At 44.7% G+C, this 144,179-nt stretch overlaps 3 protein-coding genes across 5 annotated transcripts; 2 read left to right on the top strand and 1 right to left on the bottom strand.

Annotated features, from left to right (window-relative positions):
- The first annotated feature begins 24,921 nt into the window (after positions 1-24,921).
- Positions 24,922-47,493, top strand: MTIF2 (mitochondrial translational initiation factor 2). 2 transcript variants are annotated; one of them, XM_063441490.1, is made up of 14 exons: positions 24,922-25,092; positions 26,860-27,049; positions 28,136-28,256; positions 29,514-29,685; positions 29,949-30,109; positions 37,385-37,561; positions 38,751-38,890; positions 38,968-39,092; positions 39,218-39,422; positions 39,743-39,995; positions 41,628-41,768; positions 45,040-45,204; positions 46,035-46,175; positions 46,996-47,493. In XM_063441490.1, exons 2-14 carry the CDS (start codon positions 26,864-26,866, stop codon positions 47,163-47,165), a joined length of 2,157 nt encoding a protein of 718 aa, XP_063297560.1. In that variant the 5' UTR covers positions 24,922-25,092; positions 26,860-26,863; the 3' UTR covers positions 47,166-47,493. The 2 variants fall into 2 exon arrangements, with proteins under 2 accessions (XP_063297560.1, XP_063297559.1); XM_063441489.1 differs by having other exon boundaries at positions 24,923-25,092; positions 26,857-27,049.
- An 11,051-nt stretch (positions 47,494-58,544) lies between these two features.
- On the bottom strand, positions 58,545-63,430 carry RPS27A (ribosomal protein S27a). The gene is made up of 6 exons (XM_063441488.1): positions 63,415-63,430; positions 63,233-63,297; positions 60,608-60,662; positions 60,126-60,211; positions 59,245-59,376; positions 58,545-58,729 (listed from the first exon to the last, which is right to left on the bottom strand). Exons 2-6 carry the CDS (start codon positions 63,278-63,280, stop codon positions 58,580-58,582), a joined length of 471 nt encoding a protein of 156 aa, XP_063297558.1. The 5' UTR covers positions 63,281-63,297; positions 63,415-63,430; the 3' UTR covers positions 58,545-58,579.
- Positions 63,431-64,038: 608 nt separating this feature from the next.
- Positions 64,039-116,225, top strand: CLHC1 (clathrin heavy chain linker domain containing 1). Of its 2 annotated transcripts, none has more exons than XM_063441486.1 (12): positions 64,039-64,103; positions 85,200-85,419; positions 85,925-86,112; positions 94,445-94,581; positions 95,664-95,865; positions 97,257-97,372; positions 97,784-97,868; positions 100,855-100,961; positions 104,533-104,707; positions 105,840-106,042; positions 107,100-107,279; positions 115,958-116,225. In XM_063441486.1, exons 2-12 carry the CDS (start codon positions 85,240-85,242, stop codon positions 116,152-116,154), a joined length of 1,770 nt encoding a protein of 589 aa, XP_063297556.1. In that variant the 5' UTR covers positions 64,039-64,103; positions 85,200-85,239; the 3' UTR covers positions 116,155-116,225. The 2 variants fall into 2 exon arrangements, with proteins under 2 accessions (XP_063297556.1, XP_063297555.1); XM_063441485.1 differs by having other exon boundaries at positions 64,051-64,153.
- The last annotated feature ends 27,954 nt before the right edge of the window (positions 116,226-144,179 follow it).

Raw genomic sequence — 144,179 nt, 5'->3', positions numbered from 1 at the left:
CATCGTGGTGACTCTAGGAACAATATATATGGGGGGGGGGCACATAAGATACCACAGTCAAAACAGGAGGGGGAGGGGGAGCAGTAAAACTTCTCACTAGGGGATGGGGTAATATGCTGCCATTGGCTATCTGATGCCAGCATGCTGTGTTCTGCATGCTGGCATCTGACTACACATTTGCATATTATTCACATTAGCCACCCAGATTTCTTGTTGTGGGCTGGCTGACACCTCTTAATTTCAATCTTTGTTTAGCAGATAACTCCTATTTGCTATCCTTTGTGGGATTGCCATATTTAAGGACACCAAATAAGGTGCTATCTGCTAAATAGCACCCTCATTTAGTATCTTTAAATATGGAAATCTCACATACGGGCACTAATTCAGGGAATGATCTACCAAACAGCTAAAGGATAAACAAATGCCCTTTTCTTATTTTCAGTTGTTTAGCAGATAAATCCCTTATTTGTTATCCTTATGTGGGATTGCAATATTTAAGGACAGGAAATAAGGGAGCTATCTACTAAACACATACACAGAGATACACACAATCACACATAATCACAGATTTACACAAACACAATCACTGACCCACAATCACATACACACACACAAATATTACATACATACACACATTTAATCATTAAGAGGTCCACCCTGCCTCCCTACCTTGCTCTAGAAGGGCTGGAGTGGATCCTCAGTCCCTGGTGGTCAGTGGTTGCTGCTGGGATCTCTGTGCTCTTTCTGCACAGTTCCATCGCACGCCCTGTAATGATGCCGAGGCCGCGATGACATCATATCCTGGCTGCCGGCTCACTGCAGGGCGAAGACCGTCAGACACAGTCACTCACACACAGTTACAGGCAGACAGTCAAACACGCAGGCAATCACACAGGCAGACAGTCACACATACACACACAGATTCACAGACAGTCACACCCACAATCACAGGCAGACAGTCACACATACACACAACACAGTCACAGGCAGTCACTCACACACACACACACACAGTCACAGACAGTCACTCACACACACACCCACACACACACACAGTCACAGACAGTCACTCACACACACACGCACACACACACACAGTCACAGACAGTCACTCACACACGCACGCACGCACACACACACACAATCACAGGCAGACAGTCACACACAGTCACACAGACAATCACAGTCAGACAGTCACACACACAGTGGCACACACACACACACAGTCACACACACAATCAGAGGCAGACAATCACACAGGCAGACAGTCACACATACACACAACATAATCACAGACAGTCACACACACACAATCAAAGACGGTCACAATCACAGTTACACACTCACACACAGTCAAAGACAGTCACAATCACAATTACACACTCACACACAGTCAAAGACAGTCACAATCACAGTTACACACAGCACACACAGTCAAAGACAGTCACAATCACAGTTACACACAGCACACACAGTCAAAGACAGTCACAATCACAGTTACACACAGCACACACAGTCAAAGACAGTCACAATCACAGTTACACACTCACACACAGTCAAAGACAGTCACAATCACAGTTACACACAGCACACACAGTCAAAGACAGTCACAATCACAGTTACACACAGCACACACAGTCAAAGACAGTCACAATCACAGTTACACACTCACACACAGTCAGACAGTCACAATCACAGTTACACACAGCACACACTCTCTCACTTACAGTAAGATTGGGCTGGAGGAGGAGTGGATTCAGTCCCTCCTGTGCTGTTGTTGGGGAAGCAGGGACTCCTTCCTGCTTCCCCTCTCTCTGTGTGCAGCAGTATGAGGCTGCATTTAGCTCCGCCCCCGCATCCGGCTTGGCTCCGCCCCCACGGCCGTTTTAGCTCCGCCCCCAAATCTCCGTGCAGGTTTCCTGCTTCCAGCCCCTGCGTGTGAGCTGTGTCGGCTGCCCGGCGCCCTGCTGCTACGGCACCCGGTGCAGCCACACAGCTCACTGAACTACAAGCCTGGCCAGCCCTGGTGGCACCCCCCTGCCTGATGGCACCCGGGGCGGACCGCCCCCCCCGCCCCCCCCTTAGTACGCCACTGGACAGCAGTATACCAAAATAGATTAGCCTTGGATTACCTTTTGGCAGTAGTGTGGTGGAATCTCGGTAAAAAATAAATTTAGTAGGCCGAGATTACCACGTGGCATGTGTACGTGCATATGCTGACGTATCGATCAGTTGGTTGCACGAGGCAAGATATGATCAGTAGTGTACGGAGCATGTGCAAGAATACAGGATGTAGTATTCCCCTCCTCCATTGTGCTGGACAAGCCATGCGGTCAAGCAGGAAGTTAATTCTTATATTGTATTGATTGGTCAAGAGAATGTGCGGGTGGAGCTTAATATGGGAGGAGTTATATGCCTATATAAGGAGCCTGCACTATTGTCCGGGGCTCAGAATTTGCTGTATTTTGGTGACGCTAGTCCCTCTGAGTCCCGATCGGTGATCCAATAAAGAATCTCTTCCTTCCTGAAGAAACCTGTGTCCATCTCTCTGTGCTTGGTTTCCGTCAGTTTCTCCGGTATCATTTGGTGCATTGGCCGGGAAACTCATCGTTCAACGGTAGCTGAGAGGCAGAGGCGTGAGACGGTCTATCTTTGCCCACGTTCTCTACGGCTGCACCCCTGAACTTCTGCGTGGACCTCCCTTCGTCTCGGCGCCACTGGGCCGTTGTCCAGGAGATCATCGGCCTCTACGTGAGAAGTGCTGGGGTGTCCCCGTCGATGAGTGTGAACTCAGGTTCAGGAACGAGGAGGTAAGACAACTGCTGTTTTAGACGGCAGGACCCACTAGGGGTATACCGATTGTGCGGTAGGCCCAAAGGGGTTTTGAATCTGTGTATCTGCCCCCTCTGTCGGAGGGAAGGAGCGAAGGCGCACCGCTCGATCGAACGCTCTTTAGTCAGACCGTTTGATTTGGTTAGTCAGGCGGGGTCCTGGTGTAAATAGCCCTAGCCGGACACCGGTGTCTTGTCTAGACTAGCGTTCTAGGGTGTATATTACGTTCGCTAGGTCGGAGGGACCGGGAGACTAAGCGGCGCCTGTGTAAATTCGGTTCGCTAGTTCTCATCCTATCTGGGCTAAGTGGGAAGGCGTGTAAATTTGGAACCCACTAGACTTTTGATAGTGCGACTAAGAGGCGCCTGTGTAAATTCGGTTCTCTAGCTCGCTATATATGTGGTGATTGGGCAGTGTGGCTAACCAAAACGGGTGTATATAGTTTTAGGTAGTCCATTCAAGGTACTGGCCAATAGTTTAGTTGGGAATTGTAAATGTGTTAACGATTGTTTAGTAAAGTGTATATCTTGTTAGATAGCGCGAGCTCAGCCGTCTAGCGAGAGTGTTAATAGTGTGTTGCTGTATTATAGTGCACGGTACCATAACCCTGTATATTTACTGACACTGTATATAAGTACTAATCATTGTTGTCCATTGCATGTTTAACACCATAACCACTAATAATTGTATTGTGACCTTAACTTGTGCTTTGACCTATGCTAACCGTACTGTAACCGCTAATTGTAAAAGACGATGTTACTGGGGTGTGTTATAGACGGGTAATTCGTATATAGAGAATTATAGCGTGGGTGACTGTATAGTTACGCCAAAGGGCATAATATTGATTATATAGTGACTGGTGTAACAGCTGTGTGTGTACGGGAATTCCCTGAGTGTTTATTGTTATTGTGTACGTTTCACTTGGTAACCGTACCACGTGGTGCTGTTGCCAGAGGAAACGGGTGTGACTGTTGAATAGTACGCGTGTATAGTATTCGTTGTCGACGACGTTCCATTGTTAAGTATGGGTGCGTCGCAGTCAACGATTCCGGATCCCTTAGGTTGTATGGTGAAGAATTTTAAAAAGGGATTCAAAACTTGTGATTTTGGGGTTAAAATGTCTCCTGTACGTTTGGTCACTTTGTGTACTAGGGAGTGGCCTACTTTGGTTGCGGCATGGCCGCCACGTGGCAGTTTGGATCTAACTCTGGTACAGCGCTTACACGTGGCTGTATCAGGTAGGCCTGAACTTTACGGCCAGTTTCCTTATATTGACTGTTGGAGACAGGCCGTAAATGACTCGCCAAAATGGCTCCAGACATGCCACGAGGAGCAGTGTCGCCTCATGGTAGCTAGGACTTGTTCGTCCACTAGGACTGGTGTTAGGCCCATTTTGGACACGCCCCCTGAGTCCGAGATCCCTTTGCCGCCCCCTTACTTTCCGTTAAGAAGAAGTGACGCAAACGCAGGAAGTCCTGCAGCCCTCCCCTCATTACCCCCATCCACTTCCGCTTCCTCCTCCAGTACAGGATCCACCCCCCCTCGTACTAAATCTCCCCTTCCGGAACCAGAACCCACCCCCATTAGAAACGAATATCCTGATTTGGCGCCACTTCAGACTTCCGGTCAAGCTTCATCTAGCTCGGCTCGAAGTGTTTTATTTACGACCTTTTCCCAAAACCAACCTCCCACATCCCCATACCCTATCTCTCCCCGACCGGAACCCATGACTGACGCCTCTCTACGTAGCCCCATCCAAACCCGACAGTTGACTGGTGCCCAACAATTAAAGCACTATCAGATGCCTCTTCGTCTGAATCCCGGGTCAACTTATATCGATGCCGCAGGTCAAATGGCACACGCTGACCCAGTCTTCGTATATGTCCCATTTACCACAACCGATCTTTTAAACTGGAAGACCCATAATTCCTCGTATACTGAGAAACCACAAGCTATGACTGATCTGTTCACCTCAATAGTACAGACGCATAATCCGACATGGGCTGATTGCCAGCAGTTACTAATGACTTTATTTAACAATGAGGAAAGGACAAGAATAAATCAAGCAGCCATAAAAGCACTAGAGGATAGAGCCCGTGTTTTGAACCAAGCTAATCCAGCAGCATGGGCCGCAACACATTATCCCAACACTGATCCCGATTGGAACGTAAATGGTGCTGATATGGTTCAACTCAGAGCCTATAGAGACGCTATAATTGCTGGCATGAAAGCAGGAGGAAAGAAAGCCATTAACATGTCGAAGACAGTTGAGGTGATCCAGAAAAGCGATGAAGCGCCCAGTGTCTTTTATGACCGATTATTGGAGGCATACCGCTTGTATACCCCCTTTAATCCGGAAGACGCAGACAATTCCCGAATGGTTAACTCCGCCTTTGTCAGCCAAGCATACGGGGATATTAAGCGCAAGCTACAAAAGTTAGAAGGGTTTGCAGGTATGTCCATCACCCAACTAATGGAGGTAGCAAATAAGGTCTATATGAACAGGGATACAGAAAGTAAGAAAGAGGAAGAGCGCAAGATGCGTAAAAAGGCTGATATGCTAGCGGTAGCGATCGCAGGCGTAGATAAACGGGGCCCAGATAGAGGCAATAATAGATGGAGTAGGGAGCCTTTGAGTAGGGATCAATGCGCGTATTGCAAGGAAGAAGGGCATTGGAGGAACGAATGTTCGCAAAGAGAGCAGTACGAGAGAGACCAACCCAGGGCAGGCTACGGAAACTTTAGAGGCAGAGCGAGAGGTAGAGGAGGCCCCGGAGGGAGTAATGGTTATAGAGGGAGTAATGGGAACAGAGGAAGTGTTAGGGAAGACAGGTATATTCCAGCAGCGCAAAGGTCCCGCGATAGAGAAGGTAGGGACTTTGTAGGATTGGCTGACACGGTCATGGAGGACTATTGATACCGACCGGGCTCCATCCCCCTTGGTCGAGCGGAGCCTATGGTCGATGTATCAATAGGGGGAAAAAGGAGTGCGTTCATGATCGACACTGGTGCTGAACATTCAGTGGTGACTAATCTAGTTGCTCCTCCATCTGGAAGGACTATTACTGTGATAGGAGCAACTGGAAGAAGTGCTGAAAAACCGGTTCTTAAAAGTCGACTCTGTACATTGGGAGGCCACGTAGTAAAACACCAATTCCTTTATATGCCTGAATGTCCAGTCCAATTGCTGGGACGTGATATGCTATCAAAATTACAAGCGCAGATTACGTTCCTACCAAATGGAACAACATCCTTAAAGTTTAATGGACCTTCAGGTATTATGACTTTATCCGTACCAAAGGAAGAAGAGTGGCGACTTTATACAGTGTTGACTAGCCAAAACCCTAGGAGTGATGAGACATTGTTTAACATACCAGGAGTTTGGGCAGAGAACAACCCACCAGGACTGGCCCGCAATATTCCACCTATAAAAATTGAACTGAAACTTGGGGTTTATCCAGTAAGCCTAAGACAATACCACATCCCACAGAAGGCTAAGAAGAACATCCAATCCTATCTGGATAAGTTCATACGGTATGGTATCCTAAAATTCTGTACTTCCCCCTGGAACACCCCATTGCTGCCTGTTCAAAAGCCCGGTACAGATGAGTATCGACCTGTGCAGGACTTGAGAGCAGTCAATGATGCGGTTGTTAGTATACATCCAGTTGTACCCAATCCATATAACCTGCTTGCTTTAATTCCGGGCGGGGCTACTTACTTCACAGTCTTAGATCTCAAAGATGCCTTCTTTTGCCTCCGAATTGCCGCAGAAAGTCAATGTATTTTCGCTTTCCAATGGGAGAACGCTGTAACGGGCTCAAAACGCCAAATGACTTGGACAAGACTGCCCCAAGGGTTTAAAAATTCACCTACCCTATTTGGTTCAGCTCTAAGTCAAGATCTACTGGATTTCGAGTCTATCCCAGGAGAATGTGTATTGTTACAATATGTAGATGACTTGTTGATAGCAGCAGTTACAAAAGAAAAATGTCAGCAAGCAACGCACGATCTACTACATATTCTCTGGAAGGCAGGATACAAGGTGTCCAGGAAGAAGGCTCAGTTGTGTTTGCCAACTGTCAAGTATCTGGGATTCCATATCTCTGAAGGTCAAAGGATTATGGGGCCAGAGAGAAAAGAAGCTGTCTGCCAAATACCAATACCCAAGAATAGAAGACAAGTGCGAGAATTCTTGGGGGCAGCAGGCTTCTGTAGGATATGGATTCCCAGCTATGCGATACTGGCAAAACCTCTGTACGCAGCTATCAAAGGTACAGAGCACGACCCCTTCTTATGGACCCAAGAACAGCAAACGGCATTTGAAGATGTGAAGAAGGCTTTGATGAGTGCCCCAGCATTAGGTCTACCTGATCACACACGACCATTCTACTTATATGTACACGAGCAAAGAAGAATGGCTGTGGGAGTATTGACACAGTACTTGGGATCATGGCAAAGACCTGTTGCCTATATGTCTAAGCAATTGGATGCAGTGGCCAGCGGACTTCCACCTTGTCTAAGAGCCGTAGCTGCAGCCGCCCTGCTAGTAGCTGAAGCCGATAAACTCACTCTGGGTCAAGAACTTTATGTACGAGTCCCACATGCAGTACAGACGTTGTTGGATTACAAAGGAAATCATTGGTTTAGTAACAGCCGTATGACCAAGTATCAAGCAATGTTGTGTGAAAACCCAAGAGTGCATTTAGAGACTGTAAACACCTTAAATCCAGCTACCCTTTTGCCACAACCTACTGAAAGTCAACATGATTGTTTGGAAGTAATGGATGAAGTATTTTCAAGTAGACCAGATCTTCGTGATTTTCCCATCCAGAACCCCGATGTTCAATATTATACCGACGGCAGTAGTTATGTGAAAGAAGGGATCCGCTATGCAGGATATGCAGTAACAACAATAGACAAGGTGATAGAAGCTCGGCCACTGGCGAAAGGAACATCAGCACAAAAGGCAGAATTAATAGCACTAACACGAGCGTTACAATTGGCTGAAGGTTTAAGAGTGAATATCTATACGGACTCTAAGTATACGTTCTTAACCACTCATGCCCACGGAGCTTTGTATAAAGAAAGAGGACTACTGAATTCAGAAGGCAAAGAAATCAAATACGCAGCCGAAATCCTACAACTATTGGAAGCAGTGTGGGAGCCGAAAGAAGTCGGTATCATACATTGTCGAGCGCATCTGAGAGGAGATGGTGATGTAACCAAGGGAAATCGGATGGCAGATAGTGCAGCTAAGCGTGCTGCTGAATCAGGAAGACAGGAGTATGTGGGGCATATAGCTGCTCTTATACCAACTCCACTGTCCCAATGGACTCCAGTTTATACAGCTCAAGAAGAGGAGTGGTTAAAGACTGAACCGGGAAAGTATTTGGAGAACAAGTGGTATCAGCTAGAAGATGGAAGAATAGTCATACCAGCATCACTAGCGGTAGAAATTGTCCAAAATTATCACAACGGGACACATTCTGGGAGAGACAGTACTGAAGAATCTCTCAGGAAACATTTCTACATACCAAGATTGTCCAACTTGACTCAGGCCATTGTACGCAGATGTGTAACGTGTGCTAAGAATAATGCAAGACAAGGACCAGTAAAGCCACCAGGAGTCCAGTTTATGGGGGGACTCCCCATGTCCGATCTACAAATAGACTTTACAGTGATGCCTAAATCGGGTGGACATCGTTACCTGTTGGTAATTGTGTGCACCTATTCAGGCTGGGTAGAAGCATGTCCTACTCGTACAGAGAAAGCAGGAGAAGTTGTAAGATTCCTGCTACGAGAAATAATACCCCGATATGGACTACCCTGTTCTATAGGATCGGACAATGGTCCAGCTTTTGTTCACCAGTGCCTACAACAACTGACTCATATGCTTGGTATAAAGTGGAGGCTTCATACTGCATATAGACCCCAGAGTTCTGGTAAGGTAGAGAGAATGAATAGAACTATTAAGAACCAGTTGGCTAAAATGTGTCAGGAAACCCAACTTAAGTGGAACGTTCTCTTACCCATAGCTCTATTGCGAATCCGCAGTACCCCTACCAGAAGGATGGGCCTCTCTCCTTTTGAAATCATGTATGGGCGACCACCTCCCGTACTTGGTAACTTAAGGGGGGATTTGAGTCAGTTGGGAGAAGGAATTACCCGGCAGCAGGTTGTAGAGTTGGGTAAGACTATGGAGGAGGTACAGAAATGGGTACAAGATAGATTACCTGTGAATATTTATCCCCCTGTTCATAGTTATCATCCAGGAGACCAAGTGTGGATTAAAGAGTGGAATAATGTACCGTTAGGGCCCAAGTGGAGAGGTCCTTATGTTGTTCTTTTGTCTACCCCTACAGCGATAAAAGTAGCCGAAGTGACTCCGTGGATACATCACTCCAGGGTTAAACCAGCAGCAGTTGATTCTTGGCAAGTTACAGCAGATCCAGAGAATCCCTGCAAGATCCGGTTGAAACGCACTACTCAGTCGGAGTAACGAGGAATTATTGTGGATTACAAATTTTATTGTTACAGGTGTGAGTGAGAAGGCCATAATAAAGCCTGTCCGCTTACCAACACATAGTGTATAAGCCAGGAAAGTCTCGAAGGGACACCTGTGAAGACGAGCAGAACTCCATTCCCTGCAGCCCTCACATCCTGGAAGCTGAGGTTCCATCGCACGGACGAAGACTGAGGATGACGGCGAAAGATGTGCTTTTGATTGTGTTTATTTATATGTGTTTTTATATTCAGGAAGGTAGAGGTACCGACACTCCTAGCTGTGAGGTATGCATTAAGACTACGAGAACAGGTAACCATATTTCCCAAACCCTAATTTGGCATTCACAATACGAATGTAAAGGAGAGGTATCAAGATGTAGATACCTAAATATAGACTATAGTGTGTGCCATTTAGGAGTAGGAGAACCTAAGTGCTTCAGTCCAGAGTATCAACCTCGTACAATTTGGTTGACTCTCAGGAATGGAGATCCTCAGGGGACCCTAATTAATAAGACGGTGTTAGAATCCGTATATTCTTCGGGTGTTCTGCTATTTGATGCGTGTAAAGCGATATCAAGTGGTAGAAAGCCGTGGAATGTATGTGGGGATCTTAGATGGGAGAGGACGTATGGGTCTAATGATAAATATATTTGTCCCAGTAGTAAAAATAAATATGTAAGTCCTAGATGCCCAAATAAAGACTATAACTTTTGCCCATATTGGTCTTGTGTGGGGTGGGCGACTTGGGGACAGACAGTAGATAAAGACATGATAGTGACTAAGTTGCCGACTAGCCCTTATTGTAAGTCTATGGAATGCAACCCAGTCCATATACTTATTAATAACCCCGACAAGTTCCTAGATAAGTATGGAAATTTATTTGGGTTTCAGATATACGGGACGGGTTTAGATCCTGGGACATTATTGTTTATAGGAATAGAGACTGATACGGTATCCTCCCAGACTCATCAAGTATACCATTCCTTTTATGAAGAGATGAGTATAGATAATAAGATCCCCCATAACGCTAAAAACCTGTTCATTGACCTAGCTGAAAGTATTGCCGGTAGTCTTAATGTTACCAACTGCTATGTGTGTGGAGGTACTAACATGGGAGACCAATGGCCTTGGGAAGCAAAGGAGGTAATGTCCGGTTCTGAGGCAGTTGACCAACTAATATCTACACAAGCCGATTATCATTTGAGTGTTAGAGGTAAATCTGAGTGGAGATTAAAGACCTCCATCATAGGTTATGTTTGCATAGCAAGGAAAGGAATAATGTATAATACTTCTGTAGGAGAATTAACTTGTCTAGGGCAAAAAGCTTATGATGATGATACTAAAAATACAACTTGGTGGTCGGCTTCAAATGTCTCAGAACCATCTAACCCGTTTGCTAGATATGCCAGTTTAAAGGATGTGTGGTTTGATTTATCCATCACATCTACCTGGAGAGCCCCAGCAAATTTGTACTGGATCTGTGGTAAGAAAGCCTATTCGGAGTTGCCACAGGACTGGGAAGGGGCATGTGTGTTGGGTATGCTCAAACCATCCTTCTTCTTGTTACCGATTGAAACAGGTGAGACTTTAGGTGTTAAAGTATATGATGTGAATCATAGGAAGAAAAGGGGACCCCTAGAGATAGGCACCTGGGAAGATCATGAATGGCCTCCCCAGCGTATCATAGATTATTATGGGCCAGCCACGTGGGCAGAAGATGGTACCTTTGGTTATAGAACCCCTATTTATATGCTCAACCGCATTATAAGATTACAGGCGGTGGTTGAGATTATCACTAATGAAACATCACAAGCGCTCAATCTCCTAGTGAAACATAATACCAGGATGAGGACGGCAGTCTACCAAAATAGATTAGCCTTGGATTACTTTTTGGCAGTAGAGGGAGGTGTATGTGGGAAGTTTAACCTAAGCAATTGCTGTCTTCAAATAGATGACGAAGGGCAAGCAATAGCTGAGCTTACTAGCCATATGGTTAAACTAGCGCATGTGCCTACTCAGGTATGGAAAGGGTACAATCCAAGTAGTTGGTTTGGTAGCTGGTATGAGTGGTTTGGAGGGCTTAAGGCAGTGGTAGGTGGAGTCCTACTGATTTTACTGTTGTGTCTACTCCTACCGTGTCTTATACCCTTAGTAGTTAGGTCTGTGCAAAGCCTGATAGGAAGTATAGCAGAGAGGAAGGCTGCTGCACAGATAATGGCGATATATAAGTATAAGGCTCTAGATCAAGGAGAACCAATGCAGGAAGATGAGTGTTAAAAGATTCACATCATAAGATAAGTCTGGTCTGGTTCAAGGTAACTTGCGGTGTAAGCAAAACTAAGGTTATGTGATGCCTCAAGTAATTGTAAAATATCAAGAGGCATCAAAGGGGGGAATGTGGTGGAATCTCGGTAAAAAATAAATTTAGTAGGCCGAGATTACCACGTGGCATGTGTACGTGCATATGCTGACGTATCGATCAGTTGGTTGCACGAGGCAAGATATGATCAGTAGTGTACGGAGCATGTGCAAGAATACAGGATGTAGTATTCCCCTCCTCCATTGTGCTGGACAAGCCATGCGGTCAAGCAGGAAGTTAATTCTTATATTGTATTGATTGGTCAAGAGAATGTGCGGGTGGAGCTTAATATGGGAGGAGTTATATGCCTATATAAGGAGCCTGCACTATTGTCCGGGGCTCAGAATTTGCTGTATTTTGGTGACGCTAGTCCCTCTGAGTCCCGATCGGTGATCCAATAAAGAATCTCTTCCTTCCTGAAGAAACCTGTGTCCATCTCTCTGTGCTTGGCTTCCGTCAGTTTCTCCGGTATCATTAGAGGGAGGTGTATGTGGGAAGTTTAACCTGAGCAATTACTGTCTTCAAATAGATGACGAAGGGCAAGCAATAGCTGAGCTTACTAGCCATATGGTTAAACTAGCGCATGTGCCTACTCAGGTATGGAAAGGGTATAATCCAAGTAGTTGGTTTGGTAGCTGGTATGAGTGGTTTGGAGGGCTTAAGGCAGTGGTAGGTGGAGTCCTACTGATTTTAATGTTGTGTCTACTCCTGCCGTGTCTTATACCCTTAGTAGTTAGGTCTGTGCAAAGCCTGATAGAAAATATAGCAGAGAGGAAGGCTGCTGCACAGATAATGGCAATTTATAAATATAAGGCTCTAGATCAGGGAGAACCAATGCAGGAAGATGAGTGTTGAAGATTCACATCATAAGATAAGTCTGGTCTGGTTCAAGGTAACTTGCGGTGTATGCAAACCAAGGTTAAGTGATGCCTCAAGTAATTGTGAAATATCAAGAGGCATCAAAGGGGGGAATGTGGTGGAATCTCGGTAAAAATAAATTTAGTAGGCCGAGATTACCACGTGGCATGTGTACGTGCATATGCTGACGTATCGATCAGTTGGTTGCACGAGGCAAGATACGATCAGTAGTGTACGGAGCATGTGCAAGAATACAGGATGTAGTATTCCCCTCCTCCATTGTGCTGGACAGGCCATGCGGTCAAGCAGGAAGTTAATTCTTATTTGTATTGATTGGTCAAGAGAATGTGCGGGTGGAGCGTAATATGGGAGGAGTTATGTGCCTATATAAGGAGCCTGCACTATTGTCCGGGGCTCAGAACTTGCTGTATTTTGGTGACGTTAGTCCCTCTGAGTCCCGATTGGTGATCCAATAAAGAATCTCTTCCTTCCTGAAGAAACCTGTGTCCATCTCTCTGTGCTTGGCTTCCGTCAGTTTCTCCGGTATCACGTGCATATGCTGACGTATCGATCAGTTGGTTGCACGAGGCAAGATACGATCAGTAGTGTACAGAGCATGTGCAAGAATACAGGATATAGGATTCCCCTCCTCCATTGTGCTGGACAGGCCATGCGGTCAAGCAGGAAGTTAATTCTTATTTGTATTGATTGGTCAAGAGAATGTGCGGGTGGAGCTTAATATGGGAGGAGTTATGTGCCTATATAAGGAGCCTGCACTATTGTCCGGGGCTCAGAACTTGCTGTATTTTGGTGACACTAGTCCCTCTGAGTCCCGATCGGTGATCCAATAAAGAATCTCTTCCTTCCTGAAGAAACCTGTGTCCATCTCTCTGTGCTTGGCTTCCGTCAGTTTCTCCGGTATCACTGGTAAATGCGAAACGCCCATGTGTAACCAGTACAGGATTCACATAATTTATAAAATTTAACGCCATATCGGGACCGCTTCGATGGAATATATTGCTTAAATAGCAGTCAACCTTCAAATTTCATAAGGGACTCGTCAATTGAAATATCTTTATCGGGGACATAATTTTCAGAAAATTTGTCTGACAGGAGTTGAATAAAGGGCCGAATTTTATATAGCCTGTCAAACAGTGGGTTGTTTCTAGGGGGATACAGCGAGTTATCATTAAAATGAAGGAATCGCAGCAGTTGCAGGTAGCGATCCCTCAACATAACCTCAGGGAAAAGAGGTGTAGCCAGGATACGTTGCTTGCTCCAGTAGGACCTGATACTGGGCTTTTTTACAATACCCATCATTAGGGTTAAAGCCCAAAACCGCTTCATCTCTGCGACATCCGTGGGTCTCCACATATTCCTGCGACCATGATGGGACCCTGGATGTGCAGAGAGATACTGCATAGCAAACAAATTCGTTTGCTGAGCCATGAGCTCAAATATATCGTCTGACATAAAGAGCTCAAAAAAACGAATTGGCTCGCAGTCGTCCACTGTTACAGTGATGCCAGGTGTAACAGTGAATGGCGGTATTTCTGGGGCCATCATATTTGGAGGCACCCAGTCTCTGCCTGGCATTGGGCTTGCTGAGCGTCCTCTTGTGAGTGGTGGTGGGGCACCATCACTTGAGGTCTCACTCAGAGGCTCAATGTCAGAGGCAGTGATAGTGTCACTGTCTTGCAGAGTGTCACTATCACTGCCTGCCAGAATGGCATACGCCTCCTCGGCCGAGTAGCGACGTGCCATTCTAGGGGGACAAATTAATTAATTTATATACTAAAGTGGGTAATTAATTATCTACCTGCCTAACACCTACTACCCGCCCTCAAAAAATAATATAAATGTACTGATCACAGTATAGGCAGCTGCAATCAGTACACTGAAAGGGTTATTTTCAGATCTATAAAAATATCCCTAAAAAAAAGTCAGTCTGATCAGAGAGCCCTCTGATCACAGTGATCACTGATACAGTACTGTACAGCAGATAAACTGTACAGTTTAGTGATCACGGCAGCGGGGAAAAGGTTAAGGGAGATTTGGGTTGCTGCGACTGACACAAAGGGTAAAAAAAAATTAGAAATAATTTTTTTGACCCAAAAAAGTTTTTAAAACTGAAAGGGTTATTTTTTGATCTGTAAAAATAACCCTAAAAAAAGGTCAGTCTGATCAGAGAGCCCTCTGATCACAGTGATCACTGATACAGTACTGTACAGCAGATATACTGTACAGTATAGTGATCACGGCAGCGGGGAAAGGGTAATGGAGATTTGGGTTGCTGCGACTGACACAAAGGGTAAAAAAAAATTAGAAATAATTTTTTTGACCCAAAAAAGTTTTTTTTTTTTTTTTTTTTTTGACATTCTTTATTTGTAGTTTTTTCATCATACAAGTATATTGGAAAGTGAGCATCTTTAACGTAGCGGATAATACAGTAATACTTCACTTTAGTCTCCGAACAGGCGTACATATTTACAACAGCAGTCAGTAATAATCGCATACATGGACATTGGTTCGGTCAAAGTAAATAGTTACAGCAATGAGATACATACGTATGACAGTAATACAATAACATGACATGGATAGGCTTACGTAGGGACTTCCCGGCCCAGGGCCGGCGTCCTGGTTCTTAGGTGGTTCTACAGTATCCTGACTGTTATGATTTAGTGAAGGTAGGCCACTTATCGCAATGTAAGAGATTCATTACCCAACAGCCCGAGTAAACTTCTCTTCAAGCTATGTGCGGGTGCTAGTTAGAGCTCTAGGCGGGGACAATAGTAGGCATTTCGGTAAGCAGGCGGGTTTTGTCTAATTTGGCATGTCCCCGTACTCGCAAGTTGAGGTTGCGGGCGGAGACAGCGGGGGTATCATACCTGGTTGGGTGTCGTTGTGTCCCCCAATCTGCGTGGGCGTATTCACTATTGATCCCATCTATCGTGTGGTGTATCGAATAACTTCAATGTCTGCTTCCCCTGTCTAGTATGAGCCGTGTCATGACTGTTCACGATTGTTTCCCTGCTGTACTGTCGTAGCGGTCGCTAGCGTTAGGTGTTCATTACTAACCCTCCTTCTATCTCCCCCCATGTCTGTAATTGCTAAGGGCGATGGCAGCGTGAATGTGGTTGACTTTTTGAGTTCGTGTGGGAAGTCAGGGTCCAGGGATAGGTGGGTTGTCTTTACGGCCTACGTTCGTGGTATCCTCTACCTAATCCCATTCAGTTGTAAGTCAGGTGATTGCCCGCTCCCTCCCTGGTCCGAGAGGGTCTATCGGGATGGCAAGTGCGATGTAGGTCCGTGTATGTTTGCTATCAGGTGCCTGGGCTATGGTGGGAAGGGGCGTGTTTGGCGGTGTTTGGCAGCATCATGCGGTGGTTGTGAGTATGTGTCTGATGCTTGCCTATGTCTCATTGTTCTGTCAGTGTCCGTTTTCCTGTCATGGTGTGGGTGCTGGTAGCCCCTGTCAGTCTCCGTTAGTTGTAGTCGAACCAGGGCAGTCCCGTCGTCTGGGGTCCCTGCTTATGCCAGTGCGTGGTTGTGTTTTCCAAGGGTATCCTATGTATCTCGTCCAGCCTCACTAGTCGTTGAAGTCGCTTGTGATGTCTACATTGTGTCCGTCCCTCTTTTCACCTGTCGAGCACCTGTCCGTAGTCATGGTCCGTCTGACGTCAAACTGTCCGGGTAGGGAAGAAGGAATAAGGAAAAGCGTGGGGGAGTTCCGTCGTAGGTGAGGTCAGTCGGGTGTAATAGAGTCAATGAGTGCAAGTCAACCCGTCGGGTTCTCTCGTGTGGCGGCACTGGTGTCTCCGTCCCCTTCCGTGTCGGCCTCCGCTGCTCTCCTAGAAATATAGTCCATCCATGGGAACCACGTCCGGGCGCAGTTGTCCGAGCGGCCTTGCAGGGATGCCGTCATCATTTCCATGTCATATATGGATTCCACTCTGGTTATCCATTGCTGGTACGTGGGCACGGCCGGGCTCTTCCACATCGTTGGAATGAGCGTTTTCGCCGCCGTCAGCAGGTGTATAACAAGACCTTTCTTGTATACTTTTGTCGGTGTAGTCGTGTGATTTAGCAGCATAGGTAACGGCTGAAAGGGGACCTCCGTTCCCGTGATGTCTTTGATTGTTCTTTGCACCATTCGCCAGTATGGTATGATGTGCGTGCACTTCCACCATATGTGTGTCCCGTCCTCTGCGCCACATCTCCAACATACACTCGAGATCGAATCATGCACATGGCGAAGAACGTCCGGTGTTCTGTACCAATGCGTCAGGATTTTGTAATTACATTCTTGGTATTTGGTGCAGATAGTCCCTTTGTGCGTTAGTTGGAAAATTTTTCCCCAGTCTTCTTCCGTGAGTTCTACCTCTGCATCTCTTTCCCACTTTTCCGTGAATCCTAGGGGTGTTTTGCCACCATTGCTTTGGAGCAATGTGTATAAGGTCGAGACCCCATGTGAAAGGTGGTGCCTTGCCGCACAAAGCTTCTCCAGGTGGAACAGTGGGCGATGTAGGTGGTGTTTGCCCGCCACAGAAGTAACATAGTGTTTAACCTGGTGGTATCGGAATTCGTCCAGCCCGCTAGGTCTACGGTCATCCAACAATACCGCTATCGGTTTCAAAGTCGGTCCAATACACCACTGGTTAATGTATACCCAGTCTTGTGCACCTAGGTTCCGCAGGTCGGACGGGTTAAGCCCCCCTGCCAGTTTCGGGTTGTTGGTGATGGGCGTTAGCGGGTTGGGAGATGTTGTGAGGTGTCTGTTATAGCGCACACTGCACCAAACCCGCAGCGTCGCATCTATCATTGGGTTACCTGTGCGCAGTTCCCCAAGGGAAGCGCCTCCAAGCCATAGCTGTGCAGGGATCTTGCCTCTGGCCTGTTGTATTTCAATGTGAACCCATTGCTTTGTGCTCGGGCTGGCATGCCAGTCGACCAGTCTATGGAGGTGGGTAGCTTGATAGTATGTAACGATGGACGGCAGTCCCGCTCCCCCTTCGGTTTTTGGGCGTTCCAGTGTGGACCTTCTTATACGTGAAGGTTTGTGATTCCAGATAAACTGTCGTATGGTGGTCGACACCGATTGAAAAAAGCTCCTTGGGATTGCTGTCGGCAATGTCTGGAAGAGGTACAGAATGCGAGGTAGGACATTCATTTTTACGGCGTTTATCCTCCCAAACCACGAGACGTAAAGGGCCGTCCACCTTTTGATATCTTGTTGTATGGTTGCCAAAAGGGGCGCGAAGTTAAGTTGGTATATGTCCTTTGTGTCTTCTGGCAGCCAGATGCCGAGGTAGCGCAATTTGGTGGTGCATATTTTGAATGGGAATTGCGTTTGAAGGTGACGTCTAAGCGCCTGGTCCCTGGTGAGAGGCAGAGCCTCAGATTTGTCCAGGTTGAGCTTCAAATTGGATATTTCACCGTAAATACGAAATGCTTCCAGGAGATTCGGTGTCGAGATTCTCGGCTGTTCTAGGAAGAAGAGCATATCGTCGGCGTACGCCGCCACTCTATGCTCCTTCCCCCCTATGTGGTGTCCCGTGATCCCCCCGTGTTGCCGGACTGCTTCCAGAAAGGGTTCTAGTGTAAGGGCGAACAGTAGAGGGGACAGGGGACATCCCTGCCTCGTGCCGTTGCTGATGTCAAATGAATCTGTCAACACTCCGTTGACCCTTATGCGCGCTGAGGGTGCGGTGTATAGCGCCACAACCCAAGTTCGCAGGCGCGGCCCGAATCCCATGTGGTCCAGGGTAGCGGCCATATAATGCCAGTCCACTCTATCGAACGCCTTTTCGGCGTCGGTAGAGAGGAGCACCATGTCTCGTTTGCTTGCTGCCGCGTTGTGTATGATGTTAAGGGCCCGGATGGTATTGTCCCTTGCTTCTCTCCCTGGGATGAACCCGACTTGATCCGCGTGTACCAGGTCCGGGAGTGTCTGTGCCACCCTGGCAGCCATGGCCTTGGCGAAAAGTTTTACGTCCGCGTTAAGCAACGAAATCGGCCGGTAGCTGGAACAGTTGGTCGGGTCTTTCCCCTCCTTCGGCAGGATCGCGATCGTAGCCCTCAGGGAATCTTTAGGAAAACATCCCCCGTCTTGAATGGAATTGAGTCCCAGTAAAAGTCTGGGCAGGAGGATGTCTTTAAACGTTCGAAGGTATGTAACTGGAAGACCATCGGGTCCAGGGGCTTTGTGCGGTTTAGTCGCCTTCAGTGCTCCCGCCAGTTCCTCAACTGACATGGGTTGCTCCAGGACGGCCGTTTGTTCTGGGGTCAGTTTGCGTGTGACGTGTTCCTCTAAGTATGCTGCGATCCGCACCCGCTGGAGTTGCTCCTCATGCCCTTTTTTAGCCTGCGTTTGGGCATATAATGCCGCGTAGTATTCGCGGAAGGCTGATAGGATGCCCTCTGGAAGCTGTGTAACGGTCCCAGTTTTTGTGTGTATCTTGTGGACGTGCCGGGATCTCCGTTTTTCCTGTAGCATCTTCGCAAGTAGTCTCCCACTTTTATTCGAGTGCTCATAAAAATACCTAGACGACTTCCTTGCCGTGTGAATCAGGCCCTGCGATAGGATATCCCTGAGCTCTCTACGGGCCTCCGTGAGACGGAGGTAAGTGCAATCGTCCAGGGAGACCTTATGGGTCTGTTCCAGATCGGCAATTCTGCTCGTTAGATCGGCAATTTGCGCCATCCTCAGCCGTTTTCGTCTAGTGCTCGCAGTGATGAGGTGTCCCCGTATCACGCACTTATGGGCTTCCCATATTGTCAGGGGTTGCATATCTGGGCTGTCGTTCGTTTCGAAGTAATCGGTCAAAGTTTGGGACATCGCAGCGGTGAATTCCAGGTCACCCAGTAAAGATTCGTTCAGCTTCCACTGCCTCTCTCGTGGTTTAAAGAGAGGCGAGCGAGTGCGAATCTGTACCGGCGCATGGTCCGAGTGGTCCATGATGTCGATGTCTGCACCGAGCAGCAGGTTGAGGTACTCTTGGGCTATAAAGAAATAGTCAATGCGACTATAGTGCGACTGCACAGAAGAATAATGGGTGTAGTCTCGTCCCTCAGGGTGGAACGCCCTCCAGCAGTCCACTAATCCCAGTCTACGTAGGGAACGTTGTGCTGCTCTCAAGCAGTGCGAGGGGATCGAGCTTTGGCCCCTAGACGTATCCCGTAATGGGTCCAGTGGCATGTTTAGGTCTCCTGCCATGATCAGTAAGCCTTCCCTGAACCTCTCCAGCTTGGCCAGTGTTCGGCTAAGGAAAGAGTGTTGTTTCCTGTTTGGGCCATAGAGGCAGGCGAAGGTGTATACATGATCAGCTATTGTGCCTTTCAGGAAGAGATATCTCCCATTCGGGTCCGCCTGAGATTGTGTGCATTGGAACGGGACAGTGTGTGAGAACAGAATCGCCACCCCGGCCCTTTTTGCGTCGGGGTGGTTCGCGTAGTAGCCTAATGGGAAGCGTTGATTTTCCAATTTTGGTGCGTTCCCACCTTTGAGGTGGGTTTCTTGGAGGAAGGCTATTGATGCCTTGGCGTGCCATAGTCGGCGGCGCAGGTGAGCCCGTTTTTCCGGGGTGTTGAGTCCCTGGACATTATTGGACCAATATTTCAATTGAGCTGGGATAAACCCTCGTGCGGCGGTCATTCCACTGGGGAAGCAAGGGGCGGGGAACGACCTACCCGCCGCCGCACCAGAAAGTTACTGGGATAAGAGTTGTCGGGGAAGTGGGTTCTAGGGGTTGGGGCGGTCCGGTGTCCAGTCAATCCCGTGTGTGGGTTTCTCGTTAGTGTGACAACGACCCTGTACCGGTTTGTTGTGGATCCTATGGGTCGGCAGTCAGCCCTACCTGGTCCCCGGTAGTATTTACAAATGGGTCAGTCTCAGTGAGGTCGAGTCCGTCGTAACCAATGGAGTGATTCGGTCTATATGTCCTCCTACTTCTACCGTCTCCCACGGCTCCCAACCTGTTGTAGGCTTCTATGTGCGTAGCGTAGTGAACTGTTTGAACTGGAGTGCGGGGCAAGTTCGTGTCCCTCCGGTCTCCCGTGTAGCCACAGAGTCTTCCGTGAGCCCAGCCCTGTGTGTGCGTGGGGGATATTCCCCACTTCCCTTATGTCAAGATCTCCCCCTTCGTGTGTTAACTGTGGGGTTGTGAGCTGTTCGTTATGTCTGCACAATTTGGGGTCCCTGTGCCCATTTATTGTGTATCCTGTGGGGTGTTGTAAGGTGTGCCAGGCTCGTCCTGTGCGTTATGGCTAAGGGGCCCTTCTACTAGCATGCCCATGCGGGTTTCTCCGGCCTGTGTATTAGGTTGGGGGGGTGCGTTATCGCATCAGTTGTATTGTGCGTGTGTACGGCAGCCATGTGTGCAGTAAGGTGCGACTTGCACCATTGGTAATTGCGTGCAGATTAGCATCCGTGCTTGCATAACTACCCCTAACGTGGTTACTATGTGGCTTCGGGACAAACATGTGGGCCCAGAAACATAATGATCTACTTTAACATGCGTGGCTAAGGGGCCTTTCTATCAGCGTGCCCATGCGGATTTCTCCGGCTAGAGTATTAGATTGGGGAGGTGCATTGTCGCATCAGTTGCATAGTGCGTGTGCACGGTTGCCACGTGTGCAGTAAGGTGCGATGTCAACCGTTGGCATTTGTGTGCAGATTGGCATCCGTGCGAACATAGCTACCCCTAACGTGTATACTATGTGGCTTCGTAACAAACATGTGGGCCTATAAACATAATGTACAACTTCAACATGTCTAAACGATGGTATAATAAAAGAAAAAACATTGTGCTGCACAGCATCCCCCCAAATCAGATCCGTATCCCAACATACAGCCCAGTAACCCCCCTCCATTAAGCCCCCGACCTCCCATGCCCTCCCGGTACCCCCCACACCGCCCCCCCCTGAAACAGGCTGTGGTCCATCAGGTGTCCATCGATCGAGGTCGTTTACAGGGGACCACCCTTTGCAATGTGTCCGATTACCATTAGATGAGTCCATCCACTGCTTCCCTGCGTACCCCCAGAAAGGGCCCAACCCTCCCAACCTGGCTGGGGACCCCTATGTTAGTAAACTGCATCGGTGGTTACCTGGGTGTACTTTTGTCCCCACATTCAATTCCCTGTGCAGTCCCCCCACCCCACCTAAGTAGTTCCCCCCCTATTATCCCAAGCTAATACTAATGTGCAGAGTGTAAAGAAAGTACATACCCCTGGTAAGGCGGCGTGCGGTAGGGGCCGGTGTAAGGGGACCCCGTGGAGGGCAGCCAAGGCAAGATGTCATTCAGCTGGGACATTCGGAATGGGTGTCCAGGCCACCTGCCGGGTTCCGTATCCGATTATTCTTCTGGAGACTCCGGGCCTCCTCTACGTGGTGTCGGGGTAGGGCCCGCCCTGAGGTTGTGCGCCACTTCCAGAGGGCCCGAGGCCCTGGCTGGGGGTCCTTCCAGGATCCAATTCGGAATCTGTGTAGCTGGCAGGCCCGCCGCCTGAAGAAAGCGGGGAACGTCATTCGGCCAGCGGATGATGTGCCACACATTGCCCACTCTCGCCTGGAGGCTAAAGGGGAACCCCCACTTGTAGTTTATCCTCGGCTCCTGCAGAAGCCTGGTTAACGGTCGGAGCGCTCTACGGGCATTCAGGGTTATTGTGGATAGGTCTTGGTAGAGGGAGACCTGTGAGTCCAGGTAAGTTATCCGTTGTTGCGCCCTTGCGGCCTGCATTATCGCCTCTTTTAATTGGAAGGAGTCAAGGGAGCAAATTACATCTCGCGGGAGGCCGTCTCTTCTAGGGGCCCGCAAGGCTCTGTGCGCCCTTTCTATGCCAAAGTCATTAGGGGCAGATTCTCCCAAAAGGTAAGTGAAGAGGCCTGTTAGAACCTCGTGCGGATTTTCCCCATCAGCTTCCGGGAGGCCTCTAATCCTGATGTTCTTACGGCGACCTCTGTTGTCCAGATCCTCGACTTGGCGGCGGATGTCCAGGAGGATATTTCCCTGTCTCCCAGTCGCCAGCTCTGCAGCCTGCATCGTTTGGTTGCTTTGCAGGCGATCAACTTCCAAGTTGTCTACACGCTGCTCCAGGGCCGTAAGGTCCCTTCGGACTGCCGTGATCTCTTCCCGGATAACCGCTCTCAGCTCCGCGACCATGTCGGCCTTGTCTCTGCGGGTAAGCATGTTAGCGGTGATATTGGCAAGCTCGGCTGATATCTGTGACATCGTGGGGGCCGTCGGTGAGGTCCTGCCCGAGAGTGCCATGCTGGAGGCCGGGGAAGACGGTGCCGGCGTGGCAGTGCCGTCAAGGCCCCGCGGGCCCTGGGAGGCCAGTAAAAATCCGTCCATCGGGCCAGGGTTGTTTTTCGCCGGTGTCATCCCGGAGGTATCTGCGTCATGAGGTTTCCTTGTTCTCCCCATTTTAATCGATTAATAGCGCTATTATGCTGGGTTTAACAGGTTGGGGCCTAGGAGCTGTGCAGAGATGCGTCTCACTCCATCGGCAGTCAGGCCACGCCCCCCCAAAAAAAGTTTTTAAAACTGAAAGGGTTATTTTTTGATCTGTAAAAATAACCCTAAAAAAGGTCAGTCTGATCAGAGAGCCCTCTGATCACAGTGATCACTGATACAGTACTGTACAGCAGATATACTGTACAGTATAGTGATCACGGCAGGGTAATGGAGATTTGGGTTGCTGCGACTGACACAAAGGATCAAAAAAAATTAGAAATATTTTTTTTTTTGATCCAAAAAAAAATAATAAATAAATACCCTAATCAGGTTGATCACAGTAATATGCTGTGATCAGCACTGAAAGGGTTAAATAAAATATAAATTTGAAAACTTTAAAAAAAAATTTAAACTTTCTTTTTCCACAGGAGCTGCAAAAACCACGATCTCTCTGCCTCTCTCTCTCAGATCGAAGTAAGGTGAGGAGAGGGGCAGAGACAATGTGTCAGCCAGTGATCTGAGATCATTGGCTGACACATACTAACAGTGATCACAGTGACTGGCTGTCACTGTGATCACCTCCTACAGATCGCGGTAATTGGCCACAGGGGGAGTGCCTGGGAGGTACAGGCATGCCCCCCACCGCGATCTGTAGGGGGCTAATGGCTGCAGTTACATGTGTCAGCCAATAGGCTGACACATAGTAACACTGATCGCACTGACAGGCTATGGCAGCCTGTCAGTGTGATCTGATTGCAGCCTGACAGTGCAGATCGCGGTCACTGACCCCAGGGGGGCTGCCTGGGGGGCCAGGCATGTCCCCCGACCGCGATCTGCTGCAGAAGAATGCGGCCGGCTCCATGTGTCAGCCAGGCATGCCCCCCGACCGCGATCTGCAGCGGCCATGTGCCGCCGGCCACGTGGGGGGTAAGACCGCACAGGACGTACTATGCCGTCCTGCGGCGTTTAGAGCCACCCAAATAAGGACGGCATAGTACGTCCTGCGGTCTTAAGGGGTTAAACATGGATTCCTTTTAATCTGTGTTTGCTGTATACAACAGCTTGAAACACAATATAGAAAAAGATGCAAAACCAATGACCCACTCATGGACAGCTGTTTCGTTGTTATACAACTCGTTAGCATGAGGTTGGTTGCTGGTTTGCTTATTGAGGCTTGGTAGTGCTTGGGAAGCACTATTTATGATTTCTGTGGGAAAAGCAAGTCTTATGGCTTGACTGGTGTGCAGATTTTTGTTTAACATTGTATTAAATTCCTGGGTGACGCTTCTTTCATTACAATTGCCCCCCGGTTTCTTCACCTCCATAGCCCGGCTCTCTCTCTCTCCTTTGACTATTCAGTTTTGCCATACACCACGTTTACCAGCTTATTTCAACACGGGCATCCGTACCCCCTCTGACACCCTGTTATTTGTCTTGCGTATCTTCGCCCCTTCCTTATAGATTGTGCACTTGCTTGAGTCGGGCCTTCTTCACCTTTTGTCTCTGGGAATTGTTGTATAGCAATTACCTTTTGTCAGATATCCCTCTTCTATAATTGTAAAGCACTATACACTATATAAACGCATATACAAATATTACAAACAGAACAACAACAACAACAATAACAAAAACACATTTTAAAATCCATAATGTTATATATTAGAAATGTTATTCAACTTGTGAAAAGAACATAATTCTTCAGTCTCAGCAATGTCTGCAACCCAAGACCTTGCCATTCTACTAGCCACAGCTATCTTATTGCCCAAAACAAAGATGGCCGCCCAGGCGTGCCGGCATGGTGGAGCGCATGCGCAGTCCCGTCCGACAAAGTTCTAAGCGCTCGAGATGACAGCCTTTTCTTCTAGCACCTTGTATCCGTTCGCCGCTGTGTACGGAGCCTTGCGACGGTGTTTATTTCCAGATCATTAACCTTCAAGTATCCCCATATGCAAGCTTCGTCTGTAACTAACGTTTAAAGTCACGGATATAATACCGAGCTGTTTACTCTAGTGCATAGAACACTGGGCAATCACGTGATTCCTCCAAGAGGTCAGCATGCTCTGGCTGTAGCTGCAGGAAGGTAATCTTATGGCTGGGCTGTATATTAACTTATACCTATAGGAAATCACTTGTAAAAGTAAAGGACATTATTTAACATAAAAATTAGTAATATATTCCATTATAATATTCCTGACATTGAATAGTATAGGGTCCAACCTTCTGCAAACAAGTGCTATTCCCTTCCCCAATGACAAGTATGTGGTGCTATAACTGGCTACATGTTTATATATATACAGTAATTTTAATATTATATCTGTCATGTAGCCCATTTAATCTATCAAGTTACTACATGATTCTTTACTTTATGAAATGGGGGAGATCACTGTCATGTCCAATTTGGGAGGAGATGTGATAATTAGTTATTTAAATTGTTTAACCCCTTAAGGACCAAACTTCTGGAATAAAAGGGAATCATGACATGTCACACATGTCATGTGTCCTTAAGGGGTTAATCTGTGTAACTGCTGATACATTTCTTAGCACAATGTATTAATGTAGAATAAATAAGTAGACAGGCAAAGGAGACTTTGTCATCATGTTGTTGTTTTTTTGTTTTTTGAATGAACGTGCATTGGTACCTCTAGTTATAAATCATGTATCTGTGAAGTTTTACTTGTAGTAATGATAGAGTAACAGTTCAACAGTGACATATGACAGTCATTCTCAACTACATGAAAAATCAAAGGTACACACCAGGCACTATAACCATTTTCTCTTATTTAGAGGAAAATACTGTTTTTGTTCTGAGAAGCACTTCCTACTTTGCCCCCCTCCCCAAAATAAATAAATAAGGTATAACTCCCAACTTCCATTCCAGCACTAATGCCAAGTTCTCCTTCTGCCCAATCTTCCTCGTTAACATCACTCCCCCTGGAGGGGACGGATGTAGGGAGGACATGGGCTACTTCAAATCAGTGAAGTGGTCATGGTGCTTGCAGTAAATGATCATTTTGCCTGAATACTGTCTCTGATGTCTTTTGTTTCAATCATTTAACATACTGACAATACAGCTAGGTACAGCAGCAATCCTCACAGAGACTAGCTAGTGCTCACTGAGTCCTTCTCATAACAGCATGCTGAGAGGCAGGAAGCGTAATTCCCTGCCCTCTGATTGTTAGGGCTTTTGCGCAGAAATCACATATATTGCCCTTTTTTTCAGCATGCTAAATGATTCAAAAAAGTATAGACTGAAAGAATGGTATCCTAGCCCCATAACCATTTCTATAGGCTGAAGTGGTTGCGATGTCTAGTGTCCCTTTAAGTTTTGGAATTTTACTCAGTATATTAATAAATGCTACTTTGCAAAGTTACAATTTCTATTTGAAATATATTCTTCTAATTCTCTTTACAAGACTCTCATGTTGGCATTGCTGATAAAAATTATTTTCTATTTTGTTGTTGCACATATTAATAGATGCAAATTTATAAAGTTGTTTAAAAGTTCTTTGGCTTTTCAATACTATTTAATTCTCTTCCCCTGTGTGAACGACTTTATTTCCCAAGTATTCTATAGACAGTTGGATTTTCTAATTGCTGGAATCAGTGGCCGTAGCCTGGTATACACTGCTTACAGGATGTGCCCTGATCTGATATTAACTTTTCTTGCTAGTAATAGAGGAAAACAAAATGAAGATCAATTATTTCAATGAGTTGTGAATGTTGGTATTTATTTTCCTTCTGTTGTCCAACATTTGTAGCAAGTCTGTCTCTGAAGACACAGAGACCATTTTTTGCACCGTATATAATTGTGTTCCAACAGCTGGTTCTATTTTTTTGTTACTAGAAGGGCAATGAACAGGAAAATAGTGTTACAGCTGGAACGCTTGGTTTGTCTCCATAATACCTGCCGCCAGTTGCACGCACTATGCCTTACCAAAGCAGCCAAGACACCGCAGAAACTGGTGCAGAGCACATCACAGACCATCACCACTGCACAACTCTGCCGTAATCCCTGCCGCAGCTTGTATACCAAAGAGGTAAAATTCTAAATAAAAAAATATATATAGTGTATATTTTATGTTCATTAGGAGCATGAAATAAGAACAGTCTGAAAGTAATCTGTGGTTTAGTACTGATTAGCAAATACAAACAGAAGTAAGTCAGATACAAAACTGCTGGTAGAAAATGAGAGGATATTAACAAAAATAAATCAAAAATATATATCCCAACAACAAAATAATGTGTAACTAACATGCTATACACAAATTCATTATGTTATCAGAATGGAAAGAAACAATAAAAAAAAAGGTCCCTCCCCACCTTTCCGTACTTTAGCATAGACCTCTACGTTGACAACTGACTGACAGGAATAGTAGGAGAACCCTCCTACAGGCGCTAGATTGCATGTGCTGTGGTTACTCTTCTATTCAGGACTTCTTGTTACTCCTTTGGGACGCCATTGCACTGGCAGTGAAGTCGAAAAGATAGCAATGTTTTGGGACATAAGCACATCAAACCACACCGCCAGCGTGATCACAGGTCAGTGTTACATTATGTAACTCCCACAATGTATTAGATATATTTTAACACCAGAGTTAAGGTAAACTTTCATTTCAAGCTATAATTTAGCATTGCTATCAAAGAGGCCAGAGTATCACAACAGACGAAAATACCTAGAGCAACATTAAGTGCCAAGATTGGCCTGGTACCTGAGGACATAACTTTAGTGTTAAATCGTTTTGAAAACGGTTTGTTAATATTATTGTTATTTAAAAACCGCCAACAAATTCCACAGTGCTATACAATAGGTGGACTAACAAACAAGTATTTGTAACAAGACAAGTTGGACACAGAGGAACAGTAGGTGTCGAGGGCCGTGCTCAGCTGAACTTACATACTAATGGGAGTAGGAGTAAAATGACACGAGGTGGGAGTAAGATGTATTTCATGTACAGGAAAAGGAAGTGCCCTGTTTTGCATTCACCACTGCTCACTGCCCCGCAACAGCTGCTCAGACTGGAGGTGGGTATAGAGGCATCGGAACTCATTCCAGCCAATCAGTGACGTCTGTCAGCAATATTAACATTCTGGAATATTTAACCACTTTGTATTTCGTTTTACAGGACAAATATTCAAAGAAGCATAAACTTTTCCCAATCAAGTCAAAACAAGAAAAGCAAGTGGTGGAAATATGGCAAAACATGACAATCCGTGAGCTAGCAAAGGCCATGGATAAAGATGTAGGTGAGTTTAATAGACACAATCCATCGGTTATTCTGACTGTAAGTAAGTCATTGTTAAGGGATTAATATATATTTTTAATTATTTTAGTAATATTTTAATATTTTGTATTTTTTTTTTATTCAAAAGGGGGCTAAAGGATCACTATAGGGTCAAGAACACAAACATGTATTCCTGACCCTATAGTGTTAACACCACCATCTAGCCCCCCTAGGCCCCTCATGCCTCCATAAATATAGTAAAAATCTTACTGTATTCAAGCCTGAAGCTGTAACTCTGCATGCTGTTAGACTCAGAAAAACAAGCAGTCTGCTGACATCATCAGAAGTGGTAGTCTGATCCAATCACAATGCTTCCCCATAGGATTGGCTGAGACTGACAAAGAGGCAGATCAGGGTCAGAGCCAGCATACTTCAAACACAGCCCTGGCCAATCAGCATCTCCTCATAGAGATGAATTGAATCAATGAATCTCTATGAGGAAAGTTCAGTGTCTGCATCGCGAGGGAGGAGATACTGAATGTTTGGATGCATTTTAGGCAGCCATGACCCACGAAGGATCTCTAACAGCTATCTGAGGAGTGGCCAGTGAAGTTATCACTAGGCTGTAATGTAAACACTGCATTTTCTCTGAAAAGACAGTGTTTGCAGCAAAAAATCCTGACGGTAATGATTCTACTCACCAGAACAAATTCAATAAGCTGCAGTTGTTCTGGTGACTATAGTGTTCCTTTAAGTCATTGCTTTTAAAATGGCACCATAAACACCATGACCACTACATCTCATTTTAGTGACTAACTGATGAGATGGTACCAAAGACTCCTTGCACCATAACCACTGCAACAAGCTGTACTGGTTATGGACGCCTTTATGTGAACTCTGTCCAAAGTATTTAATGAAATGACGATATATCCTTACTCTGTATAGAGTACCATAGAAATATGGTAGATGCATGAAAAAAAAAACCAAAGCCTTCTGATTAGTTAAAATATGTAATATATTAGTTAAAATATTAATGGGTTAGTTAAAATATATAATGGGCACACGATTTCATCTCCTTTAAAAATATATATATATTTTTTTTAAACTAAATTAACAAATGCCAGTACATTTATCTAAAATTAGTGTAAAACTCTTCATCATAGAAATGACTTGAGAGCATGCTGGGATGAAGAAAGCCAAAGACTAGACCAGTATTGGCCCGAACAGCCATTTAGTAGCCATGTAAACTGTTCTATTCTTTCTTTGTATCTCTCCTCAGATCACGTGTACGAGGCTCTTCTACATACAAACCTTGATTTGGACTCTTTGGATGAAAACTCTGTCCTGAGTGAAGAATGGGTGAGAGAGGCGATTAAAAAATCTGGTATGAAGTTGAAATGGGCGAAAACGAAACAAGAAAAGGTCAGAGAGAACAAAGATGCTGTGAAAAGGTATTACTACGATAATTATCTGCTGCTCGTTCTAACAGAGTCTGGTCCTACAAGATGTTTACAGCACTGCTTGGAGAACAGAAGTCAAAATCAGAAAATGTTTCATTTAGTGCCCTCTTTCCTTCTGAGGCTGTCGTTGAGGTGCAAAGTTTTCCTAAAGGAGTTACTGTTGCCTAGATTTTGCAATTCGATTTTCATCTCACTAAAATTCAGTGTTTGTTGAATAAACCCGAAAGAATTTTAAAATGTTTTTTTCGTTGCAGGCCTCTCTCAGATCCTTCCATGTTAGTTCCCAGGCCTCCTGTGGTTACCATAATGGGACATGTTGATCACGGAAAAACAACCCTTCTTGACCAGCTAAGGAAAACCCAGGTGGCTGCAATGGAGGCAGGAGGCATCACACAACATATTGGGGCATTTAACGGTGGGACTCAATCCTTTTCAATATACATTTTAAATTACATTTTACTAAGAGAGTGTTTTACTTACTAATACAACTGATTAGATTGGTTGCGCTTATTAAATGCTGAGTCATATTTTTTCAAAATATTATTTTTTTTTTATATACATCTGTAGGCTGTTGTTTTTTTTTTTTTGTTTGTTTGTTTTTTAAGTCTGACCTTTACTTACTGCATATAAGTGGTTTTAAAATATATATATTTTCTTCTGATGTGACATACTAGCCAGTTGTCTGAGTTTTAGTATTTTCTAAATTGAGGATAAGCCCAGTAAATAGTCTACAGAATGCTCCTTCTACCTGCTGTGTATGGAGAGAGGGATCAATAAACCAATGCATGTATACAGAGGTGGATTACCAGGCTTTGGCTGTGAGGGGGTCCTCCCTGAGCTGGAAGAGAGATTCAAAATGTCTCCCTGTTCATCCTTGAACCAGCTAACCTTCTCGAGGAAGCGATTTGGTCTGCACCATTATCCGGTGCAGACCACTTTAAAAGCTCCCTCACATTCCCCCAGCACTTCTCGATAACTCAATGAGTTACAGCCAGAGATTTGAATTATTGACTAAGTGCCAGACTACACGAAAATTCTTAAAGTGGTCTGCAGCCGATATTGGGGCAGTCCACACTGGTCTGCAACTAGACCAACTGGGAAAAGTATGCAGGAGGAGCAGCATACACACATTCAGCCATACACAAGCACACTCCGCGACTACGCACACTCACACACATACACCCTCAGCCACACTCACAGAAACAGAGCCCAGGGCTCCAGGAATGGGCCCCAATCCTGTTTAGGACATTAGGCAACTGTATTCTGGCTCTGCATATTTACTCCACTGAATGTCACCTTTTATTCCAACTTGTTTATAAATAAAGCCTTTTTTATTTTTACTTGGCAAGCTATGTGGTTCAAGCATGTTATTGTATAGCATTGTAATATTTCTAAGTTAAATTATATTCTGTCATTGGTTAAATGTTTGGTTGAATAATTTTTTTTTTCTCAGTGATTACGGGATTTAATCCTAATAGTAGTTTCTAGAGAGAGGGAATCTTTTTTTTTTTTTTTTTTTTTATTAATTAATCGAAGCCCAGCAGTTGTACACTACATTAAAAAAAATATATAAAAGAGAAAATCTAATGATAAATCCCAACATTTAATGGCAATACCAACTGTAAGATAATATAATGTGTGTATACAACTATTTAACACCATCCAGGTTTCTAAAGTAAGCATATAGCAAAGCTTTTAGTTATTATAAAATCAAAAAACAAAGTCCACCTATATTTTTTGTTTTATTTGCTAGGCCGCTATAGAAAAATATTAGCACATATTTGTTACTATACAAAATATATGGAGCCATGGTGATCATAAGAGCCCGTGCTGTCACCAGTGTGTTGGTGGTGTAAGTATTCTCAATGCTTAACCCCTTAATGACAGAGCTTCAGAAGCTTTTCTTTCACTTAATGACAACGGCATATTTTGCATTTTTTGCTGTTTGCGTTCAACTGCAATTTGCATTTTACTAATTTATTGCACCGACACATATTATATACCGTTTTTTAAAGGACAGAAAGGGCTTTAATTTGACGTAACATATATATATATATATACATATATACACACATGCTTATTTATTATTAAAAAAATACAGAAAAATGCAAAAAAAGAAGAAAAATTTTGATTTATTTTTTTTACAGTTTTTGCAATAATAATGTGTGCACAATTAGTGCAGGTTAAGGAAAGTAATTAAAAATAAATTCATTTAGTTGTTCTGAATTACAGAATATATAATGTGTCTGGGATTTTAAGTTTATTTTGGTATTTACAGGTCACAAAGCACAAGGAGTAAAATAAACTTTTAATGTGGAGCGATTTTAGAATTTGGTATGTTTGTCTTGTAAGCCTAATAGCCATAAAAGAAAACAAAATTGCCACACAAAAGTATATATTTATGGGGGCGGGGCTTGGGAGCTGAGCTGAACGGACGCCATTTCCAACAGCTCCCGACCTTGCAACGATAATCTTGAAAATATCACAAGCATCTTAATCCTCTCGCAGACATCAACCCCACTCCGAGCATTGGGTAACCGAGAGGAGTCGACTAATGCCCTTCTTTCACCAAACGAAGCCGGGAAAGGTGAAACTTAAACACCGGGCCTACCTCACTCCCGCGAGATACGGCCTGGGGTCTCTCCTAGACGGCATCGGGACGGAATACAGCCCGGACTTGGAGGAGACGATCCCCACACCACACAGCAGTCCCACTGCAACCATGGGGCGCCGCACGCAAAAATAGCACCCGACATCGGCAGCAGACCAGCCGAACATCGGGGAAATGCTGCAACGACACGCACCCTCCAAAATGGCCACCACGAGATCCTCCACAGTAGGCCTCCCGCCGGCGCTACCAGAGCGGGCTCACTCACCGGAGCTAAGTCCTGAGGACAAGCGACCCAACTCACCCCTGGTTGGCACAGAGCTAAGCGAGAACACGTTTGCTACAAAACAAGACCTACAAACATGGATGCAGGAGATTCAATCCCTACTAGCCGCGGATATTGGTACCCTCAAGACGGACGTACGTAAAACCGCGGAGAGGGTGAGTGCCATGGAAGGGGACATGCAATCACTGACAAGTGGGACATCAAATCTCACTGCAGCCCTGCAATCCCTGCAGACAGCCAACCAAGCACTAGCGACCCAGGTGGCCACCCAGGAGGACCGCCTGCGTCGCAACCATATCAAGCTTAGGGGAGTCCCACAAGGAATCACCCCAGAGGAGTTGCCCCACTTTGTGAGGAGGCTTTTTACCTCCATACTACCGCCGGCCACAGCCAGAAAACTCACCCTAGAGGGCGGATTTCGTCTGCCAGCAGGGAACAACACACCAGCCGCGGAGGCTAGAGACGTTATACTAAAATGTGCTACAACACATGATAAAGCAGCAATACTGGCAGCAATTAAAGGCAAGACTCCCCTACCGTTCGAAAACTCCAACCTGCTCTTCTTCCAGGACCTCACTCGAGCGACACTACACTGGCGGAGATCGCTAAAACACTTAACGGGACGCCTGAGAACCGCAGGCATTCAGTACAAATGGGGCATGCCGCGGACCCTGCTGATTCCGCACAACGGGACCGTTCATAGAGCCATGTCGGAGGCAGACATTCTTGCAGTCCTACCACTCCTGGGACTATCGGACGCTCCCCAGTCAACAGTCCAGACAGGACCATCCCGGATGGGAGATGCAGCCACTACGAGACCATTTACCCCCCGATCCCCAAGCACCGGCTCGGAAACCTGACGCAACTTGCAAGCAGACATAGCCAACCCGGGTCAAGCGGACTCTAAAACACCTGCACACTGAACTGTTACTCTTCTTATATCTTTGATTGGTTATTTAGTTTTACCTGTTATTACCTCCGTTATTAACCCACACACTCTGTGCCACTCATTCACCCACGCACTCAGTGATAGTCACACACACAGAGACAACCATAAGAGACCTCACCAACGCAGGGAAGCTCCAGACAAGCTACCTACACCTCCTCTCTCCCCCCCCCCCCCCCCCCCCGCTGTCCCCCTAGGTTAGGGGACCTCAACACCGTGGAAAGAGCTGTGACCCCACGATGACACTACTTTATAGCCGACTGGCTCACAGAGATTGGCCACAGCCAAAGTAGCACCACGGGTAGACCACACATGCCTTCTCATGAACACCACAAACCAGTGCACTTACACATAGTAACTCATAGCCTCATCAAGAGTAAAAACATATGACCTTAACTACGAAGAGCAGCAATAGGGGCTAATATTACTACACAAAGGGTTATACACCCTGAACCATATGTAAGCACTAATACACACAACCGTTACGTAACATGTTATAAAAAAGAAAAATATGTGCTGAACAACTTGACTACATACCGTGAAATGCATATTCTAACCTCTTGTATTTGTCAGTATATTGCATGAAACCAAATAACGCACAAACAAAATAAAGAATTAAAAGTATATATTTATATAAAGTAGACACCACAGGCTATTTACCTAAGGTTGTTTTGACACTTTCTACATAGCCATTTCACCGCCAGCCTCTGCTAAATATTGGAGTAAAATTGTGGGGGTTTTGGCACACAAACTTATAACAAAGAACTTCTCATGTGTATTTTGTAAAGTTGGTGTGTGGTATCCTGTACAAAGTTTTATTTTGTGTTCAGTTACATCTGCTGAGTAAAATGACACCCCCATTGTATGTCTTTGGCACTATTTTGTGAAGCTACAGTGCCATATAGGAGACCTGTCCTTTTCAGTATTCACAGTCGAATTTTGAGAGACGGATTTAATGAGCCTATGCTTCCATTTGGGGTATTATAACAGTTTGACTGTTCAAAAAAAAACCACAAAGGCCTACCATTTGTAAAAGTAGACACTCCAGGATATCTCATAAGGTGCATATTGTGCCTTAGCATGCCCCCATTTTTTCACCAATATATGCCAAAGTATGTGTTAAAAATAATTTTGGGCATTTTTTTACATACGGATTGCATTTTTGCTGGGCATTTTGTATATTTCATATGTGCCACTAAGTTCAAAACCCCCACATTATGCTCAGCTAAGTCTTCTGAGTAAAAAGACATCCCCAATGAATGTCTTTGGCACTATTTCGTGAAGCTACAGTGCCATATAGGAGACCAAGCCATATCAGTTTTTACAGAACTTTGAATTTTGACGCTGGGCCTATGTGCAATTTCCAAGCATCTTTGCAGGTTTTAAATTCAAACTACCCCACAAAGGCCTACCATTTCTTAAAGTAGACACCCCAGGGTATTTCAAAAGGCATATTTTGACCCTTAGTGTGGGATCATTTTTCCGCTAGCTTGTACCAAGTGTAGTGGTAATAAGCGTTTTTTCTGCCTTTTTGACACAAAGTGAGTTTGCACAGTATATTTTGCAAACCTTATGTGTACTACCACTGTATAATACTTCATATGTTGCTCCGCTATGTCTGCTGAGTACAAAAATACCCCCGTATGTACCTTTGCCAGGTATATATGGACATCGGAGGGGCACATTTGGGACACAGCCATTCCATTTTTTTTTTCAAACTTTAAATTTTTACGCTGTGCCCATGTCCCATTTTAGAGTATATTACCAGGCTATATAATCCAAATACCCCATAAAGCCATACCATTTCTTAAAGAAGACATCCCAGGGTATTTCAAAAGGCATATTTTGAACCTTAGAGTGGGATCATTTTTCCGCTAGCTTGTACCAGGTGTAGTGGTAATAAGCGTTTTTTCTGCCTTTTTGACACACAAAGTGAGTTTGCACAGTATATTTTGCAAACCTTATGTGTGCTACCACTGTATAATACTTCATATGTTGCTCAGCTATGTGGTCTGAGTACATCAATACCCCCGTATGTACCTTTGCCAGGTATATGTTGATGTTGAAGGGGCACATTTGAGACGCAGCCATTCAGTTTTTTTCTAACTTTGAAGTTTTACGCTGTGTCCATGTTCCAATTTGGAGTAGTTTAGATGGTTGGTAATTGAAACTTCCCCACAAACACATACTATTTATTAAAGAATACACCCTGGGGTAATTCAAAAGGCATATTTTGAACCTTGGCGTGGGATCATTTTTTTTTTTCTAGTTTGTTCCAGGTGGTAATGAGTGTTTTTAAATTTATTTTGTAACTTTTTAAAACTATTTTTTAAACTTTTGTTTTGCTTATTAATTATTTTAGTTTCCTAAACTTTCTTAAAACTTTTTTTACAGATTTAACATTTTTCTAAGCTTTTGTTTTTTTTATCGTTAACCCCTAACTAGCAGTAAGCAGCACTAACAGTAAATTCCCCATTTTCCCATAACTCCCACCCACCCCAGCTAGCAAAATATTTAATTATACAATATTTAAATTAGTTAATTAAATAAATTTAACCCCTGAGGGTTAAAAAAAAAAAAAAAAGAATTAACCCTCAGGGGTTAAAAAAAAAATCAGATCATAGTAAAATGTAATCCCTGCCAATTGAGCACTGTAGTGTAATTTTTTATTAAACTGGGTAAAGGGGGGTGGGATTTTAATTTAACTTTATTTTATTTTTACAGGGGGCAGGATCAGCACTGATCCGTCTCCCTGCACTTCACAGTGAACCCGGAAGTGCAGAGAGGCGGAAGGTGAGTATACACAGCACATGTGCTCGCTCTGACATGCTGTCAGAGCGAGCACATGTGCTGGGACAGCGCGAGTCGGTGCTCCCGGTCTGCCTCTAATACAGAGGCAGACCGGAGCACCATTAACCCCGCAATCGCCGCGATTGTGGCGATCTGGGGTTAATTTTAACGGGTGACGGACAAAGTCCGTCACTCGTCGTTAAGGCAATCCCCTGAGTGACAGACCTCGTCCGTCACTCGTTGTTAAGGGGTTAAAGGGACACTATAGCCACCAAAACTACTTTAACTTAATAAAGCCGTTTTGGTGTATAGATTATGCCTCTGCAGTGTTCCTGCTCAATGCTCTGCCATTTAAGAGTTAAATCACTTTGTTTATGCAGCACTAGCCACACCTTCCTGCATGTGACTTGCACAGCCTTCTTTAATACTTCCTGTAAAGAGTCATCTAATGTGTAGACTTAATTTATTACAATTCTGTTTAATTTACAATTTCTTATCCCCTGCTCTGCTAATAGCTTGCTAGACCCTGCAAGAGCCTCCTGAATATAATTAAAGTTCAATTTACAGAACAGCGATAAAAACTTTGAAACTAAGTTACATATGATTGAAAATTAAACATTTTTTTTTCATGCAGGCTGTGTCAGTCACAGACAGGGGAGGTGTGGCTAGGGCTGCATAAACAAAAACAAAAGTGATTTAACTCCTAAATGGCAAATAATTGAGAAGTTAAACTTCAACGTCATGATCTATACACCAAAACTGCTTCACTAAGTTAGTTGTTTTCGTGACTAATGTGACCCTTTAAGATGCTTTCTACAAGGACTGCATCCTCTTTTAGACTGTCTAGGTTCCATTAGATTCTCAGACATTGGCTCTCATCATTGAGATACATTCTCCAGCAGTCTATTTATGATCCCCTGCAATGCTTCTGATGCTAAATAAACTCATCAGGAGAATGACAACCATACATTTGTTTATGACAAATTAGATATTACCGCAGAAATAACAGTATTCTCACTATTGATAAGTATTTTCACCAATGTTCTTTTCTGTTTCACAGTTTGTTTACCGTCGGGAGAGAAGATCACATTTCTCGACACACCGGGACATGCAGCGTTTTCTGCCATCAGAGCAAGAGGGGCGCAAGTTACAGATATTATTATATTGGTGGTGGCAGCAGAAGATGGCGTAATGAAACAGACCGTAGAATCCATTCAGCATTCTAAAAACGCTAAAGGTAGAATCCTTAGTGCTGCAATGAGCAAAGTTAAAGAATAGCTCCAGCCACCATGACCACTTCAATGATAGTTGAAGTTGTCATGGTTCAACCACCATCCTTGGTGTCCAGTGGGATGAGGTAAGAGGGCAACCTTTTGTAAAATGGCATGCCCCATTACCAAGAATGGTGCCAGGGTACTCTATACATGATAGCCATGGTTATGTTACCTTGAGTGTCCCGGCACCATCCGCAATTTATAGTTTTTTGTTGTTGTAATAGGGTTTCTTTGTAGTTTAGTTTGCTGTAATTGATTAACAAGAAACCATTTTTAAACCGTAACTTTGCAAAACTGTTTATGGTGTTAATTCTGCTCGTGAACCAACATTGACGGTTAGGTAGTATTGTTTGAAAGATGTTTTGTTTGGTTTATCAAATTTCTGGTGTTCAATTCCGTGTGTCCATTGGTTCCAACACTTCTTTGGAAGAATTGTGATCTTAAAGCCGCCTTGTCACTCTCCTGCAAAATGAGTATTTTATAAATATACAATCTTTATGAAGTACTCATTGACTGTGTTTGAATTTCACCCGAATTCCAACCTTGTAAAAAAACACACTGAGGCCAAGTAAGGACTAGGGATTTTTCCTATTCTTGACACTTCTTGACACAGGGCGAAGCTACCACTGTCAAGATGTATCAACCCCCCAGTGGGAGCTGCAAGGAAATTTACTCTATCTAAGGAGGATCTTGCGGGATTCTCCATTGACCTCAAAGATGCACTCTTAAGCATCTGTGAGAGTACAACCGTTTTTTTCGGAGGGCTGGTCGGAAGAGGATGGCGGCTCCCATGAGGGACAGATTATACAAGGTCAGACATTGACAGTTCAAGTCAGTTTGACTGGTAAACGTGTTGTGTAAAAGGAAGAGAATGGCGAGATTGCATCAACATTGATTATTGCTTGAGCCATTATACTTCCTGGCACATCGGCTTCATTGCTGTTACAGCCATGTTACGGCATCTAAGCAGAGTGATGTGTCATTGTTCTTATACACTTTAAAATCCCAGAAGGTATTACACTAATACTATTGGTTTATATTGACCTAGTCATGTGCTTTACAATAATCTATAGGTTACTTATTTTTTGTTGAATGTGTTGATAGCCGTGAAAATTCCTTTTTTGGATTTTTGCTTCTTTCTATTCATTGCAGTTCCCATAATTCTTGCCGTAAACAAGTGTGACAAACCTGAAGCCGACCCTGACCGAGTAAAGCAAGAGCTCCTGGCCCATGATATCGTTTGTGAGGAATTTGGGGGTGATATCCAGGCTATACATATATCTGCTCTAAAGGTATACAGCGAATAAATAATCAGTTATATATACTCTGTTATAAAAATTACTCTGTTATAAAATATCTTCTTTCCCAGGGCGACAACTTACAAGCCTTAGCTGAAGCCACTGTGACATTGGCCGAAGTTCTGGAATTAAAAGCTGACCCTACGGGCCCTGTGGAAGGAGCTGTTATTGAGTGTCGCACAGACAAAGGGAAAGGGTGAATAGTCCATATGTTTGCTTTCTACTACTAACAGACATTCTAGAAGTGATACATTGAAAAAGGAAATACATTGAAAAATCACATTCTATGTTATGTTGTTTTTTTTCCCCACACACTGTTAGGCCAGTCACCACTGCCATTGTGCAGAGAGGAACTCTCAAGAAGGGTGCTGTGTTGGTGTCTGGTAAATCCTGGGCAAAAGTGCGTCTGATGTTTGATGAAAATGGAATCAGTTTGAATCAGGCTTGTCCCAGCATGCCTGTGGAGATTGTAGGCTGGAAAGATCTGCCGTCCGCTGGGGATGAAATTCTGGAAGTAGAATCAGAGGTAAGAAAGTCAAAGGAACAAATGGCTAGTTCCTCTGGAACTTAAACGTTTTGGGCACTTTTACAAAACCATGAACCTCCAGAGATGTGTTTTTATCTTTAAATGGGTAAAACAAGGGATTCTAGGATTAGTGAATTTCATGAGTTAAACGGATATCTAAATAAAGCCAGGTTACTCATGGCTACTATCTATTGTTTGATTGCAATTCCTTCCGGTTGGATAACGCTTGAGTTGAAATCCAAGACATGTTGACTTCATGTAGCACATCCCTAATATTTTATTTTCTTTCTTTACATATTTACTTATTTGTTTTAATTCAGCAACGTGCTCGGGAAGTTGTTGAATGGAGAAAGTTTGTGGAAGAGCAGGAGAAAATTAACGAGGATATGGAAGTTATTGAAGCCAAACAACAAGAGCACCGAGAAGCTTACAGGAAGAACTTGGAGTCATTCAGCAATATGACTTGGAGACAAAGGAAGTCCGCAATGTATAAAGCTAATAAACATGCAATGAACAGCAGGGTGGCAGAGAGGACAGAGACTGAGGATCTGACCTTCCCCATCATTATAAAAGGTGAACCTTTTACTTTCTCAAAGCCAAATGATTTTAGGATCCACATTTATTGATATAATACTAACAATTTCTTCAGCACTAAATCTGTTCAGCAAAGTTGAAACACTTGAAGGAGCACTCCTGTCACCATAACAACTTCATTTAGTTCGATGAAGTTGTTATGGTGACCCAAGTGTTCCTTTAATTTAAGATTGAGAAACAGAATTTATAGTTGGTTTACAGTAGTGGACACAAGGCACAGAGTAGAAATCAGGAGGACTGTGTTGGGTGGATTGCACATGTCATTGCAGTAATAATGTTTGGGTTCATGTGTACACTCTAATGTAACCTGCCAGGAGATTAGGACTCAAATTTTGGGTTTCTTCATACCGTTGGGTAACGTTAAGGGCATGGAAAGAGGAAGCACAAGCTACAAAACAGACGCGATGTTTACCCCCTGTGTCTCTCTGCTGTGTTAGTAGGTCCCTAATGGTTAGATAGATATTGATTATAGAGAGAAAGAGTTTGTGTGATCAACATCTGACTAATACATGATTAGCAAATCCTTATTGAACATGGGGGTAATTATGTTAGCATTGCTACTATTGCTACTTACTCCCAGATTCATTCAGAGGAAACTAAACTTTTTATTTTGGGGATTTATAAAAAGGATGTCTTAGCATCTCATTTTATTTCCAGTTATTAATGACATTGCATTGGAGGAGGTATATTGTAGTGGAGCAAACAACTGAAACACTTAGTCCATCAGACTAAATAGCTTGTGTGATCGGGCAAGGAATTGAGAAGTCCATCAGGACTGTGAGATCAGATCATTCTTTGAAGTCCTCAGGTACTTGTTTGCGTCTCTCAACTCTCGCTTTAAGAAAATCTCATTCCTTATAGCTTACAGGGATACTATAGTCACCAGAACAACTACAGCTTAATGTAGCTGTTCTGGTGGTGAGTATAGTCAGTCCCTGCAGGATTTATGCAATTAACACTGACTTTTATAGAGAAAAGGCAGTGTTTACATTACAGTCTAAGGATACCTTCACTGGCCATTCCTCATATGGCTACGAGAGCTGCTTCCTGGGGCAGTGCTGTATAGTGTGACTGACATTCAGTGTCTCCACCCTGTCTCCATTCAATGCATCTCTATGAGGAGATGCTGATTGGCCAGGGTTGCGTTTGGCTCTGCCCCCCGGCCTGCCTCCTTAGTTGGAATCATGAGAATTGACAATCTCAGACAATCCAATGCTATCCTATGGGGCTGGGATCGTCACTTCTGATGGTGTCAACCAAGGAGGCAGATCAGGTGCAGACTGGAATAAAGGTAAGATTTTACTATATTAAAGGGGGAGGCACTAGAAAGTGTTTTTAACATTATAGGGTCTGGAATACATGTTTGTGTTCCGGACCCTATAGTGTTCCTTTAATGAATTAGGGCGCTGGTCTTCCTAGGATGATTTTCTTTTGTATTAAGTCACCATAAAAGTAAGAGATTGAAAAGGATCCTGCTCATAAAAACAAGTAAAAGCAATCTAGCAATAAAAAATAGGCAATTTACTAAATATGTGTTTTGTAAGCCATTGTTATCTGCAGAGCTACATGTCAATAGCTTAGAACCACAAGTCTCCCTGTTACTTTGTCCAGGTGATGTTGACGGATCGGTGGAGGCAGTCCTTGGTATCATAGACTCCTACGATGCAGAAGATCAGTGTGAGCTTGACTTGGTTCACTTTGGAGTTGGTGATGTTAATGAGAATGACCTTAATCTTGCAGAAACATTCAAAGGTAACATTCCTTTTCAAAAACTTCTGTATTTAATTGCTTGGCTTGGATTCTGACCCCCAAAATGAGAGAGAGTGAAAAAAACTGATGTATTATTTTAAAGTACAGAAAATGGTTTTACCAAATAGTTAAATGTGGTAATATAAGAAACAAATTGAAAAATTCGTATTAAAGTAGCCGTGCTCTCACTATACATGATATCAGCGCAAATACAAAAATGTAATCAAATAATTTTTTTTTTTTAAATTCTGTATTTTATTTGTGCATGAAGATATACATATAGCACACCGTGCCACAACAGCTAGAGTATGCATAATGAAATACAGGTGTACATCAGATAGGCAGTGGAAGAACTTTGCACATTTTTTTTAAATTTTTAAATGCGTAACAATGAATTATGTCTAGGCTGAATTTTGAAAAAAAAAAAAATTTACAAAACTGGATCAACTTCAGGCAGGTTATAAAAGTGATAGGTAACAGTGCATGTTGTTTGTTCAAGCTTACGTATCTATGTAGTGATTAGCTGTGTCTGGCTAAACATGCTGTGCAGCTTAATTCTGGTAGTTACAACCTGTCTGTGCTATACATTTCAACGTCAGTGTTAATAGATTTAGACAAAAAATAAACATGAAATAAAATAAAATTTAGCATTGATAGATCTCGTTATAAGCTTTGCAGATTTGCATAGATGTGAAACAAACTGACCAACAAAATAGGATTTAAGGCAAAACAATAAATAAAATAATGTCAGTGTGCTTTTAAATTAGCTTAAATTATTATCTAAAGAGGGAAACTGTGTTGCTTGCAAAATGCACACAATAGCCTGGTGGTTCAGTATGCAGTTGCAGAGTGGCTGGCTATGATGGCTCTGAGCCATTAGGTGGTCCTCTCCGACATCACATTATAATGTTGTACAGGCTAGAAAATCAAGGTGAATTGTATTCTAATACCCTGTCCTCTGGCAATTTGGCATTACGAACCTAAACCGACAACTGTGTCAGTTGTGGTAGCCAAACATCACAACTAACAATTCTAACATAAACCCAATCTAGACAAGGGTTAGATAATCCATGTTACTGAGGGTAAAGGTCATAACATGTTAGGCATCCTATTGAGCCTATTAAGTGCACTCTTTAAGTTAAGTAGTTGCGTTTAAAGCTTAAGCGAAACATGCGAATAAAAGCAATACAGTTATTCATTAGACCGCTCTGATCGGCTAGGGAAACATCTAGCTACGACCAACTGTCAGGGATATGGCCCCTAAGGGGTGTGAAAGAGTAGGGTTGTACCACCGGCAGGCTTGTGTCCCTTAAGTCCATCAGGTCTGTGGGATTCCTGCTAACTGTCGACCTGGTCCACTAGCCGATGCCTGCAGAGGGGCTTGTATTGCCGAGCCACTGGAGCTGGATACACCAGATCTGTGATGCTGAGGTTAGGGCAAAGTCCGTCCAGGTCGGTTTGGTGAGTTCTTGTTGCGTGTGCCTGTGTCCCGTCAATATAGCCAAGTGTCAGCGCTCAGCACGGTATCTCACGGATCTGGTGGCGGTGTGGCTCTGGAGCGCGGCACAAAGGGTGTCACTGCGGTCGGGTCCCAGGTGTTGCATCACAAAAAAAGAAAAAAAAGAAGTATGGCAGATCTGGACCCTGTCTCATGCTCGGCGGCAAATGTCCGCAGTGAGGCCGGAGCATTCAGCAGTTCCCTCCAAGTCATCAGCTCGTGCGTGGGTCCGGTCCAGCTTGGAATTATGTTGTGGGCCCCGCTCTAGCGGTTAGCGCTCTGTCCCTGGGTACAAAGACACGGGTAGCCCCGGGGTCCCATCCATGAGGGTTTGTCGGGCCCAGCGAGTCCGGTGGTAGTCCCAGTGCGAGCAAGTGGCTTGGTGCCTCCGATATGTCCCGTATGGTGATGACGGCGTCTCCGCGTGGTATCTGGAGTGATCGAGACTGGCTCCATCTGTAGCTGATGGTCTTTGTGCGCAGGGGGGAGGTAAGTGGTCGGAGCGACCGTCGCCAAGCAAGGGTTCCCCCTGACAGGTCAGCAAGGAAAGTTAGAGACATTCCCTCGAAGTTATAGGGAGTTTGCCCTCTGACTGCTGCCATCACTGTTGCCCGGTCCCTGAGGGTCTGGAACTGTATCACAGTGTCCCTGGTAGCTGCGGCTGGTGCCTTAATCGGCTTCTGTAGTCGGAAAATACCCTCCAGCGATATCGTTTTAGCTTGTTTTGGTGGAAGTATGGCTGTCAGGAGGCGCCTTGCGAGGTGTGGGAGTTCTTCTGGTGGCACCGTCTCCCCTACACCCCTAAGTTTTATGTTCTTCTGTCTCCTTTTGTCTTCAAGGGTGTCGAATCTACTCTCAAAAGTTGCGCTCTGTTTTGTGAGCTCTTCCACTTGTCGTGAGAGGACATTAATTTGTTGTGAGTGGGCTTGTGTTTTGTGCTCCATTTCTCCGATACGGCCTGTCAGGCCCCGTAGGTCCTCACGGATCATGGCCACATCCGCCGAGATTTTAGTGTGGAGCTCTGCCATGAGTTCCCTGATGGCCGTTAAAGTTACTGGGGCGGCATCGGGAGTTCTTTGTTGAGGTGCTACTTGTGTAGTCATTTGCCGAGCCGTTGCCAGCGTGTGGTCATCGTCCCCATGGCGGAACAGCCGCCATGGAGAGCCGCCATTGTAGACTCCTGGGCGCCATGTGCCTGTCTCCAGAGGTCCCCGATGCTTCTCCCCTGCTGGGGTCGGTCAGGTTTCAGTTTTTTCGTCTTCTTACCCATTAGTGAGTGTAAGACGTTTCTCAGGTGCCTTTTTTGAGGGGGTCCCCCCTATATTAAAAGTTAGTTTTCTCGTTGTTTAGCCGGAGCTCTGTAATCAAATAATTTTTAAATAATATTCCTAGGCTTTTTAAAAGCACCCGTCCCATGGACAAGATATGGGGATTTAATCATACCCATTATTAAGAGTTTTCCTACATTACTTAAAGGGGCACTACCATCTCAGAACAAGTTCAGCTCAATTAAGTTTTTATATGGACAGGAGTTCCTGGGCACTATTTGTTCAGGTGTTTAAAGTGTTTTCCTACAACGTATCTGCAAAGTTGATCCCACGGTGCCCAACATGCCTGCCCCTCTTTACTTCTGGGCCGTATCATGAAGATTTGCCCAGTAGCTGGTGATAGGTTGAAGATATCGGGTGATACTCTCCCTACCTATCTTCAGCTGCCCATTGAAACTAATAGTTCTATCTTGCACTCACACATTTTTATTTATTTTTTCTAACTCAGCTCATATATACGGCTTTAACGTGAGCACAAACAAAGCTGTTCAGCAACTTGCGGCCAAAAAAGACATCCCAGTAAAACTGCATAAAGTCATTTACCATCTATTTGAAGATATGAAAAAAGAGCTCAACAATAAATTGCCCCCAATAATAGAAGAAACGATAAAAGGTAAGTGCGTGTCATTGATTTGTTTTAAGAAATCCATTTATTTCACACACAGAAATCTATTTACCGAATGCCTGCGGAATTAAAACATGTCAGACGTTGTTATTACAGCCATATTTGCACATTTAGAGGGCTGCTATTCAGTTAGCGATGAAATCTGCTGGATCTCTGTGATAATATTGCTTTTCACTACTGGCAGAATGACAGGTGAATCCCTATCATTGGTTTGAACTGGTCAAAAGAAATCCTGTACCCGATTTGGGCTAAACAATACCTTCCCCCCTTATTTATTTATTGAACAGTTGGTGATAGTGATTTTACCCAGAGTGCTTTACAAATGAAGTAAAAAAGACAAAGAGGAATCTTTGCACACAGAAACATATATATAATTAGACAGTGTGACACAAACAAAGCGGAGATCCCTGTTCGTGGTCTTAAAACCAAGATTTGTAGCATCTCTAACAAATGTACTATGGAAGAAAACATTTTAAAAAAAAAAAAGATATAATTAAACTACTCTTAAATTAAGAGAGTATATTTTTTATTTTATTTTTTATTGTAGAGAAATCTGAATGCTGTTCAGTCACCAGTTACAATTCATCTGCCTCTCTTTTCAAACAAATTGAAATCTATTTGAAAATAGCTTTAGCTCATTCAGCTCAGTTGATTCTGAATTTTGTCAAATGTATTGGAATGAAATTGTATTGAGAAGCATTGAGCTGATTTCCCCAGTCCTTGTCTGTTGAGTGATTCCTCACCTTAATGCATTGGCCCTTTTTAGATGAAGATCGTTGTTTCACTTTAGTAAACACAAATTATTTCTTGTCTTAAAGGAGAGGCAGCTGTACTGGCAACCTTCGATGTAACCGTAGGAAAAAAGAAAGTCCAAGTAGCCGGCTGCCGAGTCCAGAAAGGAGTTCTAGATAAGAAACTCAAATTTAAATTACAACGTAATGGAAATGTTCTATGGGAAGGTAAGTAATGTTGCCTGTAATAACAAGAATCAGTTTTGAAAAGTTTTGTCCTTAACGTGTAGGCTTTAGAATTATGTCGAAGGGATACATTATATGTCACTTATACCCCTACAGCCCGTACATTGAAAATACTTGAAAAAGAAATAAAATGACAATATGCTCTGATTTACACACATTTACAACATGTTCCCAGGGTCTGCTGCATCTGCAGAGACCAGGAAGTGGCTGAGAGCCACTTATGTTTCAGGCATGTTTTCCCCTGAATGGAAACCAGTCCACATGGGTTTACCTGCACACTCACATAGCAGATATATGGGTATCCATAGAAAGCAGTAATATAACTATGTTCTCCATAAACCATGCAGCGGGGTATGGGGTAACTTTCATATGTATTTGATTCACGAAACAAGGTAAAGCTACAGAGCAACTGATTTTATACATTTGGACATTTTTTATTTGTTTATTGCTGGATTCTTCTGGCTCCTGGAGGATTATCATTATATCACTCTATATATAATTTCTATAAATCTGTGATATTGTGCATTCACTTTCAAAATTAACTGCATGTTAACAAACACTTACCGTACTTTAATCATTCAAAGTGTGTATACTTTTTTTTCGGGACATCCTGTGTGTGTGTGTGTGTGTGTGTGTATATGTATGTATATAACTTTTTTTTTTTTTAACATACAGATAAATCCTTTGATTTAAACCTTTTAATTCTCTGTAGTGCAGTGATTTCTGATCAGATATTATCGATTCCCATTTATTTACATTGAATTTTTTAAGTGATCCGTTATGTCTATTCTTTCCCATTCAGGAAATGTAACATCTCTTAAGCACCACAAAGACGATGTCCAGTCAGTGAAAACTGGTGTAGAATGTGGTCTAAGCCTGGATAAAGACACGGAGGTGAAGGTTGGAGATGAAATATTGTGTGTTGAAGACAAAGAGGTCCAGCAGGAGATATCATGGGACCCTGGATTTTAATTGGGCCTTTATTGGGAACCAGCGTGGTTACAATTGAATGCTGTCATTGTTCTGGTAAATATGTCCTGGCCGTGCTGAGCCAGACTGGATGCCAGAGTTGGAAACACCTACGGTCAATGAAAGGATCCAGAATTCAGAGATGAAATTTCTTGTAACCGCATCCATGAAGCCATTTTGTTTTTGGTCATATATCAATGTATCAGATTTCTGGTTGGGTAATATGGACTTTAAGGATGAGGATGGAAAAATACACCACTCAAACACTGTGCAATAAGTCATGCTATTAGCAATTGGATAATTTATTGATGTTGCTTTTTTTGTTTTTTTTTTATTTAAAAAAATAAATGAACATTAACAACATTGTGGCCTGTTCCTCCATGTCTTATTTTCCATGTTTTAAAATGGCTATTTCAACAGAAATATATTGGCACTATGAAAAAGCATAGCTTCCAATCAGCAATGTATTTATAGAAAGTAATTAAAATAAGAACGGAGGCAATAGTCCAAGTTCTGAACCAAAACAAATCCTGGAATTTGAGCTATATGTTTGTTCACCCATAATTTTCCTCTTTCATAGTAAGTGCCCCCACACTTATAAATATATATATATATAGCATAATGTAATATGAATGAAATGTATCCTATTGTTTTCAAAGTTCAGAATTATTATTTATTTTTTTGCAAAACCTGGAATTTGCCCTATATGTTTGTTCTACCTTAATTTAGGATTTATTTTTGAGTGCCCCATACATGGTATGGATTTGTTTTTGAAAGGACACTATCCTATATGTATACCTAACACATTAAGTGTAAATAAAATGTTACAAATTTCAAAATTGGATATAATTTTCTCCCCACATTTTTTGCTTTTAAAGGACCACTATAGTGCCAGGAAAAAATACTAGTTTTCCTGGCACTATAGGGTCACTAGGTCTCCCCACCCTCTGGGCCCCCCTCCCGCTGGGCTCTATGGGATGGAAGGGGTTAAATCTTACCTGTTTTCCCCCGCTGGGCTCCCTCGGCGCGGTGAACTCTCCTCCTCCTTTTCGCCATCATCGGCTGAATGCGCATGCGCGGCAAGAGTCGCACGCGCATTCAGCCAGTCCATAGGAAAGCATTCTCAATGCTTTCCTATGGACGCTGGCGTCTTTCAGTGAGAAGCGCCTCTAGCGGCTGTCAATGATACAGCCAATAGAGGCTGGATTAACCCTATTGTAAACATAACAGTTTCTCTGAAACTGCTATGTTTAAAGTAGAAAGGGTTAACCCTAGATGGACCTGGCACCCAGACCACTTCATTAAGCTGAAGTGGTCTGGTTGCCTATAGTGGTCCTTTAATCATTTTTACACATTCAGTGTAACTAAACATAAACAACCTAGAATAGATTCACGTATCAGTCTTGATTGTTAAATACAAAGTATAACGCTTCCACCTCCACACCCGTGTTTAAGTGGAAATAACAAATAATATTAAACTTATCTTTGGATATGCAGCTTCCCTCTCAATATAGTAACCACCAACACAAGATAGAAACAGAATGCACAATTTAGGGATCCAGCTATTATCACTACAAAACATAAATAAAACAAAACCTAGTGCAATGTGTTTTTGTCATCAAGTAGCAGACACTTTATGGTTGCACTCACAAATTTGATGTGATATATGAGCATTCCCTGCTTGTTATGGGGGGTTGTATCCCTCTCCTGCCGGCGGTGGTCCCTATTGGAGAAATTCAGGAACTCTGATGATATTATAAAAAGTTGCTTTTATTGGCATATATTTAGTAAGAGTAAGTTAAAATTCATAAAACAAACAATGATCCTACGCGTTCTGTCCTCCGTAGAGGACTTCCTCCGGGACCAATACTAAAATAAATACAGTAATACAAATTACTCCTCTTGGTCTCAGCAGCTTACTCCAGCACACTCCCTCTCTGCTCTTCCAGGTTAGCATATGACAGATCTACCTTCAGTGCTGCACAACTGTTTCTGAAATATAATAAAGATATTTTAAACAAAGAGTTTGGCTGGTGGTGAGTCTATTGGATCCCGCATTCACAAGGGGCTGATTCGCCCTGAGCCCTTCATTTGGGAGTGGTACTATAACCACTACAAGTTTGTGAGTTTAATTTATTAGAAATTTATCTTAGTTTTTGATATGTAACAGTGTTGCACTAGGACTAGGGGGGAGGGGGGGGGGGGGTTAGGTGGTTTGTCGGGCGATGGCTAGCGGCGGTTATCATGTATCTAAGGGAGTGGTCTCCTATGTATATATTGTTGGGGTGTGGGCAACCGCGCCTGTTCCGTGGCATTGTCAGGGTGGGCGTAATGGGGGTTATAGTGTAACAACCTGGTATCGTCCTCTGATAATGCCTGTGTGTACGGTGAGGATTGGTCGGTGTGTGTGTGTGGTTGCTTGTGTGTGTTAGATCGGAGAGGGTGTGGGGGGGTAAGAGGGGGGGGAGGGGTAAGAGGGGGGGGGGGGGATGTTGCCAAATCCCCCCAGGGTGTGTCCAAGCCCCCCTCCATGTCTCTCGACCCATTTCCCCTCAGTGGGTACGATTATCCCTGCCGCCGTTTAGGCCGTGTATAGTATCCAGGGTGTCCAGCATGTAATGTGTTTTTCATATCTCCCCTGTAGTTCCGCGATTTTGGCTTCTGCTGTCCTAATGTCTTCCACCTTTCGCTTCCAGTGTTCCAGTGTGGGTGGAGTCACCGACTTCCAGTGTAGAGGGATGAGAGTCTTGGCCGCGTTGAGCAAGTGTCTTAAGATTGATCTCCTGTAGGCCGGCACTGGGAGTTCCGTGTGGTGTAGGAGTGCTGCCTCCATAGTCAGCTGTGTTGGCTCGTCCAGGATCTCTTTTATTTCGTGCTCAACACTGGTCCAGAACGGTTTGATCTTAGCGCAGTCCCACCATATGTGTCGTAGGGTACCAGGGTCTTCGCCGCATCTCCAGCAGGTGTTAGGGATCGTTGGGTTATAGCGGTGTATCAGACTCGGTGTGCGATACCAGTGGGATAAAAGGGGAGAAGAGAGTCCCGCGAGGTCTGACCTCTTGGTGAGCAAGCGAATCTGTAAACAACATTAAGTAACCACAATATCTACAATTCCAATCATATCTTATAACCCTGCTGGCTAAATAGTGTCTAGCGCATTTACATTTCTAACAGTATCACATTGACCCACACAACGTATCTCCCCCCCAACCCATCCCCCCCCACCAGTCCACCCGCGGGACGGCGGTCCATCCCAGGGAGCCCTATCGACATCCCCAGCCGCCAACCCCCCCACCACCCCCCCCCCCCTCCCCCCACACCACCCACCAGCGCCAGCCCCAGCAGTAGTACATTACCAGCATATCCCCCCCCCCCCATCAACCATCGTTCAGAGTGTTACAGTCAGTAGCCTCAGTTATGCAGTGTTTGAGTTCAGACCCGCGGGGGGTTCTACGGTGTACCCTCTTATGCCATTAGGGCTTCAGCATTGTCCCCGTCCCACACCCCTCCCAATCATCGGTGGCTTCCCCGGTTATAGTTGTCGGCCAACGTTCCAGGTGGCGGTGGTAGGGCCTCTGTCCGTGAGCAGAAAGGGGGGGGCCTATAGGGCATCTCGGGAGCATAGGCCTACGTGGCAGGGTGAGTCCCAGGGCGTGAGTGATAGTCAGTGGGGAAATATCAGTACAGAAATATCAGTCTAAGTCCGAGTGCATCATGTACTTATCTTTGGGGTCATCGAGGCGGATCGTCGTCGGTATCAGTCAACGGAAGGGTCCATGGCTCTGTAGGTATAGGCTGGGCGGACTGAGTCGTGTCCTAGGGCCTAGTTATCCTCAGGCGGTGCAGGGTTTTGGTGTCTTCGGGCCTGTCGTCCGTGTGGCGAGTCTTCTCTGCGGCGCCTCTGTGCTCTCGGTGCCTGTATGTTGGGTCTGCGGCCCAAGGGGCTCAGGACCCAGTCTTCTACTTCGGTGTGGGGTAGTCCCAGCGCTTGTAAAAATGCGGGTACTTCGTCCGGCCAGTGGAGGGATTTCCATGCGTTCTCATGTCTGACATTTAGGGCGAAGGGGAAACCCCATTTGTAGGGTATATTGCGGCTTCGTAGTAGCTGTGTCACTGGCCTCAGGGCTCTGCGGGCCTCTAGAGTGAGGGGTGATAAATCTTGGAATAGGGCGACTTCTGCCCCGCGGAACCGCCAAGTTTGCCTGGTTCTAGCTTTAGTCATAATGCTTTCCTTCATCCTGTACTCATGCAGGCAGCATATAATGTCTCTAGGCGGGTTTTCCGCTGCGCGGGGTCTTAGGGCCCTATGGGCTCTGTCGAAGTCAAAGCGCTGTGGGGCTTCTGGGCCTAAAATTATGCTGAATAGTTCTGACAGTACTGCTGCTACGTCTTCCTCACCTGGGGCTTCTGGGACATTGCGGATCCGTATGTTGGACCTGCGGCCCCTATTGTCCAGGTCTTCCGTTTGCCTCCTCAATTGGAGTAACATGTTACCCTGTCTGGTCACTGCTGTGCATGTTGCGTCGAGTCGTCCCACCGTGGTGTGGTGGGTGCCTTCCAGGGTTTGTAGGCGGCCATCTTGGGCTGTGAGATCTCGTTGCAGTGTGGCAACTTCTGACCTGATCGCTTCATTCAGGTTGTCGGATAGGGCTTGTAGGTCAGATTTTGTGACCATTGCGGCAGTGAGGGCCCTGATGTCAGCTCTAATATCCGGCAATGAGGGTCGCTGTGTATCGGGCATTTGTGCATGTGGCGCCGCGGCCTGTTCGTCGGCCATCTTGGGGCCTGGTGTAGCCCGTTGTTGCCTGCCTGGCGTGCGGAGGTATCCGTCTAGCGTGCCCGACTGGGGTGAATATTGGGAGCCCCTCTTCGTCGGGTGAGAGTCCGACCTTTTGGTGCGTCCCATCGGGTAGGTTATGCTGTGTGTAGTGCGCTTATTATGGCATAGCGGGACGGAGCTCCTCAGTTAGGCGGCCATCTCCGTCGGCGTTCAAGCCACGCCCCCCTTAAACTACTCTTTTATTATTATTATATTTATATAGCGCCAACAAATTCTGTAGCTCTTTACAATGGGTGGACTTACAAACATGTAATTGTAACCAGACAAGTTTGACGCACATAAACAGAGGGGTTGAGGGCCCTCTCAATGCGCTTACATGCTAGAGGAAGTGGGGTAAAATGACACAAACGGTAAGGGAAGTAGATTGGTAGAATAGTACTCAATGAAGGCTTAGTTTGGAGTTTTTTGTAGCCGTTAACAGTTTAATTGATATGCTTTTGTGAAAAAGTGAGTTTTTTTTTTTATGATTTTTTGAAGGAGTGGAGACTGGGTTAGCGTCTAATGGAAAAGGGAATGGTGCAGCCCTAGAGAAGTCGTGAATGCAAGCATCAGAGGTGGGAGTAGGAACAGAGGATAGACGCAGGTCTTCGGTAGAGCGTAGTGGCCTTGATGGGACATACTTGTGTATTAGGGAGGATAGATAGGTGGGAGTAGCATTATGTAGAGATTTGAAAGCAACAACCATAATTTTATATTGAGCCCTATATCTTACGGGAAGCCAATGCAGGGACTGACAGAGGGGTGAGGCGTGGGAGGTGCGGAAGGACAGGAAGATGAGCCTCGCCACCGCATTCATTATGGACTGTAACAGCGCAAGTTTGGAACACATAAGACCACTGAGAAGCGGATTGCAGTAGTGAGAGAAGACCGTGGCATGGACCAGCAATATAGCCGCATCTGGTGTTAAGTAGGGGCGGATGCGTGCAATGTTTTTGAGATAGAAGAGGCAGGATTTGGAGATAGACTGGACATGAGGGGTGAAGGAGAGGTCAGAGTCAAGAGAACACCTAGGCAGCGAGCCTGTGTGGTGCAGCTGATGGTAGCACCATTAACGTGGAGGGAGACAGAAATTAGTTTGTATCCAGAAATGACACCACCACCATCTTGTTGCTGAAACTAAAAATAGTGATGATAATAATACTGTCTTCTTCTTGTCTGAATCAACTCTTACTCTGCATTGCTATTTGTGTAACTTATGTACCACTTCTCATTTTTTTCTGTATATTTGTTTATTATTTAATGGATAGCACCAACATTGCTCATCCACATTAAAACCACTATCAGATGAAGTGAATAACATTGATTATATATTCTCTCACCCCTTGAAAGGTGCCATTGCAATGATATACATAATATATATATATTATCATTACAATGGCACCTCTCAAGGGGTGGGATATATTGGTTTAAGCAGCAAGTGATTTCAGTTCACGAATTTCAGATTTGAGTGACTTCGACAAGGGTCAAATAGTGATGGCTAGACAACTGGATCAGAAAATCTCCAAAACAACAAGCCTTGTGGGGGTGTGTGTTCCGGTATGCAGTGATTAGGACATATCAAAATAGGTTAAAGGAAGACGACTAGTGAACCAGCATCAGGGTCATGGGCGCCCAAGGATTATTGATGCACGTGGGTAGTGAAGGCTAGCGCCTCTGGTCCGATCACACACCAGTAGCTCAAATTGATGAAAAACGTATTGCTGGCCATGATAGAAAGGTGTCAGAAGCATTGCAGTTTGCTGCGTAGCTGCAGACCAGTCAGAGCGCCCATAATGCCCGGTAGGGTTGTAAGCATCAGAACTGGACATTAGAGCAATGAAACAGGGTTTGCCTGTTCCAATGAAAAAAGGTTTTCTTTTAGATCAGGTGGATGGCTGGGTGTGTGTGGATAATTTTCCGTGGGAAGAAATGACTGCAGAATACACTATGGCAGGGGTAGGCAACCTACGGCACTAGTGCCATGCACGGCACTCGAGGTGCCTTTGCCCGGCACTCAAGGCTGCTAGAGACAAACAGGCTCTGGCCTATCAGGAGTCCCAGTAAAACTTCAGATATCTGCTAATCCGAGAAGGTGGTGAAGGACAATCCTCATTGCAGCACGTAGAGGTAGTGATCTCAGAGCACTTGTAAATAGGAATCCACACTGTAGTAGAGCAGCCTGCAGCTACTGTTGCAGCTCCTGTCCTTGACCTGTACCTGGCCAGCCTGGCCCCCACTGGAACCCAGGGAAGCCACCCACACTGCTAGATATACACAGAAATGCAGAATAACCCTCCCCTCATACAAATAATACGGACAGCCCACACACAAACATACACACAATCCGCACAAACGAAACACCACTAACAATCCACATACATGCACACAACCTCACATGCAATACCCCAAAAATCCCCCACACACTACCAAACACACACTGTGACATATCCATCCACACACACACACACAATTGCACAAGCGGCCCCCATACACAGCCCACATTCATATGTATCATACACAATACCATAAACTACTCATGAACATAAACAATATAATAGCTCATAGACGCAGGGCCATCTTTAACGCGGGGCAAACTGGGCAGCTGCACCGTGAGCCCTGCTGGCCTCAACTATTTCTAACCCTCTGGCCGGTAATCTGCACACTAAGGAGGCCCACCGGGTGGCCCATGCACAAAGGACCACCTGGTGGGCTTCTGTCAGCAGGGGCCCGCCGCACGCTGAGGCGCTTTAACAGCGCGAGCGGGCCCCTTGCTTTTCGGCAGCAGGCTGGGAGGAAGTGACGGCCGCGCATCACTTCCTCCCACAAAGAGAGGAGCGCGCGGGAAAGAAGAGTAGGCAGATTGGAGGGGGGCTGGCCGAGAGCGCTAGACCCCAACTCCCAACACCTTCAACCACCAGCAGGAAAGGTAGGAAACTGGAGGGTGGGTTTTAAAGTGTATGTCTGTGTCAATATGTCTGTCAGTGTGTGTGTGTGTGTGTGTGTGTGTGTGTTAGTGTGTCTGTATGTATGTGTGTCAGTATGTCTTTGTGTGTCAGCATGTCTGTGTGTCAGCATGTGTCAGTATGTCTTTGTGTGTGTCTGTGTGTCAGTATGTCTTTGTGTGTGTCAGTATGTCTTTGTGTGTGTCAGTATGTCTGTGTGTGTCAGTATGTTTGTATGTCAGCATGTCTGTGTGTGTGTCAGTATGTCTGTGTTTGTATCTGTGTGTCCGCATTTCAGTGTGTATATATCTCTGTGTGTGTATATGTGCATACATCTCAGCATTCACACACTAACACTACACACAAATACACCTCTGCATTCAAATCTCAACACTATGTACAAACACATGTCTGTGTTAAGAAGAGTAGGCAGATTGGAGGGGGGCTGGCCGAGAGCGCTAGACCCCAACTCCCAACACCTTCAACCACCAGCAGGAAAGGTAGGAAACTGGAGGGTGGGTTTTAAAGTGTATGTCTGTGTCAATATGTCTGTCAGTGTGTGTGTGTGTGTGTGTGTGTGTGTGTTAGTGTGTCTGTATGTATGTGTGTCATATCTGTGTGTGTCAGTATGTGTGTCAGTATGTCTTTGTGTGTCAGCATGTCTGTGTGTCAGCATGTGTCAGTATGTCTTTGTGTGTGTCTGTGTGTCAGTATGTCTTTGTGTGTGTCAGTATGTCTGTGTGTGTGTCAGTATATCTGTGTGTGTCAGTATGTTTGTATGTCAGCATGTCTGTGTGTGTGTCAGTATGTCTGTGTGTGTGTATCTGTGTGTGCGCATTTCAGTGTGTATATATCTCTGTGTGTGTATATGTGCATACATCTCAGCATTCACACACTAACACTACACACAAATACACCTCTGCATTCAAATCTCAACACTACGTACAAACACATGTCTGTGTTACACACCAAAATTATATGTAAATACACCCCTGCATTCAAAAACCAACACTACACAAATACATGCTTGCAATCACGCCAACACCATGTACAAACAAATTCCATACAAAAACCTGTTTACATTCAAACAAACAAAAACTGTTTAGTGCTAAATACAGACCTGCAAACATGGGTAAATGGTAGAGCCCCAGCTATCAATGCATTTCTGGAGTTGCACGACAGATGGGGATCTACCTTTTAATCACCCGTGCAACAGGGAGACCCCCAAAAATTATTGCACCTCTCTACTTTAGGTCCGCCACTGCGTTGAGGTGGAGGACGTGATTGCATGCCTGGGAAGGAGGGACAGGGTCCAGGGGGCCCTAAGCAAATGCTTTGCCCAGGGTCCAGTCACTATTAAAGAAGGCCCTGCATATACGCACAAATACAACAAACAAAGCAATTACAGTAAAAGTAACACAAGCAGAATACGGCAGCATACACACCTTGAATAAAAAAAAAAAAATAGGACCGGCATGCTACGGGACATCACAATCCTATATCGGCACAGTGCTGCTAAAAGGTTGCCTACCCCTGCACTATGGGAAGAAGACAGGCCAGTGTTATGCTCTGGGCAATGTTTTTTCTGGGGCTTATCTGAGCAACACAGGTGCTCAAGCATGACTAAAATGGCAGACACCACATGCTCCTTGATGCCTAGAGGACTGCCACATAATGTCATCGCTCACCTGGACACACTATTCAACACCTTTTGGCTGAATCTAAGCTAATGTATGCCAGGGTGAGAGACACCAAAGCGGAAACACTGCTTAACTCAGCAGCAGTCTCTCAAATGGCAGCTGGCCTGGTACAGGTATATGTAAGGGATAATAGGCTTGTTTCCCCCTATCAAAGAAGAAAACCAGGCAGCCATTTTATACACCATCTGTGAGACTCCCCACTTACTATCAAAATGATACACCGAATGTCTCCAGAGAGAAACAGCAGAAGTTGAGAAGAGGTTGCATTTTTAGAGTCCAGCACCCAACCTCACCCTCTTACCTAGTATAAGATCAAACTACGGATGAACCCCCATGCACATCTCACATCCTCGGAAAATCCCATACCTGCTCCACTGAGTGCATTTTGTGGGTAGATTCCTATCTGGATCCGTGAAACTATTGTGCAGGATCATACTAAGCCTCAGTGCTTGTGGAGCCCTCTCCTATGGGATTTGGGATTCATGCGTCAGTGGGGCAGTGGTTCTCAACAGTGTGCTTTATATTTTCCATATACCTTGATAGGCCAGAAAAGCTTACTTATTACACACTCGTCTGTGTATGACTAGTAAGGTGTGATGTGTAGTTTACTTTGTTTTCTTATTCAGTGGTATTTTTATTCTTTCATTCTGTTTATTTTATAAGCAGATGATCCTTTAAATTCGACTGGAGCATAGATACAGTCTTAATGTAAACTAGGCTTATTTCCTTGACACCTTTCCTTTGTGCCTATTTTTATGGGGTGTTTAATCCCAATTTAGACAGATATTGAACATTAATTTTTCTTCAGGTATCTGGCATAACCCAATAGACTATTCTGTGATTCATTAATAAAGCTTCAACTGCCTGCACTGATGAACAGACATACTTATCATACATGCCTCATTCTAGCAAAATCACTAGGGCTGTTTCACTGCTTACCACTTTCCTAATTACACTATAATCACATAGCATCCGGGATACAGTAAGTAGACAGCGCATTAACCATCGCCATCAGACTCTCCCCTAGTCTTGCATCTTTTAAGAAGTGCCTTAAAACTCATCTCTTTAGGAAAGCTTATGGCCTCCAAGACTAAACCCTACCTCACATACCTGTCTCTTGCCCTCTCCTAAAGGGCAGCCCACCTTATTTGATTGCAAATTCCTGTCCTAATGTGTTTTACACCCCACCTCCTATAGAATGTAAGCTCGATTGAGCAGGGTCCTCTTCAACCTATTGTTCCTGTAAGTTTATTTGTAATTGTCCTATTTATAGTTAAATCCCCTCTCATAATATTGTAAAGCGCTACGGAATCTGTTGGCGCTATATAAATGGCAATACTAATAACACTGCCTAATAGATAATTAAAATGTGCAGATATTCTACCACGTGCTGCAGGCAATTGATTTATTTTAAATACACATTCTATGAATATTGTTTGTATCCTATATTCTGCCCATGAGTCATCTTAATCGTCCTTTAAAAATATAAAGGAGGTGTCCATAATTTATGCAAACTGTTAGGTATCTGAATTGGTGCTGCTTGTAATGGAAACGGCTAGCAATAAGTATTATCTTTTGGTTTCTGCGTTCAAGATATCTCCCTCTAATTTTTAAGAAATTGTGTAGTTTAGCAAACAGGTTATCTGCTGGATATCACTGTTTACGGTTTAAAATCATGGAAATGTGCTATATCCACAAGTTTTCTATAGATGTCAAAAAAAAAGTGGAGGCATTTACCTCGGTATTAACACTATAAGAGCGACTTTCCCCTTAAACATTAACTAACTGCTAGGTGACTACAGATCATTTTGCAATGGTACATATATTACCAGATAGTGATAAGGAAGTATCATCTGGTTAGCTGGTAACCAACTTCAGCTACTTGCCAACAGTTTTGCTCAAAACAGAAAACACAAAGAGCTAGATTAGTGGACTCCTTTATTAACAAATGTACATTTATTTGTCTTCGGGCTTGTTGAAGCAGTATGTCAGACAGCACTTGCCACAGTAATGCCTATCAAAGTGACTTGCCATGAAGACACCAGCTCCACACTCATCTGAAGGGCATTCACGTCGCAGGCGGTGGATTTTACCGTTCTCATCGACCTGCAAGAGACCACACCAGCTGATTAACACACAGGGCTATTCCACAAAGCTGAGTAACACCAATACCTAAACAACTTCGGAGACTTGGCCAATACACTCTTAGCCTGCTATGCATTAGTACTTTATGATAGAGGGAAGGAAAAACATTTACATCATGCAGTGATGTCTGGAACTCTAGTTTTCTGTACTTCACAAAACATGGGTGCCAAGCTTAACCATACACAGTATCCCAATAATTTTTTTTTTTTTTTTTAAACATAGCCCATGTATTAGGACAAATATGATCATACATGGTTTAATGTGGAGATGCCTGGGGGCAAGGGCAGATAATGGGTAATCCAAATGCTGATAACCATAAGTTCACAACTGAAACTAAACCAATGTTTTTGCAGCACAATCAGGGTTATTCACTAAACCATGAGTTGTTGGAATTCACCAGGGAATCACTCAAATGAAGCAAGGATCCATAGCTACATCCGTACGTAAACCATCTGTAGCCTATGTTATGAGAGTACCTTGTAGTACTTGAGCACGGCAAGTGTGACCTTCTTTCTCTTATGCTTGTTCTTTTTGGGAGTGGTGTAAGACTTCTTCTTCCTCTTCTTGGCACCACCTCGGAGCCTCAGCACAAGGTGAAGAGTGGACTCCTGGGAGAATAGAGTCAGGTCAAAATGTGAAACCGTAGCAAAAACAAAGTGAGGCACTACCATAAAACATGAATATACTGAGCTCTTAAAACACTTTGGATATATAAACAGACATAAAGGACAATCCAACCATTGCTGTATTAACTAGACATGTTCTAACTGCTAACTAGCACCAACAGAAATTTATAAAGGCTGATCAATTCCAACAGACCTGGCTTGAACAGTCATTTACATTCACAGAACTCCAGGTTAGCATTAGAATTTAATTTTAAGGAAAAAAGAAAAAACTATTCAGAACACTAGCTGCATGGAATGAACACGTTCTTTACAGAACAATTATTCATGAGTTAATTGGTCTAAGCAGGCATCCTTACATTGCACAAATTGCTTAATATCCCCCCCCCCCCCCCCCCCTAAAAAAAGAAAAAAAAAGGAACACAATATGTGCAATGCATTCTGGGCTTGTCATCTACTAGTGTGCAGACCATTTTACCAGCACATTTACTGGCTTAAACTTGACATGGTGCTCTTTGGGAATAAGATCTCTTTGTAAACACCCTATGTGACCTTTTAGCAGCCTTTAAACAGGTTACAAAGTCAGCCAACATCTTGCCACATGATAAACTATTTACATAAAATTACCCAATACAGAGCCATTAAAAACAAAAAGCAGCTGTACCACAGTAAGTTAATGTCGCACAATGGTTTGCCTAGCGATAAAGGTACAGGTTTCTGGTTGAAAGCCATACCTTCTGGATGTTGTAGTCAGAAAGAGTGCGGCCATCCTCCAGCTGTTTGCCAGCAAAGATCAATCGCTGCTGATCAGGGGGAATGCCTGGAACACAAAAAACGCACATTAGAAGCCATTTTAAAAAAAAACTCACACAATAAAGTCATAAGGGACAAGCACGCACAATCTATAAAGATACTGCCGGCCACTTCCGACAATCCACAGCCACCAAAGCATCAAGGACTTAACCTGCAGTTAGAATAGCAGAAGCTGTGTCTGTATAAACTTAAAGAATAGGAAGCTACTCCCAAGGAAAGCAAGCATTCATAAAGACAAGGTTTACTTAAAAGTCAACACATTTGCAAAGTTCAATATTTCAGACAGTTTTCCATAATGTAACTAAGAACTTTGCATAACAAGCATAGATTTGAAAACAAGTTTCAAGATGGGGGTCTTGATATCTGCCACCATGTTCTCATATTTGAAAATCCACCAACCTACCTTCCTTATCCTGAATTTTAGCTTTGACATTTTCAATAGTATCAGACGCTTCAACCTGTCCAAAAAAAAAAAAAAAGCAAATTTTTTATATATCACTAAAAAAAATAGGCAGAACTCAAAGCAAAAGGTTTGAATTTAAATTATATAGCACTTATTGCTGAACATACACATCTAAGTTTAATATTGCGGTCACTAGCAATGGTTATGGGAATAAGGCATATTGCTCATTACAAGATAATATCTATGGATGCTCCGTAAACATTCGTTTTGTACATTTGCACATGCGCAAGAGTACAACACAGACATGAAGTGCCAAGTGCTGAAGATGACAGCAGCCAATGGGTACAGTATCAGGCAGTACAAGTACAACTCACCCACACTTTTATCCCATTCTGAAGAAGCCACTTATGGTGAAACGCGTTTATGGTTATTAATTCTGTATTTTAGATCAATAAAAGTTTTTTGGCTACCTTATTGTACCAATCCTCTTTATTGCACTGTCTATGCACTTTAAACTTTTTTTTTTTTTTTTACCTATTCCTGGCATTTGGCATTAACCTTTCCTGGTTACTTTTACTTCCACTGGCAATTTTAAAGTTCCAGTACTCCAAGAAATCCTAGGTGGGGATCATACCACCAGCGCCTATCCATAGAGCAGTACCGCTGCTCTATCTTTGTGAGTATTATTTATTTCCTCTACTACTCTCTTAACCTATCACAATTGAGAGCACTATTGCTGCTTTTTATTTTTCTATATTGGAGCCTTGGATCACCAGACGGTGCTGACTGACGTATCGCCGCTACAAATCCTATAAGCGGGGATTATATCGCTGTACGCTATCCACACCAGAGCTGGCCATAGCTCCCTCAAATGTGAGTTTTTTACCTCTTCTTATCTGCACACTGAACCACATCAAAATTGAGAGCACTATTGTCGCTTTCTGTCTCTCTTTTCCGAGTTCTGGACTACCAGACGGTGTTGACGGAGACCCCCTCCCTACATATCCTATAAGCGGGGATTATACCGCTGTACGCAATCCACACCAGAGCTGGCCATAGCATTCTTGAATGTGAGTTCTCTACATTTTGTTACCTATCACACCCTGAACTTTCATACTATACCATTAGTCACCTCTACCTCTCTTGTATTTACATATACGGAACGGTCTACACTAGACGGATCCACAGAGGAACTCTATCAAGTATCCTAGACCATCTATTGGCACCCTATCAATACTTTACTGGACTATCTACCCTTATTTGGCGCAGCCCTTCCATATCTTTTTGTATCCACCCACACTGTATCCCCTTGCCACTGTACAAGTAGTGATGTCACCATTGGAAGACTTTGCAAAATATGCAGAGACCCCAAAAGGTAAGACTCTAAATAGGCACTCCCACTATTCACTGTAACAGTTAAGTTACCTACAGATCTTTGGCACTATTCCACAACACTTTCACATTATCAATATTAAATTTCCCTGACCTAGACAGTGCAGATTGCTGAAATCACATTATCAATGTGTAGTAGGGTGGGTTAAAGCCCCTATGGAGAACCTTGCTCAAACTAATGAACCAAGTCTATCTTCAGAATGTAAGCTCACAGGCAGGGCCCCTTTGGTCGATTTATATTGTATTTTTCCCTAATTGTACAGCCCTGCAGAATGTGTTGGCACATTATAAATGCCAGTAAAAAAATAAATGTTGAAAACTTCATTGCCTGACAATAGCAGCAGCCAAGTACAATCTATCCTTCACATGTCGCAGCGAGCCACCAGTGCCCCATGGGCCCGCAGCGAGCCACCCGGGCCGGCTGTGCCCACAGGGAACCACTCAGGCCGGCTGTGCCCACAGGGAACCACTCAGGCCGGCTGTGCCCACAGGGAACCACTCAGGCCGGTTGTGCCCACAGGGAACCACTCAGGCTGCATATTACTGCCTGGATTGCACATGGCCAGCATAAAGCCATGCAGGATGGATAGGCCCTGACTGCACATGGCCAGCACCCAGGATACACCACGGTTGGGAAATACAGAATCAGATACCGCATTCACTAAAGTGCGAATTTCCAGGATTTAACCTCAAAATAAATTAAATAAAACCATTCCGCATGTACGCTGTCACAATATAGGAGCAGCGGCCACACACTGAAACTCCCTTCATAAACAGAACAATGACAGACTCGCACAATAGTGAATCTCGCAGGGAGCTCGGACACTGGGCCTGGCCCCTTACCGCCGTGTCACGGGGCCCGGATACCAAATAACGTGGGGGACCCCCATAACCACTGACATAACCATAACCACCGCATGCCCGGCCAGCGTGCACCGCCATAACTATAACCACCGCGCCATGCCCCATTCACGGGGCCCGGATAACGTGTGGGACCCCCAGACCACCATAACCACTGTCATGGCCGCCCGGCCAGCCCCCCTCCATGTCCAGCCAACGTCCACCATAACCACCGCAGGCCCGGCCAGCGAGCACCACCATAACCACCACCCTCTCCATGTCCAGCCCTGGCCGGCCATAACCACTGTATACCCTCCATGCCCGGCACCCCCCCCCCCCCCATGCCTGGCCTGCGTCCACCATGCCCCCCCGCCATGACCAGCCCAGCCGCACCTCGAGGGTGATGGTCTTCCCGGTGAGGGTTTTCACGAAGATCTGCATGTCGGAGCCGGATCCACCTGCGGGGGAGAGAGAGGAGGGTTAATGTCCGCCATGCCCCGACCCCGCCGGGCTCCGAACCCCCCGGGTAACCCGCGACCATCCATCGACCTCCGGAGCGCCATCCCAGCACTCACCTCCTGCTAATGGCGGATCTGGAGAGAGAGGGCTTCCTTCCGGCGGCACGGGGTCTCCTACCCTCCGCGAGCGGGCTGTGGGCGGGGCTAGCGGGCCTGCGCAATGCCTGAGCGGGCCGTGGGCGGGGCTAGGGGGCCTGCGCAATGCCTGAGCGGGCTGTGTGCGGGGATAGGTGCCCAGCGCAATGCCTGAGCGGGCTGTGGGCGGGGCTAGGTGGCCGGCGCAATGCCTGATCGCACCGAACACTCGCCTTTATCGACTTGCTTCGACCTCCTGATCTATGTGTAATCTTCTCTAATTTTCTCCTTTGCGCTATAATAAAAGTAAACTCTTCATAACCGAGGACCCCAATACAGCAATGCATGCCGGGATTTGTATTCCTTGGTCACGTGTGTTTGGTCGCCATATACACTAAGAATATTTTTTTTTCTAATGATATGCACATATTTCGGAGCCAAAGTGATTTATTCAGCTTAGACTAAAAAAGGAAACTCTCTTCTATGTAAAGAAATAGCCCTATAATAGCTTAATTTTTATCATCGAACTACATCTCCCGTGATGCACCTGCCTCTCCTGCCCTTGTCGCTAAAGTCCTTCTCTAGTCTCGAACAGCAACGCCCCTGGCAACAGTCCCTAGCAACAAGATTGATACAGAGAGACTAATGTCAATGGCAGGGACTGGGACAAGGTAACAATGTTACTCTTCCAGGATGCAAAGAGTTCTCTGATATTAATATGGTAAAGCTGACCTGCCTTGTATTATTATTATTATTATGTTATTATTTATATAGAGTGTTTTACAACTACCCCTCCCACAGCTGGACAAATATTATCATTGATAAAGCGCCAACATAGTCTGCAGCGCTGTACAAATTATGCAATAGACATTGAAGTAAATTGAAAGATTTCAACGTAAATATACTAAAGGCAGTGAGGGGTTAGCAGCAATTTGTGTCCAAATCCATATTCTTGGTATATCTGAGTGTATTACACAGCCCCACAGCAATAATACTCACCCCGATTCTAAAAAAGCCCAACCTTGACCCTAACTCCCCGTCCAACTACCGCCCTATCTCGCTACTGCCTTTTGCTTGAAAGACTTGTGTATGTCAGGTTTGACAGACTTCCTCGAGTCCAATTCTCTGCTCGACCCACTTCAGTATGGTTTCCACACTCAGCACTCTGTGGAAATGGCTCTGACCAACGTATAAAACGACCTACTAGATGCAAAATCTCATGGTCACTACTCTATCCTTATTCTCCTTGACCTCTCCACTGCTTCTTCTCATCTTCTCAACACAGCTTCTTCTCATCTTCTGTAATCTCGGTCTACGAGATATTGCTCTCTCCTGGTGCACCTCCTACCTCACCCAGCGCTCTTTTAGTGTTTCTTTCTCTGGCTCTGCCCCTTCCTTACAACCTCTCTCTGTTGGCGTCCCCCAAGGTTCAGTCCTTGGTCCCCTACTGTTTTTGAGCTACACTGCCTCCATTCGTAAACTCATCCAATATCACTTCTATGTGGATGACACGCAAATCTATCTGTCCTCCCTTGATCTCTCCCTGCCCCTCTTAACTAGTGTCTCTGACTGCCTTTCTGCTATTTCTAACTGGATGGCTGCCCACTTCCTTAATCTCAACTTGTTCAAAACAGAACTTCTGGTCTTTCCTCCCTCAAGTGTTGCTACTCACGTTTCTGTCTTTCTCCACCTTATTGGTGCTACCATCAGCTCCACCACGCAGGCTCCTTGTCTAGGTGTTGTCTTTGACTCCGACCTCTCCTTCATCCCTCATGTCCAGTCTATCTCCAAATCCTGCTGCTTCTATCTCAAAAACATTGCGCACATCCGCCTCTACTTAACGCCAGATGCGGCTAAGGTGCTGGTCCATGCCACTGTCCTCTCTAGCCTTGACTACTGCAATCCACTTCACACTGGTCTTACGTGCTCCCTTTGCAGTCTATAATGAATGCGAGGCTCATCTTCCTGTCCTTCCACACCTCCCACGCCTCACCCCTCTGTCAGTCCCTGCATTGGCTTCCCGTAAGATATAGGGCTCAATATAGAATTCTAGTTCTTGCTTTCAAATCTCTACATAACGCTGCTCCCACCTATCTATCCTCCCTAATACACAAGTATGTCCCGTCTAGGCCACTACGCTCTGCCGAAGACCTGCGTCTATCCTCTGTTCGTACTCCCACCTCTAATGCTCGCATTCACGACTTCTCTAGGGCTGCACCATTCCTGTGGAACTCCCTTCCCTTTTCCGTTAGACGCTCACCCAGTCTCCACTCCTTCAAAAAATCATTAGAAACTCACTTTTTCACAAAAGCATATCAATTAAACTGTTAATGGCTCCAAAACCCCCACACTAAGTCTTCATTGAATACTATTCTACCAATCTACTTCCCTAATACTTCTCTAACCTTTTGTGTCACTTTACCCCACTCCCTCTAGCATTTAAGCTCATTAAACACAGCCCTCAACCAGTGGCGTACATACCAGGGTCGCAGGGGTCGCAGTTGCCCACTGGGCCTGCCTCTTCTCTTGGGGGCCCCAGGAGCCAGCCACCTCAGAGCCCCCCGAGGCTGGCCCTGCTTACACCCGGCGGGCAGTCAGGCTGGCCGGTGCGCGAGGGAGCACTCTCCCCTGAGTGCTTCCTCTTCAGCTCCCTCGCGCACCGCACTGATACCGGAGCCGGAAGATGACGTCATCTTCCGGCGCCGGCATCCCTACACGGCGCGCAAGGGAGCTGAAGAGGAAGCACTCAGGGGAGAGTGCTCCCTCGCGCACCGGCCAGCCTGACTGCCCGCCTAGGAGCCCAGCAGCACCACTGGACCCCAGGGAATCCCCTCAGCACTCCAAAAGGTAGGGAGGCTGGGGGGATTAAATAAAAAAAAAACATGTGTAAGTGTGTGAGTGTTAGTGTGTGTGAGTGTGTGTGTGAGTGTGTGTGTGAGTGTTAGTGTGTGTGTTAGTGTGTGTGTGAGTGTCAGTGTGTGTGAGTGTCAGTGTGTGTGAGTGTTAATGTGTGTGAGTGTTAATGTGTGTGAGTGTTAATGTGGGTGAGTGTTAGTGTGTGTGAGTGTTAGTGTGTGTGTGTGTGTTAGTGTGAGTGTTGGTGTTTGTGTTAGAGTGTGTGTGTCTGCTAGTGAGTGTCAGTGAGTGTGTTACTGTGTGTGTCTGTTACTGAGTGTGTTTGTGTGTGTGTGTGTGTTAGTGAGTCTGTTTTATGTCTGTTAGTGAGTGTGTGTTTGTCAGTGAGAGTGTATGTTTTGTAAGTGACTGTGTATGTATGTCTGCCGCTGAGTGTGTCTCTGTCAGTAAATGTGTGTGTCTGTTAGCTAGTGTGTATGCATTTGTTCGTGAGAGTGTGTGTGTGCGTCTTCAGCACTTACCTTTCTCCAGCGCCGGACTCCCATGGCGCTGGGGATCTCTCCGCCTCTCAGCTCCGAATGCGCATGCACGGCAAGAGCCGCGCACGCATTCAAACCGCCCATAGGAAAGCATTACTCAATGCTTTCCTATGGACGTTCAGTGTCTTAAAATGGCGGAAGCGCCTCTAGCGGCTGTCAGTGAGACAGCCACTAGAGGCTGGATTAACCCTCAGTGAAACATAACAGTTTCTCTGAAACTGCTATGATTTCAGCTGCAGGGTTAAAACTAGAGGGACCTGACACCCAGACCACTTCATTGAGCTGATGTGATCTGGGTGTCTGTAGTGGTCCTTTAAGTGTGTGTGCATCTGCATGCACTGGCGTACATACCGCGGTCGCAGCCCTGCAACCCCTGCGACCAGGTGCCCGCCGCCATGTGTTGCTGCCCCGGCCCGCGCAGAGTAAGCGCGAGGGGGGGGGGGGGGGCCACGGATCAATTTTCGCACCGGGGCCCCATGGGTCATGTGTACGCCACTGCCCTCAACCCCTCTTTTTCTGTGTGTCAAACTTGTCTGGTAACAAATGCATGTTTGTTAGGCCACCCATTGTAAAGCACCACAGAATATTTTTACGCTATATAAATATAATAATAAGAAGAACTAATAAGAACTAGGAATTTTGATTGGTGAGGGATGGGAGGTCTGCTATATGGGTCTGGCAGCAGCATTTATTATGGATTGTAAGGCAATCTGGGCTTGAATGAAACCTGGTAATAATGATGACTTTCCAGCCCCAATACTGCTGCAAGAAAGTCAGAGCTCCATCACCTAATCATCTGCCATAAGCAAAGCCTGATTAAAAAACGTTCCAACCCCAGTACTTCCGTTCTCTGTTAGACGCTCACCCAGTCTCCACTACTTCAAAAAATCATTCAAAACTCAGTTTTTCACAAAAGCATATCAATTAAACTGTTAATAGCTTCCCAACTGATTTCGCTCATGCAACTGTCATTAAAAAAACACACTAAGCCTTGAGTGGATACTGTTCTACTAATCTAATTTTCTACCCCTACTTTTACCTTTTGTGACACTTTACATCATTCCCTCTCAGGGCCGGACTGGCCCACCGGGATACCGGGAAATTTCCCGGTGGGCCGCGGCACCTGGGGGGCTGGAGAGTGAGAGGGAGCCCTGCTGTCTAATAAAATCGCGGCCGCCGGCCGCATGTCAGTGCCGCCGGGTGGCCGGTCCGGCGGCACACTCTGAGGTGATTACTCACCTTGCGGCCGGCAGCCCCATCTCCTGTGCTGACAGCTATGCTGCTGTCAGTATCAGTGAGTGTGCCGGGCGGCCGCCTAAGCGATGCAGCAGCACACTCACTGATACTGACAGCAGCATAGCTGTCAGCACAGGAGGACTGAGGGAGGGGGCGGAGCTAACTACCAAGCTCCCTCGCGGTTCCCATAATTCCCAGCATCTACAGATCATAGTGTAGGGATTACTCTATGATCTGTAGATGCTGGGAATTATGGGAACCGGGAGGGAGCATGGTAGTTAGCTCCGCCCCCTCCCTCAGTCCTCCTGTAGCAGCAGCAGGTACAGAGAAAAATAGGGGAAGGGGAAGGGGACAAAAAGAGGGGAAGGGGGGGACAAATAGAGGGGAAGGGGGGACAAATAGAGGGAAGTGGAGGACAAAAAGAGGGGAAGGGGGACAAATAGAGGGGTAATAGAAACACTGGGGAAGGGGGGACACAGAGACTGAGAGGTAATAGAGAGACAGTGGATGGGGGGGACAAAGAGAGGGGTAATAGAGAGACACCAGGGAAGGGGGGGGGACAAAGAGACAGAGGGGTAATAGAGAGACAGGGGATGGGGGGACAAAGAGAGGGGTAATAGAGAGACACCAGGGAAGGGGGGGGACAAAGAGACAGAGGGGTAATAGAGAGACACCAGGGAAGGGGGACAAAGAGGCAGAGGGGTAATAGAGAGACACATGGGATGGGGGTACAAAGAGACAGAGGGGTAAGAGAGAGACACAGGGAGGAGATGGGGAAGAGAGACTCAGGGAGGAGAGGGGGAAGAGAGACAGGAAGGAGAGGGAAGAAAGAGACACAGAAGGTTTGTTGGCTGGGGCTAAGAACAACACAAAAGGGGCTAGGGAAAGAGAAATACAGAGGCTGGAGAAGGGTAAAAAGAAACACAGGGACTGGGATGAAGTAAAAGAAACACAAGGGTCGCTGTAAGAGAAAAAAAGGAGACAATTGGAGACAAGATACACTAAATGAGGTAAAGGTAATAGACGTAAATTGATGTGATCCTGACAGTAATACACACACACACACACACATATATATATATATATATATATATATGTGTGTGTGTGTGTGTAATGAGCACGTATTGGCCCAGTCTTGTTGCTAGTTGCATACTCATGCACCATAACATATTTAAAGTGAAGAGCGCACCCATAGAACTTCAAAATAAACAAGCTAACTTCATTTTTGTTTAGTTGTGCAATTGCAGACATTCAGCATTTCAGTCCCATTACTAAAATGTCCTTAATAGGCCAAAGTAGTTGTACTGGAACATTGATTACATGCAAATGTACGTCTACTTAAAATATAGGCACTCTTTTGTTTATTTTGAAGCCCTATATGCGTTCTTTCGTTGGAGTAAGAGTTTTCAATTTCAAGTTATTTTTTCACCCTCTATATCAGCACACTATGCTGGCGCGACGCATTATTGGGCTGGTATAGAATTTTTTTCCAGGGCTGCTTTTAGTTTCCAGTCCGGCCCTGTTCCCTCTAGCATGTAAACTCATTGAGCAGGGCCCTCAACCCCTCTGTTCCTGTGCGTCCCACTTGTCTGGTTACAATTACATGTTTGTTAGTCCACCCATTGTACAGCACTACGGAATTTGTTGGCGCTATATAAATAATAATAATGGCAGAGACAAGCAAGTGATGCATATAGACAAGAAATTTGACATAATGTTGGTCAGTAAGATTTAATGCTCATATCTAACTCCCTTCTCAGTGATGATTTCTACATATGGTATAAGAAAAAAATGGAAGTTTTAGAAGATAAGTAAGTAGAAATATAGATCAGGGTGTTGCAGTGGATGTGATCTACTTGGATTTTGCCAAGGCATTTGATACGGTTCCACACAATAGGTTAGTCTTCAAACTAAAGGAAATTGGTCTAGATGAATATTCTTGTTCTTGGGTAGAACATTGGCTTAAACATAGAGTACAACGAGTTGCCATAAATGGTAAATTTTCAAGCTGGACAAAAGTGGTAAGTGGTGTCCCTCAGGGTTCTGTTTTGGGACCGCTTCTATTTAACATATTTATAAATGATCTTGAAATGGGCATTGAAAGCCATGTATCAGTGTTTGCAGATGACACAAAACTTTGTAAAGTAATAAAATGTGAGCAGGATATTGCCTTGCTGCAGAAGGATTTGGATAGATTGGGGGACTGGGCACTAAAATGGCAGATGAAATTTAACGTAGAAAAATGCAAAGTTATGCACTTCGGGGTTAAGAATGCACAAGCAATTTACACCCTAAATTGTAGTGAACTAGGGATAACCACACACGAGAAGGATTTGGGAATTGTTATAGACAACAAATTAGGTAGCAATATGCAATGTCAATCTGCCGTTGCTAAGGCCAGTAAGATTTTGTCATGTATAAATAGGGGTATAAATTCTCGAGATAAAAATATAATTTTGCCTCTTTATAAATCGCTGGTAAGACCACACCTTGAATATGCTGTGCAATTTTGGGCACCTGTTCTAAAGAAAGATATCATGGCACTAGAAAAGGTCCAGAGACGTGCTACAAAATTGATAAAAGGAATGGAGCATTTTAGTAATGAAGAAAGGTTAAAAAATGTAAATATCTTTAGTTTGGAAAAACGGTGCCTGAGAGGGGATATGATAACATTATACAAATATATTCGGGTCCAGAACAAGCCATTATCTGTAAATCTATTCATAAACAGGGCTATACATAGGACACGAGGTCACACATTTAGGCTTGAAGAAAGGAGATTTCATCTTAGGCAAAGAAAAGTTTTTTTTACAGTAAGAGCAATAATGATATGGAATTCTCTGCCTGAAGAGGTGGTTTTGTCAGAGTCTATACAGATGTTTAAACTGCAATTGGATAAATACTTGCAAAAACATAACATACAGGGAGATAATTTCTAATTAGTGGGGTAATAGCTGCTTGATCCAAGGAGACATCTGACTGCTGGTTTGGGGTCAAGAAGGAATTTTTTCCTAGTTTGTTGCAAAATTGGAAGCGCTTCAGACTGGGTTTTTTGCCTTCTTCTGGATAAACAGCAAAAACATATGTGAGGAAGGCTGAACTTGATGGACGCAAGTCTCTTTTCAGCTATGTAACTATGTAACTATGTAACTATGTAAGATACAAATGAACAACCCTTACATTTTTTTACTAGCTGAATCCTGTCACTGAATTGAGCATATGTAATTCAACAGCTGAAGGGATGGAGATAAACTATACTAGTTTAAATGGCCAATGCAGACCTATCCTAATATGAACACAGGGGCGGACTGACCGGTCGGGCACTTCGGACGTGGTCCGAGGGCCCGGCCGGGAGGGGGGCCCGCCGCAGCCGTGCACATAATGTGCACGGCTGCAAAGTTATTCAGTGTGGGGAGATCGGGGAGATCGGGGCCCGGGCCCGGCGCTGTATGAGGAGGAGGAGGAGGAGGAGGAGGAGGGGCCCGGTCTTGTGCGCGGAGGCGCGTCGACGTCACTACGTGACGCGATGACGTCGACGGGCGCCGCCTGCACGGGACCGGAATCCACACTACAAAAAAGAGGGGAAGGCCATTTTCTTCACATCCCAGGCCCAGCAACCAGCAACCAGCAACCAGCCAGGTCAGCCACAGACCCCCCGGCCCCAGCCACAGACCCCCAGGCCCCATCCACAGGGCCCCAGCCACAGGGCCCCAGGCCCCAGCCACAGGGCCCCAGGCACAAGGCCCCAGCCACAGGGCCCCAGGCCAGCCCCAGCCACAGGGCCCCAGGCCCCAGGCCAGCCACAGACCCCCAGGCCCCAGCCACAGGACCCCAGGCCCCATCCACAGGGCCCCATCCACAGGGCCCCAGGCCCCAGCCACAGGGCCCCAGGCACAAGGCCCCAGGCACAGGGCCCCAGGCACAGGGCCCCAGGCCAGCCCCAGCCACAGGGCCCCAGGGCCCAAGCCACAGGGCCCCAGGGCCCCAGCCACAGGGCCCCAGCCAAAGGGCCACAGGGCCCCAGCCACAGGGCCCCAGGGCCCCAGGGCCCCAGCCACAGGGCCCCAGGCCCCATCCACAGGGCCCCATCCACAGGGCCCCAGGCCCCAGTCACAGGGCCCCAGGCCCCAGCCACAGGGCCCCAGGCACAGGGCCCCAGGCACAGGGCCCCAGGCACAGGGCCCCAGGGCCCCAGCCCCAGGGCCCAAGCCCCAGGGCCCCAGCCACAGGGCCCCAGCCACAGGGCCCCAGGCCACAGGCCACAGCCACAGGGCCCCAGGCCACAGCCACAGGGCCCCAGCCACAGGCCCCAGGCCAGCCAGCAAGCCACAGGCCCCAGGCCAGCCAGCAAGCCACAGGCCCCAGGCCAGCCAGCAAGCCACAGGCCACAGGCCAGCCAGCAAGCCACAGGCCCCAGGCCAGCCAGCAAGCCACAGGCCCCAGGCCAGCCAGCAAGCCACAGGCCCCAGGCCAGCCAGCAAGCCACAGGCCAGCCAGCAAGCCCCAGGCCCCAGCCAGCAAGCCCCAGGCCCCAGCCAGCAAGCCACAGGCCTCAGCCAGCCCCAGACCCCAGGCCAGCCAGCCCCAGACCCACTAGCCGGCCAGCCACAGGCCCCAGGCCAGCCGGCCCCAGGCCACCTAGCCAGCCAGCCACAGGCCCCAGGCCAACTAGCCAGCCAGCCACAGGCCCCAGGCCAACTAGCCAGCCAGCCACAGGCCCCAGGCCAACTAGCCAGCCAGCCACAGGCCCCAGGCCAACTAGCCAGCCAGCCACAGGCCCCAGGCCAACTAGCCAGCCAGCCACAGGCCCCAGGCCAACTAGCCAGCCAGCCACAGGCCCCAGGCCAACTAGCCAGCCAGCCACAGGCCCCAGGCCAACTAGCCAGCCAGCCACAGGCCCCAGGCCAACTACCCAGCCACCGACAGGCCAGCAGCCGGCGACAGGTCGGCCACAGCAGCCAGCCACAACCCAGCAGCCGGTCACAGGCACCCACAGCCCTGCAGCCGGCCACCACAGGCCGCCAGCCGGCCACCACAAGCCAGCCGGCCACCACAAGCCAGCCGGCCACCACAAGCCAGCCGGCCACCACAAGCCAGCAGCCCAGCCGCCCATAGGTCAGCAGCCCAGCCGCCCATAGGTCAGCCGCCCACAGGCCAGCAGCCGGCCACAGCCCAGCAGCCGGCCACAGGCACCCACAGCCCAGCAGCCGGCCACTACAGGCTGCCAGCCAGCCTGCCTATAGCAAGCCCACAGCCTGCCAGCAAGCCACAGGCCTACAGCCAGCAACAACACAGCCTGCCAGCCAAAGCCAGTAGGCACACAGCTTGCCAGGTGCAGCCTGCCAGCCGGAGCCAGCAAGCCACAGCCTGCCAGCTGGAGCCAGCAAGCCCACAGCCTGCCAGCAAGCCCACAGCCTGCCAGCCGGAGCCAGCAAGCCCACAGCCTGCCAGCCGCAGCCACCAAGCCCACACCCTGCCAACCAGCAACCGTAATTGAGGTAAGAGGAGCCAACTTGGCCTAGGTATCAGCGAGCTATGTTGTGTTGCTGTATTGTGAATAGGAACCAGAGTGTTGGAGAGACCCCCCCTCCAGGCTCCATTAGACTCCATTGTAGTGTGATGTAATTCCAGTAAAATACAAGTTTAGCAGGCTAAGATTGCCACAAGGCATATGTATGTATATGTGTTTGTAGTATCAGTTAGTTAATTACACGTAGCTAAGATACTGTTATCACTGTACTGACCAGGTGCAGGAATGTAAGAACTGGAATTACGCGTCCCTCTCCTTTGTATCAGATGAGCCACGTGGTTAGACCGGATGGATGAGTTTAGACTCTATTTATTAAATAGGTTAAGGGTATGTGTGGGTGTAGTTAATTGTGGGAGGAGCTACAGTGCTATATAAGGAATGTACTCTATGTATTCAGTACTCAGACTTTGCTGTATTTTGGTGACGCTAGTCCCTCTGAGTCCCGATCGGTGATCCAATAAAGAATCTCTTCCTTCCTGAAGAAACCTGTGTCCATCTCTCTGTGCTTGGCTTCCGTCAGTTTCTCCGGTATCATTTGGTGCATTGGCCGGGAAGCTCATCGTTCAACGGTAGCTGAGAGGCAGAGGCGTGAGACGGTCTATCTTTGCCCACGTTCTCTACGGCTGCACCCCTGAACTTCTGCGTGGACCTCCCTTCGTCTCGGCGCCACTGGTCTGTTGTCCAGGAGATCATCGGCCTCTACGTGAGAAGTGCTGGGGTGTCCCCGTCGATGAGTGTGAACTCAGGTTCAGGAACGAGGAGGTAAGACAACTGCTGTTTTAGACGGCAGGACCCACTAGGGGTATACCGATTGTGCGGTAGGCCCAAAGGGGTTTTGAATCTGTGTATCTGCCCCCTCTGTCGGAGGGAAGGAGCGAAGGCGCACCGCTCGATCGAACGCTCTTTAGTCAGACCGTTTGATTTGGTTAGTCAGGCGGGGTCCTGGTGTAAATAGCCCTAGCCGGACACCGGTGTCTTGTCTAGACTAGCGTTCTAGGGTGTATATTACGTTCGCTAGGTCGGAGGGACCGGGAGACTAAGCGGCGCCTGTGTAAATTCGGTTCGCTAGTTCTCATCCTATCTGGGCTAAGTGGGAAGGCGTGTAAATTTGGAACCCACTAGACTTTTGATAGTGCGACTAAGAGGCGCCTGTGTAAATTCGGTTCTCTAGCTCGCTATATATGTGGTGATTGGGCAGTGTGGCTAACCAAAACGGGTGTATATAGTTTTAGGTAGTCCATTCAAGGTACTGGCCAATAGTTTAGTTGGGAATTGTAAATGTGTTAACGATTGTTTTAGTAAAGTGTATATCTTGTTAGATAGCGCGAGCTCAGCCGTCTAGCGAGAGTGTTAATAGTGTGTTGCTGTATTATAGTGCACGGTACCATAACCCTGTATATTTACTGACATTATATAATAAGTACTAATCATTGTCGTCCATTGCATGTTTAACACCATAACCACTAATAATTGTATTGTGACCTTAACTTGTGCTTTGACCTATGCTAACCGTACTGTAACCGCTATTTGTAAAAGACGATGTTACTGGGGTTTGTTATAGACGGGTAATTCGTATATAGAGAATTATAGCGTGGGTGACTGTATAGTTACGCCAAAGGGCATAATATTGATTATATAGTGACTGGTGTAACAGCTGTGTGTGTACGGGAATTCCCTGAGTGTTTATTGTTATTGTGTACATTTCACTTGGTAACCGTACCACGTGGTGCTGTTGCCAGAGGAAACGGGTGTGACTGTTGAATAGTACGCGTGTATAGTATTCGTTGTCGACGACGTTCCATTGTTAAGTATGGGTGCGTCGCAGTCAACGATTCCGGATCCCTTAGGATGTATGGTTAAGAATTTTAAAAAGGGATTCAAAGTTTGTGATTTTGGGGTAAAGATGTCTCCTGTACGTTTGGTCACTTTGTGTACTAGGGAGTGGCCTACTTTGGTTGCGGCATGGCCGCCACGTGGCAGTTTGGATCCAACTCTGGTACAGCGCTTACACGTGGCTGTATCGGGTAGGCCTGAACTTTACGGCCAGTTTCCTTATATTGACTGTTGGAGACAGGCCGTAAATGACTCGCCAAAATGGCTCCAGACATGCCACGAGGAGCAGTGTCGCCTCATGGTAGCTAGGACTTGCTCGTCCACTAGGACTGGTGTTAGGCCCATTTTGGACACGCCCCCTGAGTCCGAGATCCCTTTGCCGCCCCCTTACTTTCCGTTAAGAAGAAGTGACGCAAACGCAGGAAGTCCTGCACCCCTCCCCTCATTACCCTCATCCACTTCCGCTTCCTCCTCCAGTACAGGATCCACCCCCCCTCGTACTAAATCTCCCCTTCTGGAACCAGAATCCACCCCCATTAGAAACGAATATCCTGATTTGGCGCCACTTCAGACTTCCGGTCAAGCTTCATCTAGCTCGGCTCGAAGTGTTTTATTTACGACCTTTTCCCAAAACCGACCTCCCACATCCCCATACCCTATCTCTCCCCGACCGGAACCCATGACTGACGCCTCTCTACGTAGCCCCATCCAAACCCGACAGTTGACTGGTGCCCAACAATTAAAGCACTATCAGATGCCTCTTCGTCTGAATCCCGGGTCAGCTTATATCGATGCCGCAGGTCAAATGGCACACGCTGACCCAGTCTTCGTATATGTCCCATTTACCACAACCGATCTTTTAAACTGGAAGACCCATAATTCCTCGTATACTGAGAAACCACAAGCTATGACTGATCTGTTCACCTCAATAGTACAGACGCATAATCCGACATGGGCTGATTGCCAGCAGTTACTAATGACTTTATTTAACAATGAGGAAAGGACAAGAATAAATCAAGCAGCCATTAAAGCATTAGAGGATAGAGCCCGTGCTTTGAACCAAGCCAATCCAGCAGCATGGGCCGCGACACACTATCCCAACACCGATCCCGATTGGAACGTAAATGGTGCTGATATGGTTCAACTCAGAGCCTATAGAGACGCTATAATTGCTGGCATGAAAGCCGGAGGAAAGAAAGCCATTAACATGTCGAAGACAGTTGAGGTGATCCAGAAAAGCGATGAAGCGCCCAGTGTCTTTTATGACCGATTATTGGAGGCATACCGCTTGTATACCCCCTTTAATCCGGAAGACGCAGACAATTCCCGAATGGTTAACTCCGCCTTTGTCAGCCAAGCATACGGAGATATTAAGCGCAAGCTACAAAAGTTAGAAGGGTTTGCAGGTATGTCCATCACCCAACTAATGGAGGTAGCAAATAAGGTCTATATGAACAGGGATACAGAAAGTAAGAAAGAGGAAGAGCGCAAGATGCGTAAAAAGGCTGATATGCTAGCGGTAGCGATCGCAGGCGTAGATAAACGGGGCCCAGATAGAGGCAATAATAGATGGAGTAGGGAGCCTTTGAGTAGGGATCAATGCGCGTATTGCAAGGAAGAAGGGCATTGGAGGAACGAATGTCCGCAAAGAGAGCAGTACGAGAGAGACCAACCCAGGGCAGGCTACGGAAACTTTAGAGGTAGAGCGAGAGGTAGAGGAGGCCCCGGAGGGAGTAATGGTTATAGAGGGAGTAATGGGAACAGAGGAAGTGTTAGGGAAGACAGGTATATTCCAGCAGCGCAAAGGTCCCGCGATAGAGAAGGTAGGGACTTTGTAGGATTGGCTGACACTGTCATGGAGGACTATTGATACCGACCGGGCTCCTTCCCCCTTGGTCGAGCGGAGCCTATGGTCGATGTATCAATAGGGGGGAAAAGGAGTGCGTTCATGATCGACACTGGTGCTGAACATTCAGTGGTGACTAATCTAGTTGCTCCTCCATCTGGAAGGACTATTACTGTGATAGGAGCAACTGGAAGAAGTGCTGAAAAACCGGTTCTTAAAAGTCGACTCTGTACATTGGGAGGCCACGTAGTAAAACACCAATTCCTTTATATGCCTGAATGTCCAGTCCAATTGCTGGGACGTGATATGCTATCAAAATTACAAGCGCAGATTACGTTCCTACCAAATGGAACAACATCCTTAAAGTTTAATGGACCTTCAGGTATTATGACTTTATCCGTACCAAAGGAAGAAGAGTGGCGACTTTATACAGTGTTGACTAGCCAAAACCCTAGGAGTGATGAGACATTATTTAACATACCAGGAGTTTGGGCAGAGAACAACCCACCAGGACTGGCCCGCAATATTCCACCAATAAAAATTGAACTGAAACATGGGGTTTATCCAGTGAGCCTAAGACAATATCACATTCCGCAGAAGGCTAAGAAGAACATCCAATCCTATCTGGATAAGTTCATACGGTATGGTATCCTAAAATTCTGTACTTCCCCCTGGAACACCCCATTGCTGCCTGTTCAAAAGCCCGGTACAGATGAGTATCGACCTGTACAGGACTTAAGAGCAGTCAATGATGCGGTTGTTAGCATACATCCAGTTGTACCCAATCCATATAACCTGCTTGCTTTAATTCCGGGCGGGGCTACTTACTTCACAGTCTTAGATCTCAAAGATGCCTTCTTTTGCCTCCGAATTGCCGCAGAAAGCCAATGTATTTTCGCTTTCCAATGGGAGAACGCTGTAACGGGCTCAAAACGCCAAATGACTTGGACAAGACTGCCCCAAGGGTTTAAAAATTCACCTACCCTATTTGGTTCAGCTCTAAGTCAAGATCTACTGGATTTCGAGTCTATCCCAGGAGAATGTGTATTGTTACAATATGTAGATGACTTGTTGATAGCAGCAGTTACAAAAGAAAAATGTCAGCAAGCAACGCACGATCTACTACATATTCTCTGGAAGGCAGGATACAAGGTGTCCAGGAAGAAGGCTCAGTTGTGTTTGCCAACTGTCAAGTATCTGGGATTCCATATCTCTGAAGGTCAAAGGATTATGGGGCCAGAGAGAAAAGAAGCTGTCTGCCAAATACCAATACCCAAGAATAGAAGACAAGTGCGAGAATTCTTGGGGGCAGCAGGCTTCTGTAGGATATGGATTCCCAGCTATGCGATACTGGCAAAACCTCTGTACGCAGCCATCAAAGGTACAGAGCACGACCCCTTCTTATGGACCCAAGAACAGCAAACGGCATTTGAAGATGTGAAGAAGGCTTTGATGAGTGCCCCAGCATTAGGTCTACCTGATCACACACGACCATTCTACTTATATGTACACGAGCAAAGAAGAATGGCTGTGGGAGTATTGACACAGTACTTGGGATCATGGCAAAGACCTGTTGCCTACATGTCTAAGCAACTGGATGCAGTGGCCAGCGGACTTCCACCTTGTCTAAGAGCCGTAGCTGCAGCCGCCCTGCTAGTAGCTGAAGCCGATAAACTCACTCTGGGTCAAGAACTTTATGTACGAGTCCCACATGCAGTACAGACGTTGTTGGATTACAAAGGAAATCATTGGTTTAGTAACAGCCGCATGACCAAGTATCAAGCAATGTTGTGTGAAAACCCAAGAGTGCATTTAGAGACTGTAAACACCTTAAATCCAGCTACCCTTTTGCCGCAACCTACTGAAAGTCAACATGATTGTTTGGAAGTAATGGATGAAGTATTTTCAAGTAGACCAGATCTTCGTGATTTTCCCATCCAGAACCCCGATGTTCAATATTACACCGACGGCAGTAGTTATGTGAAAGAAGGGATCCGCTATGCAGGATATGCAGTGACAACAATAGACAAGGTGATAGAAGCTCGGCCACTGGCGAAAGGAACATCAGCACAAAAGGCAGAATTAATAGCACTAACACGAGCGTTACAATTGGCTGAAGGTTTAAGAGTAAATATCTATACGGACTCTAAGTATGCGTTTTTAACCACTCATGCCCACGGAGCTTTGTATAAAGAAAGAGGACTACTGAATTCAGAAGGCAAAGAAATCAAGTACGCAGCTGAAATCCTACAACTATTGGAAGCAGTGTGGGAGCCGAAAGAAGTCGGTATCATACATTGTCGAGCGCATCTGAGAGGAGATGGTGATGTAACCAAGGGAAATCGGATGGCAGATAGTGCAGCTAAGCGTGCTGCTGAATCAGGAAGACAGGAGTATGTGGGGCATATAGCTGCTCTTATACCAACTCCACTGTCCCAATGGACTCCAGTTTATACAGCTCAAGAAGAGGAGTGGTTAAAGACTGAACCGGGAAAGTATTTGGAGAACAAGTGGTATCAGCTAGAAGATGGAAGAATAGTCATACCAGCATCACTAGCGGTAGAAATTGTCCAAAATTATCACAACGGGACACATTCTGGGAGAGACAGTACTGAAGAATCTCTCAGGAAACATTTCTACATACCAAGATTGTCCAACTTGACTCAGGCCATTGTACGCAGATGTGTAACGTGTGCTAAGAATAATGCAAGACAAGGACCAGTAAAGCCACCAGGAGTCCAGTTTATGGGGGGACTCCCCATGTCCGATCTACAAATAGACTTTACAGTAATGCCTAAATCGGGTGGACATCGTTACCTGTTGGTAATTGTGTGCACCTATTCAGGCTGGGTAGAAGCATGTCCTACTCGTACAGAGAACGCAGGAGAAGTTGTAAGATTCCTGCTACGAGAAATAATACCCCGATATGGACTACCCTGTTCTATAGGATCGGACAATGGTCCAGCTTTTGTTCATCAGTGCCTACAACAACTGACTCATATGCTTGGTATAAAGTGGAGGCTTCATACTGCATATAGACCCCAGAGTTCTGGTAAGGTAGAGAGAATGAATAGAACTATAAAGAACCAGTTGGCTAAAATGTGTCAGGAAACCCAACTTAAGTGGAACGTTCTCTTACCCATAGCTTTATTGCGAATCCGCAGTACCCCTACCAGAAGGATGGGCCTCTCTCCTTTTGAAATCATGTATGGGCGACCACCTCCCGTACTTGGTAACTTAAGGGGGGACTTGAGTCAGTTGGGAGAAGGAATTACCCGGCAGCAGGTTGTAGAGTTGGGTAAGACTATGGAGGAGGTACAGAAATGGGTACAAGATAGATTACCTGTGAATATTTATCCCCCTGTTCATAGTTATCATCCAGGAGACCAAGTGTGGATTAAAGAGTGGAATAATGTACCGTTAGGGCCCAAGTGGAGAGGTCCTTATGTTGTTCTTTTGTCTACCCCTACAGCGATAAAAGTAGCCGAAGTAACTCCGTGGATACATCACTCCAGGGTTAAACCAGCAGCAGTCGATTCTTGGCAAATTACAGCAGATCCAGAGAATCCCTGCAAGATCCGGTTGAAACGCACTACTCAGTCGGAGTAACGAGGAATTATTGTGGATTACAAATTTTATTGTTACAGGTGTGAGTGAGAAGGCCATAATAAAGCCTGTCCGCTTACCAACACATAGTGTATAAGCCAGGAAAGTCTCGAAGGGACACCTGTGAAGACGAGCAGAACTCCATTCCCTGCAGCCCTCACATCCTGGAAGCTGAGGTTCCATCGCACGGACGAAGACTGAGGATGACGGCGAAAGATGTGCTTTTGATTGTGTTTATTTATATGTGTTTTTATATTCAGGAAGGTAGAGGTACCGACACTCCTAGCTGTGAGGTATGCATTAAGACTACGAGAACAGGTAACCATATTTCCCAAACCCTAATTTGGCATTCACAATACGAATGTAAAGGAGAGGTATCAAGATGTAGATACCTAAATATAGACTATAGTGTGTGCCATTTAGGAGTAGGAGAACCTAAGTGCTTCAGTCCAGAGTATCAACCTCGTACAATTTGGTTGACTCTCAGGAATGGAGATCCTCAGGGGACCCTAATTAATAAGACGGTGTTAGAATCCGTACATTCTTCGGGTGTTCTGCTATTTGATGCATGTAAGGCGATATCAAGTGGTAGAAAACCGTGGAATGTATGTGGGGATCTTAGATGGGAGAGGACGTATGGGTCTAATGATAAATATATTTGTCCCAGTAGTAAAAATAAATATGTGAGTCCTAGATGCCCAAATAAAGACTATAACTTTTGTCCATATTGGTCTTGTGTGGGGTGGGCGACTTGGGGACAGACAGTAGATAAAGACATGATAGTGACTAAGTTGCCGACTAGCCCTTATTGTAAGTCTATGGAATGCAACCCAGTCCATATACTTATTAATAACCCCGACAAGTTCCTAGATAAGTATGGAAATTTATTTGGGTTTCAGATATACGGGACGGGTTTAGATCCTGGGACATTATTGTTTATAGGAATAGAGACTGATACGGTATCCTCCCAGACTCATCAAGTATACCATTCCTTTTATGAAGAGATGAGTATAGATAATAAGATCCCCCATAACGCTAAAAACCTGTTCATTGACCTAGCTGAAAGTATTGCCGGTAGTCTTAATGTTACCAACTGCTATGTGTGTGGAGGTACTAACATGGGAGACCAATGGCCTTGGGAAGCAAAGGAGGTAATGTCCGGTTCTGAGGCAGTTGACCAACTAATATCTACACAAGCCGATTATCATTTGAGTGTTAGAGGTAAATCTGAGTGGAGATTAAAGACCTCCATCATAGGTTATGTTTGCATAGCAAGGAAAGGAATAATGTATAATACTTCTGTAGGAGAATTAACTTGTCTAGGGCAAAAAGCTTATGATGATGATACTAAAAATACAACTTGGTGGTCGGCTTCAAATGTCTCAGAACCATCTAACCCGTTTGCTAGATATGCCAGTTTAAAGGATGTGTGGTTTGATTTATCCATCACATCTACCTGGAGAGCCCCAGCAAATTTGTACTGGATCTGTGGTAAGAAAGCCTATTCGGAGTTGCCACAGGACTGGGAAGGGGCATGTGTGTTGGGTATGCTCAAACCATCCTTCTTCTTGTTACCGATTGAAACAGGTGAGACTTTAGGTGTTAAAGTGTATGATGTGAATCATAGGAAGAAAAGGGGACCCTTAGAGATAGGCACCTGGGAAGATAATGAATGGCCTCCCCAGCGTATCATAGATTATTATGGGCCAGCCACGTGGGCAGAAGATGGTACCTTTGGTTATAGAACCCCAATTTATATGCTCAACCGTATTATAAGATTACAGGCGGTGGTTGAGATTATTACTAATGAGACCTCACAAGCACTCAATCTTCTAGCGAAGCATAATACCAGGATGAGGACAGCAGTGTACCAAAATAGATTAGCCTTGGATTACCTTTTGGCAGTAGAGGGAGGTGTATGTGGGAAGTTTAACCTGAGCAATTGCTGTCTTCAAATAGATGACGAAGGGCAAGCAATAGCTGAGCTTACTAGCCATATGGTTAAACTAGTGCATGTGCCTACTCAGGTATGGAAAGGGTACAATCCAAGTAGTTGGTTTGGTAGCTGGTATGAGTGGTTTGGAGGGCTTAAGGCAGTGGTAGGTGGAGTCCTACTGATTTTACTGTTGTGTCTACTCCTACCGTGTCTTATACCCTTAGTAGTTAGGTCTGTGCAAAGCCTGATAGGAAGTATAGCAGAGAGGAAGGCTGCTGCACAGATAATGGCGATATATAAGTATAAGGCTCTAGATCAAGGAGAACCAATGCAGGAAGATGAGTGTTAAAAGATTCACATCATAAGATAAGTCTGGTCTGGTTCATGGTAACCTGAGGTATATGCAAACCAAGGTTAAGTGATGCCTCAAGTAATTGTGAAATATCAGAGGCATCAAAGGGGGGAATGTGATGTAATTCCAGTAAAATACAAGTTTAGCAGGCTAAGATTGCCACAAGGCATATGTATGTATATGTGTTTGTAGTATCAGTTAGTTAATTACACGTAGCTAAGATACTGTTATCACTGTACTGACCAGGTGCAGGAATGTAAGAACTGGAATTACGCGTCCCTCTCCTTTGTATCAGATGAGCCACGTGGTTAGACCGGATGGATGAGTTTAGACTCTATTTATTAAATAGGTTAAGGGTATGTGTGGGTGTAGTTAATTGTGGGAGGAGCTACAGTGCTATATAAGGAATGTACTCTATGTATTCAGTACTCAGACTTTGCTGTATTTTGGTGACGCTAGTCCCTCTGAGTCCCGATCGGTGATCCAATAAAGAATCTCTTCCTTCCTGAAGAAACCTGTGTCCATCTCTCTGTGCTTGGCTTCCGTCAGTTTCTCCGGTATCAGTAGTCTCTAATGGGGCCTGGAGGGGATTCTTTCGAACACACTCTCTGAAGGACACTGAGATAGCATCTGCTAGAAAGACCCTCTTCCAAGCCTATTAGACTCCATTGTAGTCTCTAATGGGGCCTGGAGGAGATTCTTTCTAACACACTCTCTAAAGGACACTGAGAGGGTCTCTGTTAGATATACCCCTCTCCAGGTCCCTGTAGATCAGTCTACTTCACTTCCTGCTGTTTGTCCATTGTTGTGGGATCGAGGAATTTCAGGGATAAGAATCTCCTTAGGGGAGCTTCTCTGTGCTTCAGTGCATTTATACACTTAATGTATTTTTCTATTAGAGCAGGGCTCGACAAATCCCAGGTCGCCATGTGTTTTTACTCACCTTTTTTCTTACGCTTTGCCTGTTTTGCCGCAGCTGGTCCCGACCCTATGGCTGGTCCTTCCTCCATGGCGGATATCATCAATCTTTAAGTCAATGCTTTCCCATAGGCTTTAGGAGGATATTGCGCATGTGCAGAAAAGGCTGTTCTGCGCCAATCAGCATCAATGCATCTCTATTGGGAACATTCAGCGCCTCCATGCAGAGGCTGAAACTAAGCGTGAGTGACTGCCACAAGAGGCGTCCCAAGACAGCAATGTAAACACGGTCTTTTCTCTGAAAAGGTAGTCTTTACATTAAAAATCCTGCAAGGACATGCTACAGATACCAGAACAACTACATTAAGTTGCAGTGGTTCTGATGACTATAGCGTCCCCTTAAGAATTGTGTTTTTCATGTTCAAAATTAAGCTTTCTTCGTTTAAAAAAGACTGGCTCCTAACTTTTTAGTTGACTCCTAGATTCCAAACAAATTTATAAAGCCATGCATTACAGTAACTTTTGTTAGAAACATATAAAATAAAAAAAATATAAAATCACCTATAACATTCACGGAGCACATATATATGAAACCTGGAATCTGCAGTCTCTTAAATGAGCTTACATTATGGGACACATTGACTTTGTGACAAGCTGAGGCAGATGATCGTATACTGTAGCTAGAGTACCTCTATTTTTGCTTCATTCCTGTGTTTTTTTAAAAAACAATTATATTTTTAAAAACTTTTAAGCTTCTGAGTGAGTGTACTGGATTTTGTATAGTTTATAGCAGGGGTGCGCAAAAGGTAGATAGCCAGATGTTGTAGAACTATGCAATTGTCTTTGTTTGTGCATTTGTTATTTATTTTGCACAGTTTGGTTTTTGCATTCGTTAATTAAATGACACTTGTTTAGAACATATTGCACTTTTGTTCCTTGTGTCTAAAGATTGTGTGGCTGGAGGCGGGGCAAGGGTGGGGCTTGCGGCAACGTGGGTGGGGCATGTAAGGGGGCCCTTGATTTATTTTGCCCGGGGGCCCTGAGGGTTCTCAGTCCGCCCCTGTATGAACATATGTTATCAACAACCTTTCTGTATCATTCTTTGTCTTTGGCAGAATTTAAACTGACCGTTTACCAAAAAGGTTAAAGGAAAGCATGGACCCCCCTCCACGATTGTCCAAAGCTCCTGTCCTCCCTCCAATCACTAGTGCCAGGGATAAAGCCTTCCTGGACAGCACTCAACGCTTTATTAAGAAAGAAATTGAAAAACTGTCAGCCGCAGGTCAATGTGATGCTGAACAACAATACATCATCTACGGGCATGTATTCGATAAGGTGAATGTCCTATAAGGTACTTTTTATCTTATTTAGAACATTGTGTAAATCTTAAAGAATAACTTTACTATCAGGTGGGTGTTCTTAAATTAGTTCAGAAAAGTGCGGATTTGTTTTGAAATTGCAGCGAACTGGAAAAATTCTTGAATTCAGCTATTCTATCATTTAGACCACTTTGGCATTAAAATTTAAATTCACTTTGAATTCACTCCGAATTCTGACTTTAGTGAATAACCCTGCATAGGCACCACACCACTTCAACATTCTGAGGTGGTTATGGTGGCTGGATACAACATGTTCTGGGTCTCAATGTTTAGTAGAGAGTCTCAGTCACCAGATTCCTGAAGCTGAGTCTCCAATGAGAGTATGGTGGAGGTGGTACTACCACAAATTGCAGTGCGGAGAAATCCTTTTATTCCTAAGGATTTCCATGTAAAGTACCATACCTATAGGCTGTTACAGAGGATAAATTATCACAATTTAACATTTTTATTTTATTTTTTAGGTGATAGAGTATTGCAGAGAGTATAAACAGGTTTTCACTGCGATCAAACAGGAGTATGATGAATTTATTGATGCTATCAAGCAGGGCCAAAGAGATGCAACTCACCTTCATGGAAAGCTAAAAACCTTGGCTTCCGAGCCAACAACATTGATGTATTACAGGAAAAGAGCAGCAGAACTCAAAGACAGGTGAGGAATTCCCACACTAATTGTCCCAAAATGGCAAAAGATTTTCCAAACTAGTTACAGTACAAAGCACATATTTCCAATAACACTTTGGGGACAAAGGCAACCTACGTGCTTTTGTTAGATTTTGGCCTTATATTCATGCTGTGTTTTTGTCCTCATTGAAAACTCTTAATTTTTTTTAAATGTTTTTCTTAGTGGTAGGAAATACTAAAAGGGCAGTTATTGGCTGTGGGAAGGATTCTCTCAGTGGCTGAGCAGAATACATACTCAGAGCATTAATCTCCCAGTGGCTGAGTAGAGTACATACTCAGAGCATTAATCTCTCAGTGGCTGAGCAGAGTACATACTCAGAGCATTAATCTCCCAGTGGCTGAGCAGAGTACATACTCAGAGCATTAATCTCCCAGTGGCTGAGCAGAGTATATACTCAGAGCATTAATCTCCCAGTGGCTGAGCAGAGTACATACTCAGAGCATTAATCTCTCAGTGGCTGAGCAGAGTACATACTCAGAGCATTAATCTCTCAGTGGCTGAGCAGAGTACATACTCAGAGCATTAATCTCTCAGTGGCTGAGCAGAGTACATACTCAGAGCATTAATCTCTCAGTGGCTGAGAAGAGAATATACTCAGAGCATTAATCTCTCAGTGGCTGAGCAGAGTACATACTCAGAGCATTAATCTCTCAGTGGCTGAGCAGAGTATATACTCAGAGCATTAATCTCCCAGTGGCTGAGCAGAGTATATACTCAGAGCATTAATCTCTCAGTGGCTGAGCAGAGTACATACTCAGAGCATTAATCTCTCAGTGGCTGAGCAGAGTACATACTCAGAGCATTAATCTCTCAGTTGCTGAGCAGAGTGCATACTCAGAGCATTAATCTCTCAGTGGCTGAGCAGAGTACATACTCAGAGCATTAATCTCTTAGTGGCTGAGCAGAGTATATACTCAGAGCATTAATCTCTCAGTGGCTGAGCAGAGTGCATACTCAGAGCATTAATATCTCAGTGGCTGAGCAGAGTACATACTCAGAGCATTAATCTACCAGTGGCTGAGCAGAGTACATACTCAGAGCATTAATCTCTCAGTGGCTGAGCAGAGTATATACTCAGAGCATTAATCTCCCAGTGGCTGAGCAGAGTATATACTCAGAGCATTAATCTACCAGTGGCTGAGCAGAGTACATACTCAGAGCATTAATCTCTCAGTGGCTGAGCAGAGTATATACTCAGAGCATTAATCTCCCAGTGGCTGAGCAGAGTGCATACTCAGAGCATTAATCTCCCAGTGGCTGAGCAGAGTACATACTCAGAGCATTAATCTCTCAGTGGCTGAGCAGAGTACATACTCAGAGCATTAATCTCTCAGTGGCTGAGCAGAGTACATACTCAGAGCATTAATCTCCCAGTGGCTGAGCAGAGTATATACTCAGAGCATTAATCTCTCAGTGGCTGAGCAGAGTACATACTCAGAGCATTAATCTCCCAGTGGCTGAGCAGAGTATATACTCAGAGCATTAATCTCTCAGTGGCTGAGCAGAGTATATACTCAGAGCATTAATCTACCAGTGGCTGAGCAGAGTACATACTCAGAGCATTAATCTCTCAGTGGCTGAGCAGAGTGCATACTCAGAGCATTAATCTCCCAGTGGCTGAGCAGAGTATATACTCAGAGCATTAATCTCTCAGTGGCTGAGCAGAGTACATACTCAGAGCATTAATCTCTCAGTGGCTGAGCAGAGTATATACTCAGAGCATTAATCTACCAGTGGCTGAGCAGAGTACATACTCAGAGCATTAATCTCTCAGTGGCTGAGCAGAGTGCATACTCAGAGCATTAATCTCCCAGTGGCTGAGCAGAGTACATACTCAGAGCATTAATCTCTCAGTGGCTGAGCAGAGTACATACTCAGAGCATTAATCTCTTAGTGGCTGAGCAGAGTACATACTCAGAGCATTAATCTCTCAGTGGCTGAGCAGAGTACATACTCAGAGCATTAATCTCTCAGTGGCTGAGCAGAGTGCATACTCAGAGCATTAATCTCTCAGTGGCTGAGCAGAGTACATACTCAGAGCATTAATCTCTCAGTGGCTGAGCAGAGTATATACTCAGAGCATTAATCTCTCAGTGACTGAGCAGAGTGCATACTCAGAGCATTAATCTCTCTGTGGCTGAGCAGAGTATATACTCAGAGCATTAATCTCTCAGTTGCTGAGCAGAGTGCATACTCAGAGCATTAATCTCTCAGTGGCTGAGCAGAGTGCATACTCAGAGCATTAATCTCCCAGTGGCTGAGCAGAGTGCATACTCAGAGCATTAATCTCTCAGTGGCTGAGCAGAGTGCATACTCAGAGCATTAATCTCTCAGTGGCTGAGCAGAGTGCATACTCAGAGTATTAATCTCTCAGTGGCTGAGCAGAGTACATACTCAGAGCATTAATCTCTCAGTGGCTGAGCAGAGTACATACTCAGAGCACTAATCTCTCAGTGGCTGAGCAGAGTACATACTCAGAGCATTAATCTCCCAGTGGCTGAGCAGAGTACATACTCAGAGCATTAATCTCTCAGTGGCTGAGCAGAGTACATACTCAGAGCATTAATCTCTCAGTGGCTGAGCAGAGTATATACTCAGAGCATTAATCTCCCAGTGGCTGAGCAGAGTACATACTCAGAGCATTAATCTCTCAGTGGCTGAGCAGAGTACATACTCAGAGCATTAATCTCTCAGTGGCTGAGCAGAGTACATACTCAGAGCAGTAATCTCTCAGTGGCTGAGCAGAGTACATACTCAGAGCATTAATCTCTCAGTGGCTGAGCAGAGTGCATACTCAGAGCATTAATCTCTCAGTGGCTGAGCAGAGTATATACTCAGAGCATTAATCTCTCAGTGGCTGAGCAGAGTACATACTCAGAGCATTAATCTCCCAGTGGCTGAGCAGAGTATATACTCAGAGCATTAATCTCTCAGTGGCTGAGCAGAGTACATACTCAGAGCATTAATCTCTCAGTGGCTGAGCAGAGTATATACTCAGAGCATTAATCTCCCAGTGGCTGAGCAGAGTGCATACTCAGAGCATTAATCTCTCAGTGGCTGAGCAGAGTACATACTCAGAGCATTAATCTCTCAGTGGCTGAGCAGAGTACATACTCAGAGCATTAATCTCTCAGTGGCTGAGCAGAGTACATACTCAGAGCATTAATCTCTCAGTGGCTGAGCAGAGTACATACTCAGAGCATTAATCTCTCAGTGGCTGAGCAGAGTACATACTCAGAGCATTAATCTCTCAGTGGCTGAGCAGAGTGTATACTCAGAGCATTAATCTCTCAGTGGCTGAGCAGAGTGCATACTCAGAGCATTAATCTCCCAGTGGCTGAGCAGAGTACATACTCAGAGCATTAATCTCTCAGTGGCTGAGCAGAGTGCATACTCAGAGCATTAATCTCCCAGTGGCTGAGCAGAGTATATACTCAGAGCATTAATCTCTCAGTGGCTGAGCAGAGTACATACTCAGAGCATTAATCTCTCAGTGGCTGAGCAGAGTACATACTCAGAGCATTAATCTCTCAGTGGCTGAGCAGAGTACATACTCAGAGCATTAATCTCTCAGTGGCTGAGCAGAGTACATACTCAGAGCATTAATCTCTCAGTGGCTGAGCAGAGTACATACTCAGAGCATTAATCTCTCAGTGGCTGAGCAGAGTGCATACTCAGAGCATTAATCTCTCAGTGACTGAGCAGAGGACATACTCAGAGCATTAATCTCTCAGTGGCTGAGCAGAGTACATACTCAGAGCATTAATCTCTCAGTGGCTGAGCAGAGTGCATACTCAGAGCATTAATCTCCCAGTGGCTGAGCAGAGTATATACTCAGAGCATTAATCTCTCAGTGGCTGAGCAGAGTACATACTCAGAGCATTAATCTCTCAGTGGCTGAGCAGAGTATATACTCAGAGCATTAATCTACCAGTGGCTGAGCAGAGTACATACTCAGAGCATTAATCTCTCAGTGGCTGAGCAGAGTGCATACTCAGAGCATTAATCTCCCAGTGGCTGAGCAGAGTATATACTCAGAGCATTAATCTCTCAGTGGCTGAGCAGAGTACATACTCAGAGCATTAATCTCCCAGTGGCTGAGCAGAGTATATACTCAGAGCATTAATCTCTCAGTGGCTGAGCAGAGTATATACTCAGAGCATTAATCTACCAGTGGCTGAGCAGAGTACATACTCAGAGCATTAATCTCTCAGTGGCTGAGCAGAGTGCATACTCAGAGCATTAATCTCCCAGTGGCTGAGCAGAGTATATACTCAGAGCATTAATCTCTCAGTGGCTGAGCAGAGTACATACTCAGAGCATTAATCTCTCAGTGGCTGAGCAGAGTATATACTCAGAGCATTAATCTACCAGTGGCTGAGCAGAGTACATACTCAGAGCATTAATCTCTCAGTGGCTGAGCAGAGTGCATACTCAGAGCATTAATCTCCCAGTGGCTGAGCAGAGTACATACTCAGAGCATTAATCTCTCAGTGGCTGAGCAGAGTACATACTCAGAGCATTAATCTCTTAGTGGCTGAGCAGAGTACATACTCAGAGCATTAATCTCTCAGTGGCTGAGCAGAGTACATACTCAGAGCATTAATCTCTCAGTGGCTGAGCAGAGTGCATACTCAGAGCATTAATCTCTCAGTGGCTGAGCAGAGTACATACTCAGAGCATTAATCTCTCAGTGGCTGAGCAGAGTATATACTCAGAGCATTAATCTCTCAGTGACTGAGCAGAGTGCATACTCAGAGCATTAATCTCTCTGTGGCTGAGCAGAGTATATACTCAGAGCATTAATCTCTCAGTTGCTGAGCAGAGTGCATACTCAGAGCATTAATCTCTCAGTGGCTGAGCAGAGTGCATACTCAGAGCATTAATCTCCCAGTGGCTGAGCAGAGTGCATACTCAGAGCATTAATCTCTCAGTGGCTGAGCAGAGTGCATACTCAGAGCATTAATCTCTCAGTGGCTGAGCAGAGTACATACTCAGAGCATTAATCTCTCAGTGGCTGAGCAGAGTACATACTCAGAGCATTAATCTCTCAGTGGCTGAGCAGAGTACATACTCAGAGCATTAATCTCTCAGTGGCTGAGCAGAGTACATACTCAGAGCATTAATCTCTCAGTGGCTGAGCAGAGTGTATACTCAGAGCATTAATCTCTCAGTGGCTGAGCAGAGTGCATACTCAGAGCATTAATCTCCCAGTGGCTGAGCAGAGTACATACTCAGAGCATTAATCTCTCAGTGGCTGAGCAGAGTGCATACTCAGAGCATTAATCTCCCAGTGGCTGAGCAGAGTATATACTCAGAGCATTAATCTCTCAGTGGCTGAGCAGAGTACATACTCAGAGCATTAATCTCTCAGTGGCTGAGCAGAGTACATACTCAGAGCATTAATCTCTCAGTGGCTGAGCAGAGTACATACTCAGAGCATTAATCTCTCAGTGGCTGAGCAGAGTACATACTCAGAGCATTAATCTCTCAGTGGCTGAGCAGAGTACATACTCAGAGCATTAATCTCTCAGTGGCTGAGCAGAGTGCATACTCAGAGCATTAATCTCTCAGTGACTGAGCAGAGGACATACTCAGAGCATTAATCTCTCAGTGGCTGAGCAGAGTACATACTCAGTGCATTAATCTCTCAGTGGCTGAGCAGAGTACATACTCAGAGCATTAATCTCTCAGTGGCTGAGCAGAGTACATACTCAGAGCATTAATCTCTCAGTGGCTGAGCAGAGTACATACTCAGAGCATTAATCTCTCAGTGGCTGAGCAGAGTACATACTCAGAGCATTAATCTCTCAGTGGCTGAGCAGAGTACATACTCAGAGCATTAATCTCTCAGTGGCTGAGCAGAGTGCATACTCAGAGCATTAATCTCTCAGTGGCTGAGCAGAGTGCATACTCAGAGCATTAATCTCTCAGTGGCTGAGCAGAGTACATACTCAGAGCATTAATCTCTCAGTGGCTGAGCAGAGTACATACTCAGAGCATTAATCTCCCAGTGGCTGAGCAGAGTACATACTCAGAGCATTAATCTCTCAGTGGCTGAGCAGAGTGCATACTCAGAGCATTAATCTCTCAGTGGCTGAGCAGAGTACATACTCAGAGCATTAATCTCTCAGTGGCTGAGCAGAGTACATACTCAGAGCATTAATCTCCCAGTGGCTGAGCAGAGTACATACTCAGAGCATTAATCTCTCAGTGGCTGAGCAGAGTGCATACTCAGAGCATTAATCTCTCAGTGGCTGAGCAGAGTGCATACCAGTGGCGGATCCAGGGGGGGGGGCAACGGGGCAATTGCCCCCCCCCGAGATTCTCCCCTGCCGGCTAATGCAGGGCTGACATTGCCCAAGTGCCAGCCCTGCAATGTGCCTGCAGACCGGGGAGGGAGATCAGTGATCAGTGATCTCCCTCCCCGGTCCGCAGGCACATTACTGACAGCCGACCGGCAGGGGAGGGAGAGAGGACCCGGGAGCTGTTACCAGCAGCTCCTCCGGGTCCTCCTCTCGCGAGATTTGGAGCGTTGCCGTGGTTACCACTCCAAATCTCGCGAGAGTGAACTCTAGCCCTGGAGCGCGGGCTAGAGTTCACTCCTACCACTGGGACCACCAGGGATTCCCCACTGGGACCACCAGGGAAAGAAAGATGTCCCCCCTCCTCCCAGTAAAGGTAAGAAGGGAGGGGGGACATAACATTTATTTAATTAAAAAAAAAAAAAACCACACACACATTAAAAAAAAATCCTTCTTATCACACACACACATTGCCCCTGCCCCCCATACACACACACACATTGCCCCTGCCCCCCCATACACACACACACATTGCCCCTGCCCCCCATACACACACATTGCCCCTGCCCCCCATACACACACACACACACATTGCCCCTGCCCCCCATACACACACACATTGCCCCTGCCCCCCATACACACACATTGCCCCTGCCCCCCATACACACACATTGCCCCTGCCCCCCATACACACACACACACACATTGCCCCTGCCCCCCATACACACACACACACACACATTGCCCCTGCCCCCCATACATACACACATTGCCCCTGCCCCCCATACACACACATTGCCCCTGCCCCCCATACACACACACACACACACACACACACACATTGCCCCTGCCCCCCATACACACACACATTGCCCCTGCCCCCCATACATACACACATTGCCCCTGCCCCCCATATACACACACATTGCCCCTGCCCCCATATACACACATTGCCCCTGCCCCCCATAAAAAACATTGCCCCCATATACACATACACACACATTGCCCCTACATACACACACTGCCCCCACACACATACATTGCCCCACACATACACTGCAATACACACACACACTGTAACTGTCACACACACATACTGATCCACACACACACTGCACCCCTGACATATACTGCCGCCCTCACGTACACACTGCAACCTTCACACACACACTGCTAATACACTGTCCCCCTCACACACACACACACACACACACACACTGCACCCCTCACACATTGCACCACTCACACATTCCACTGCTCCTCTGCCCTACTACAGCCCCATTTCCCAGAGGACCTCAGGTAAGTTGTCAAACAGTTCTTAAACAGTTTGACTACTTACTCTGGGAGGGGGTCTTGGCATTATTGGCACTATAACCACTACACTGATCTGTAGTGGTTATTGTGTCTGGATTATTTATTTAAATAATCTACAAGTGCCCCTCCCGAGATCAGGGTCTGGATCCGCCACTGGTGCATACTCAGAGCATTAATCTCTCAGTGGCTGAGCAGAGTACATACTCAGAGCATTAATCTCTCAGTGGCTGAGCAGAGTACATACTCAGAGCATTAATCTCCCAGTGGCTGAGCAGAGTACATACTCAGAGCATAAATCTCCCAGTGGCTGAGCAGAGTGCATACTCAGAGCATTTCTAATAGGAAGTTGGCTTGTGAAAAGACATTATGTATTCCTAACACTAAAATGCCCCTCTGCCTGTGCTCCCCCTCACTCTCTTCCCCTCTGTCCATGAAAGTGTTAAAAAAAAACCTTTTTATGTACTTATATGTTTCCAGCGCTGATGTCCCTTAGCTCCTGGTTACACTCCTTCGATGTCAGCCAATGAGGGGGAACCTAATGCTCATGCGCAGAGAGCTCATGCATTAGGCTTTTTTGCCATAGAAAAGCATCGACTCTGTGTTTTCTGACATTTGTGTACGAATGTTGTGCCTAAATCAGGGGTACTTCTTTTTCTCATTATATCCTATATTTCCTCTAGAATAGAGATTATTGAAAATAATTCTCGTGAAATTGAAAATCGGATACAGAAACTTGAAGATGAGAAGAGGGCATATACTGAATTAGAGAAGTCCGAGCCTCCAGAAGCAACGATAGACCCTTCTAAGCCCATCCCAGGTATGTGCAGGGCTCTGTTTCATTTCTTGCAATATAGTGCATACCTTAAATGAAAATAATGATCAAACTGAATATTTGATGGATGTTATCTAACAGGTGTAGCCAACAGGCAGCTCTCCAGCCATTATGAAATTATTATTATAAGTCATGTGTTACTTCCATACAGCAAGAGATTTAGATCACCGCTCCTGATCTAATGTAACCCTATTATAATTATGGTTCTCAGCTTAGAATTATACACATTATTGTGCCTGGAGTCCAAGCTCACCAGATTCTAAAATCTATTTCCATATTCTTTGGGACACAGAGAAATAGGCGATGGCTAACCCTGGCAGGATTGATACGATTTGGGTACTGACATGGTAGCAAATGGTATGGTGGGTGTGAAGTGGATTGATATTGAAAGCAGAAAAGGCCTACTGACACAAATGCTAAAACAAGGACAACAATAGAGGCAGTTGAGAGTGGATACTAACTTACAATTAGAACAAATATAGGAAGGTAGCTAGGGCTCGGAAACGGATGTAGAGGGGAAGGAGAGGCTCATATAGAGGGGACTGATTTGGAGGACAGAAAAAAAAGGAGGGGAATCACATACGGGGATAAGGATAAATATATATTTGAAGGATTGCCAACGATAAAACAAAAAGGCACTTTTATATTGGTTAAATAATGCGTATAAAATATTGGACATCATTGTCCTTGAAGTATGGTTGGAGGTGGGATTCAAATAGCATTTTCTGGTACATGTTAGTATTTAATGTGAACCATGCAGTATTGTGCGTGAAAGGCCCATTGTCATATGTACTCTACACACTGAATGTTTAGATCCTTTTGCTTATGTGTCAAATACATTTTAGCAATTTATTTACTGAATAGTTGTGGGGTGGGTGGTGGTGGTGGTGGGGGGGGGGGGGGTTTGGAGCTCTCGGGATGCAGCTATCAAGAACATGTAGTTGACCTATTGTATTGAATGTTCTTTTTGGGAAATGTGTTGCTTGTTTTGCTTTTTGTCGATGTGTCCAATATGGTATTTGTACCTTTCTTTAGATTTTTTAGGTTGGTCTTTTCCTTTCTCACAGGCATGACGATAGAAGAATCTCTTGATCTTGAAGCTCTTGCAAAATATCAGAAACAGCTAGAGGACAGAAAGCAATCCTTGAAAGATGCCATGAAAACAAAATATGTTCCTACTCAGATAAAGAAAGAATTGGATGAAAAGCTCACCCTTGCCGTGCAGGAAAGAGATGAAGAAGAGTTAATAAACAATAAATTAATGGATAGGTAAATAATTAAACAGTCTTGTTGTATACTGATCCAAAATAACTGTTCACAACTGTGTTTTCAAAGCAACAACTAAATATATTGCATTAAAAATTTAAGTCCAGAAGACAGAGGGATACTTTGATAAGAAGGGAGCCAACACTGAACCCTCTTGGGCAGCACGAAAACAACTCTTCAGCCGAGAGGACACATCATAAGCATTTTAGGATGTCATGATGTTTGTGATGGCCTGTGATCTCAACCAGACATTATTATTATAATTATCGCCATTTATAGAGCGCCAACAGATTCTGTAGCGCTTTTGTTTCAACTTACAACAAAACAAAGATATCTAAAGAAAAATATTATTTATAGAAAGTGGTGAATTGCAGTGATCATAGCTATTATACAATATGTGCTAAAGTTGTATTCAATCTAATATGCCTAATATATGTCAATATAGTGATTTGGTGCATAGATTCAGCCTCTTTTGTCTGGGAAAGTAAAACTTTACCATTTCTGAGAAACTGCAGTTTTTTTTATATTTAAATGAAAGCATGCCTCTTCTTCCTCTTTAAGACCTTCAATATTCAAGGTTCTTGACGTCCAGAGTCTTTGCACTGCCCTTATTAAGTATATTATTTATTAAATTGTGATCTGCGTCAGTCAAACCATACTTTACCGAGAATAATGCAGAAATGGTGACACCCACAATGCACTGGGGTTGAAACTATGCTTAGTTAGAATGATAGTAATGAAACTAAGGCCCAGCACTTCTAATGCAAGCTCTAAAATTATTTAAGGCAGGAACACACAGACAGATGACTCGGCCTCATACAGGGCTTTTGTGCTAAGCTGAAACATTGTTTATCTGTGTGTTGTTGCTTTAAATAATTGGATAGCTTGCATTACAAGTGCTGGGCCTTTATTTTCATTGCTGATCTGTTGGATTGCGGTTGCGGAGTCTTTACACCCAATTAAGGTATTTATTAGTGAATACTCACTTCATTACTCAGTCAAGATAACATGCAAAAATGGAGAAGGAACCGCACTCAATTCGCTTGACAAAGACGCCATTGGGAGTCGAACGTTGCATTGTTTCACATGTTGTAATAAAGGTGCCTGAAGACATTGGAGTGCCTGGACCCCTTTTTTAATACTGGTATTTATCAGTCAAGATAACAGGCAGATCATGTTATATGTAATTATCCTTTAGGACATTATGACCTATTCAATGTTTTTCGGGTTTATTGTGTTTGTTACAATTATTTATTTCTTGCCATTTTGCCTTAATACAAACCTATAAAACATTTTCTATATTAGATGTAACTAGAATACTGTAGTCTAACTGTAATAAATAAATTGTAGCCATTTATAATTTAAAATTGTTTGTCGACTTGTTGAATTTCTAGATACAGGAAAAGTAGAGTTGCAGCTGACACCATTTCGTCATGGGCAAGGTCTGATAAAAGTATTTCTCTCCATGATGCTTTATCACAAGCAATAGCAAAAGAAAGCCAGTTGAAAGGTATTGTCAAGAATTTTCCAGAAACCGTTTTTAATCTTAAAAAACTTTCAAACATAACTATTGTCTCGAAGTGACATGGTCAGTATGTTACCATTCTGGTCAGTTAAAAAAACAGATTTTATATTGTCACGTAAGGCAATAGGATTTGTTGCCTGCCTAAGTTGTGAGCAACAATAATGTAAGAAATATTTAAATAAATATAAAAAAATAGAACTTTTATTATATATTTCTAACAGCAGAAACTATGTCGGGTTTAGCTTGTTTCTCACCCTCACCCCATGTGTGATGAGGAGAGGTTAATTAACAAAAGAACCAAACCTGTGTGGCTGTCCAAATAATTGTGAACTGCACTGTATGTTTAGTTAATCTCACTAGGCATTGTGATTTCAACTTTCAGCTTTTATCCAACAGATGACTTGATTCCTGCAAATGTATTTGATGACACAGATCCCAGGAAAATCTCAGAAGGCAAATCTTTGCTAGAATATGTTGAAAGGTAATTTGCATGTCATCAGTGGTGTATCTTGGTTTTGTGCCTCCCTAGGTATGACTAAACCTGGGCACCCTCCCCCCCCCACCCCCAATCTAAATTTGCCCCAACTTTCTGCCAAGGCTGCACCTCTTCCTGATTAATAACCCACCCCTTCCTCTTTAGACTCCACTTTTTCCTTCTCCTTTAAAGGGATACTATAGTGCAACGAAAACAAACCTGTTTTCCTGGCACTATAGTGCCCGCCTTCCTCGTGGTAGACAGAAACTAGAGGTGGAGTTAACCCCTCAAGGTAATTATTGCAGTTTCTGAGAAACAGCAATAATTACACTTGCAGGGTTAAGGGGACTGGGACACTGCACCCAGAACACTTCAATGGGCTGAAGTGGTCTGGGTGTCTATAGTGTCCCTTTAAGCACACACTCTGACAGACACACACACATTCACTGACAGACTCACACTGGCAGATACACACTGACAGAAACAGACTCACTAAATTGACCCACACACATTCACCGACTGGCACACACTGGCAGATACAGACTGACAGTCACACGCACACACACTTAATGACAAGAAGCACAGACATCACTGACAGACACAGACTCACTGATTTGACACACACACATTCACTGACACTCATTCATTGATAGACACACACACACTGACAGATACAAACACTGACAGACACACACTGATAGTCACATACACACTCAATGACAAACAGACTTTCACTGATTTGACATACACACACACCCTCGCTCACTCACTCACAGACACAGTCACTCACAGACACACACACTTACACTCACAGTCACACACACATACACTCAGACACACACACATACACTCAGACACACACATACACTCACAGACACACACATACACTCAGACACACACACATACACTCACAAATTATTAATATTATTATAATTTAACATTTTCCACCCAGCCTTCCTACCTGGAGAGCTGGCGTGGGTCTGTCGTTGGGGGTCGCGTGGGGCGGCTGTATTGGCATCATATACGACGAGGGAGCTGTAATCTCCCTGCTCTGCTCCCTTGCGCCTCGCGAGCTGTCTACTGATGCCAGGAGCCGAATGATGTCAGAGATGTCGGAGCAGAGCAGGGAGATCACAGCTCCCTGGCCGTCTCTGATGCCAATACAGCCGCCCGCCAGGGGGTCTATAAGGTGGCCAGCAGGCCAGCTTTTGGAACCCCCCCCCCCCCCATGACAGGGGGAACACCGGGGGGATGTCCGAGTAAGCGCTTGGGGGGGCGTGTTTTTTTTACCACCCCCGGTTAGTGCCGCCCCAAGGCAAATGCCTAGTTTGCCTTGGGCTAAATACAAATATGCATGTCATTGATAATATATTTTAATAAACATGAGCTTTTCATAGACCTGTCACATAAATTTGAAATGTAAATTTGTCATAAACCTCGGTTCATAATCGAGTCTTTCCTTGACGAGAGCCCTATATATTCCGAAATCACTTTATTTACAGGAGTGTTATACACAGAACAGTGACCACCATACATAATTGTTTTATTGCCTTTTTTGCTGCTTGAAATCACCCCTCAGTTCCGTACTGTTCAGGCTTAGGTGGATAGCAATACAGTGTCCTGGTTCCCTTCAGAGTGGGTGCATGTTGTTCTTTTTTGGTGCATTTTTCTATTTATATTCTAGTAGAGGCTGAGCTACAGTGGATGTTGCCCTAAAATGCCCCTTGTGATGTTGGGACATGTCACTAATGCATTTCTGGCAACCCTATAGTTATTCCATTTCATACATCCAGGAGCTAGAATGACTCAGACACACTGTAGGTAGGCAGGTTTGGTAGAATAAAAGGCCTGTTAAATTACTCTTTGAGTATGGAGATTTCTGTCTCCAGGGTTACTGTGATAAGTTCTTGCCTTGCAGCACCTGGGGTAAGATTGGGAACCAGAAAGATTTATTAAAAAAAAAAAAAAAAAGCACAGCTCAGGTTATTACGCACTTGCCTTTGTATTTCAAAGACTCACTACAGGTACCCACAAATATTAGCAGTAATGTTACAGTCCGGTTACAGTTAGTTACACTGTGTATTTTTCCCCCCTTTCATTAAGGGGACAGTCTAGGCACCAAAATTACTTTATCATGAAACAGAAATTATTTTGGGAAGTAGATGCTGATTTTGCAGTTTTACAAATCAAAACAGGATCATTTCTGAGAAACAGATTTTTACACATTTTGCAGTTTCCACTCCTACTAATGGCTGTAAGACAGACTCCCATAGTAAAATACGTGTAATTCTTGAATATGATGTCTGACTTCAATTTGCAATATATGCTGAAACGAGATTCTGTGTGCGACCAATGCTTCTAAAAAAAAAAGCATTGTATTTGAGTATCGTGGAGATGGCCACATGTCTGCTACCTGTCTCAGTGCTTGTCTATGAGAAGCATCTGATTGGACACACACAGATTGTCAAGTTTAATGATCTAACTGGAGGAGGAATGGGCTGTAGTGAGGAGACTATCCCGTCTCTGGATTATGGGTAAGTTTAATGATTTTCTTTTTAGGATATACAATCAATCTATGGCAATTATTTGATAAACCAAAAATTATAAGCGCTACGGAATCTGTTGGCGCTATATAAATGGCAATAATAATAATATTGGGAGCTGACATGGAATCGTACATTTTTAGGACAAAATTGCCCGAAACTACTTTGTGAATTCTCCAGACTTCCTTCTTTAGTGTTCAAACTCTATTATTGAGTAATGTTGTTCATTAATCTGTTATGAATAGATCTGCTGCATTTAACGGTGACTGTTCTGTGCTGGCAGGTACTATGCAATTCTAGGGTTGTAGACTGCAGTGTGTACATCCCCAGCTCACAGAACACACTGAAATGCTGCAAGATAACTTGTTAAACTGAATGCCTTTGGCAATAATTGTATAGTTTTTGACACCAAGAATTCCTATATTGTCTTATCTTACCCTTCCTTACAGATTTAATGACTCATTGTTAAGCGGTCAGTACAAGGCTGCGGCATCCCTCGCAGCACACAGTCCGAGAGGAATTCTTCGAAACGTGGAAACTATGGAGAGATTCAAAGGTATGTTGTGAGGTTCTTGTTTGTTACTGTAGACACCAACACCACTTCAGCCATTGTTTCACTTTCATTTAGAGAGTAGTTGTGCTCATCCTATGTGACGATTGGTACTATTCTAGTGGTGAACTTCTTGTCCCATAAGCCACTGCTTTTCTTCCTGGTGAGTGAATGATCAGCCTGCAGCTGTGGGCAGACCCACAAAACAATGCACAGAGCAAAACAGTAAAGGTTGAAAGTCCTCTAATTCTTATTATAGGGAAGCAGTGGATAAGCATTGGCACTTGGCACCCATGTGATTCTTGTCCTCAATGCTTCTCTATGAGAACCATTTGATTGGACGAGAAGGCAAAGAGGAGGCAGCCTCTTGGATAACGTCACAGGGGGCAGAGTGAGTCTTGGCACTGGACAAGGGGTAAATAAAATGTTTTTTTTTGTTGTTTTATTTTTATAAAATTTAGGAGGGCCCTGAATCTTAAATAGGGAGTAGAACACTAGCGGCAGGAATACATGTTTGTGTTCTTAAAGTTATAGTGTTCATTTAAAGATTAATTTCTTTGATAAATATACTGCAATCACCCGGATGCATTCAGTGTCCTGATTAAAATCAGTGCTTTCGCATCCGAAGTATAGGATTTGGAAGATTCACAAAGCCCCAATATTGATAAAAATCAGAACCAAATGGATCTGGCAGAATGCACATTCAGAAATTATTATTAATTAGTTTTCTTGCAAGTTAACTGATAATTTGAAGTTTTATTTGCCCTCTGGAAGTTAAAACCAGGGCCGTCTTTAATATTTTTGGACCCTGGGCTAGCATTTGCTTGGGCCTCCTGTACCCTGCCCTCCCCCCCAACTCCCAACCCCCAGCTCCCTGTCATGAAATCACAGCCCCCACCCAACCTACTGATAAAACTAATGTAGAGAGGGGTTGTGGTGCAAGAATTTTTTGTGGCGTCTCCCCTGTAGCGCAAAAGTGGAGAAAAGATAGATGTCCATCTATCGTACAACTTCCATGATGCTATGCCAGCTTGGGTTCTACCATTTGGCCATTCTTGTAGAGTTGTATTTGTGAGCAGTGTTTGTGAATTTGAATGTAAGCATGTTTTTGTATAAAGTATATGTGTGCATGTAGGGGTGTATTTGTATGTACTGTTACCATTGGAATGCAGCGGTGTACTTGTGTGTAGTGTTTGCGTTTGAATTCAGGGGTGTGTGTTTGTATGTAGTATTGGCTTTTAAATGCAGTGCTTTTGTGTATTGAGTTGGTGTTTGTATATAATTTTAGTGTTTTAATAAAGGGGTGTGTTTGTATGTAACGTTTGTAATTGCATGCAGGGGTGTGTTTGGATGTGCACACACACAGATACACACACTGGCACATCCACACACAGAGATACACACTGTCACAGATATGTACACACACTGACACACAGGTTTACATGTGTGTAGTGTTGGCGTTCGAATGTATGCATTGCCACATACACACAGATGCACACTTACACAAACACTGAGATACACACAGGAACACAGACACACATGCAGTGGTGTATTAGTGTGCAGTGTTAGCGCATGTGTGTGCAGTGTTGGCATTGGAATGCTGGGATGAATGCATTGCCACACGCATAAATACACACTTACATATACTGACACACACACACACACATATATATATATATATATATATATATATATATACACACATACACACACACACACTCAGAAACACACACGCAGGTACACATACACAGGTATACATTCATACAGATACACATACATGCAGACACATATAACCAGATACACACACTGACACACACAGACAGATACAAACACAGCTAGGTACACACAAACACACACACACACACAGCCAGATACACACACACACACACAGCCAGATATACACACATTGACATACACACAGCCAGATGTACACACACACACATAGCCAGATGCAATGACTCAGACCCAGGTACACACACATCAATTTACATAATCAATTTACATCATATTTTAGCCACCCTCCTGTCTCCTTACCTTTTGGGTACAGAATGGTGGCTTCCCTGGGGTCTCTTAAAGGGCTGAGGGCCCCTGATTACATCAGGTGCTGCAGTCCACGGGGTTTGGATGCCAGTGTTCCCACCAGCAAGGGTCCCACGAGGCAGCTACTTTGGGACCCCAAGGAGTAACTGGGCCCGGGGCAGCTGCCCCAGATGGCCCTGGTTAAAACCAGTGTGAAAGTTAATATGTGGTGGCTGGCCAAACATTTAAATAAAATAAATAAATAAAAATGCCTGTGGTGGGTTAATAAGACCCCCATATTACTATTAGGGAGATATTAAACCTCCCTACGCCCACACTTGCCATGCAATAGGCGGAGACATTACTCCCAAATTTTTAAAACTAGTGACTGGGCAGCCATTACACGGGTACATTGCAGTCTATTAACAGCGCAGGAGAGAAGAATGTCTAAATTAAGCACACTGTGCAATAAGAGAAGTTTAAAAATTAGACCTCTTTTTATAGGAAGTGTGTAAGTAACATGCAGGGGAAGTGTGGCTGTGGCTGCATAAACAAAGTGATTTCACTCCCCAATGACAGAGAATTGAGCGGTGAATCTACAGGGGAATGATCTATACACCAAAACGGCTTTGTTAAGCTTAAACTGGTACGTGAAGCTAAAGTTGTTTGACTCTTAGGGTGTCCATTTAAGTACTAATGCTTATCAGGTCAGGTGTATGGAATTTGTATTGCAAATTGTAGTGTACTTAATACCAAATTGCTAAACTTAGGCTAGAACTGCCAGGCTGTAACTATTCTCATTAAAATTTTGTAATTACAATTTGCTGATTACTGAAGAAACCCTTCTGAGTGAACCGCTCAGACAATTGCAGGGTAAGTGCTGTGCGTAAAATGACCTTTTCATAGTGTCTAAGTGGATTTCCTTATCAATTAATTGGAAAATATGTATTTTTGTTCAATTCGCAAAATGATAAATGCTAACTGATGGTCAGCATCATAAGAAGCAGACATGAATAGCTTGCAGATGTTAAAAGCAGAAATAAACGGTGGGAACTTGCAGCTATTACGTAGCTGCAATAAACTGAGCAACTGTTGGTGTTATAGATGCTAAACAGCTACTTTTTAACAACAAGCAAGGAAATTAGCCCTATGTGTGTGCTTCATTAGATTAAATTACAGATTATGATAATATATGGTTAACTGCCTTTTCATTGCTGTTTTGGGTCCAAAACTTTCATCATCACCATCTAAACCTACATCCCTTTATCAATCGATCAGTTTCTACAATTTACCATAGCTTTAAGCTGTTAAGATATCTCTTGCTGAGGTCTTGCTAATGGGTTCATTCTGACTTGCATCTTTCTGAGGATGAATTAGTACAAGATCCTTTGAGTAATAGTAATATTATGTGACTTATGACGAAGTGCATTGATACCATCTGCTAGACTAGAGCAAGCCAAGCTCACTATTATTATTAACTAAGCAAGCATTTATCTAGCCTTGCCCTCCAACATTCCTGGTTTCCTACTAAGGTTCTATCTATATTTCCTCTTCACAGCTGCTGAAGACACTGACGGACATGTTTTCCCTTTGTTATTATTCTTCGAAGCCCTTATGGGCACCAGTTATTTGGCAAAGCATCCTGTCAATGCAACCCTCACACTGGAAGGAGTTAAGTGTGCTTTGTCCTATGACAAAATTGATCTGGTTGTTCACTGGGTTACACATCAGAGGTAAAACATACTGTTTATATGATGATCACCTTTATGTGTATTAGTCTGATCACAATACCAGGGAAATAAAACCTGTCTCTAAACCTCACTCTTGCCTTGGCAGTCGATAGACTGATTAGTATCCCTTTACAAGAACACAGTGTTACACTATTAACCACACACTAATCTGGTGGAGGTAGTGTTACAATTGTATAAACTCTGTTATAGACATAAACCTAGAATGAAAATGTAACAATACTAATCGGCACACAAACATGTGCACCAAACAGTCATTGCTGGCTGCTCAATCGATCCATAGACATTAATTCTTTGCTTCTATTCCTGTGGTTATGCATTTAGGGTTAACACTTTCTTATGTTAAGATTCTCATGACTTTCACTTTGCACTTTTTTTTGTGCCTGTATTTTCCATGTTTCACCTTTTACCCAGCGCCGGGCAGCTACTCCAACTCTTCGGAGATCCTGCCAATGGATCATCTCTGTCCAATCCAATTCTTCTCATAGCAGCTGCTAGAGGAATTTTCACTGACAAATATAAAGACTGTCATTTCTCACAAACAGCATGTTACATTTGTCTGAGTCTATTAAAATGAGGGGTTTCGGTACTTGTCCTTTTAATGTTTGGCAAACACACAGTGCAACAGATTTTATTTTTCATTTAAACCTCTTTCCCATTTATTTATTTTCATAAAAATAAACCCCCTGCCTTTTCTTGCCTTCTAGGCATTGGATTTGCCTCCCCTCTGTAGTGTTTCAGAAGGCACTACAGAGCATGTACATCAAAATGTCAAACTTGCTTTTAGATATTCTTACCTTTGGTTTTTTTTGCACATGAGCAATTAATGTGTGTGCTTTAGATATGTGCACCTGTCACAGAAAACCTGCCAGGATTTGTAGCTTTTTAAATATATTACCAAAAACTAAATTCTGAAATCAAAGTGCCAAAATATAGCACAAGATCTCACCAAAGCAGATATACTAAAAACAATCCTGTCACTTTTATACATAGCACCCATATGCTTTATTCTCAGGATAGAAGGTAATTATCGTTTTGTTTTTTCTGTAAGGAATTTTTCTTTCTGTGATGAAGGTACTTTTCTCTCCATGTCTAATCTTTTTTCATATATTCGTAGGATATCGTTTTCGGAGGCTCTCGGTGATATTATTAAGGAGTACGGGGATAAAGAGCCATTCCAGAAATCCACCTGTCTAGCCTTGGTGCAGTTAATATACAGGAAGTGCTCGAGTGTCAGGAAGGCAGCGCTCTGTATGTGTCTGCAGGACCAGGTACAAGGGGCCCTGGAATACACCTATCAAAGCAAACGCTTCTCTTTGGGTAATTCATTATTTCTAAAAAAGAATAGCAATTTAATACAGTTTGTCCTCAGGTTAAGGGTTCATTTATGGTAAACCATTGTATTAGATGTTAGCACTCAGTAAAGGCTGTATGGTAACAAAAGAAGTAAAGGATTTTATCAGCATTTTCTTGTGTGATTGCTTATTAACTACTTCTATATAATGTTGTGTAGTTGGCTCTTACAGAAAGGTTTTAGCATATGGAGGGCACTTGTTTTAATTACACGTGTGCATAACAGATTAATTTTGACCTAGCATATTATTGTGTTGGCTCACTAGATTATAAATTTTGGTAAAATCCCTGAAGATTTGCAATCTTTGGTTGTCCGATTTTGATAACCATGTGTCATATGTAGCTTTTGCTTACCGTCCTTGGTGGAAACGATCATGATCCTCTACCGTTAAAAGGTGTCTGCTTCACACTGTGATACATTATGTGTTTAGAGATACCCTCCTTCACATCACTTTCTATCGTACTGAACAAGCCTGACGACTAGTAACCTCTGACCTCTCATTAGCAACATTTTTACTCACAGAAGTGTCGCTCAGTGATATTTTATAATTTATAGATTTTTTTTCTGTGTTAGAGACAGACATATCAGAAACGCCCATGGGTCAGCTGATTCAGATATATTGTATTCCCCTTGCCTAACTCCAACAAGTGTAACAATCAGATCACAATTAGATCACAGATCTACTTTGTTCTAATGTTTGTCAAACACCTCTGCAACTTAACCTCTGCAACGTGTCAAAAAGGAAACATTCATATTTGAGTTGCTGCTGCTTGATTTTCAGTTTGCTCTTTATTTTAACATGCTGATGGTGTACCTAATAAATAATAGACTGACTATTTACTTACTAGATGTCATACGAGTAGATAATAAGACAAATTGATAGATTCAGATACAGAGACTCTTATGGATAGACGGTGGATTTATAGATAGAAATAGATTGATGGAGGGAGTAAGACACAATCTCTTTCTTCCTTTCTATGTGTATTTGTATATTAAATGTAATTATTAATATCTTTTTTACAGATGACTATTTATTTCTGCTTAAAAACTGTCCTACGGCGGAGCTGATCCATGGGTTGACCAGAGAATGGAATGGAAAGCCCGCAGTGTTATCTGTCGGACAGGCTGCGCTTTCTCTGATCTATACCGACCACAAGGAGTATGGATTTCAGCTGTTAGAAAACATACACACATGTGGAGAAAGTATGTATCCGTGTGTAATATAAAACAATCCACATGCCAGCAGTGTGTTTCTATACTAATCCGAGTAGGCATAGTTTAATCAGTAATTTAAAGACAATGGCTGTGCGATTACTGTGGGGAGGGATATTATAAATACTAGAAACATTTCATAAGTTCAATCGCTGATAATTATACATGGTGATTGGTGAGATATACATGGGGAAGAGGGAAGAGGGGGGGGTTATTACTAAATTAGGATGTGTAAAGTACATTCCCAACTTAGTTTAACGCCTGCTTTTGAACATTCACAAAGTTTTGAGGAAGCTCCTCATACAAATGTTTCAAGTCCACTTCTCCTCCATGGTTTTCCCATATTTTCCATTCTCTGATTACCTTTGTTCCTTGATTGCTCCCTTCTTTCTAATTGATTACCTACTTTCTTTCCATGGTCCCCCTCTTTCCTATTTTCTCCTTACCTGTCTCCATTAAATCCAAAGCCCCATCTGTCTTTCTTTGCTGCGGTTCCTCTGTAATGGCTCTCATTCTCCTTGTCAATTTGTCTGTCTGCCCCCTGCATTGTCCTGCACCCCATTCTTCTTTTTTATTCCCATTCCCTCCCTGATCCCCATTCCCTCCCCTCCCCCGCCCATATTGCCCCAGTGCTCTTACAAGCTTCTTCCATGTATTGCCCTATTGTTCTCACTGCTACCCCATGTATTGCCCCATCTCTCACTGCAACCCCATCCCCATATATTGCTCCATCTCTCTCACTGCTACCCCATGTATTGCCCCATCTCTCTCACTGCTACCCCATGTATTGCCCCATCTCTCTCACTGCTACCCCATGTATTGCCTCATCTCTCTCATTGCTACCGCATGTATTGCCCAGTCTCTCTAACTGCTACCCAATGTATTGCTCACTCTCTCACTGCTACCTAATGTATTGTCCCATCTCTCTCACTGCTACCCCATGTATTGCCCCATCTCTCTCACTGCAACCCCATGTATTGCCCCATCTCTCTCACTGCTACCCCATGTATTGCCCCATCTCTCTCATTGCTACCGCATGTATTGCCCAGTCTCTCTAACTGCTACCCAATGTATTGCTCACTCTCTCACTGCTACCTAATGTATTGCCCCATCTCTCTCACTGCAACCCCATGTATTGCCCCATCTCTCTCACTGCTACCCAATGTATTGCCCTATCTCTCTCACTGCAACCCCATGTATTGCCCCATCTCTCTCACTGCTACCCAATGTATTGCCCTATCTCTCTCACTGCTACCCAATGTATTGCCCCATCTCTCACACTGCTACCCAATGTATTGCCCTATCTCTCTCACTGCTACCCAATGTATTGCCCCATCTCTCTCACTGCAACCCCATGTATTGCCCCATCTCTCTCACTGCTACCCAATGTATTGCCCTATCTCTCTCACTGCTACCCAATGTATTGCCCCATCTCTCACACTGCTACCCCATGTATTGCCCCATCTCTCTCACTGCTACCCAATGTATTGCCCCATCTCTCTCATTGCTACCGCATGTATTGCCCAGTCTCTCTAACTGCTACCCAATGTATTGCCCCATCTCTCTCACTGCTACCCCATGTATTGCCCCATCTCTCTCACTGCTACCCCATGTATTGCCCCATCTCTCTCACTGCTACCCCATGTATTGCCCCATCTCTCTCACTGCTACCCCATGTATTGCCCCATCTCTCTCATTGCTACCGCATGTATTGCCCAGTCTCTCTAACTGCTACCCAATGTATTGCTCACTCTCTCACTGCTACCTAATGTATTGCCCCATCTCTCTCACTGCAACCCCATGTATTGCCCCATCTCTCTCACTGCTACCCAATGTATTGCCCTATCTCTCTCACTGCAACCCCATGTATTGCCCCATCTCTCTCACTGCTACCCAATGTATTGCCCTATCTCTCTCACTGCTACCCAATGTATTGCCCCATCTCTCACACTGCTACCCAATGTATTGCCCTATCTCTCTCACTGCTACCCAATGTATTGCCCCATCTCTCTCACTGCAACCCCATGTATTGCCCCATCTCTCTCACTGCTACCCAATGTATTGCCCTATCTCTGTCACTGCTACCCAATGTATTGCCCCATCTCTCACACTGCTACCCCATGTATTGCCCTATCTCTCTCACTGCTACCCAATGTATTGCCCCATCTCTCACACTGCTACCGCATGTATTGCCCCAAATCTCTCACTGCTACCCCATGTATTGCCCCATCTCTCTCACTGCTACCCCATGTATTGCCCTATCTCTCTCACTGCTACCCAATGTATTGCCCCATCTCTCTCACTGCAACCCCATGTATTGCCCCATCTCTCTCACTGCTACCCAATGTATTGCCCCATCTCTCTCACTGCTACCCCATGTATTGCCCCATCTCTCTCACTGCAACCCCATGTATTGCCCCATCTCTCTCACTGCTACCCCATGTATTGCCCTATCTCTCTCACTGCTACCCCATGTATTGCCCCATCTCTCTCACTGCAACCCCATGTATTGCCCCATCTCTCTCACTGCTACCCAATGTATTGCCCCATCTCTCTCATTGCTACCGCATGTATTGCCCCATCTCTCTCACTGCTACCCCATGTATTGCCCCATCTCTCTCACTGCTACCCCATGTATTGCCCCATCTCTCTCATTGCTACCGCATGTATTGCCCAGTCTCTCTAACTGCTACCCAATGTATTGCCCTATCTCTCTCACTGCTACCCCATGTATTGCCCCATCTCTCTCATTGCTACCCAATGTATTGCCCCATCTCTCTCATTGCTACCGCATGTATTGCCCCATCTCTCTCACTGCTACCCCATGTATTGCCCAATCTCTCTCACTGCTACCCCATGTATTGCCCCATCTCTCTCATTGCTACCGCATGTATTGCCCAGTCTCTCTAACTGCTACCCAATGTATTGCCCTATCTCTCTCACTGCTACCCCATGTATTGCCCTATCTCTCTCACTGCTACCCAATGTATTGCCCTATCTCTCTCACTGCTACCCCATGTATTGCCCCATCTCTCTCACTGCTACCCAATGTATTGCCCCATCTCTCTCATTGCTACCGCATGTATTGCCCCATCTCTCTCACTGCTACCCAATGTATTGCCCCATCTCTCTCATTGCTACCGCATGTATTGCCCAGTCTCTCTAACTGCTACCCAATGTATTGCCCTATCTCTCTCACTGCTACCCCATGTATTGCCCTATCTCTCTCACTGCTACCCAATGTATTGCCCTATCTCTCTCACTGCTACCCCATGTATTGCCCCATCTCTCTCACTGCTACCCAATGTATTGCCCCATCTCTCTCATTGCTACCGCATGTATTGCCCCATCTCTCTCACTGCTACCCCATGTATTGCCCAATCTCTCTCACTGCTACCCAATGTATTGCCCTATCTCTCTCACTGCTACCCCATGTATTGCCCCATCTCTCTCACTGCTACCCAATGTATTGCCCCATCTCTCTCATTGCTACCGCATGTATTGCCCCATCTCTCTCACTGCTACCCCATGTATTGCCCAATCTCTCACTGCTACACAATATATTTCCTCAGCTATCACTGCCAGCCCATGTATCACCCCATCTCTCTCTCTGTTACAACATTAATTCCCCAAATCTCTCTCATTGTTGCACGATTGATAATGCCATCTCTATTATAACTCCCCCCCCCACCCCCATGAATCCTTTTAAATTACACCACTGCTATATGGGAAAGAAGCAAGGCATCTCCTCTATGCACAGTGAAACCTAGCACTGCTCCCAAAATTGTCTGACCCGACTGTAAACAAACAAGTGACTGAGATTTTTTCTCTAGTGTTTATATTTCAGTAACATGAGACATACTGTTAATATTTCAGCACCTTGGCTGCTTTATCACATTAGCCTCATCCATTAGAGTGCATATTGAGGAACATATTACCTTTCACAAATTAATAATATATTTTAATGGAGAATTGATCCCTGGAGCGTTCCTTATTTCATTTCACTTGTAAAAGCTTCATTATGCATCCAGAATTTAACTTTTATTAAATACTTTCTTTTACTCATGAATTATGTGCAAGAGGCCAAGCATTTCCACACCTGTAACAATGATTAATTAAAATACTCAGTAGTCAATTCCCTAAGCAGCAATTTCCATTGCCCTGGGAGTTGGAAAAATCTCCAGCAATATTTTAACAACTTTTAAAGGGACACTATTGTCACAAAAAAAACTTTAGCTTAATGAAGCAGTTTTAGTGTATATATCATGCCTCTGCAATCTGACTACTCAATTCTCTGCCATTTAGGAGTTAAATCACATTTGTTTCTGTTTATGCTGCCCTAGCCACACCTCCCCTGGCTGTGACTGACACAGCCTGCATGCATTAACAGTTCAGGAATGGAGCTATTTTTCTATCAATACATAGCTGGTAACATTATAATGCAAGAATATATATTTTCTATACTGTCAGGGCCGCCATCAGGGGGTGACAACCGTGACAGTTGTCACGGGCCCGGCGGCCCTGGGGGGCCCGGACTGCTCGGGCCCCACTTTCCCTCCCTGCACACATAGATAGCGAATATCGCTATCTATGTGTGCAGCCCCGGGCCCCCGGCTCCCTGTTACCGCAGAGGGGGCCCAGGCAGCACACTGCTTCTTCTCATCTTCTCCCTGCTAATAACGCTCGCGAGACCCGGTTGCCATGGCAACGCTCCGCGGGTCTCGCGAGAGTTATTGGAGGAGAGAAGAGGAGAAGCTGTGTGCTGCCTGGGCCCCCTCTGCGGTAACAGGGAAGCCGGGGGGCCCCACCATGCCACCGGACCACCAGGGATGGAATCTCCCCCCTCCCTAGACACAGGTAAGCAGGGAGGGGGGAGAAACAATTTAATTACATTATTATTATTTTTTAAATAATGTTAAAATGCCCCCCCTCCCCCTCCTCATTGGACATTTACACACACACACTACATACACTGACACAACACACACACACACTACATACACTGACACAACACACACACACACACTACATACACTGACACAACACACACACACACACACACTACATACACTGACATAACACACACACACACTACATACACTGACACAACACACACACACACTACATACACTGACACAACACACACACACTACATACACTGACACAACACACACACACTACATACACTGACACAACACACACACACACACTACATACACTGACACAACACACACACACACACACACACTACATACACTGACACAACACACACACACAATACATACACTGACACAACACACACACACACACTACATACACTGACACACACTATATACACTAACACAACACACAGACACACTACATACACGGACACAACACACACACACACACACACTACATACACTGACATAACACACACACACACACTACATACACTGACACAACACACACACACTACATACACTGACACAACACACACACTACATACACTGACACAACACACACACACTACATACACTGACACAACACACACACACACTACATACACTGACACAACACACACACTACATACACTGACACAACACACACACACACTACATACACTGACACAACACACACACACACTACATACACTGACACACACTATATACACTAACACAACACACACACACACTACATACACTGACAAAACACACACACTGCATACACTGACACAACACACACACACACACACTACATACACTGACACAACACACACACACACTACATACACTAACACAACACACACACACTGCATATGCTAACACAACATACACACACTGCATACACCGACACAACACACACACACACTGCATACACTAACACAACACACACACACTGCATACACTGACACAACACACACACACTGAATACACTGACACAACACACACACACTGCATACACTGACACAACACACACACTCTGCATACACTGACACAACACACACACTGCATAGACTAACACAGCACACACTGCATACACTAACACAACACACACTGCATACACTAACACAACACACACTGCATACACTAACACAACACACTCTGCATACACTGACACAACACACACTGCATACACTAATACAACACACACCGCATACACAAACACACACACTGCATACACTAATACAACACACACTGCATACACTAACACACACAGTGCATACACTAATACAATACACACACTGCATTCACTAATACAATATGCACTCTGCATACACTACACACTAACACACACTCTGCATCCGCTACACACTAACACACTCTGCATTCACTACACTAACACACACTCTGCATCCGCTACACACTAATACACTCTCTGCATTCACTACACATTAACACTCTGCATTCACTACACTAACACAGACTCTGCATCCGCTACACACTAAAACACTCTCTGCATTCACTACACACTAACACACTCTCTGCATTCACTACACTAACACACTCTCTGCATTCACTACACATTAACACACTCTCTGCATTCACTACACATTAACACACACTCTGCATTCACTACAAATTTACACACACACTACATTCATTACACTGACACACTCTGCATTCACTACACCCTAACACACACTCTGCATTTATTACACACTAACACACACTCTGCATTCACTAAACTATGCACACACTCTGGATTCACTATACTGACACACACTCTGCATTCACTACACTAACATACACTCTGCATCAACTGTACACACAGCATCCACTACACAAACATCCTGTATTCACAGTACACACACTACATCCACCACAAATTGAAACATTCTGCATTCACTATACACAGACAGTGTCTAATACACACACTTCATCCACTACAGACACTGCATCCACTAAGCACATTTCATCTAGTACATACAAACACTACATCCACTACACAAACACACACTACATCACTGTACACACACTACATCCACTACTCAAACACTCTCTGCATTCACTACACTAACACACACTCTGCATCCGCTACACACTAAAACACCCTCTGCATTCACTACACATTAACACACACTCTGCATTCACTACACATTTACAAACACTCTGCATTCACTGCACTAACACACACACTACATTAATTACACTGACAAACTCTGCATTCACTACACACTAACACACACTCTGCATTCATTACACACTAACACACACTCTGCATGCATTACACACTAACACACACTCTGCATTCATTACACACTAACACACACTCTGCATTCACTAAACTATGCACACACTCTGGATTCACTATACTGACACACACTCTGCATTAACTGTACACACAGCATCCACTACACAAACATCCTGTATTCACAGTACACACACTACATCCACCACAAATTGAAACACTCTGCATTCACTATACACAGACACTGCGTCTAATACACACACTACATCAACTACAGACACTGCATCCACTAAACACATTTCATCTAGTACATACAAACTCTACATCCACTACACAAACACACACTACATCACTGTACACACACTACATCCACTACTCAAACACACTCTGCGTTCACTATACACACTGCATCCGCTACACTAACACACTCTGCATTCACTGCACAAACAGTATCTAATGCACACAAACACTACATCCATTACACACATTCTAATTCACTTACACTATACACACCACATTCAGTCCCGCATCATTGTCAGCGGACTAGGTAGGGCGTGGGCGGGCCCAGGAGGGAGGGGGTGGGGTGGAGGGGCCCAGACCTTGTGCTTTGTCAGGGGCCCCAAAATTTCTGCTGGCAGCCCTGTATACTGTATTCCCACTCACATTCATGCCTACAGGTTTTCTGAGAATCAATTTTATTTCTGTTGTAGCATCCTCCGAGAATCCTTAATTAGTCATTTCCCAATATACACCACTGAGTCAAATACAAATGACATTACTTCTGGTTTGCATTTCATTATGACCTGGCAGTATGTTTTATAACTACCACGGTCACCTTGAGGAAAGAAAACATAATCATTTTTAAAAATGAAATATGTCCATCATTTGGAAGCAAGTATACCCCTATTATAGTCTCTCTACCCAAGTGCTAGAAAATTGAGAATCTCTGTGGTCACTGCTTTTGTTCCTGGCATGTGTCAAATTTGAACAATCCAGAGTGTGAATACAATTTATTGTGACTGTTCTATAGTTGGTGAATATGTTTTGTGCCGTCTGGATTTCGGGAGTGGAATAGATATTACATGTATTCTCTATCTGTGATTACATCTCGTATAGTTTTGCACCCCAGAGACTATAAATGTTACAGCGCCGTTAACCACTAAAGTGAAAATTGAAGGTGAATTTCAAATTCAAGGCATAAATAGCTGAACTGGAAATATTCTCTAAGCCTGCTATAATTCCAACTTAGCTACTTTGGTCTTAAATTCTCACTTTTGTGAATAACCCTGTTAGTTTCCTATGTTGCTCCCCTCTGGTATACCTACTTACCTGCATTTATTCTATATGATTTCCATACTATCACTGAAAGGGTGGCATTACATGATTGCTTATTGTATTGCAGCTACTATTAGTGCAGGCAACCTCCGGTACTCCAGATGCTATGGACTACATATCCCTTGATTTATTACATTTTATTATATTCTTATTTTCTTTCTCAGGAGCTTTGGAACAAGTTATTCTTAATGACGTAGCCTGTACCCTGGAAGGCTGGGTCGAGATTGCCGAAGAATGTTTGAACAAAAACTACAGATTGTTGTCTGAGAAGATTCTATCCATTGTCACGTCACAGGATGGCGTTGTGGAGATTTCGTCCAAGGATGAGGATGTAAAAATTATGGAGCATGTTTTCATGTAATACTTCCAGAGTGCCAGCAGAGGGCGCTTGTGCACCACTTTGATTTATAACAAGACCAGCTTGCTGCCTGAGTGACTATCAGCTTTTGAAATCGTGCAAAATAAACGACTTTTTAAAAAAAAAATTAAAAAATGTTTTTTTTAACAAATTCCCCTGTTTTGTTTTGCCATAGCATTGCACATGCAGTGTATTAGCTCATCTCACTATCACATGTATATGTGTATTTAACCAGTGTCATTGCAAATACGTTTCCAGATAAAATGTTGTGTTGCAGGCGTTGCTAAAAACTTGTGTAAGGGGAGGATTTATGACTATAATAAAATACATCTTCACCTAAAACCATCGTTTCACTTATCACTACAGCCGTAGCGCTGTCTTTTTCTGCTACTGCTATTACAATAAGCTGGGTATTAAACAAAGTTTTTGTGTAACAGAGCTGTTGACAGAAACGTATATGTATGTATGTGAAGCACAAACCAAACATTTTTGATTTGTGACAGGCAGCCAGCTGTAGTTGTTCTGGTGACTGTAGTGTCCCTTTAATCACTTTAAACTTACTTGAGCAACGCCGTCATCACAGCTTCCTGTATGTCAGATGTAGTTCCTTACAATTACTGTGGTGATTATTCATTTAAAGGAACACTCCACTGATTTTAATTTGTTTTTCACAATTTAGTAGACTTACCGCATGTTTTTCTGCATCTAGGGATATATGAAGAAACAGTTCACAAACACTGCATCCTTTGCACGCCCTCCCTTTATCTCACTTACATATTTTCAGTGTGTTCCAGGGAATAAACCAATCAGAGTCTTATTATTGGGATTCCTCTATGCTGGATCCGCCAGTCTTACACATGGTTGCAGCTTTCCTATGCATTTGCGTCTTACTGAGACTTAATACAGCTCACTGAGAAGGAGGGAAGGCAGGCACGCTATAGCTTGGAGCGTTAGCACTGTGAAGCTAGCAGAAGCAGAGAGTTGTTTTTACCCCCAATTATAAAACTGACGATTTGTATTGAATTCAGCACTTTTATAAACCGTCACAAGTAGGACGGATTCCAGCGTGCTGAAGTGCTTTACGTGTCTGGAGTGTTCTTTTTGTAATTTTTTTTTTATTCTTTATTTTTGCGTGCATAAAATAACAAGGTTATATTTGCAGTACAACAACAATGGTCACCGAAGATATGGGAAACAAGTACAATCAATCAGTTGTTTGGCATTCATAAACGAGCACATTTTGTAGGGTTTAAGGTTAGCTGAATACAAGCTGAGTTTGTGCATCTGGTGTGACGGTTACTAGTGTGAGTGTCGAGGGCGGTGATGCAGACTTATGTTAGTAGGTATGTAAGGGTTGGTGAAGGTTTTCACTACAGTGTCCTGTGTGCCGGGTGTCTCTGCCTGGTAGGTGAGAGACTTATTAGTTATAGAGAGCCCCGGCTGCCTATTATCAAGAAATGGGCTAGTAGTTAGCGTACCTTGTGCCTCAAGTTAGTGTGCTCCTAACCATGGGAGTAGCGGGCGGTAGGAGAGTGTATTCTTTGCCATGATTTGTTTTGAGTGGGTTTTCTGTGCCGTGTGTGTGTGTGTGTGGTTTGTGCCGTGCCCCGATTAGCTGAGGTGGGCGTTTGCTGTATAGGCAGTGACGTGGGATTATGCATTTATATTTTCAACGAAACTGATTAGAGAAAGAGAGAGTTCAAGATTTAGGGAGAAAACACCGGTAAGCCAAACAATATAGACAGTTTCTGGGTCTTGGAGGAACTGTGCTTGCGTCTAGATTTTGTAGCCGCTGGAGGTCTCAAGTGTCTTGTGACAAGCTGGTCCCCAGTTGCTGTCCTCCGTCCCCATGCCGGTTGTGAGAGCTCCTGGCCCGTGGTACAAATGGGGTTATGCGTTCTGGGTCCCAACTTTCAGCCGTTGGTCTCTTGGGTGGGTTAGCAGCAGTCGCACTAGACAGTCCCAGGGTCTCCAGTAACTTGGGTGCTTCCTCCATTGAGGTAACCGTATGGTGGGCTCCGTTCTGGTTTACCACTAGGGAATTATTAGCCCCCCATCTGTATGTGATGCCCGCTGCCCTCAGGTCATTTGTGAGTGGGTGGAAGGTTTTGCGCCAGGTGAGTGTGGCTTTTGTGAGGTCTTGGAAGAATTGTAGCGTGACTCTCTCAAACCTCAGCGGTGTTTTACCTTTGAGAGCTGACAAGATCTGTATTTTGTCCTGAAGTGTTGGGCATTTAAGTATTACGTCCCGAGACGTGTTTGGTGGGGTCCTTGCTGTCGTGGGCAGGCGGTATATCTCTACCGCTGCCAGTTTCTTTGCTGTGGCTGGGGGAAGAATTGTGGCCAGCAGGCGTCTGGAGTAATGCGGCAGTTCATCTTGCGATGTTTCTACTGGGATTCCCCGTATTTTTATATTGGTGCGTCTTTGCCTTTCCTCGGGTGCTGTCAATTGTGTAGCCATGGCCCTTTGCTGATGCCACATATGTTGTAGGGATTCCTGGAGCTCGGATTGGTGTTCCTGTAGATTCGCTATATCTTTTTCAGACGCCTGTACCCTGTCTGTTATTGCTCTGATGTCTTTCTTGATGGGTGCAAGTTCTGCTGCCAAGATTTTATGGAAGTCTGTTAGCAGGATTTTTAGATCATGCCTTGTAGTAGGGGTCATGTCGGTTGGGTCGTCCGACCTCGATGTGTGCTCCGGTGGAGTGACTGTGGAGGTGTTTGGCTCCGTTTGCTCTTGGCGGTAAGTTTGGGGTGCGGGACATGGGGATTCATCAGGGCCGGTTTTGGCCTGTGCGGGCCGTTGGAGCATGGCTCCAATGTCCCTATTATCCGCCTGGTGTTGCGGTCTTTGTGAGCGGCGTCCCATAGCCTGCGTGGAGTCCGGCTGATCTGCCGCCGTTGGGGATGTGCTTTCCCACGCTCGTCTTGTCGCAGCTTCTTTCAGGTTTGCCTCCAGGCCCGTGTACGTTAGCGTGGGGTAGGCCTTAACTTTTTGCCTCCGCTTGGGCTGGTGAGAGGCCGCAAAGAACGGCATCAATCGCTTCGGGGTAAGTGACAGGGTCTTGTTGTCCACTTTTTGTGGCTGGATGGGCTCGTGGTAGTGTGATTTTTCACAGATTAGCTTAGTGTCATGGAGGAGCATTCATGGATGGCGTCCGTTCAGGATGGTGGTCAGGCTCCGCCCCGTCTGGAGTGTTCTTAACTACTAATTATACAACATTAACAAAATCAAAAGTATTGCAATGTATAAATCAAAATATATGTGTTGGAAAAAATAGCCAAGATGGAGATTTTTCTATATTTCATATATTCAGGTCTAGCATTCACAATTCTCTGTTTCAGGTTTCCTGAATTCATAGCAAAAGAATTACTGATTCTACACCGTTATAGTATATGTTGGCACTTTACAAGTGATACACAAATAAACAAATACAGTATGGGGAATATCCTGACGTTGTCATCTGCGATTTAACTGATCACACCCTCATACAAAAAAAGCTAGTAAGCTTTTTGATTATCAATTCACACGAAGATTGAATCATTTACACTAGGGTATTCTGACTGCACCATATATTATGTTTTCACATGTACATTTGGATTTTTTTGAAAGTTATGTATTAAAGGAGCACTATAGGGTCAGGAACACAAACATGTATTGTATTTCTAAACCCTATAGTGTTAAAACCACTATTTAGCTCCCCATAATTTGGAAAATAAGGTTTGAACTAACTTAATCCAACTTTATGGGCAGAAGACTCATCATGTAAGTTATTTTGGTAGGACTTAGGCCTTAACAGCATTAATCCTGCCCCACCAGAATATCTCCTTGTTTTCCATGATTTAAAGTTTATATTAATCTATTTAATTAAGGGTAATAAGTTCATCTCAATCGATTTGTTTTGGATTTGTTGAGATATTTATGCCCAGATAGGTGACATATTCTTTTGCCCAAAGGAAATCCTATCTCGCTGCGATACCATTATCCTACTAGGATCCATATGAAAAGTGAGGACGATTGATTTGGATGTATTGAGCTTATAATGCGAGAACCGACTATACCTCCTTATGACTTCCATTAATTATTTTGTGGAATTAACAGGGTCCTCCATAATTAATTATCAGAATGTCGTCTGCATATAATTTCATTTTGATCTCTAGTTTGTCTGTAAATCCTTTTATCTTGGGATTGTTTCTAATTTTGATGGCCAGGAGTTCAATGGTCAAGACATATAGCAGGGGTAATAGCAGGCAGCCTTGTCTAGTCCCATTTCATTTGTCGAGTCAGTTGGAAGTCGATCCATGACTTAATATTCTCCCTGATGGTTTATAATATAAAGCCATGATAGCTCTAAAGATACTGCCTGTGAACCCAAATTTTTTTTAAGTGTTCGCTAAAAAATCCCAGCTGACCTTCTCCGCATCCAGTGACAGGATCATTAGGGGGGTCTCCCATTCCCTAGCTAGTTCGAACACATTTAACAGTGTTCGTGTATGGCTTGACTGAGATCTTCCTGGTATGAAACTGACGATCTATATGATAAGGTCAGTTATAACGGTTTTCATTTTTATGCCATCACCGCTGTGTACATATCAATATCTTCATTAAGAAGGGAAATTGGCCTATATCTTTGTAGCGGTACTTACCCTTTCCAGGGGCCGGCCGGGGTCCTCTGTTCAAGCCACGCGCGGTCCTGCTGCTGCACGAGCCGTGCACGGCTCATCTGACGGCTGTAACAGGAGGGCGGGCAGTGACCGCGAGAAGCGGTCACGTGTCCCTCCTGACTCTAAGAGCGTGCCGCGGGTCTCGGGCGCGCTCTTAAAGGGACAGTGGGAGCCTAAATTGGCAAAGGCCTCCTATTGGTCCCTGTCATGCCACACTCCCCATACACTTAGCTTTTGGGGGTGTGGATATGACAGGGACCAATCAAATTAGATGTTAAGGTATATATACTCACCTTTTCCCCTTAGTTCCTTGCCCTATCGTGGTTTCTGTTACAGTTCCCTTTAGCGCTTGTTGTGTTCAGTTTTGTTCCTTCGTACTTGACCTTGGCTTTTTTTTCTGACTACGTTATCTCTTTATCCTTATCTGTTCTGTTTGCCGGCTTGCTGTTTACTGTGTACCAGACCCCGGCTAGTCCTAATTTACGCTGTCTCTTTGTGCCCTTGACCTCGGATCGCTCCTGACTCTGTACTCCTCTCATATACGTCGAGTCCGGCCATTCTAAGGTCCGGTAGACGTATCTCCCCTCTGTGTTGTATTCTGTTGAGTTGAAACCTGCGTGTTGGGGTATATTTTCATTACATTACGATAGGGACCATGGACCCCGCAGATTTAGCTCAGCAGATGGCTTCTCATGATGTCTATCAGTGTCCCTAGTGTCTTAGTGTCCCCAAATGTATCAGTGTCCCCATATATCCCAGTGTCTGTATCCCCATGTCTCTGTGGCCCTTGTGTCTGTGTCCCCATTTATCCCAGTGTCCCAAAATGTCTCAGTGTCTTCAAGTGTCTCAGTGTCCCTGGGTCTCACTGTGTCCCCATGTCTCTCAGTGTCTCCTAGTATCCTAGTGACACGGGACACACTGAGACATGGGGACACAGACACTGGGAGACTAGAGGACTGGGCGACATGGAGACACTGACACTATAATACATAGGGACAATGATGCCAGACTGGCCTTCCAATTCTTTGGACAGTTATGCCCCCTTTTTTGGGCATTTTCGCCCCTTTTCGCAGTTCTGATCACGTGATTCGCATCAGTGGCCCACCACCCTGCCCATTGACTTCCTGCTGTACTGGACACTGCAGTTAGGGGTTATGGATTTACTTGAAAGATGAAAGCATGAATTAGAGAGAGATTAGCATAGAGTATGTGTTTTCCTATAGCTGCATCCTTTGAGTTTCCCTCCAACACCATCTCCATCAGATACATGACGCTTGGGAGGTATGACGGTTTTAGTGTTTTTGGTCGATAAGATTCTGTAATTAGGCCCATCATAATTGTCAGCACCAGGCCCAATGGGCTCTTAACCCCTTAAGGACACATGACATGTGTGACACGCAGGGGTGTATTTGCCGCGAGGCAAACAAGGCATTTGCCTTGGGCGGCATTTTTCAGGGGGCGGCAAAAAAAGCCGCCCCCAAATGCCCAGGGCAAATGCCTTGTTAGCCTTGCGGCTAACAAGGCATGCTGGGCGGCCGGCGGGCTGCTGGGAAGTGCGGGTAGGTGGGTGGGCGGCCGGCGAGGGAGCACTTCCTCTGAGCGGTCTGCTCAGCTCCCTCGCGCGCCGCAGAGTGAGGCTGGGAGCCGGAATATGACGTCATATTCCGGCTCCGCCTCCCAGCATCACTGTGCGGCGCGCGAGGGAGCTGAGCAGACAGCTCAGAGGAAGTGCTCCCTCGCCGGCCGCCCACCCACCTACCCGCACTTCCCAGCAGCCACTGGACCACCAGGGAGACAGATATCCCCCCCCCCCAGCTTTCCCAAAGGTAAGGAGGCTGGGGGGGGTTAAATTAAAAAAAAAAAAAATGTATTAAATATGTGAGTGATTGAGTGTGTTTGTATGTCTGTGTATGTCTGTTAGTGTGTGTGTGTATGTCTGTTAGTGTGTGTGTGTGTGTGTATGTCTGTAAGTGTATGTCTGTAAGTGTGTGTATGTCTGTTAGTGGGTCTGTGTGTGTGTCTGTTAGTGTGTGTGTGTATGTCTGTATGTCTGTATGTGTGTGTGTGTGTGTGTGTATGTCTGTATGTGTGTGGGTCTGTGTGTGTGTGTGTGTTAGTGTGTGTGTCTGTAAGTGTGTGTCTGTTAGACTGTGTGTGTGTCTGTTAGACTGTGTGTGTGTCTGCTAGTGAGTGTGTTTCTGTTACCTAGTGTATGCGTATTTGTCAGTGAGTGTGTGTGTGTGTATTTAGAAGGCGGGACGGGGGAAGGGTTCGGTGGGGGTGGCGCGGGTGGGGGGGGAGGGTTGGGTGAGGGTGGCGTGGGTGGGAGGGGGGCGCCTGAGTTTTGTCCTGCCTAGGGCAGCACAAAACCAGGATACACCACTGGTGACACGTCATGATCCCCTTTTATTCCAGAAGTTTGGTCCTTAAGGGGTTAATCTGGCCCTGTCTGGGAGGTAGAGCATTAATATTACTCCATCTTTGCGCTGAGCACTTTATTCTATATATTCACTATTGGTGGAATTTTTGTGATTAATTCCACAGTGTTCATAGCTGCATGTTTTAGCGCTCACATTATTAACACTGTTTTCTGTATACTGCTAAGTTCTATGCTTTAACCCCTTAAGGACACATGACATGTGTGACATGTCATGATTCCCTTTTATTTCAGAAGTTTGGTCCTTAAGGGGTTAAGACGTTATAGTGGTAAATAGGGAAACCAGCTGCGGTTACAATATTGTTAACATATATATTCATTTATATTATCATTAGAATTATGTTATCTCAATTTTCCTCATAGAGATGCATTGATTCAAAACTGATTGGCCAAAACAGCGTTTGGTCCCGTCCCCTTACAGATTTTATCCAATCTAATGCTTTCCACATGGGAAAGCATTGGATTTGCTAAAAATCGGCAAATCTGATTATGTCACCAAGGGGACGGAGCCAGCACCAGACCCGTGCGGCGCTGGAAATAAATGAGTTTTAATTCCTTTTAAGGGGGCTAAGTGGGGGGCAAGCCACCTAAATGGTGGATTTAGCACTATTGGGTCAGGAATACATGTTTGTGTTCCTGACCCTATAGTGTTCCTTTAAGCATTTCCCCCTTTTCCCTTCCTCTTTGTCCCCCTTCAGTAATTGATTGGCGAGAAAGCTTAATAATTTTTTTTTGTTTTAAGACAACTATCCCAAAAAATTAAATAATTAAATAAACCTAATTCAAAATTATACTGCAATTTCAAGAGCTTTCCTCCCTTTCAGCTGCGTGCTGGGTTTGGTGTATCAGTGCGGATAAAGTGTTAATCTTAAAGTATCTTTGTTAATGGAAACAGAAGATTTTGTTTAGATAACCTACTCTAATTAAAGAGAAAACTAAAAAGAATAGGTAAACAAATAAGTGGAATAAAATTGAAAATATATTCCAATTCAATTGTAAAAACTTTTCCACTTTCAACTCTGTGCATGGTGCATTTATATCAGAGTAGCTAACATATTATCCTAAAAATGTTTTCTGAGATCTCTATGCACATTTGATAATGGAAAAGCTTAGTAAATATTTGTTAATACACTCCCCCGAAATGTTAATCAGCCATTTAAATAACATAAACCGTAAAGGAAAAAAAAAGAAAAAAAAATGATAATAATAATTAAATAAATGGGCAAATAAATCTATTACAATTACGTCACAAGAATCATTTTCACTTCTTGCTCTGTGCCAAGTGTAGTATATCAGTGTAGCTAAAGTGTTCGATTTTTTTTAATTCTTTATTTTTGTGGATAAAGCATGATGTTTACAATATCTTGTTTCTCAAGACTGTATTCTATAAAAGGGAAGCTGATAAATGACCGCCTCACAGACCCTATGATTGTGCTATTGATTTATTGCCTGGCACTATACCTCCAAAGGGGCAGGGTGTACCCTTTATCTATTCAAGAAAACCGTATCATGGAGGAGTATGTTAAGGAATCACTAGAAAAGGGGTTAATTAGGAGATCCTCTTCTCCGGCTGGAGCGGGGTTTTTCTTCGTATCTAAGAAAGAGGGTGATTTAAGACCGTGTATCGATTATAGAGGTCTAAACAAAATCACTATCAAAAATGCATACCCTATACCTTTAATTACAGAATTGTTTGACTGGCTGAAACATGCTACAGTATTCACTAAATTGGACCTTAGAGGTGCATACAATTTAATACGTAATGTATTAAGAAAGGTCACGAATGGAAGACTGCATTCAACACTAGATCCGGTCATTACGAGTATACTGTTATGCCATTTGGTCTCTGCAATGCCCCAGCAATATTTCAAGAATTCATTAATGACGTCTTAAGAGACTTTATTCACACATTTGTAATTGTATATTTGGACGACATACTAATATATTCTACAGATTTACACACTCATCACAGACATGTTACAACGGTCCTGAAGACCCTTCTTGCTAATGGTCTTTATTGTAAACTAGAAAAATGTTTATTTGACCAATCCGAAGTCCAGTTTTTGGGGTATTTGATTTCCGCCAAAGGTTTTCGCATGGATCCCCAGAAGCTTTCTGCTGTCATAGAGTGGCCCCTACCACAAGGTTTGAAAGCAATTCAGCGTTTTCTTGGCTTCTCTAACTATTATAGACGCTTTATTAAGGGTTTTTCTTCTATTGTAGCGCCTATCACCTGTATGACAAAAAAGGGTGGTAATACTGGTGTCTGGTCTCCCGAGGCACTTCAGGCTTTCGACTTTCTTAAATTTACATTCGCCTCTGCACCTATTTTACAGCATCCTATCCCCTCACTGCCTTATATTATTGAAGTTGATGCTTCTGATATCGGGGTAGGTGCTGTGTTGTCCCAAAGAGAATCGCCTGAAAAGCCATTGCATCCTTGTGGCTTCTTTTCTAGACAAATGTCCAAAGCTGAAAAGAATTATGATGTGGGTAATCGTGAACTCCTTGCTATTATCTTAGCTCTTAATGGAGACACTTGTTAGAAGGTACTAAGGACCCTATCCTCATTTTTACGGATCACAAGAATCTATTCTACCTTGGTGAGGCTAAAAGATTATCTTCTAGGCAGGCTAGATGGTCACTATTTTTGTCCCGTTTCAATTATATTATCACCTATAGGCCGGGTGATCGCAACATTAAAGCAGACGCTCTGTCCAGACAGTTCGAAACTGCTGACAAACAGGAGATTGATGTTACTCCTGTCATTCCCCCAGACAGGATAATAGCTACTACTATGTTGTCTATTTCTTCATCCCTCTTGCAGACCATACAGGCGAAACAAAGCATGGCACCTAGCGAGAGGCCTATTGATAAATTGTTTGTTGATGTTCCCGAGAGACGGGAAATTCTGTCATTATATCATGATACTAAGACTGCTGGACATCCTGGTATTACCAAAACGATGTCAGCTGTTTCACGATATTTTTGGTGGGATTCCTTACGCAAGGTTGTCCTATATAGGTGCTTGTACTACTTGTGATTGTATGAAATCTTCTCGTAGAGTTCCTTGTGGGCTTTTGCATCCTTTACCCGTTCCCGAGAGACCTTGGTCTAACCTATCCATGGATTTTATTGTTGAATTACCCCCTTAGAATGGTAACACAATCATCCTGATGATAGTAGGTCGGTTTTCCAAAATGGCTCACTGTGTCTCTTCACAAGTTGCCCACATCCAAGGAACTGGCTCTTATCTTCGCTAGAGAAGTATTTTGGTTACATGGTATTCCCGTATCTATTGTGTCCGATAGGGGTAGCCAATTTATTTCCAGATTCTGGAAAGCCTTTTGTTCGGAAATGGGTATTTCTCTCTCATTTTCTTCCGCTTACCATCCCCAGTCTAATGGAGCTGCTGAACGTGCCAACCAGTCTCTGGAGCAGTTTGTTGTTTTGTGTCTCACCATCAGGACAATAGGTCTGACCTGCTTCCTTGGGCTGAGTTTGCTCGGAATAACGCCACTCATGATTCTTCCAGCAAAAGCCCTTTTTACGTTGTCTATGGCCAGCATCCCGTTGTTCTTCCGGCTGCGTTCTCATCACAGGGCATGCCAGTTCTGGATGAGCATCTGACTGGTTTGCGTAATACTTGGGAGCAGGTTCAGCGTTCTTTGGTGAATTCCGCTGCTCGCCAGAAGGCTCAGGCTGACAAGCATCGCAGAGCGGCTCCTTCTTATGTTGTGGGGGACAGGGTTTTGCTTTCCACACGGAATATTCGCCTCCGGGTGCCTTCTATGAAATTGGCTCCCTGCTTCATTGGTCCTTATCGTATTCTGCATAAGGTTAATCCTGTTTCATATGCCTTGGGTCTTCCTAAAAATCTACGTATTCCTAATGTCTTTCACACCTCATTGTTGAAGCCTTACGTACGCAACCGCTATACCCGGCATACTCCCCCTCCTGTCTCTGTGGAGGGTCATGAGGAATTCGAAGTTTCTGCTGTTCTTGGCTCTCGTTTCCTTAGGGGTCGACTTCAGTACTTGGTGCATTGGAAGGGCTATGGGCCTGAGGAGCGCAGTTGGATTTCGGCTGATGCTGTTCACGCTCCCCGCCTTGTGCGTTCTTTCCATTCTCGTTTTCCTGCCAGGCCTGTAGCATTACTTACCTTATCCAGGGGCCGGCCACGGTCCTCTCTTCGAGCCGCGCGCGGCTCCTCCGACGGCTTCAATAGGAAGGCGGGCAGTGACCGCGAGAAGCGGTCACGTGTCCTGCCTGAATCTAAGAGCGCGCCGCAAGTCTTGGGCGCGCTCTTAAAGAGACAGTGGGAGCCTAAATTGCCAAAAGGCTCCCATTGGCCCCTGTCATGCCACACTCCCCATACACTTACCTTTTGGGGGTGTGGATATGACAGGAGCCAATCACATTAGTTTAGAAGCTATTTAAACTTACCTCTCCCTTTACTCCCTGCCCTATCGTGGTTTCTGTTTCAGTTCCCTTTAGCGCTTGTTGTGTTCAGTTGTTTTCCTTCGTATTGACCTTGGCTTTGTTTTTGACTACGTTATCTCTTTATCCTTATCTGTTCTGTTTGCCGGCTTGCTGTTTACTAGTTTACGCTGTCTCTCTGTGCCTTTGACCTCGAATCGTTCCTGACTCTCTCTGTCTCCTCTCATATACGTCGAGTCCGGCCATTCTAAGGTCCGGTAGACGTATCTGTCCTCTGTGTTGTCTTTTGTTAAGTTGAATCCTGCGAGTTGGGGTATATTTTCGTTACACAACTCTGTTTAAAGTGGTGTATCAGTATGGTTTAAGTGTTAACCATAAAGTATTTTCTTATTTATTGTTTTGCCTTTGTAGAAGGATACATCTGAGAATGTATGGTTCTTGTCGTGTTGTTTCTCTTAAATTTTACAATTCGTTCCTTGATGCTGTAGGTAGAGCAACAAATCAGAACATCTCTAGAAGAATTTCAGGTTATATTTTGCGGTTTTGGGCTTCAATACCAGCGTTCCATTAGGTGATCTTGATTTTCAGTTTGAATATTGATGCTTGCAAGGAAATTTTCAAAAATTTTTCTTTAGTTATTTCTTCTGGGATGTTTCTTAACCTTAAATTGTTTTGCCTTGATCTGTCCTCCATGCCCGCTGATTTTTGCTCCAGGTAGTCTATTTGTTTTTTTAATTCTTTATTTTTGAGTGCATGGGTATACATTACAGCTTACTCTGCCACGACAGCGATCGTAAGCATGACCAAATCGCAGTGTTAATACAGTAGTGACATATGAGCATTGCATATTTTTATATTAAAGTAATAACAAATAAGAAACTAAACCTGAGTAAACATTTGTTGCTCAATACAAGTAACGGTGGTAGCCGAAGTTGCGCTAAAGTGTCAGCTTGGTTAAATAGTGAGGTCATTGGTGAAGAGATAAGAAGAATAAAGAACAGGCAGCAATGCTGATCACTGTTAGGCTAGTCGAACTAATGCTGTGAATAAAACCTGCCCTGTGGTTGTGCGTGTTGCAGTGCAGTCATTGCTGGCAATTATAATGTGTTGTGAGTGAGACTCAGACTGTTCAATATGCGTCGGGTACAGCTATAGCTCAGCTTGAACTGGTGTGTCATTGCTCTGCGTACTATGGGTCGGTGGTTTTAATAATGGTCGTGTACGTCTGTGCTGTATAGGCGGCCATGCGGAGGCCTTATCTGCTATCCTGCTGCATTGCACAAGTAGTAGTAGTGCATCTTACTACTATTTCCTCTCGTGTCTCCCCGTGGGTCCTCTTGACCGACGGGGGGGGGGGGGGGGGGAGAGGGGATGTCTGAGTGTGTCCTAATGTGTTAGCCATGCGTGGTGGGAGCAGAGAGGTATCTGTGTGTGCGGTCTCCTAGCCGAGGTAGGTCACATATCAACTGAACGGTAACAATAACAAAAACATGGGGAGGGTTAGAAAGAGGTGTTAAATCAAGGCGCCAAAGGGTTGTGGCTAAGCAATAGATTGTGCATTGTCCCAGTAGAGTCAGGATGCGGTTTGTGGGTTCTTCAGGGTCCCCGTGCACCGGCCCCGTCAGAGGGTTCCTGCCTGGGCTGTCGCGGCGCAAAAATTTTGACGCGTTCAGGGTTCCAGCCTGTGGCGAAACCAACTTCGCCACTGTGGGCTGGAGAAGCCTGGCTGCTAGCCTCCTGCCCTGCGACTATGGCCCCTGGACATATTGCACTTTAAAGACTATATTTGGGCATGTATAATTTATATTGCTGCTACTGGCCCTTTAAAATCAGCGGTGGACATTTTGGGACTACTGTCCCTTTAAGACTGTGAAGCATATTCTATTGTACTGCCTGTATATTGTATATGTATTTATGTATGCAGTTAACCTGGGTTATATATATATATGCAGCCTTCATCTGATTGTTCGGTAGAATCACTCCATTCATTGTATTGAGGAAACTACCGAACAACCAGACCACCCAGGATTAAGTGTGCCTCCAATTACCGTTTGCAACAATGTTGCAAACGGGTAATTGGCAATCATGTAATGTGTTCTGTGTCCTCTGGGTGGCCGCCATTCAGGAAACAACCACGTGGCGGCGGCCATCTTTAACTACCGAACAGCGGTGTTTTGCCGTCGAATGTCTGGAACTAAAATCGGACACTTGACTAGGCAAACACCGCTGAGACCTCCATACTTCCAGAAATTCGTATGGAAACTACCGAATGACCCGCCGTTCGGTAGAAAGAACCCCATAAACAAGGGAATTCATTCAAACCCTCTCCAGGCTCTATAACACAGGCAATTCGCCTGTTTTCATTCCCTTGTTTGTGACCGACCGCAGGGCCAAAATGCATGGAACTGTTTTCGGATACTTTACCCATGCGGTCGGTCAAATCTTTGGAGTCCCATAACTCCTGAACCATTTATCCGAATGGGCTGATTCTTGCATATGTTGTCCCCCTGAATAAGGGCTATCAGGGGATACCTGTTTTGGAGGTGTAGCATATGTATTTGGGGTACATCCAGGAATTGGGGAAAAAGGTGTACGGTATAATTGTGTTAAGTGTTAATCTAAGGGGAGGAAATGTGTGGGAGGTACATCCATGTGATTGGTTAATTTCATCCTCCCCCTGGGAGTGTCCTGTATGTACTTGTTGGTAATAAAAGCCAGACTGGGTGTCCCAGTCTTGAGTTCCTGCTTAACCCTCAAAATGAAGTGTCGTCTCGTTCTTGGGGGGAATTGGATTGTAAGCTGACTGCCAAGAGTGTAAGCGGATTGTATGCTTTTCTTGTTCAGCTGTTCCAGTTCGGAGTGTTATTTCGTATCCAGATCGGGAGTTTGGTGTTCTGCAGTAGCTGTGCCTGTCTCTAGAAAAGGGGATTATCGCCTAAACGGATTTTTCCCCTTTTATGCTGAAACGGTCCGTTACACAGCCATGTGGAGGTCTTGTGGTCATCTGGGGTGCCGTGCGGTGCATGGTGTCCTGGGGTAGGCCTAAGACGTGTAGTAAGTCTCGTGCTTCATTGAGGTCGCAAACCACGTGTTTGTCTTCCCCTTTCATGATGAGAAGGGAACGGTCTGGGCGCCATCTATATGGTATGTTTCTCTGTCTGAGGAGTGTGGTAAAGGGCTTTAAGGACCCTCTCCAGGCCAAGGTGCCACCCGTCAGATCTGCAAAGAATGATAGGGAGTGGCCTTCAGACGTGAGTTGCTCCCGGTCCCTAGCCGCTGCCAGTGTTGCGGTCTTGTCTTTTCTGTGCTGGAAGCGAATTATAAGGTCGCGAGATGCTGTTGCTGGAGCTCTGGCCGGCTTTGGGACCCGGAATATGCTCTCGAGTTGGATGGCTTTGGCAACTTTTGGTGTGAGTAAGTCTGTTAGTAGCCTGCGCACATAGTGTGGCAGCTCTTCGGTGGGCACGTCATCAGGTAGCCCCCGTACCTTTATGTTGGCAGCTTGGCGCCCGTCCACTGCAGCGGCGAACCGCCGTTCGAAGTCTGTGGTCTTTTGTTTAAGGCTAGCAATCTCCGTCTGCATGGAGGTGATGCTCGAGTCTTGTGCTGCAGAGGTGACTTCCAGGGTATCCAGCCTTGAGGTAATTCCTTGTAACTCCGCGCGGAGGGTGGCTATGTCCCCTTGAAGCGTGGACTGCAGGCCCGCCAGCAGGGTCTTTAGTACCGCTGTTGTAATCGGTGCCCCGTCGGGGTCCTGGGGTTTGGACATGGCCACCGGTAGTCTCGGTGTGACTAGCGCGTCTTCCTCCAGGGAGTAGTCGTCTGATAGGTCGGAGTATGTGTCGGCTAAGGTAGCCATCTTGGGCCCTGAGGCTTCGTGGGCCTGTCTCCACATTGCCCCAATATCGTGGTTCTGGCTCGGCCGATCCGGCTTTGGTTTTTTGGATTTTCGACCCATGTTTGTTCTGCAACCTTTTGCCGGTAGTTGTATCTATTTTGGGTGGTGTTGTCGGTCTGGAACAGCTTAATTTGCGTTTATGTCTCAGGAGCTCCGACGCCATGCGACCTCTCTGCTTCGCAGTTAGGCTCCGCCCCCATGTAGTCTATTTTTTATTGCATTTGTTGGTAATCAGATTGAATTTGAGAAATATTACTCTCTGATTTTTGAATTCTCTCAGAGTTTTCAGAGATTCTTTCATTTATAATTATGAGATCTTTTTTATGTTCCTGTGTGTACTGGAGAATTTAATTTCTAATTCTTTCAAACTGAGGTTCCAGCGCATTATTTAATAGTTCCACTGTGACGTTCTCAGAGTCAGTAAATTCGGTGGCTTTATGTGGTGGGTCTCTCTCTGTATTTATCATTGTTTCGTCTGCAGGATCCTTCTGGGACCCTAAATGTATTACTTTGGGGAGAGAAGAAAGATACCGTATATACTCGAGTATAAGCCGACCCGAATATAAGCCGAGGCCCCTAATTTTACCCCAAAAAACTGGGAAAACTTATTGACTCGAGTATAAGACTAGGGTGGGAAATGCAGCAGCTACTGGTAAATTTCTAAATAAAATTAGATCCTAAAAAAATTATATTAATTGAATATTTATTTACAGTGTGTGTATATAATGAATGCAGTGTGTGTGTATGAATGCAGTGTGTGTGTATGAATGCAGTGTGTGTGTATGAATGCAGTGTGTGTGTGTGAGTGCAGTGTGTGTGTGAGTGCAGCGTGTGTGTATATGAGTGCAGTGTGTGTGTATGAGTGCAGTGTGTGTATGAGTGCAGTGTGTGTGTATGAATGCAGTGTGTGTGTGTATGAATGCAGTGTGTGTGTGTATGAGTGCAGTGTGTGTGCATGAATGCAGTATGAGTGCAGTATGTGTGTGTATGAGTGCAGTGTGTGTGTATATGAGTGCAGTGTGTGTATGAGTGCAGTGTGTGTGTGTATGAGTGCAGTGTGTGTGTGTATGAGTGCAGTGTGTGTGTGTATGAATGCAGTTTGTGTGTGCCTTGGTGGGGGTGGGTAATTTTATTATTATTTTTAATTAGTTTAATAATTTTTTTATTATTATTTTTTATTATATTTAATTATTATTTTTTATTTAATTTAATTATTATTTTATTTTATTATTATTTTTATTTTATTTTCGTCCCACCTCCCTGCTTGATACATGGCAGGGAGGGGGGCTCTCACTCCCTGGTGGTCCAGTGGATGGGCACTATGTAGGAGGGGGCTGGCAGAGAGCGCTTACCTTTCCTGCAGCTCCTGTCAGCTCCCTCCTCCTCCACGCTGGTCCGGTCAGCACCTCTGTCAGCTCACAGTGTAAGTCTTGCGGCCGCACTATGACCCCGCGGCTCTCGCGAGATTTACACTAGGAGCTGACAGAGGTGCTGAACGGACCGGCACGGAGGAGGAGGGAGCTGACAGGAGCTGCAGGAGAGGTAAGTAAACGCTCTGCAGCCCCCACAGCCCCCAGTCTGTATTATGGCAATGCAAATTACCATAATACAGACAATTGACTCGAGTATAAGCCAAGTTGGGGTTTTTCAGCACAAAAAATGTGCTGAAAAACTTGGCTTATACTCGAGTATATATGGTAGTCATTTCTCTGTATTTTCCCATTTGTTATTTACTTTTTTTTTTAATGGTTTCTGATCTTGAGTTTTGCGGTTAGCCATGTGGATCGCTTTTGTCTTGGAGTGTGCAGAAATGAGGGGTTTGAATTTAGGGCTGTCTAGGACTGTTCAATATTCCTCAGTTATAGAATATAGTGAGGTAGAATTTGCCCTACAGCAACCACCATTTATTTCCTTAGGACAATTGTGGCTTTCATAGAGCCTCCCTTATTATCAGGGTCTCTTTATTCCCCACACATATGTTTTTTCTATTAGCTGCTTCCTTTCCTGAGGAATCAGCACATTCACCAGAAGTTCCACACGTGGCACGCCAGGATTACTCTCAACATTTGTTGTTGCCTTTTTCTCTTACATCATATGATTGCCGAGGTCCTCCAGCAGGCCGGCAGGTCTTAGCTTGAGATCGTCCCTCGTGTGAGCGATCCCTCAGTATGTGGTCTTCCCTGATATGCAATGTTCGGCGTTCTCCCGGGTCTGTCCACTGGCGTCCTACCACCCCTCTCTCCTGGTTGTCACCACCCGCTAATGTGTCGTGTTACGTCATCGCTCCTCCCCATTTATCTGTTCTTCTCCCTTTAAGTATTGAAAGTTAAGTTAATACACTGTGTGTTTGTGTAATTTGTGCCATTTATATAGCGCCAACAGATTCCGTAGTGCTTTACAATATTATGAGAAGGAGATTTAAAGGGACACTATAGTCACCTGAACAACTTCAGCTTAATGAGGTTGTTCAGGTGAGAACTATAGCTCCCTGCAGCCTTTCTCATGTAAACACGGTATTTTCTGAGAAAATACAGTGTTTACATTAGAAGCTAGGAACACCTCTAGTTGCAGTCACTCAGCCACCAGAGGGACTTCCGAGTTCATGAATACCTAATTCGCATTCATCATGTGTGACGTCTTCACGCTTGGGTGAAAACATCAAATAGGCTATCAGCAGACAGGAGATAGGAGGCACTGTGAACGCGCCTCCTATATCCTGTAGTAACCCCGGAGTCTGTCATCAATGACAGACGACAGTGTGGGTGTGGGTGGGTGACTTAGTGTGGGTGAGTAAGTGTGGGTGAGTGAGTGTGGGTGGGTGACTGAGTGATTGTGGTTGAGTGACTGAGTGATTGTGGGTGGGCGCCTGAGTGTGGTGACTGAGTGTGACTGAGTGAGTTTGGGTGATTGACTGAGTGTGGGTGATTGACTGAGTGTGGGTGATTGACTGAGTGTGGGTGAGTGATTGATTGTGAGTGATTGTGAGTGGGTGACTGAGTTATTGTGAGTGGGTGACAGTGTGGGTGAGTGACTAAGTGATTGTGGGTGGGTGGCTGAGTGTGGGTGATTGAGTGTGGGTGATTGACTGAGTGATTGTGGGTGGGTGGCTGAGTGTGGGTGAGTGTGGGTGATTGACTGAGTGAGTGTGGGTGACTGAGTGTGGATGAGTGATTGATTTTGAGTGGGTGGGTGAGTGATTGTGAGTGGATGACTGAGTGTGGATGGGTGAGTGAGTGTAGGTGACTTAGTGTGGGTGGGTGACTGAGTGATTGTTAGTGACTGAATGTGGGTAACTGAGTGTGGGTGACATTGCGGGTGAGTGGGTGACTGAGTGTGAGCATATTTGTGTGTTTGTATACAAACACTATATATAGAGAGATCTCTATATATAGTGTTTCTATGCAAACACACAAAGTTTGGCTGAGGAGGGTTGCCGTAGGAAGGGGGCAGGCATAGAAAGCAAGCTGAGCTGTAGAGCTCAGCGCGGTAGAGCGCTGAGTTCATTCACAGGGCTGCATTCAATGCCGCTCTATGAAGAACGCGATTGGTGCAGCGCGAAGCCGCGCATGCGCACCACATCGCTTTGACGCTTCTCTAAGAGAAGCGTCTGATTGAGCCCTGCTACTTCATTTTGTCGAAAAAGGGGTGCGCAGCCTGACGGGAATCTCGTCACTGGAACGGAGGTAAGTTTAAATGCTCGAAAATTACTTTTAAAAAGAGTAAGTTCATATAAAAGCAAGGAAGAAGGCTAGGGGACCTGTCTTTCTTGCTTTTATATGTAGACTATAGTGACCCTTTAACTATAAATAGGACAATTACAAGAACGATAGGTTGAAGAGGGCCCTGCTCAAATGAGCTTACAGTCTAAGGGTTATGTTTTTATATTGATTAATAGAGAGCTTAATTACATTGATAATTATTTTTTTTTTATCATTGTCACTATTAAACACTTAATGTGCCAATTATATTTTGTGCAAATTCTTTTTTGTGCAATGAGATAGACAATGATAGGATTGTTGCATGTGGGTAAAAGGATACACCACCATAAACAGCTGTTTTGAGATTTTTTATGTGTTTAGCTGCTCACTTTAAACCTTCACACGCGTGGTTATCAGAAAGATGAAGCATTTATAAAGAACATACATATTTCTTCAACTCCGTTATTTCTCAATACAGATTGAGGAGCATGATTTGTGGCGACATTGCTTTGCTTGCTATTCTGTTACAGCAAAATCAGACTGTGTATGGTCAACATTTGTGTAACTTAGGAGGCTATAGGTCAGGGTATCACTGCTGTTTGCACGTCATGGCTTATGGACATAATGCCGGCACTTTACATCATGTTGGACACATTTCTCATATAATTTAAAGCTAGCAGGAATGCACATTATTAACGGAGAACCTTGGGTCAGACAGTGTTTGAATTTGAGCATTTTTGGGTCTGATGATGTCACTGCACTGTGCTGGGAGTGAAGCAGGGAAGACCATTCAGGCTAAGGCAGAGATTAGGTTTTTTTCTCTCTCTTTTTATTTTTTAAACATTTTCTTCATTTATTGTAGAATCTATTTCCTTTCCAAACTTGATGAAATTATCATTATATTATAAGTTAGTGTTGAGGTGACTGTTGTCCTTTAATGAGAGTGATAAGTTGCAGATGCTGTGTAGACTGACATACTGTATTTAGACAATTGGAGATTATATCCTGCGTCTCCCTGCGGGCTCAGTGTTCTTATGTGGAACACTGACATTTCTAATTTATTAGTACCATTGAGAGTCTGGTTTTTGTACTTTCCACTAGTCTAAATAGCTACAGAGATATATCTTTAAAGTGGATGAACATCTTATAGTCTTTAGGCTTTCAAACCATATTCTTTCATTTCTTCAGCACTGGCGGTCTACGTCCATAGAAAACGCAGACATATTACTCCAACAAGAGTTTAACAAATTATTTTGATTATTTGACTTTATAAGCAATAAACAATGTTTCAATGTGAATGTTTTAACGTGAAGCCGATCACCTGAAGACAAGATGCAGCTTACGTATGTTCAAAGAACACTCCACTGGAAAATAAATTAATAAAATCATTATTTAGTAGATATAACCCTAAAGAATATATGGCTGCTTTTTTTCTCCTTCGTGTTTTCTTTGAATGTACGGTATATGATAAAAACTGCTTGCAATCCCTCCCCTCTTTCCCAGGCACAGACTTTCAATCGGTGATATGAAATGACCAATCAGAGGCTTCTCATTGAGACACCTCTATGCTGGAGCTGCAAGTGAGCGTGTAAACAGCTTTCCTTTGCTTCTCAATGAGCTGTAATACTAGAAAGGGGGAGGCAGACTCACGCTAGCTTAGCTCACCTGCCAATTCCATTAGCTCTGTGAAAGAAAACCTCCCTGCCTGTCTGAGTGGCACCCAAGGAGGCGTTTGTGCCCCCAATTGTAAAAGTGATGACTTCTATTGAAATCAGCACTTTTATAAACTTTGACAAATATAACAGACTCCAAACATATAAAGCACTTCAACAAGCCAAAGGCCAGAGTAGCTGAACTGGAAAAGAGAAGTCAGCTATGCTTCTAGTTTGGCTATTTTGGCCTTAGAGCTGAAATTCACATTAAATTCCAGAAAAATATCACTTAAGTGAATAACCCTGTATGTTTCATTTTGCTATGTTTTAACAGCTTTCTTGGTATTGTTATGGTACTTTTTGAGAGTAAACCAAAATGTTCAAAGTCTATCTGTTCCTGTCCAAATCAATAAAATTAAATTGCGTATATACGCTGAAGTAATTAAGTCTGACACACGAGGTTCAGATTAAAATAACTTCGAGAAAGTTTATTGGCAAGTGAAGTAAAAGCGGGCGCGCAGGCCCTTTTAAGAGGCATTTTGCATCATCATTGATTATTAGAATATCAGCAAATAAACATCATCAATTGGATTAATTGTTAAGTGACGGGGTTAGTGTCTTACCTATTGGTTCATAAAATTAAGAGGTTAGTCCCGTGCCCACCCATCAGAGGTGGGATTATTCTGGACACGGGGGGGATAAGGGGGTCCTAAGCGTCATTTTACACGGTCAATAATATCAGACTTCATGTCCAGGTGCAAGGTCTCTTATGAATAGAACATTTCATTACTACTGTGTTCTGTGGCCTTCAAACTATACTATCTTACAAGTTCTAAGGAGTAGCCAGCAAGTCTTAAGGAGTACCCAGCACCTCCTGGCATTTGTCCTTGTAGGAAAACACAGTCTTTGTCTACTATATTAATTGGGTTGAGAAGTTCAGTCACGTAATGTAGTTTTAAAATGAACAAGTTAAGTCATGAGGACAAAATGGAGGATTGTCACAATATAAGGTTAAAATGGAGTTAGTACAATAATTCAATACAAGTACAATGATAATTTTTAATAATTCCACATCAGTCCCCCCTATGAAATGTTAGATTCTAAGAGATAAAACTTTATTATGTTAGTATCAGAAGACGTGTTAACCCAAAGGCACAGAAACCCCGTGGCCGCTAGCTAGGTGTTAATGCAAAGTGCAAGTCTATCCCTAGAACTGACCCTAATAGGCTAACTCATCCATCAGTATGGCTCTCGAACACTTCACACCCATGGGTGTCCCATGGCAGCTAACCCACCACTTCTCCGCACGGGGCCTTTACCATTCACTGACAGATGCTGTCCCTGAGCTAGTCCCTTCCTAGAATTCCTGCACTTTATCAACAAAAGGGAATGTTTGCAGCGGCAGACAGGGTGAGTTGATGTCTTGGAATTCTTGGTCATCAACTTCGAGATGGGTCAAAGTGGGTGCTGCTTGGTCAACAGTCTTCATGAGGGATTTTCTCAGACATGGGAGGACACAACAAAAGAGAAGAGCAAAAATAAAAAGAAAAATTAGTATAGCCATACCAATCTGCATTAAAGCCTTTTGCCATCCTGTCATCCAACCAAACCATCTTTCCCAGGGATCTTTTATCCCAGAATTCCTTTTTAACTCTTCAGACAAGTCATTTAATTTTTCTATGGCTAGTGTGACTTTACCATTAGGGCCTGTGTTTTCTGGGATGTAGGTACAACATGTCATGGTGTCGGGCAAAATTTTACAGACCCCTCCTTTTTCGGCTAAGATCATATCTAGGGCCATTCTATTCTGGAAAGTCATTTGGGATGTGGCCTGCAACTGTTCGGCCAACCCCTGGAGGGCGTCTCTGGTGTAATTAACAAAACGCTGTTGGTTATAATAAATGTAATTTATCCAATTTAAATTCTTGTTTGCGGTAACTATGGTAAAAATTGATTCAAATCCTGCGGCAACTTCATCCCTTGCTTTAAACTCATTGGGTACCCCCCTGGGCACCCCAATGGCATCGATATACACATGAGGATCAAAACTTCCTTTCACTGGGGCGTCACGTTTAACCTTAGTGTGGCTGGACTCATGGGTGTTGAGGTGTGTGTCAGAAATAATGTGTATAGGCATAATGGCCTTAGTCAAAGTACACTCCCCCCACCATTCCGTGTCCATTCTGGATCTTAGCTGTAAATCCCCACACAACCAGTAAATGTCTCCTAGCGACCTAGTGTGATGTTGCAGCAAGCGTACAGGGACAGTTCTGTATGTAGCACAATAACCTTTGGAAAAGTTACCTACAAATTTACCAATACCATCGTACATGGCATAGCAAGTGTAATTACCTTTATATACGGTAATACCATCAGGGGGTTTGACGTCTTTGGCTAGAAGAGGATACTCCTTTGTCCATGCAATACATATGGACCTGTTAAAATTATAGTGATAGGCAAAAAGGCTTAAAACACATTCTTCTATATCTACGGGTAGGATTAAAGGTACGGTACCCAGGTGAGGCCGGGCACCGCCACACACATAACATGCGGTTCTATTATGCTTATTAGCATTATATTTCATCCATTCTAACCATAAATTTACATCATTAAAACCTGTTTCAGCGGCCATGGTATCTTCAAAAGTGGGGTTAGCAATGGCCATCATGTCCTGAAAGGTCTGGATATGAGGTTTTAATGGGTTAGGGACCATATGGGTGGCCCCTTGCCACTCAGAAGAGTTGCACATATCTTTGAGGTAGAAATGCCCTAATTTCTGGTAGGAACCCCTTTTCCAATACATTCCCATCACATACTGGTCTGCATCTGTTGGGCTTGGGTGCTCAATGTTAAGGATTAATTTCATTGGTGTGCTCCCCCCAGGCTTTCTTAAAGTCATTCTCTGGAGAAGCGATCTACCATGATCATCTACTTTAGCTATGGCACTTTTTGGTTTGTAACCCCAGGCAGGCCCGGCATTCCACCCCGCCGCCCCCCAATGGTCACAATTGTGCCCCCATTGCTTGTCAACTACACAAACATATGGGTCTTTCGAATGAGGGATATCTCTATAGATGCTCTGGATTTGTGGTGTGGGAAATGGGCATTCTACAATATCACAGTAGTCAAAGGTATAAGTAGCCACCTGGGTGCATGATGAATTATACCAGAAGGTGTACCCACTAATGTCTTTGGTAATGGCTACTTGCTGGGCCTTCATAAGGCTAATTAAGGAGAAGATGTACCAGAGATACATGTTTGTGCGATATTCGCTTCCTCTGGGGCAGGAGATTTCTTGCAGTGGGAAGCGTGGATCCAATTTGGCCTACCGGCCAATTTGACGGAGGTTGCGGTAATCAGGAGAACTTGGAATGGACCGTCAAATCTCGGTTCTAGGGTATTTTTCCGCACAAACTTCTTAACCAGGACCCAATCTCCGGGGAGTAGGTTATGGGAACCTGTATCCAATTCGGGATCTGGAATTGAAGAGAAAACTTGGGCATGTATTTTGTTTAGGACATTTGCAAGTTCAGTTACATAGTCTACTAAAACATCTGATTGGAGTTGCAACTGCTGCGGATAATAACAACCTAGTCTGGGTGCTGTCCCAAATAGAACCTCATATGGGGACAGTGAATGCTTCCCTCTAGGTGTGTGCCTAACACTAAATAGAGCTATTGGTAGGCTTTCTGGCCAGGGCATCTTTGTTTCTTGTGACATTTTTAACATTCTGGTTTTTAGAGTGCCATTCATGCGCTCCACTTTACCACTACTTTGTGGGTGGTAAGGGGTATGGAAGGCTAGAGTCACCCCTAGAGCAGTCCAAATTTCTTTAGTCACAGTTGCTGTAAAGGCTGGGCCTTGATCACTCTCAATGACTTCTGGGAGTCCGAATCTACATACAATATCTGTAAGTAGGCGCTTTGCGGTTGTTTTTGCAGTGATATTGGCCACTGGGTATGCCTCTGGCCATCCTGAGAACATGTCCACTATGACTAGTGCATATTCATGGGGCCCACTCTTGGGCATTTGGATGTGGTCAATTTGAATTCGTTGGAAGGGGTACATGGGTTTTGCCAGGTTCTTTGCAGGCACCTTGACTGGTCTTCCCGGATTGCATTTTGCACAAATAACACAGGCTTTGCAGAAGTTGCTTATCAATGTTGTGATTCCGGGTGCTTCATAATACTTCTGTATGAGGGCGGCCATCAGTTCTTTTGACAGGTGTGCAGGCCCATGTGCCCATTGGACCACTGCTGGGTATAAATTTCTGGGAAGACAAAATTTGAAGTTGTTGTAATATATTCCGTCCTTTTGGACAGCTCCTTTCTTTTTCCATTTCTGGATTTCCTCAGGAGTGACTGCAGCTTGTTGTTCTTGTAAAATTCGCAAATCAGTAGGAAGAGTTTGCAAAGCAAAAATAGGGACTTCTTCTTCTTCTTCTTCTTGTCCGGACACTTCTTCATCCACTTCCTGCAGATCCCTGGCCGCTAACTTAGCAGCTTGATCAGCCAAATGGTTGCCCCTTGCTTCATCTGTATCCAATTTCCCGTGGGCCTTAATTTTCAAAACGGCCACTTCTTTGGGGAGTAGGAGGGCATCCATTAGCTCCTTGATTGCAGTGCTGTGTTTGACTGGTGTACCGGCGGTGGTAAGAAATCCTCTAGTCTTCCAAATTAGGCCGAAGTCATGTGCCACACCCAGAGCATATCTTGAATCTGTATAGATGTTGGCACGTTTTCCTTCGGAAATTTTGCATGCTGAAGTCAGAGCCTGTAATTCAGCTTCTTGTGCAGACATTGTTGGCGGTAAGGATGATGATTTAATAACTTCATCTGTTGTGGTTACGGCATATCCTGTGTGATATGTTCCTCCTTCATCGGCATATCTCGATCCGTCCACAAACAGGGTAAAATCCGGATCTGGTAATGGGTTCTCATGCACAGTTGGTAAGTGCACTGTTTCCATTTTCATCTGTTCAAAACAGTCGTGAGGTGTTTCTGGGTCATAATCATTCTTTATGACCAGATCTTGAAATTCCTTTTCCAGGAAGTGGCGTGGCCATGCTTCTAGAAGGTCAGTTGTTGGGTATTTGACAATACCATTTTCCTGTAGCTGTTCTTCATTCATGGTGGCCCATAGTTTTGCCATGGGCCCAAGATCATTCCATGACCTTGTCTTCAACTTGGTAACAGGAATATGTGGGATAGCAGTATCCCAATGACGGTAAAGGTAGTTAAGTTGTTGAGGTAGCTGGATCAAGACCATGCTATTGCCTTCAGAGTCACAATAGAAGTCTTGTGCAGTGAGCTTTACATCGGTCCGGTGGTAAAGCTCATCTTCATAGCAAGGTTCAGGAGTAATGTTCGGTTTGTACCACATGGTGCAGAAGGCGTAATCCGGGCTTACACAAAGAGGTGTCTCATCTTCATGAAATGACAAGTGTGGATGCATGACTTTCTTGATACATCCACAGAGCAGGTAGATGTAGGTTTCATCTGTGATAAATCCATAATAGATACCCCCCTCAGGGAGTGGAAGAAGAGTGGACGGATTAAGCACTTGACATCTTTGGATGGAAATGTTGTCAGGCAAAAGAAGATGACACTGTAAGCGCAGGTGTCTGGCTGGAGACACGTGCTTGAGCTGGACTTGGTTGATGATGGCAGAGATGTCATGAGGGGCCAAAACAACCAGAGGGTGACCAAGGACCAGGTCTGAGGTTCTTTCTATGAGTTCTCTCGCAGCAAACACAGCCCTGAGACAGGAAGGAGTCCCTCTGGCCACAATGTCCAGTTGACACGAGAAATATCCAATAGGTCTCTGGCGGCCTCTCAGGTCATTAGTTTGGGTGAGAACTCCTGTAGCATGGCCTTGTCGTTCAGAGACAAATAATTTGAAAGGTTTGGAGTAATCAGGTAGGCCCAAGGCAGGAGCAGAAGCAATGGCACGTTTGAGGGCATTAAAATTGTCCAGAGCTTCATTGGTCAGACCGAAGGGGTCGGACTTAAGAGCATCATAGAGAGGTTGCATAAGCAGAGAGGCTTCCGGGATCCATGCTCTGCAGTAGGAAATGAGGCCTAGGAAGGCATGAAGAGACTTAGAAGTCCTTGGAGGCGGAATGTCCAGCACAGCTCTCACCCGGTCCCGAGTAAGATGTCTGGTACCTTGAGATAGACAATGTCCAAGGAAGATCACTGAAGACTGACAGAATTGTAGCTTGATGAGTGAAGCTTTACATCCCTGTTCTGCCAAATAGGAAAGAAGACTAAGTGAACACCTTTCAGTAGTGGGCATATCATCTCCACACAGCAGTAGATCATCCACATACTGAAGCAGGACAACTTCTGGGTGGTCAGCTTGCCATGGGTCAAGGATGGTGCCCATGGCCTTTGCAAATTGACTTGGAGAATTTTGTGCCCCTTGGGGCATGACAGTCCAGGTATACTGCTGCATCTCATGAGTGAAAGCAAACAGGTATTGACAGGATGGGTCCAGTGGGACACTGAAAAAGGCATTGGCCAGGTCAATAACTGTGAAGAATTTTGCAGATGGTGGGACTCCAGAGAGCAGAGTATGAGGATTTGGTACAAGAGGGGTGTCCAGGACGGTAGCTTCATTAACAGCACGGAGATCCTGGACCATCCTGTACTTTTCTGGCTCACCCTTTGGAGTTTTCTTTTTCACAGGAAATAACGGGGTGTTGCATTCAGATTTACATTTGACAAGGGCACCCTTCTCCAAGAGTGCCTTGATGTGGACAGAAATTGCAGCAGACTGTGCTGGTTTTAATGGATATTGTGGTTTTCTTGGTAGTTTAGCTCCTGAAACAAGTTTTACCACCACAGGGGGAACATTTAGGTGACCTATGTCCTCTGGGCCTGAGGACCATAACTTGGCGGGCACTTGTATTTTTAACTCCTCTGGGAAGTTAGATCTTAATTCTGCTGCTTCCTCATGGGGCTTTTCTAAATGTAGCATCAGAGGCAAGGAGCACAGGGCTGAAGTGTCTGATACAGATAGAGGTGTAAACATTTCTACCTGCCCATCCGGGGTAAAGGTGATGGATGCTTGCAGGCGTGAGAGAACATCAGCACCTAACAGGTTAATGGGGCATGTGGAGGATACTACAAAGCGAGCAAGCAGGCTAGAGCCAACTCGTAGTGGAGTTGTTAAAGGGCTACGTCTTGGCTGGCCATCCACTCCAACACAAGAGACATCAATACTGGACAGGAAGG

The sequence above is a fragment of the Pelobates fuscus genome, chromosome 2 (assembly GCF_036172605.1).
Source record: "Pelobates fuscus isolate aPelFus1 chromosome 2, aPelFus1.pri, whole genome shotgun sequence".
Lineage (NCBI taxonomy): Eukaryota > Metazoa > Chordata > Amphibia > Anura > Pelobatidae > Pelobates > Pelobates fuscus.
Note: the sequence above shows the minus strand (reverse complement) of the source record. Positions and strands in the feature narration are given on the sequence as shown.

Bases quoted from the DNA above. Each gene is read 5' to 3' on its own strand.
- RPS27A (XM_063441488.1), bottom strand. From the start codon at position 63,280: ATGCAGATCTTCGTGAAAACCCTCACCGGGAAGACCATCACCCTCGAG. The intron at 60,212-60,607 runs GTAGGTTGGTGG...TTTGTGTTCCAG, and splicing joins TAAAATTCAGGATAAGGAAG to GCATTCCCCCTGATCAGCAG. The intron at 59,377-60,125 runs GTATGGCTTTCA...CTATTCTCCCAG, and splicing joins CTGACTACAACATCCAGAAG to GAGTCCACTCTTCACCTTGT.
- MTIF2 (XM_063441490.1), top strand. From the start codon at position 26,864: ATGAACAGGAAAATAGTGTTACAGCTGGAACGCTTGGTTTGTCTCCAT. The intron at 30,110-37,384 runs GTGGGACTCAAT...TCTGTTTCACAG, and splicing joins ACATATTGGGGCATTTAACG to TTTGTTTACCGTCGGGAGAG. The intron at 39,423-39,742 runs GTAAGAAAGTCA...GTTTTAATTCAG, and splicing joins TTCTGGAAGTAGAATCAGAG to CAACGTGCTCGGGAAGTTGT.
- CLHC1 (XM_063441486.1), top strand. From the start codon at position 85,240: ATGGACCCCCCTCCACGATTGTCCAAAGCTCCTGTCCTCCCTCCAATC. The intron at 86,113-94,444 runs GTGAGGAATTCC...TATTTCCTCTAG, and splicing joins GCAGCAGAACTCAAAGACAG to AATAGAGATTATTGAAAATA. The intron at 106,043-107,099 runs GTAATTCATTAT...TCTTTTTTACAG, and splicing joins AAGCAAACGCTTCTCTTTGG to ATGACTATTTATTTCTGCTT.